The 132,950-nt window shown below is 46.3% G+C and overlaps 3 protein-coding genes across 4 annotated transcripts in view; 1 reads left to right on the top strand and 2 right to left on the bottom strand.

Moving 5' to 3' along the window:
- Tgfbrap1 (transforming growth factor beta receptor associated protein 1) overlaps positions 1-6,167 on the bottom strand; it is a 43,253-nt gene extending 37,086 nt beyond the window's left edge. Inside the window, exon 1 of the mRNA XM_050134768.1 lies at positions 6,050-6,167. The gene's annotated coding sequence lies outside the window, so the exon portion shown is untranslated. The remainder of the gene's footprint in view (positions 1-6,049) is intronic.
- A 6,237-nt stretch (positions 6,168-12,404) lies between these two features.
- On the top strand, positions 12,405-23,550 carry CUNH2orf49 (chromosome unknown C2orf49 homolog). Its single transcript, XM_050134774.1, has 4 exons — positions 12,405-12,585; positions 14,656-14,822; positions 18,697-19,072; positions 20,832-23,550. Exons 1-4 carry the CDS (start codon positions 12,487-12,489, stop codon positions 20,886-20,888), a joined length of 699 nt encoding a protein of 232 aa, XP_049990731.1. The 5' UTR covers positions 12,405-12,486; the 3' UTR covers positions 20,889-23,550.
- A 6,444-nt stretch (positions 23,551-29,994) lies between these two features.
- Fhl2 (four and a half LIM domains 2) lies at positions 29,995-96,457 on the bottom strand. Of its 2 annotated transcripts, none has more exons than XM_050134771.1 (6): positions 96,292-96,457; positions 53,807-53,986; positions 41,738-41,912; positions 35,331-35,500; positions 32,677-32,863; positions 29,995-30,583 (listed from the first exon to the last, which is right to left on the bottom strand). In XM_050134771.1, the coding sequence occupies exons 1-6, from the start codon at positions 96,298-96,300 to the stop codon at positions 30,432-30,434; spliced, it is 873 nt and encodes a 290-aa protein (XP_049990728.1). In that variant the 5' UTR covers positions 96,301-96,457; the 3' UTR covers positions 29,995-30,431. The 2 variants fall into 2 exon arrangements, with proteins under 2 accessions (XP_049990728.1, XP_049990729.1); XM_050134772.1 differs by lacking the exon at positions 96,292-96,457 and adding an exon at positions 64,426-64,665.
- Positions 96,458-132,950: the final 36,493 nt, after the last annotated feature.

The raw sequence follows: 132,950 nt of genomic DNA, 5'->3' as shown, positions 1-132,950 counted from the left end.
GGGGGGGGAGGGGGGAGGGAGGGAGGGGGGAGGGAGGGAAAATCCCAAAGCCCACCTCCAGTTACACACCTTTTAATCCATCCCAAACAGTTCCATCAACTAGGGACCAAACGTTCAAATATGAGTTTGTGGGGGCCATTCTCATCCAGACTACTACACTTGTCAAATTTATGACATGTGCATTTCCCCAGGCACAACTGTAATCCTAGGATATACAAGGGGAGGCTGGAGGACTGGGAGTTCAAGGCCACCCTAATCTACACAGGGAGACTGCCTGAAAATATAAAAAGGAGCTCACATATTTGACCAAAGGTATCTGGATGTCATGGGAAACTAGCAAAACACCAGCACAGGCAAAGTATTGGCACAGAGTTTTCCCTGAAAAGGTAAGATGCTACAAAGAGCACAAAGCTGCAGGTGATCACTGCAAGAGATTTTAGTTTATGGTAAACTAAAGCACAGGGTAACTGCATGTGAATGTAAGAACAAGACACAATGACAACTCCACTGCCTGTGGAAGATTCCAAACTGCTAAAACTGTTCTAGCATTTTCTGTGACGCCCTTGGCACGGCTGAGTAAGCTGATGATTCCCCCCATGGAATTTATTTTATGTTCACAAAGGTGAGAACAAGAAGGAACATCAATCGTGTCTGAGATGAGGGAACTGGAAACACCCCAGCTCTCCTCCACAGGACAGAGGACTGCACAATGCAATAAGAAAATGACTTACAGCTACGTACAAGGCTGAATCCATTCATGGGGCATCTCATGAGAAGAAGAAATTAATCCATAGGTAATGAGCCTGGGAATAGGCGGATGACAGATTTCTAAGACATCAAAAATGTTTAGTTTCCTAAACTCAATGTTGCTGTTATTATTTGCTACATCTCTACAGATTATAATTTTTTTCTATATATTATTAAACAATTTTTACTTTTTTATTAGTATATATCAATTATATAATGAATTTCATAGTGGTATATTATTTGTGTTTTAGTAAATAAAGCTTGCCTGAAGGTCAGTGCAAAGCAGCCACACTGGTCAGCCATACAGGCCAGGCAGAGGTTGCACACACCTTTAATCCCAGCAGTCACACTGGTTAGCTATAGAGGCTGGGTGGTGGCAGTGCACACATTTAATCCCAGCACTAAAGAGGAATATAAGACGGGAGGAGACAGGTCTCAGGCTGTCTCATTATGAGGATTCGTGGAAGCAGGATCACTATTTCAGACTAAGGTCAAGGTAAGAGCCCGTGGCTGGCTGCTTTGCTCTGGGTTTTATTACCCATGCTACAGGTTTCATTATCACATTTTGTTTTTTTTTAATCTTTGTGTGTACCTATGAGAATGGGTGTGTAACACACATGTGCATGCATGTTCATGTATGAGTACAGGTATGTTCATGCCAAGACATGCATGTGGAGATGAGAGGACAACCTCAGATGTTGGTCTTTACCTTCTACCTTGAAGGCACCTCTTTAGCTAACCTATGAATGATGTGGGATTCCCCTCTGTATGCTGTGAATATGTTTTATTGCCAGTGGTTAATAAAACAGCTGCTTTGGCCTATGGCAGGGCAGAATAGAGCTAGGCAGAAAAACTAAACTGAATGCAGGGAGGAAAGAAGGCAGAGTCAGGCAAATGCCATGTAGCTGCCGAAGGAGAAAGACACCAGAACCTTAAAAGCCTCGTGGTGATTACATAGATTAATAAAAATGGGTTAAGTTAAGAGCTAGCTAGAAATATGCCTGAGCCACTGACTAAACAGTGTTATATTTAATAAAGTTTTGTGTGATTATTTGTGTCTGGGTGGCCAGGAAGCAAAAGTGCAGTTTCCACTTACATATAAACTCCCAGGAATTCTCCTGTCTAAGGCTTCAATTTTGCCATAGGTGTACTGACATTACAGACAAATGCCTGGCTTTATGTGGATTCTGCAGACTTGAACTCAGGTCCTCATGCTTGTGTGGCAAGTGCTTTGACCCACTGAGTCATCTCCCTGCCCTCATTATGGCATTTCCATACACAAATATAATGTATTTTGACTGGTGTAATAGTGGTATGACTGATGTAGGGTAACCACACACTTTATTATTAGCTTTACACATTAATTTTTATGATACACATTTTTCTATAAATTATTTGCTTTCCCAAACTAGTTTAATGATGGGACTATAAAAAGAATCCATTCAGTAAACTCACTAGAATTCACAATTTTCACAGTTTTCATTTAGAATTTCACTTCATGGAAGCATATATTTATCCCATATGTAAGTGATCTACTCACAATTTCTGAATTCATCTAAATCCAGTATTTAGTTTATATCAAATCCATATTTAAGGGCCTTTTCTCAAATAGCATAGATATTTGAAATCTTCACAATTATTAACCATAAATGCCTCTTCCATTAGAAGATAAAGGGCAAGACGAGCATGAGGGGGACTGCTCAATGAGACGGATGCCCCACACGAGGTGAGTGTCTGCCCCTTCTGTGGCAGCAGGTTACACGAGGCCACCCACCACCTCTTGGGCTGTTGACTGCAGCAAAGCTAGGGAGATGGCTCAGCAAATAAGGGCATCTGCCACTAAGTTGGATGACCTGAGTTTAATCCTGGAACCCACATTGTGGTGGAAGGAAAGAACCTATTCCTGCAAGCTCTTCTCCAACCTGCATACATGCATGTGTCCACACACACACACAAAAAGTCCATGTAAAAACAAACAAAATGAAAAGCCACAGCACAAGAACAAACAAATGAAATAAAAGCAGCTGTTATCTAGAAGCAGAAAGACATTTGCAGATACATCATAATATTTTAATTTATGAATACATAAAATTAGACCAACTCCTGCTCTAGACAGAAAATATATATATTGCAAGAGTACCGTGACAAAGCGGCATTTACTGAGACTGGCGCTTTAGCAGAATAACATTACTAGCTGTACCATCTATATACAGGGTTTGGATTCCATTGTAGGTTTCTCCAACACTGTCACCTAGCTGCCTCAGGAGGACAGGGTAATTTAGATAGTTTGATTGACCACAGTTGGTATTTGGAGAACTGAGACTCCAATCTAGGCATCTTAACGCCAAAGCACAGGCCCTTAACAGGTGTCACGCTGGCTCAAGAATGGATGCTGTATTTAACATGTATAGTCCAAAGGATGCTCAAGCCTGGATGGGTACCAGACAACGTATCCCTGAGAACACTATGGCTGACCCTCATGAGAGCCCCAAGGACTGGGTTGGTCATAGTTATTTTTAATTTGCTTCATTCCTTTCCTCTATTCCTTTCTCCATTTCTCTCTTCGTATTTTGTTTGTGTTGTGTGGTAGCAGGGTGCTACTTGTTTGAGACCACTGTAGTCCAGGTTGGTCTTGAATTCACTATGAGCCAGACTGGCCTCTATCTCAAACTGATCCTCCTGTCTTGGCCTCTTGAGTACTGGGACTACAGATGTGCACTACCATGCCTAGATTGAGTCAGGATCTTGTCATGTAGCCAAGGCTAGTCTCAAACACAGAATTCCATTGATTTAGTCTCTGGGGTGCTGGGATGGCCAGAATGCACTCAACCTTATTTGGGGTAGTCCCAGACTGAGTTAAGTTTTGCGTCTGTTTAGTGGTCATGTATTTTTTTTCATATAATAAAGCAGGCGGGTTTGCCACAGAGGAGAGGAGTTGTAAGATCTCAGCCAAATTATTCTGCAGAACCCAAACACCTGGCTGCCACAAATCATGACTTTAATGTCTTTCTGATGAGGACTGGATCCTGACCAAGAAGAGATGTTTAACCCAATCAGGGAAACTGAGTCATTTTTATAAAGGATCAAAGCTTTAACATTAGCATAAAAGGCTTTTAATAACTGTAAAAAGCAGAAATGCTAATTGCAAGTCAGGTCTGGAAAAAAATGCATTGTTTTTGTTTGTTTTCAAAACCTTTATTTACATTTGTGCCAGGCCCCTATTCATTTGGGCAGGATTTTTTTTTTTAAACAGGCTCTTCTCTGTAGCTAAAGAAGACCTTGAACTCAGATCCTTCTGCTTCCCCTCCCAAGTGGAGGAATTACAGCCTTGTGCCACTGCACCTGGCTTCATGTGGCGTTAGAGATGGAGCCCAAGGCTTCCTTCATGCAGGCTAGCTCCATACTCTCTGAGCTCCATCCTCAGGCCCCAGTGTTGCTTTTTAAGCAGCAAGCTCCAGGCGTTGTCAGCTTCACAACTAGAAGAAGCTACTGTGAAGCACAGGGCAGTACCAATCTTCATCTCCAGAGAGTTTAGGCCAAGGCTGACTCGGTGCTGCAGGCCTGCTGCAGTGAACAGCTCTGTCTGTCCTAGGACTGCCAAAGGACTGCTCCTCAGATAAGAGTGAAGGAAGAATGGCAGAGGAAAGGAAGGCCAAGAGTCCTACCAAGTCTTACCAATGAGCTGAAAACCCTCACCTTGGCATGGTCAGTGAACTGAAATCCAGAATCCACAGCTTAACTCCACAGTCATGCCTCCATGGGATCAACGACTGCTCAGAGCATAGAACCTTGGGTTTTGAGAGTGGAAGGAAGCACGGCCTTACGCTCTCATTTCTGCTTGTGAACAATCATTTATTTTCTCTTAAGTGTCGGGTCTTATGATAGATGGCTCGCATGAATATTTTATGGGAATTCACACACCTTTTGTAAAATTAGCCCTACTTGGTGAAAAGGGGAGATAAGACAGGGCCTCGTGTAAGCTAGGCCGGCCTCAAACGTGATACACAGTCATGAATGGTTGATGACGGTCCTGAACTCCCTGTCTTTCTACCTCTATCTCCTGAATGCAGGTACCACCACACCCTATTAGTCCCGTTTTGATCAGGAAAATGGCATCCAAAGGTCACTGTTAGGAAGTGACAGGAGTGGGATCTACACCCACAGCCTCACCCTCATCGTGGCCACGGAGTGTGATAAACCAGGGTCTGGGGAAAGGTGCTGTGGGCAGGTTCTTGGGGATTCTGGTCAAGCACAGTCTTTGGTTTCACACCAAAGTGGTAGTTGCTTGGTTAGCAGAAAGGAAAGGAAAAAGAAAAGGAAGCAGCTGTCCAAATGTCTCTTCCTTTCTGACCCTGGAGCTGTGAGTCCTCATCTTTGCTGACCAAGAAAGAATCCTGACCGCCAGCATCAGAGTGCAGCACACAGCACACCAGCAGGTCTCTGTTCGCGTGCTCCGGCCAGCAGCAGGCAGGTAGGCCAGCTCGCAGGGCACCCCTTCTCGGAGTCTTCCCGTGCCACCACATTAACACCAATGTTGCCCGCCTGCCCTCCTGACCCAGCAGGCCTTGCCCAAAGCACAGGGGTGATCAATCATATCTGCTGGACTCCAGCCCCCGACTAAGAAGCAGTGTGAACTCCACTTGAGCACCCAGTTGTAGCCCCAGAGCAGCGGCCTCTGAGACTCAACCAACAGTCCTCTGACAGAAGCAAGACCAGGAGGCAACTGCACAGCTTTATGAAGCACTCTAAGAAGTCAGGCAGAAGGCTACGGAAGGAAAAGTCCCACTGGGGAGCAACTCCCTGATCTGGTGCACCCATGGTAAACACTGGGACCAGGGTGATCAGACACAGGCCTCCTCTTTCCTCTTCAGCATTCCCCTGCCTGGTCTCCCCAAGTCTCTCAATTCAGACCTGAGACCGACCCCAATTTCAACCCCTAATCCACAGAGCTCGGGAAACTTCAATTCCACACGCACCCCAACCCTTCCACCCAAAGGGTGGAGGCGCACCAGCACAGTCCTTCCTGATCCTGATCTCTCTCTCCCCAGAAACGCAAGTTCAAGGGCTAGGTGTCTCGGATTTTCCTCTGCCTTACACTGACACACCCCCAGATCACAGGGTACACAGTGACCCCGCGCGGGTGAACACCCCAGGTTCCCCCAGCTTGCACGCCGGGCCCCGGCGGCACAGCTGGCCCAGTCATGCAGGCACCCGCCCGCTCTCGCCCCGCTGCACCTGCGCGGGCGCTCGCCAGGGCCGATCGCGCACCCGCGGCTCCCCCAAGCTGTCCCTCGCCTCTCACCAGCTCAGCGCAGCTGTCCCGCGCCGCCCGCGGCCTGGGGGCCCCGCCGCCCGCTCCGGCCGCGGCTCCTGGGCTGCCGGCCCCGCCGCCGCCGCTTCCCGTCACGTGGGCCGCCGCCCGGCGCCGGCGGAGGGAGGGCGGGCGCTCGCCGGTGCCCAGGCCGCCGTGCGCCGCTGGGGGGCTCCGCGTCAGGGCTCGGCGGTCCGGACGGAGGGCGAGCGCGCGCCGGCCAGTGCGCAGGCGGCGCCGACCCCGACCGCCGCCCCCGGGAGGGCAGAGTCTCGGCCGGCCGCCTGGGAAGCGCGGAGGAAGCGCCGCCTCATCTTCTCCGCTTTCCCATCCATGGCTGCCTACTACAGAGCAGCGCTGGGCAAGTGGAGGCTCGGAGAAATGTCTGCTGGACAGACGGGTGGACGGTCTGACAGCCCGGGCCCGACTTGGCAAGTGGGGATGCCTCCTGGACCGCAGTGTGCCAACTGGGGGCATGGCCTGTCAGTGCCCAGGCCCACTGCTAGTCCAGGCTGTAGGATTGCAGGTCCCGGAGGGAGGAGCGTCTTTGCAGGCCTTTCCTTCCTAGTTGGGAGCCCCGGGGCGATTCCACCTACTTCTTTAAGGGCAGTCCATCAATGGCCACTCCTGTGTAACAAGCAGTGGTGAAGAATGGTAGAATCATTCTTCTGTGTAGAATTAAAACCCAGTTTCCTGATTAAGGGTTAGGAAGTGCTATGCAACAAACAAACCAGACAGGCTTCTCCAGTTATTTCCCCTGACTTGAGAACTTGATATTGAGGTGGCTTGGGGTTCCCCCACTCCCATGGCCCTGTCCCCAGAGTGTGTAGGAAAGATGCCACCCCAAGCCCCAAGAGTGGGCAATACACTATTCTGTAGGGATTTTTTTCCCCCAAAGAAGGAAGGCTGGTGGGGATGAAGGTCTAGAAAGACTAGCTTCTGAGGGAACCTCTACTGACTGATTATAGACTCAGAGTTCAGTGCTGTCCGGCAATTTATACCTTGTCCTACCTTTACGAGGTGCATACTTCAAGTTCCCCGTTTTATTGAGGCAAAGAGAAGTAAACGACTTGTCCTGAGTCTCATTCTAGTAAGATTCAAAGAAGAGACTCAGAATTCAATAACACAGTATGTTTGCAACAAAAAATTAAGCTCTATTATCAAAATAGTTTATGCAACAACTTTTACATTCCACTTATATGATCCAGGAGTGAAGAGTAATCAAACAAAGAGATGTAAATCAGAAATAAATAGTTTCTTTTTTGTTGTTGTTTGTTTGTTTTTCGAGACAGGGTTCCTCTGTAAAACTTTAGAGCCTGACCTAGAACTCACTCTGTAGACCAGTCTGGCTGGTCTAATACAGAGATCCGCCTGCCTCTGCCTCCCAAGGGCTGGGATTAAAGGTGTGTGCCACCACCACTCAGCATAAATATTTTCTTCACGAGAAGGCTTACCATAAGCTTTTTTAAATAGCAAGCCCTATTGTTGGAACATCTGTTTTTGGGACATACTGATTCATCTACATCACAAATGAACCCCCTTTACCGTAATGCCTGGACTATGAAACGTGCTTAGATATCTTCATAAGCTAGTTAAGTTCTTTACGTTGTTTCTTTTGGGTCCATTTAAAAACAAATATAGTGTCATAATTTTCAAATGAATGTTTTAAAAATGACTTTTATATATGCATGAGTGTTTTGCTTGCATGTATGCTCATCACGTGGGTACAGGAGCACTCCAAGCCCAGGAAATGCATCAGATGTGTACCTGGAGTTACAGGTGGCTGGGAGCCAGGTGGATATTGGGAACCTAACTCAGGTCCTCTGAAAGAGCAGCAGGCACTTCAACTGCTGAGTCATCTCTAGCCCCTCAAATGGAACCCCTGGGCCCATATCAGACATGATAATGACAGTTCATAGAATGTGAAAAGATGTGTTATGACAGAAGACTGAAGAAAATGAGGCATTTCCTACCTACAACTGCATGCTTCAGCAGCTGACAAGCACTTCCAAAAGGCAGTATCTTCTGTCTTGTGCTCTGTACCCCAATTCTACCAAGTTCTCTCTGTTCTATCTTCTTGCATATAGGAAGCACTCAGCCAGTTTTTTTTTTTAATTGGGTGATTTAATGCTCAACATTAATATACAAAAGACCCTTACTAGTGATGCTGGGGTGAAACTGGGGACTTGTTCATGTTGAAGATGCTCTTTACCACACAGCAATGTAACTAACCCCAGAGGGTTTTAATGCTAGTAATCTCTGATTCCAACATGTACCGTTCTTAAGAATGTATCTAACATGGTTGATGATTAGGTAACATCTATCATGTTTGGACTTCAATTTTAAAGACCAGGTTAAAGACATGATTTTAAAAGTAAACATGGCTTATAATATGCTATGTTTTGAGAGCTTTTATTGTATAATATTAGCTCATGTCATGATATATAATCATTTCATATACTTGTACTTTAGCTCTAGCAAAATAAAATTTTCAGTTATTACTCAATCAGCTACTTCCTGGGCAGCTCCTTCATGCCAAGTGCTATGTCATAAGTCAGACTGTCTCGGGGAGCTTACTGTTTTGAAAACCACTAAATTAGGGAGATACGTGCAAGAAAAACTTACCTAACCAAACTACAAAGTCAAAAATAATGTGCTTTAGAGGTTTGGTGACAATAGAGCTCAGGTAGGAAGTGCCTAAGAATCATCCAGCACAAACTTAGTAGTTCTTGCTGTGTGGCAGGCACTGTGCTGGAGGCTGAAGACCAAAAGATAAAAAGAGGTAACCTGTGAGAAAAGTGTCTTGATCTGAATGTTTGCCTGCCCCCAAATTCCTGCAGAAACATAGTCCCCAAGATAACAGTATTAAGAAGCAATGCCTTTAGTCCATGAGTGGGATTATCCTAAAGTGGAACCCTTTACCCCTCTGCCCTGTGCCATGTGGAGGACACAGTGAGATGTCACCATCTCTGTGGAATGGATGCTCACTAGATGCCAAATTCTCCAGCACCTTTGCTCTCTCAGACTCCAGAACTGTGAGAAACATGTCTCTGGTGTCTGTGAGTCACCTAGTACTCATCAGTGTGTCCGCACACACTAAGACACCGAGGGAGGAGAAGCACTAATGTTGCCATTTACAGTGCTATAAACACTAATGGCAAAAACACCACAAATCCAGAATGTGAAGCATTTCATTAACTGATACTTTCACTTTGAAGTTCCTTGCCTTATGCTCAGATGAATGTTTGAGAAATAACACATATCTCTAGAGGTTAGGAAGACAGCTCAGTCATTAAAAAAAAAAAAAACACTAGCAATTCTTGCAGAGGACCCAGGTTCCATTCCCAGAATCCGCGTGGCAATTTACAACCATCTGTAACTCCAGTTTCAGGAAATCCAATGCCCTACTCTGGACTCCTTGGGCACGGGGTACATACAAAGTTCACAAACATAAAAACCATAGACTACATAAATAAACATCTGTAGCCCAGTATCTTAAGGTTTACTTGATCTACAAACAGAATCAATACCTAAAGTTCTTAGAGAATATTCTCCTGAGTTACTCATCCTACAAACATTTTTATTTATTGTTTTTGTTTTGAGACAAGATTTCACAGCGTAACCCAGACTTGCCTCAGGCTCAGGCTCCCAAGTGCTAGGATTAAAGGCATGTGTCATCATCCTGGCCACCAAAACCTACTGAGACCCAACTAAATGCAACTTGATGCACACTGGTGAACGTGGTGCGGGAGTGGCTAGAGACTCGGGGAACTTGCCTTAGTCACCTTGTAGGGAGGGGTGAATGAGGCCCATGGCTGGTTGGTTCCCCTTGGCTTTGTCTCTGTTCTCTAGAGTTCCCAAATCAGAATGTTAATGACTAAACCTTCTTTCTGTTTGAAGCTCCCATCATGTTATACTGACAATATTCTCACCAACATGGTAGACTTCCCTCCGGTCTGTGTCTAGACTGGAAAGCTCATATATGTCCAGAGGAGATGCCAGAGGCATCAGATCCTCACAACCCATGGGAGTCTTTTTTCCTCATTGATAATTAGTTTTCAGTCTTTTGGTTCCTGGCTCCTGCTTTCGGAGCTTGGTTTTGGTATCTTTGTCATATAGTGTGGTTGAAATCTTCTTGAAGCAGCCCTTTAGCCTGAACATATTTGAAGTATGACCCCAATGTTTTTTTTTTAAAATTACACTCTAAGGCTTTTTCACTAGCCTAAGAAATAAACTCCAATGAAACACAGTTGGCAAAGTGTAGACTCCCCAGAGCTCCCCTCTATAGAGGCTCTGCCTGGGGAGGAGTAGGCAGGCATTGCAACAAGAGCCTATTTCCCTTGCGGGTAGAAAAGGATTGATATGAAACTCAGTATACTTCCTTCTCTCATAATCTTTTTTTTTTGTCTTCTGCCCTGTGGTTTCTGTTTTAGACGTACCCAGAATAGTTCTAGTGGATTTATTTTAAGCCAGGAAGTGCTTTGGGTGGGTACTGGGAGCAGTTAAAAGACAGATCTTACCTGTCACAATATGTTTGCAGATGAAAAGTCTGAGGCTTCAGCTGGGGTGATGGGTCCGGAGATCCACAAGGATAAGGAGTATTGCAAGGGCTTGGGACCGCATTTCCAGACTATTAAACTTGTTGCTTCATACACTGCCTTCTTTGCTACGTCTCTCCCGTGATGCCAAGCAACAGGTTACAAGATGGAAGACACTGGAGAGGCGTTTGACATACTTTAGGTGTCATCCTTATAACACTGTGAGACAATTGTAATTTTATCTTGGAGATAAGAAGCTATAAGGGAGAGGAAGTAGCTGTCCTCAGGGAGAGTGGGAATAGGGTTATAATCCATGGGTGACCCACTCCAAAACTGGCCCCCTTTCCCCTTCTTTGCATTCTATGACCAATACCTTTCTAACATCACTCAGCGCTTCACAAATACATACACCTCATGTATTATCCCTATTTTCTCATTCCTCAACTGTTTCCCGAGGAAGGAACTGAGGCTAAGAGATCTACTCGCCCAATGACTGTACAGCAATGAAATCTGGGCTTGGTTTCAAGTACAGGTTCCCTGAAAAAGCACCTACTTTAGCCACTAAGATGACTTCCCAGTGAAGGAAATGGAGACAACGATGCCAGGCCAAGCTGGTTTCATTATTATATGACAATATAAATGTTAATTTGAATATAGAACAGCACCGCAATATTACAAAGCTAAGGCACTTAATCCCAATTCTGTACATTCAGCCCAGCTTTAAGACGGCTCATTTCAGGGTAGGTCACGAGATCTCTTTTAGATCAGCTTCCTAGACACAAAAATAAAAACACTGGATGGGATAGTGTTGTAGGCACCAAGTTTAAAATTTTTCCCCCAGCTCTGAAATTGTTCCTGTCCCTAAAGTATCACATAAACAACTTGAAAAATTTGCAAGATGTCTCTCAGCTTTATCTCATAATTTAACATCTCACTCCCTGTTGTTCATATTTTCAGACAATTCAACGGTTTCCAATAAGGGGATATATTATAGAACATAAAAAATATGCGCCCAAGACATGTAATGAAGTGCAACTTTTAAATGTGCAAAACTCGGGGTCTCTATCTCTTTCCATGAACGATTAAAGCAAAGCAGGACAGACTTCTCACAATTATTAGAACATAGCTGAAGCCTACAACTTTTTGTCTTAAGTAAAAAACTATTACTTCATTGTAATTACTAGTAAGCGCAGAGGCAATTTGCTTGCTTCTTCGCTACTGTCAGTCTGTGAACTCCAATTACCCTTTCTGTGCCTCATTTTTCCCAACCGAGAAACAAGCCTCCTAGTAATACACCAGGCTGTTCTGCGGAATAACTGTGTCGCTACCGCTTTTTCTACTAGTTGTCACTTTTCACGTGTGAGCTGGTTGCTTTAAAGTATCGTTCCAGGGAACAAAACTTGGATGCTTAGGTGCGGGGATTACAGAGAATTAATTCTATGGCCTGGCCATATCGGGCTTACTTTATGTAGAAGGGAAATTAGGCCATCAACGATAGAGCCATCGTAAAAAGCGAAAAGAAGGACGTGCCAAAATCGGGGTCAGGATTATCCGCCCTCCCGGTCGATTCTGTCTCTCCAAGCAGTGGGGAGAATCCCTGCGGCCTCTGCCATGGGACGTCACAGGAGGCGCGACCAATGGCGGCCCGCTCGGGTGACTTCGCCTTCCGTGTTTCCGACGCGGCCGGGTCAGCTCGGCATCCTAGCCCATCCTCTCGGCTGAGCTGCCTCAGCCTGGGCAGCCGGCCCCACACTCCACCCTCCGCAGAAAGCATCAGGGCTCGGGCGCGCCGAGTGACACCAGAGTCCCGCCCCCCCCGTATGTCACTTCCGCGACGCTTCCGCCGCGGTGCCTTGTGGGTAGCCAGCCAGGGGTCTCCTGGCGACGACCATGGCGGGGGATGTGGGCTGTCGCAGCTGCACGGACGCCGAGCTGCTGCTGCACCCTGAGCTGCTGTCCCAGGAGTTCCTCCTTCTCACCCTGGAGCAGGTGGGGCATTCGGGCCCGACTGAGGACCGACGGGCAGCCGGGAGGACGGGCAGGCCTGCGGGAGGCTCGTGGCCGCTCCCCGCCCACACAGATCCGGTGGGGCTTGCCTAGCTCGCAGCCCCAAAGGAAACCTCGAGAGAGTGGCTGGAATCCCCGAAAGAAACCAAAAACAATCCTCGGTAGCTCGGAGAGGGCGTCTCAGACGACCTCCGCTGCGTCTGTGCAAGCAACGGCCTACGGAAGAGAGGGGCTGGGGGAAGAGACGGGAGAAGTCTGGTGCAGCCAGGGCTGGATCCAGAGCATCTGAGAAATAGTCTGTTACTCAGCTTTTCGCCTCCCGTAGAGACGCAGAAACTGAGTCCCAGAGTCTTAGTTCCTAGGGTCGCTATGTGGACACGGTCACCGTTAGGAGAACTTAAGGCACCTGGCTTTCCCATGGTCTGCTCCCCCCTCCAACAAGCTGGCGTGACCTAAGATAATAAGCAAAGCATCAAAGAAAAACGGGATCGGTTTTATCCAAATTGATGAAATTTTCGCTAGAGTTTTATGTGACACGCTTTGTTTTCCATGTTTTTTCTTCCTCTAACTATCCTGTGTTTCATCAACTGCAGTTCCCCAGACGTTATTTTAAAGGTGGCCTTTAACCCGTGGTGCTGAAGCTTTTAAGCAATCCAGGATTAGCGAGGTTTTAGGGAAACATAATACTGAGCTCCATCGTCAGTGTCTCATTAAATAGGTTCCGGATGTGCCCTGAAAGTGCATTTTAACTAGTTCTTGCTCTTGACCCAAGAACAGCACTTTTTTCTTCGGGACAAGATTTCTCTGTATCTTTGGAGCTTGTCCTACTAGACTAGGCTGGCCTCGAACTCCCAGAGCTCCGCCTGCCTCTGCCTCTCTTTAACCTCTGGGATTAAAGGCCTTTGCCACCGGGCTAAGAACAGCAAGTTTTAAGCCCTGCTGCTAGAAGCCAGCTTTTCAGTGCTTTCCAGACAAACGACATCCTCTGGGAATGTTGTGCAAGAGTTTCAGGGTACTCCACCCCTGAGTGAATTCAAGATGAAGGTCAGCAATACACTATATGAAGGAGACATGATTTAATATTTTAAAAATGGAGTAGTCAAGCTAGTCAGCTGGCGTTGATTTTTTTTTTTCAGTTTTACAAAGCATACATTTCTCCAGCTTTTGCTGTGTGTTTTGCATTAGTGTACTTCATGATGTTGAGAGGAAGTTGGGGAATGCGAGAGAATGGGGTTATTTAGGCCTGTGTGGTTGGACAGTGAGTTGAACGGTGGAAATGTGGTGGGGCATGGTGTTCTGTTACTGTCGTCAGAATGGGGGGTTCAGTTGCCTTCTGCAGGAGTAGTTTAAGCTCATTTCAGAAGTTATGCCGGAGACTCTGTCATTTCAAAACACTCTACAGAGATCTCTCATTTCAAAAAGCAATACAGGAAAAATCTGTGTGTGTGTGTGTGTGTGTGTGTGTGTGTGTGTGTGTGTGTGTGTGTGTGTGTTGGGGTGGGGAGGTCTCCACGGTAAAGACAGTGCTTGGCATGCATAAAGGAACTGACTTTAGTTCCCAGCACCAACAAAACAAAAAACAAAAACAGGTGCCCACCCCCCACATTAAAGAACCATGAGAAATAAACACAGGGTGAGACTGAGATCCTACCCCACCAATTTGATCTTGATGATCATACTCAAAAGTAGTTTGTGGACAGAATTGGATGGTACCTTTCTTTTGTCTATGTTCCTCAGATAACGCCCCATTTTCATGTAGATTGAGGTGGTGGCGGCGGTGGTAATGGTCCGGTTCTGCTAGAGTTGGACAGTTCTGCAGAAGTCCTCTACAGTGAGGGCATGTGACCATTCTAAGATCAACTTAATATTTGTGGAGTTTAGTGGGTCTTTAATACCCTATCTAATAATACCTTATAGGACTCTTAAATGGATATAATTGTGAAAATAGTTTGATAATTATTTCAGCATACTGCTTTTTACCGTGTTATGCAGATAGGGAGTTTTTAAATAAAAGACGTTGTTTTGAGATAATTTTTGTTTCCTCTCCCACAGAAGAACATAGCTGTTGAGAATGATGTAAGAGTAAACAAAGACAACCTTACTGACCTTTACGTCCAGCATGCCATACCACTGCCTCAGAGGGAGTTGCCAAAGAATAGATGGGGGAAGATGATGGAAAAGAAAAGAGAACAACATGAAGGAAAAGTTGAGACCAAAAGGTACTTTCTAGTGGTTTTAGGTTTCACGGCTTCACCTAATCCTTCATGACTGAAGGGTTTTGTTTTTGTTTTGTTCTGTTTTTTTTTCCTACCAGATAAATATAGCCCCCCCTCCAAAAAAAAAAAAAAGACATTCATTTGGTAATTGTTAATGGAACACCAAGTACTGTGATTGCTGTAGCCGACGGTGTTGACATCCCTCTTTCTTGCTTTCCTTGAGATAAATGTGCATGGAGACAGGTAAACCATAGAGAGGTCATGGCAGTTTTGGGTAAAGTGGCCAACAACTGCTTCATCACAGAGTGACATTTCAGTAGAAAGACGTGTAAGAAGTAGAGATTTGTCTCATTCCACTCTCTGAGAACCTGGATCTGCAGAGTGCCTGCCCATGTATCAGGTCTAGGTTTGGAAAGAGATGGAGGTAAAACATTTACTATGAATGAATGGTAGGGATTGTGTGGGTTCAAGTGAAGCCTGTGGATTTGGGAAATTTGTGAGAAGGTTTTGAGGCAGTGGTAGTGGTGACCCCACCAGACGGTGTTTTAACAGGACCACTCTCCCTACCGAACTGGGTAGTAGTTAAGATGGGCAGTTGCAAGAATGGTTTTGGAACTCGATTAAGAAGGCCGTGCTGTAACCCAGGCAATAAATGATAGTTTTGACTAAAGTAGGTGATTCGATGGGCTAGGGTCTCGATGTGCTTTGCAGGTAGAACCAGTAGCATTTGTTGACTTTTGAGGAAAAAGAGGAGTCAGGTAAGACTTGACTAGTGTGGAAACGAAGAGCCTGCTACCTAACTTTGGGCTTTGTCATTTAATTCTTAAAAGAGTTAAGTTGCAGGAAAACTATCATAAAACTGTAAGCAAATTATTTTTTAAAAGAATTACATAGTATTAGTGAATGTTACTCATTACCTGGTGAGGATGGCATTCTAAAGAGTGTTTGCTCTAATATGTATTATGTATATTATGTATATATTATGTAATACGTAGTGGTATAGATCAGTTACTCGGGCTTCCTCTACTCTCTATGTAAGGCTCTGTCATAGGCAATGCACTAGAGATAGTAGGGTGAGGACTGGAGGGATGGGGAGACAGGGAGGCTGTAAGTCTAACTTGATCAGTAGTTTTGATCCCTCATGAGTCTCTTAGCTGAGGTCATTGGGCAGTGTGAGTAGTTGGATATATGTATGCTCTCAGTCTTGGGGAAAAGGAATACAAATGTAGTCTCGCTTTTGAGCAGAAGTGATTACTTGTTAGTTGATGCGGCGTAATCGACCAGCAAATAGGATTAATGAGGCTAGCTTTAATATCAGCTTTATTAAGGGAAGAAGGGAATAACTTACAAAACCAAGGTTCCAAGGAAGAGCAGGAAACAGAAGGGAAGGCAGGGAGCACACCCGCAATATTTATAAGTAAATAATAACCTCAGGGGATCCTGCCCTTCAAGCAAGGTGGTTGGCTGGGCTTCCCCTACAGTTAGTACAAGCTACACATTGGTGTAACTTTCACAAGCCTCTGAACTGTTACATATACCTTTCATTTTGTTTACTTGTTTACATTCTTAAACTCAAGCAGTGCTATTAGCACATTCCAGCACTTGTCCTAGTAATAAACAAAACTTTGAATGCTGATCATACTTTCCTTCAAAGCTAAACTTTGTATGACAGCCCCTCGGTATTGTTTGGAAAAGATTTGGCTCTATTTTAACAATTAGTGGTTTGGGGGCCGAATTTCAGCTTAGTTGTAGAACACTTACCCGGACAGTGCACACGGTCTGGGTCTGACACCCAGCTCCATATGACCCCTGCCCCAGCTCCACTCATGCACATACCCAGAACTTTACAGTTTGGCTCTGGAAGCAGGGCGTTATAGTTGCAAGGATTTAGAAGTGTCCTGTTTTGTTGAACTCATTATTGTTTGTGGGGAGAAACTGAGATCCAGAAGAATGCCCTAACTTGCCCACACAGTCTGTTAGTTGCATTTCTGTTGCTGTGATAAAGCACCATGGCCAGGGCAGCTTCTGGGAGGAAGAGTTTATCTGGCTTATGACTCCACAGAGGGCAGAGAGTCCATCACCATCCCAGGGGGAGCACTGTAGAAAGCAGGGTGGCAGCAACAGCTGAGGGCTCACATCTCAAACTTCACACAGGAAGCAGAGCAAACTCCAAATGGCACAAGTCTCTGAGTGATTTTTAACCCTTGGTTCAACCCAGGTTGAAGGACCCTTGCCAGTAAGACCTATGGAAAACAGAGATATTTACATCACAGTTCATAGCAGTAGTTATGAAGCAGCAATGAAAAAATTTGATGGTTGGAGGTCAGCATAACATGAGGAACTGTATTAAAGGATCACAACATTAGGAACAGTGAGAAACACTGCCCTAGAGCCTTGTGGCTCCATAATGCCGCCCTCCCTCAGATGATGTAACTGACTTAAGATGAGGGTGGGCATGGAGGCCTCGCCATGCCTGAATGAAGAATAAAGCTGTGTTTCACAGTATGAGCCTGCTCCCTTGGTCTGTAAACACCATGTTCTTAGTTTACAGCAGATTTCTAGAGTATGTAAACAATAAATTAGCTTACTGAAGCGTCCTACGGCCCCAGCCTTTGCTTTCACTCATCCCTACCACATTGTTCATCCAGAGCTGTGCCCAGCCCAGCAAACTCCATTCCCTGCAAGTGCCCTGTGCTGGCTACTGTTTGAAATCTTCTATACCTTGTTTTTATTCTATGTGTTCTGTGTTTAAATCCACAAATATAATTTCCTGCAATATTCAGTCCTGTGTTTCAGAGCATTGAGATGCACCAATTAATTAACCAGTGGTCACGATGACTCATCAAACCTCATACTTAAACCTGTACAGATATTTTAATCACTGATTATAAAGTGTCCAGACATTAGAGACACTTGGTGTTTACAATAAGGTTTCTCTTTGTTGTTTGTGAGCTACCACTGTGGGAGTCTTGTTGCTGTTTTATAGTTTCTCTTTGTAAAACAATAATTGATTGCAATTGCCCGGTCAGGATAGCAGTACCAGTAAGCCGCTCTTTTTTATTGTGGAGCTAATTAATATTTATTTCCCATACTTTTTTATTTGTTTGATACAACACCAAGATCAAGGCAATTTGTAGAAAGAGAGGTTTACGGTTCCAGAAAGATGCATCCGAGATGGGATCACTGCAGCAGGCTGACACAGTTGAGAGCTCACATCCTGAACTGTAGACAGGAATAGGGGACAAACTGGGATTGGCAGGAGCCATTTTTTATTTATTTATTTATTTATTTATTTATTTATTTATTTATTTAGTAAAGATTTCTGTCTCTTCCCGCCACCGCCTCCCGATTCCCTCCCCCCCCCCCAATCAACTCCCCCTCTCTCATCAGCCCAAAGAGCAGTCAGGGTTCCCTGCCCTGTGGGAAGTCCAAGGACCTCCCACCTCCTTCCAGGTCTAGTAAGGTGAACATCTGAACAGCCTAGGCTCTCACAAAGCCAGTACGTGCAGTAGGATCAAAACCCAGTTGGCAGGAGTCTTTAACTCTCACAGCCTCCTTCACTGAGGCGCTCCTCTAGCAGGGCCACACCTCCTAAACTGCCCAAGCAGCATCACCAAATGGAGATCAAGCGTTCATTTCCCAAGACTATGAGGGGCATCCCATTCAACATTTTAGAAATGTTTTTATAAAAGATGACAGAATTTATTATAAAGAAATATTTTTTACTTTAAAGCACTAGAAAATTGTTGCTTTGGACCTGTAAGTCTTATTTCCAATAGTTCCCTTTACCTCAGTCTGGTCAGTAAAGTTTGTTGCTTATTGTTCTGATCTGCCAGCCCGTGAGGTACTTCTCAAGAGAATGTCTCTCTGATTTCAGGAGCGGTGCTGTGGACGGATTAAGGAAAAGACCCCTCATTGTGTTCGATGGGAGCTCAACAAGCACAAGCATCAAAGTGAAAAGGACGGAGAACGGAGCGGACGAGCGCCTCAAGCCTCCCGCCCAGACAGGCTCTACCCGGGATGCCTTGCAGAAGTTACCAAATTCCTCTTCCAGGGTTTCACCCCTAGCTTTGTTTTCCAATTTGCCTATGAACAATAAAATGGAGCACAATAATAATGACACTAAACAGAACCATGACTTAACACATAGGAAAAGTCCTTCCGGTCCTGTGAAGTCGCCGCCTTTGTCCCCTGTGGGAACTACTCCCGTGAAATTAAAGCGGGCTGCTCCTAAGGAAGAGACAGAGACCACGGTAAGTGTGGGGTGGCTTTCATATTGACCATGGCACCAAGCACCTACTCTGCAGCCCTAGGTCAGCCAACTATGCTTCTTGCCTTTTATTGGGGATGGGGTGCTGAAAACAAGCCTATTTCCTGTTTAAAGGATTAAGATCTGAAAACAGTTTAGAGTTTAAAATTTGACTCCATGTCAAACTATCATGGAATTTTGAGAGTTAAGCTGACACCTCTTTCCTTACTATGATGTTGTAAAGGGTCACCCTGAGACCAGTCCCTGTAGCAGGGAAGACTTAGTGGATCCACCCACACAGAACCCACTGAAGCCCTGAAAATGCTCCCTCCCCTCCCCAGCCTCTCCGTCTGCCCCAGTAGGTACTACTGGTAGCAGTACAGCATGTCTCATTGGCTGAGCCTAGCTGAGGAACAGAGGGTGGAGCCCCTATGACTCAGTGAGTGCCATTCCAGGATGGGTGGGTGCTGCATCTCCGAGGCTCATCAGCTTGAGAATGCTCGACTCTACTGTCTACAGTGCCCCTTGCTGCCCTTCAACTCTGCGGTAGTCTGTTTGGTTTGGTTTGGTTTTTTGAGACAGGATTTCTCAGTGTGTGTTCCTGACTGTCCTGGAACTCACTCTGTAGACCAGGTTGGCCTTGAATTCACAGAGATCTACCTGCTAAAGGTGGACACCACCACCACCCACAGTAGTCTGGCTTTTATGTCTCGGTGCTCATATATTTGAATCCTGGAATCTAAAAATCTACAATGATTATTGTTTTTGAAAGTTCTCTGCATTTCCATGTAAAATGAATGCAGGAAGACAGATTTCCTAAAATTTTCTCTTTCTGTCTAGGGATTAAAAAGCTAAATATTCATTTGTTAGTGAGGCTCAGAATGCTACCGTCTGGGGCAGCTCGTTTATGCAGTAGTGTTTGGGTCTGGGCCTTAAATCTGTTTTAAACATACCCTAGAGACCGCTCTTCCCTAAACACCAAATTGCTTTACTCTGGAAGGATAGAGGAATTCTGAGGGCAGTCTCTCACATACATTGTGTTCTACCACACTGAAGTGTCTGGGTGGGTGCCTGGACTTTGTACATGAGTCATGGGTGCATGGCTCCCAGTTAGGTGGTAGACCATGCTTTGATTACAGGGCATACATGGCACACCAGTCTGCCTCATACTTGTGTTAACCACCTGTAAGACAGAGGAGAATGTGGGATGAAAGGTAGAAAAGTAAGCCACATCTGAAATACAGTTACTATGAAGAGTGAGCCTTTGAGGTTCACTCAACATATACATTTATGTTGCTATGATCTCTGTATGTTTATGAATATGTACCATTTAGAAATGTAATATTTAGTCACCATTTCTCACGAAGTTTAGATTTTGGTGTTGGTGAAGGAGGTTGGCTAGGTGGGGAAGAGGCAAGTTGCAGCAGCCAGACTTAGCTCTGCCCATTAGAGTCACTGTAAGAGCTTCTAGAAAGCCAAGAGAGGCCTGTCCCTCTATCTTCTGCAGTTAATGGTAGTACTGTGGGATAAGGGTCAGGCGCTGTGTGTATGTGTGTGTGTGTGCATGTGATACTGGTGCAGAACATTTGAGAACCAGAATAGACAAATGGGAGCCAGAAGATACTTATTTTTTAATTGAGCACCATCCCCACTAGGTGGCAGCAGAGCTCTTGTAGTGGCTTAGCCTTGGCCACCCCTGCCGGTCCCTATGAGCTGTTCTGAGGCATCTGCCCTTGTAAACTGGTTCTGCTCCTGTCTTCCAGAATGCCCTGAAGCCTCCAGAAACAAAGAGGAAGATTCAGCATGTCACGTGGCCATGAAGGGTGCCTCTGGAAAGTCACCAGAGCTACAGCTGCAGTTTTCAGATGAGTCCACAGTGTTTACTGAGGTCCTGATCACTGTGGGATTTTCTTGAGGTTTAAAATAGGTTTGGAAAAATAAAAATATTGTCCCTCCCTTCCCTCCATTCCTTCTTTCCTTCTTTAAAATGTCCTGATTTTCATGTCCCAATTAGGAAAGTTTTTTTTCTTTTAAATATAACTTTGTATACATCCTTTATAAATTTCTCTTCCCAAGCAAAGCATATATCAGTTCGCAGTATTCTGGGAAATATTACCACCTTTTTCGTGAAGGGCTCACCTAGAAAGTGTTGATGGTGTTGCTGGAAAAGCCTTCTGCTCTTCGGTTGCTTGTGCCACGTTGTCCCTTGGAAGGCAGGAGGGATGTCAGGGCTTGCTGTCCCTTCCCTCTCAGCTTCAGAAGCTGCTCGTGCATTTTTAGAATGTTCTGTCATGCAGGATCTTGCTTGCTCTTTTCTTGTGTGTCTTGATGTCTCATTGTGAGTTCAGCTGTTTCTTCTGAGCTTTACCTTGTTAAAATGAGACTGACTTCAAAGTGTTCAGGCTGGGTGATCATGTGAGAGGCAGCACTTGACGGCAGAGAACGTGGGATGAAGGTGCAAGAATTGTAGACATTAGGAAGGTCCGGACCATGTGGCAGTGGGAGGGGGGAGTGGACAGTCATTGGGAATTGGAATTCACTGTAGAGTGCAGCACAGAAGTGGACTCCTAACTGAACGAGGTTCCTGTGCTATAATCCGGCTTCCTGCAGGACTGTCCCATGCAGGGTTACTTTTGTGCAAGTAGCATCATCCACTTGTATAATAATGGCAAGTGAAAACATACTGTTTGCTTTGCATTCATGTCTTCTAGTATCTGCTTCCCCCCTTTATATTTCTAACTAAGAGCAAAGATACTTTATACCTTTTCCATGTGTAATCTTGAGATTGTATTGTTTACTTTGTTGGTAGACCTTAGGGTCATCTCCTTTTTTTTGATTTGTTAAAACAAGCATTTTAGATCAGTTATTGACTAGCCTTACAAACCATAATTCAGCCTTGCAGGTACGTACTGTTCTTAGATATCAATCCTATAGTTTTTTAGTGTTCTGCTTTTTTTCCAGACTTTGTACACATAAGACAAATGTGATGCATATTAAGTGTTGCATGAGTTGTTGATGCTACAGCAAAATTTAAATATACTGTTATCTGCAGGGCTGACTAATTAACATTGTTGATGGGAACTGTGCTCCTATATGTAGTTGTCAAGGGAGATTTTTAAAGTGCAGCTTTTAGAGTAAAATGACATATTATATTTTATATTAAGTTGACCCTTCTGCTTCCACCGGCATTTCTCTCTTTGAAGAGAGTTAGCCATTTGACAGTTTTAAGTCAGTGGGAACTTATTTTTAGTTACTCAGTGAAATTAATTTTTAATTTGTATATTTAACTTACAGAGTAGGTTGGTAATAACAGCTGAACTGTGTAACCTTGTTGCTTCAAATTGAAGTTTATACTACAAACATTCAGCGTCTACGCTCACATAGCAGCATATTATTGAGCTGTTTTGAGTTTGAGAGGTGGAGAAGCATTGAACCAGGCACTGTGTATTACGTACTCCCTCTGTCACAGGGCTCTGTGCCTCCTAAAGGGATCGTGGAACTGGCTTCCTCCATGTGATGAAGCATGCTAAGCCCTGGGAATCTGGAGAAGCAACCATGGGAGTCTTGTTCTGAAGTGTTTCCGTGTGGGTTAGAAGAACTCAGTGTGAGTGCCGAGCCACTCTGGAGTAACTTCACTTACTATCATAGGGTTAGTGTTGCTTCTGATTCTGTATCCCAGTGAGGCCAGCTGTTCTGATTACTGGGTTGGGCGAACAAATGGCGGTAGAGTCAGTGGGTAGCCTGTGAGGTACAAGAGGTACCACATCTGCCATCAGCAAGTCGGCCGTGTTTTCTCCTACCTGTGTATATCCTACTCTCGTTTCCATTCTCCTTTTTCTCTAGGTCTCAGCTTCAGACTTAGATTTGCAAGTTGTATTGTGTCTGTGACCTTACTCCATTCACTAAGGGGTGAAGACAGTCTGACCCCAGTCCTCTTACATCTGAGGCATCATAGACCACTGTGTGGGTCCTGCAGTCTGGAGCCCTGTAGCACCAGGGCACTAAATTGCTTCCCAAAGGCTGTTACAGCAGCATAGTTTTGCAAAGTAGCCTTACTGGTCTAGACAGCTGCCAGACACTGGAAGAGCAGCTCACTCTTGACATGAGGCTGGTATTAAAATCTTCAGAATTGAAGTTTTTATTTGAAATTCTAGTTTGGTTGACTTAAGTTTGAGAGACAGTTCTAAAACTGATGTAGAGACTCATTCAACAGCAATGAATCTTTTAAAAACTTACATTAAGTAAAACTGCCAGTACATTAACCGTCCCCGTGTGTTAGAGCTTCCTCTACATACTGCTGTGGAACTTGAGCATTGTTGAGTTGCTACTAATTGGTCAACATGTTTTTAAGTGTGCTTTTACTAAATGCTTGTGTAAGTTTTGTAATTCAGTATAGAAAAGGTTGACCTTGTAATGTACGTTTTTGTATTGTATAGTCTTTTAAGTAGCCCTGTCCTTATTTAAATAAACTGAATAAAATTATCTTGAGCAGATCTGTCATTTGCAAAACAAATGAAATGGAAAAATGTTCACTTAAGTTGATGTGACTGAAGAAATTGCTTCAGGAAGTATCATTGTGTGTAGCATAATCTTTTCTATATTGCATTCATTGCTCTCAAACAGCCCAGCCTGATCACCTGTTGTGATCAAAGGGCAGTTAATGATGCCATGTTTGAGACATCTTGATTGACATGAAGATGCACATCCCCAAGTATTCCTGAATGATGAGTAAATGGGACAAAGCAGAAACTTGATTGAGAGACTTAGGGCGAATGACCTGAAGTCACCAGTGAACCCCCTACCCCCACCCCGGGGAGGGCAAGCACTTTTGACAGGTGGCCTCACCACAGCCCTTTGGCTTATACCTCTTCAATGTCAGGAGCACAGCCCTGAAGTTAAATGACGGATTCCTTAGCCAGGATCTTAATGTTACTGCATTTGAAGACTGAAGTTCTAAATCAAGGAACTTGGAAAATATTCTGGTAATTTGCCATTTTGAACAACAACAACAAAAAATAACTGCAAAGACAAAACTCTCCCTTGCTTTTGGTTGATTTTTACTAGTGTGTTTTATGAACTGAAACATCTTTAATCTTTTTAGTTGCTTAATAACTTAGTTAATTTCCTTATTGTGAAATAAAACATAAAAATGTGAGTTCCTATATATTTTTAAATGCCTGATATTGTGTATCTTAGGGTTGAGTGAGGTGCTTCAGTTCCTGATTCCATGGAGAAGGTAGACCAGTGAACATGGAATGACGAGGTGTAAACCAATAATTTATTCCGTAATCTATGTATAGATGCAAGGAAACTTTTTGCTTTGGGTTAAGGCTAAGTTACTTTTCTATAGCTGTCATAAAACACCATTCCCAGGGAGCCAGTGGCCTCTACCGGAGCAACCTCTGTGGGACCAGGCTGAGCCAGCAACTTCCACAGGGGCAGGCCTGGGCTAGGAACCTCCGCTGGAGCAGGCCTAAGCCAGCAATCTCCACTGAAGCAGACCCCAGCCAGAGACCTCAGCCAGAGCAGGTACGAGGGAGGGACCTCCACAGGAGCAGGCCCAAGTGAGCAACCTCTGTGGGAGTAGGCCCGAGCCAGTGGCCTCATCAGGACCAGGCTCAGGCAAATGACCTCTGTGGGAGCAAGCCTGAACCAGGGACAACCACGGGAGCAGGCCCAAGCCAAACACCTCCATGGCACCAGGCCTGAGCCAACGACCTCTGCAGAAGAGGCCCAGGCTAGTGACTTCCATGGGAGCAGGCGTGAAAGACCTCCAAGATTGCAGCAACCTCCAGGAATGCCAAGTGACGCCCAGGGTGACTGGCTTTGTGGCCCCAACTCCACCACAAGGAGCAACCATCTGAGCCGTGGATCCACTGGCACCTGGAAGAGTGATCACCAGAGACACAGTCTCAACTACACCAATCAGAGGAAAAGATGGGTAGACAAAGTAAGAAGATACTTAACACCACAAAAAGCAACATGATACCAACAAAAACTAGTGGCTCTAAAACAGCAAGACTTGAACACCCCAGTACAGATGAAGCAGAAGAAAATGACCTAAAGAAAAACTTTAGGAGAAATCTTTGAGGCCCTTAAAGAGGAAATGAAAAATTCTCTCAAAGAAACAATGGAAGAAATCAAGAAATCCCTTAAAACCATGAAAAAGCTTACAGAACACCAAATAGAGTGGAGCTATTAAAAAAAAAAATTGACCACACACTAGGTAGCAAAACAAACCTCAACAGATTAAAAAAAAATTGGAATAACCCCATGTATCTTATCAAATCACCATGACTTAAAATTAGAATTCAACAGCAACACTAATTTCAGAAAGCCCACAAACACATGGAAATTAAGCAAGGCTCATCTGAATCACCAATGGGTCAAGGAAGAAATAAAAAGTTAAAAGACTTTCTAAAATTTAATGAAAGTGCCCATACAACATTCCCAAATTTATGGGACACAAAATAGTGTTAAGAGAAAAGTTCATAGCACTAAATGCCTATATAAAGATGTTGGGGAAAATCCCACACTAGTGAGTTAACAAAACACCTTAAAACTCTAGAACAAAAGAAGCAAACCCACCCAGGAGGACTACATGACAGGAAATGATCAAATTGAGACCTGAAATCAACAAGATAGAAACAAAGGAAACAATACAAAGAATCAATGAAACAAATTAGGTTCTTCGAGAAAATCAACAAAATAGACAAACCTTTATCCAAACCAAAAGGCAGAGAGAGAATATCTAAATTAGCAAAATCAGAAATGAAAAGGGGGACATGACAACAGACATAGAGGAAATTCATAGAATTATCAGATCATATTTCAAAAACCTGTATTCCACAAAATTGGAAAACTTAAAGGAGATGGACAATTTTCTGGTTAAATATCACCAAAATTAAATCAATAACAGATAAGCAAATTAAATAGACCTATAACTGCTAAAGAAATAGGAACAGTCATCAAGTCTCCCAACCAAAAAAAGCCCAGGACCAGATGGTTTCAGCACAGAATTCTACAAGATTTTCAAAGAACTAATACCAATACTCCTCAAATTGCTCCACACAATAGAAACAGAAGGAACGTTGCCAAACTCATTACAAAGCTACAATTAACCTGATACCGAAGCCACGCAAAGACATTAATAAGAAAGAGAATTACAAACCAATCTCACTCATGAACATTGATGCAAAATTGCTCAATAAAATATTGGCAAATTGAGTCCAAGAACACATCAGAAAAATCATCCACCATGATCAAGTAGGCTTCATCCCAGAGATGCAGGGATGGTTCAGCATATGAAAATCTGTCGGTGTCATCCACCATATAAACAAACTGAAAAACCCACATGGTTATCTCATTAGATGCTCAAAAAAAAAAAAAAAAAAAAAAAAAAAAAAACCTTTGACAAAAAACAACATCCTTTCATGATAAAAATCTTGGAGAAAGACAGAAAGACAAATATGTACTCACTCATAAGTGGTTTTTAGACATAAACTAAAGAAAAAACAGCCTATAATTCACAATCCCAGAGAACCTAAACAACAATGAGGACCCTAAGAGAGACATGCATGGGCCTAATCTAATGGGAAGTAGAAAAAGACAAGATCTCATGAGTAAATTGGGAGCATGAGGATCATGGAAGAGGGTAGAAGGGGAGGGAGAAAGGAGGGGGGAGATAAATATATAGCTTAATAAAAACAATAAGAAATACTCATGCCCAGAGCAAATTATTTTGTGCTTATAGTTTCAGTGTGTCAGAATTCATGATGGCAGAGTGGAGATAAGGAGGCACTGGGTAACAGGAGGGGCAGCTGTTGCTCACATCCTGAAGCATGAGCTTGAGACATAGCGAACACACTGGGAGTGCCATGAGCCTTGTGAAATCTCAAAGCTCACACCCCTCAACAAACACACACACACACACATTTCCTCCAGCAAGGTCACATCTCCTGTCTTGGGCTTCTATTACTGTGGTAAGACTCTCTGACTAGGCAACTTTAGGAGATTTATTAGAGTCTGTGACCATCATGGTGAAGAGCATTGTAGCAGGCAGACAGGCAGACAGACATGCACTGGAGCCATAGCTGAGAGCTGAAATCTTCAGACACAACCACGTGACAGACAGTCTTTTGAATCCCCAGTGCTCACCTTCAGTGACACACCTCTAAAAAGGCCACCTAATCCTTCCTAAAACAGTTCCACCCCCTGGGGACCAAGTATTCAAATACAGGAACCTATGGGGGCCAGTTTCATTCAAACTACCACATTCACCTCCCTGGCCCTCCAGCTCATGGCTATACACATAATACAAAATGCCGTTCCACATCAGAAGTCTCTGTAGTCCTACACAGTCTCAGCACAGTTTAAAAGGCCAAAGTCCAACTCTCTTTTGAGGCTCAGGCAGTCTCTTAATTGTAACCGCTTATAAGATGAAAAGTTGCATACTTCCAACATACAGTGGCACAGCATGTGTTATTCCAATAGAATGAACATCAAATAAGGTAAGCCTAAACAACCTCAAAGCCTGCCCCCAATGACATGCTTCCTCCTGCATAAACTCCAAACATCACCACCAACTGGGGACCAAGTGTCCAAATGCTTGAGACTTTGAGGAACAGGTCTCATTCCAACCACCACACCCATTTTACTGCTAGTAAACATCACCCAGATTAAGAGACTGACTTGAAAAGCCTGTGGGAAAGTCCTAAGCACAAGTGGAGAGCCTACTGTTTGATTAAAGGCACATGGTATCAACCTGCCTTCTCAATATTTGTTTATACCCATAGATTAGCGCTGCTCTCAGCCTTGCAGTGGGCAATGATTAATGCAGCAGGGAGTGAACGAGTGACTGTTGGGTATTCAGCCCTAAATGGTCATCCAAACACTGCAGAGAACAGGGAAGAATGTAAGAGCCGGAGGACAGGAAGGACTGACAAAATGTTGCTGTCTGACAATAGCATGGCTGTTGTCCTCATGAAATCAGTAGTTCTGGTTATTAGCACATGATGGGGCCCCTTAGAATCCTATCATTTAGGGATGAGGTATTGATAAGGTCCCACCCATCCCCTAGGAACTATTGTGATTAACGACTGCTTGGAAAAGGGAGTAATTTTTTTTTTCAGTGGCGTAGCCATTGGTGAATTGTCCATGCTTGAATAAATAACCTCCCCCATGCAAAACTAGGTGGATTATAACGTGAAGGTAGGAGAAGACTTTTCGGGGTTCAGCGGGAGTGGGAATGGGACTAGAGAAGGAAACTGTGAGTAAAAAAAAGACTCGTACTTTATATACATGCTTGATATTATAAAAAATAAAAGTACATCCTGTACCCATTTAAAAAAAAAACACGCCTGATTTTACATGATTGAACAGAGGTATTTCCTTTTGCACAGCTTCCCTCTGTGTCACACTGTCTTTTCTTACGGAAGAAGAGGGAGAAAAGTTGTCCTGCTGCCATCCTGAAGAGAAATGAATGCATGGTCAGGTCCACAGTTGACTCACCGTGTCCTAGCTCAGCCACTAGACAGAAGACACTTTGACGGGCTGCTGCCATAGTCTGAGTTCTCTGTGGCTGTGTATTGGTTTTCCTCTTTAGTGAAAGCCTGAAGGTGAGCTGGATACGATAAACCACCTTGTAACTCCAGCACTTGGGAGACTTAAGCGTGCACACACACACACACACACACACACACACACACACACACACACACTAAAGATCTCAGTGTCTCTGTGTGCCTCCCCTTCCCAGGGTGCTGGGCTGAAGATGTGAAAGAAACTGGTGTTGTCTGTGGCTCGAGTCACTTGTGTCTTCGCTTGGTGGATGAGAAGGCAGCCAACCAGGGGTTCTCAGCCTTCCCAATGCTGTGACCCTTTAATACAGTTCCTCGTGTTGCGGTGTGAAACATGATTAATAAAAACTCAGAGACAGAAACTGGGGCTCAACCTGCAGGTCCGAAAAGCAAAATAGCCAATCACTGCCTCTTATCTCAACTTCGGTCTGAAATAGTGATTCTGCCTTCAGGAATCTCATAATAAGACTCTGTGAGAGCTGTCTGTTTTATAATCCTCTCTAGTTCTGGGATTAAAGGTGTGTGTCCTTGCTGTCTGGTCTGTAAGGCTGACCAGCGTGGCTGTTTTACTTTTCTGATCCTCAGGCAAACTTTATTAAAATACAAATGTAAGGCCCCTACATTGGTGACCCCATGACCATAAAGTTATTTCATTGCTCCTTCATAACTAACTTTGCGGCTGTTTTGAGCTGTAACGTTAGTATCTGATATGCAGGATATCTGATATAGGACCCCTGTGAAAGGGTCATTCAACCACCTCCCAGTGGGTCAAGACCCCAAGGTTGAGAACTGCAGGCTCACACAGATCTGTGCTGATGAGATGGAGCCAATCTCTGCTATGGAAAGCGAGACTCAAAACCTGGGTTCCCTGTCATTAGCCCCCCTAGCCTTGTCACTATTCATATTATGGAGCATAGTTTCATGCATCAAATGTAGAACATTTGTGTTACAAGAGGAGAGCTTGGGAGGGAGAAAAATTAGAGTCGGGAAATAAGGTGCTGCCAGAAGGCTTTCTTGAAACAAAGTGTGGTGGAATTTTGATGAATACTGCTGTCCCAGTCCAACCTGCTGGACCAATATTCACCAAACACTGACCCGTCAGGACCCGCTGCAGGCAGTGGTCACTGGCCCTCTCAGTAAAGTATATCTGATATCACATATCAGATACCCTACATATCAGATACTGACAATGCAATTCATAACAGCATCAAAATTACAGTTATGCAGCAGCGATGAAATAACTTTATGGTCAGGGGTCACTACGACATGAGGATTCATATTAGGGGCACAACATTAGGAAGGTTATTTAAAGGGAGACCCCAATATTGAATCATAATTTTACACACTGTGCTTGGCCAAAGGTTTTATTCTGAATACCTTTATTCTAAGTCACATAAATCTTACTCTGGGTGTACACAAAAAGGAAGTTACAAAGCTGCAAATCCCAGCTCTCCCTTGAGAACACATTCATGACAATGTTAATTGCACTTAAAAATTAAATAGGCAGTGTAAGAGGGACGCTTTATAAAGACACGCTGGAGTGCTTTTTCATCTACTCTGCCTCGTGTCTCCAAAGAATTCCAAGTCATCTTTCCATCCGGGGTTTACAGTCCCGGCTAGGACGGCAGTGGTGCAGAGAGCTAAAGGATTTCAATTAACATGAAGCTGAGACAGCGAGAGAAAGCCTTGCGGTGGCTGGTGGGGAAGCAGAACACAGCATTGCCTGGTTAAGAAAGAAAATATCCGAATCTCCGCGTCACAGGCTGCGGCTCCCGCGCGCTGCCTTCAGATGTCCTTCCCACAGTCGGGGCAGAGGATGTCGTCTCTCTCCGTGAGGAAGCCGCGCCCCACCAGGGACAGGGAGCACTTCTTACAGTTAAAGCAGTCGTTGTGCCACTGACGTTCCTCGAAGGAGATGTACTTCGTGCCACCGAGACCTGCGCACGAAAGAGAAGCACAGGGTGAGGCGTCTCCAGGTGATCAGTCTCCACAGAGCTGAGAAAAGGCATTACAGTTTGATCCGCTTCAACCTTGTGCCTACTGCGCATGCGACCTTCGGATGAGTGATGGAGAGCCAGGAATTCACATATAATCATCAATTCTACAAAGCCTCAAGGAACTCAGGACGGGCACAGAAACCGGTTCCAACAGGGGTGTGATAACACGCTATGAAGAAGTGCCTGCCTGGGCTAGGTGTGTCGCTCAGTTGTTGCCTTCCAACCCCGACACTGTGAGAAGAAAAGTGCCTGCTGTTTCCTGGATTCGTTATCTGTTTTCTCCTGAAATGAAACCTGCTCCCCACAACAAAAGGGAACAGGATCCTGTGCCTTTGCTGGGTGCTGTAGCAAAGGGAGTAGATGCGGGAAGGCAGGTGAGGTGTGATCATCTCAGGAAGGGCTAGGGAAGGACCAGCCTGCAGAGGGGTGACCCTGGGACCAGCTCTAGATCAGGAGCGGGGGTGAGAGAAGGGGCTCGGTGAGTCGGAGTACAGTACCATGAAGGAAGATGGGGTTGCAGGCCGGAGCTGACCCTGAAAGAGTCAAGGACTGAACAAAACCACGGTTTTCTCTTTTCGCAGTGCTGGAGGCAGGCCCGGGGCCAGGCATGCTATGGAAACAATTGAGCACTGAGCTACAGCCCTGCTCCAGTATTGGTAAACAAGCAAACTAACTAGTTTCACTTCTCTCCTTTCTGGTGACTCATGTTTGACTAGTCCTCAGGAGATGTTTAAGGTTCATAGGGTGCTGATTATGCTATCGACGACAGGTGGTCTGTATGGCCACTGGCCACTCTGCAACCAAGAAGAATGGAATACATGGACTTATGACACAGTTGCCAAGTGTTCTGGTGAAATTTAGATGACGAATTTCTGATATCAAGAGTCCAGTGTGACAAAGAAGCCACACCCACACCCGTTCTCAAACTTACCCAACTCTGACTCACCAGGTAGTTCCTATTGTAACCCTTCCACATGGGGGAAAGTGTCAAGTTTTTTTTCTCTTTGGCAAGTCACGCTAGGGCTAGGTCTTAGCAGTGGTCTCTAATGAAGTGTCTGTGTCCTTCCAAAGGCCACTTCTGCTCATGATGGAGGGATGCAAAGCAAACCCCATCAGCCTTCTTTCCCTGAGTAGCTTGTGGAGTTTTTGTTTATTTGTTTGTTTAAAAAGGAAAAAAAAAAGCAAGTTCTTAAAGTTGAGGATATAACACAATGGCACAGTGTTTGCTTAGCATGTGTGATGCCCTGGGTTTGATCCTCAGAACCACAAGGAAAAAAAAAAAAAAGCAAATGGAGTATCTAGTTTACATACAAAGTAAATGGAGGAATGCTTCTTGAAGTGCTCTAGTTTGCTCGTTGCTTTGATAACCACCATGACCAAAAAGCAACTGTGGAGGAAAGGGTTGATTTCCTTTTTACTGCTTACAGGTGGGCATGAAGAGAAGTTAAGGGCAGGAACCAGAGGCAGGAGCTCAAGCAGAGCCAGGGAGGGGTGCTGCCTTCTGGCCTGCTCTCCATGGCTTGCTCAGCTGCTTTCTTGTATAACCCAGACCCACCTGTCCAGGAATGACACTTCCCACATTAGGCTGGGCCCGCCTCCATTTGACAGAACTCTCACGCTTTTCTCTCCCCGCTTGGCCACTGATTGGTACATGGTGAATGTTTAGTCTGAAGCCATCCAGTCTCCACCTTCAACATCTTCAGCATGTCTGATACCTTAGACCAGATAACTGGCCAGCCGGCCAAGCACATTTTGAGCTCTCAGTTTGCTCACGTGATTACAATGGGCTCACAGACCCAAGCAGAAACACTCAATGAGAGGCCAATGATTCTCCATGACCAGGCAAGGGGAAGTTCTCAGTAATCTGCGGAAGCACAAGCAGTGTGCCAAGGACGGGCAGCCGGGAGGCAGAAAGGTAGACTGGGCGCAGAGCCTCGGGACGCTAACAGCACCATGCTAACACTCTAGGCCTCCGTGGTGCTCCAGGAGGCCGCCAGCCTATCCCCTGGCAGCGGTCTTCCCAGGATGCTTACCGCTGATGGGGTTGGTGCACCCAGCACACTTCTTGGCGTACAAGTCGCAGAAGCAGGTCAGGCAGTAGGGGAAATCATCCCGGGCAGTGAAGCGCTGCCCAGACAGCTGCTTCTTGCAGGCAGTGCACACGAAGCACTCCTTGTGCCAGGGTTGCTCCCGGTAAGTGACGCCTCCTGTGGTGATGGGCTGGAGGACACAAGTGCAAGAGTCAGGGCCACCCCGGTTTCTGGTAGGCATCTGTTACCATTTTTTGCCAGTGGACGATGCGAGACAGCCCGGCCCCCTGCAAATGTCCAGTTTGAGCCTCAAACCTCAGACACCTGGTGTTACCCTCCCTACCACTGTCGCTCTTGGCTTTCTCCCTAGTGACCGTTGACCATGGGTCTCAGGTGTCACTAGTGCAGGGGAGCAGAAGGGATGGGTGCTATGGGGCATTGCCACCTTGCCAAACAGGAAGGCGGCGCCGTGGTGCGGTCACCATCAGAGACAACACTGAGGATGCTGACGCCTACTTCTGAGCAGCCCTGCCGCTGAAGAGAGAGCCATGGATAAAGACCTCAGCACCTCAGTTCTAGCTATGACATTGCACCGATAAAAAGGGAGACAAATCTCTGTGGAATATTTCTTTAAATACCAGTGCACAGCGACCTCTCCAGCTCTATCCCCGTGCCCAGCTTGTACAGTAACTAGAGAGTCAGGAAGGAAGACACTTGGTATATCTGCTGGTGTGACCTGAAGGGACCAGCATCCTGGGAGCCTTTATCCTCACCCTGTCTTCCAGACATAGAAGGTTTGTGAAGGAAGCTGCAAAGTGGCAGACAACTCTCCATCCCTCAACTGTATCTAGTCACTTTCAAATATAGATTTTTCTCAGGAATTTAAATGCTGGGTGAAGAGCGGAATCAGAGATCGGGAGAGTCTAAGGAGGTCTAAGCTTGAAGGGCAGTGGTGAAGGAAGGTGGGCCACACCTCAGTGTGGCAGCATCTGGCAGTTTCTGGGGTTCTTGCGTGATGCTCATGCAGCAAGACGCTATTTCTGTGCTACAGAGGACTCGACCGAAACCCAAGCATTGCCCAAGAATGAAGTCATAGTAGGATAATGACAAGGCAGGAAGAATCGGGACTCCTTCTGCCCTGCTCTCTTGTCATTAGGCCACCCATCAGAGACCATTGGCCAGTCACTCCCTCATGTCAGGAACAGAATTTATGGAAAATATTCTGGCCCTCCGTGCTCTGAGGAGATACAGGAGGCGTGGATCTGTGAGGTGATATTTCCTCTGCCTGGAGGCTCTCCTCACAACCTCCACCCCATCATTTCACACCACATCAGCAGGTTCGGCTTCAATTCAGCATGGCTTCCTCGGAGATTTCTTCCCTAAGCACCCCCAGTCTCCACGCCCCAGCCTAGCTGGTTTCTCTTGTTGCCTACTCTGTGAACAATTTGTCCTGTCCCACGGAACATGTATCAAGACACCCACTGGCTGCAAGGTCATCTCCACCTAGGTTAAAATCCATCCTTTGAATGTGTCCTGTCTGGCCTCCGATTCCTGGCTCTCCACGGCTTCTTTCATTGTCTGAGGGGGGGATGTGTCTGTCTTGAAAGTCCTGAGTGGATTTGGGGAGCACATACACAAAGGCATGCACCCCACAAGACTGTGCCACCTGCACTTTAGCAACTAAAACAACCACATGGACGGGCATGTGACAGAGGGAGTTACTCAGATGGCAGGGAATGCCATCAGGGTCTTGCAATGTGGAGATTATAGGGGTGCCTATGGGTTTGTGGGCCTGACCATGGGGCTGATGTCAAGGTTAATGACTCCCAGAGATCGGATTTTGTTGTGCATAAGTACAAATGAAGAGACTTTTAGGCCTCACATATAGATTCTATGGCCATCAAACACACGTAAGTGAACCAGGAGTTCAGGATGAGATACCCGCCTTGCTGACAGAGTTCATGATGGGTAAATTCATATGGGAGCCTCCCCCATCACATCAAGATGAGCCTCGCGGAAAAAGACCAAACTGTTTCCAAGATAGAAGAGGTAGCTGCACAGTGGAAAGATATCCCAGAAGAAACAAGAATTTAAAGTACGGGAGTGTTCAACAAAGAGCAACCATCAATGTGGTGGGGGCCAGTAGAGCAGGGGAGTAAGGGGAGGAAGGGGACACAGGTAAGCAGGGAAGTGGGGGAGGGGAGGGCACAGGTGAGCAGGGATGTGAGGGAGGGGAAAGACATAATTTAAACAGGCTGACCTAAATTCTAATGGCAATGAGGCCCTGGAAGCGTCACCACCCATGGAGCTGTATGAGGGAGAGAGTGGCAGCCCCCTTCTGTGGCTCTTGTTGATTTCAGATCAGCAGAACAAAGAGAGGTTAAGACAGGGAGTTTCACTTCCCTCCACCATCAGGCCATAAACAGTCAGAAATGTTCTGGAAGGCATGAATTTTTCTCAGAGCTCATGTCTTTGAAGCGGAGACCGGATCACAGACCCAAGATCACTGCACAGACACCCACAAGAACAAACACGCAAGGCAGAAACGGCCGCGCCCTCGAAGCAGGGAGATGCGATAGTGTTCCTGCTTGGCAGCCTGGCAGCCTGGCCAAGGACAGGAAATGAGAAGTTCGAGCGGCCCCGGGGGAGCTCAGCACCTTTTTGCACTGCACGCACTGCAGGGCGTACTGCTTCTCATAGCAGGGCACACAGAAGTTCTGGTTCTCCTTGGGTATGAAGCTCTTGGTTCCGATGGGCTGCTGGCAGCGCTGGCAGGTGAAGCAGGTCTCATGCCAGCTGCTGCCCTTGTATTCCATCTTGCGGGTACCTGTGGTGGGAGGCAAGAGAAAGCAGCAGATGTGGTTAGGCTGGCTTGGGGGTCCCAGTGATGTGCCTCCAGAGCCTGTTACCGCTGAGTTTCATGATACAGCTAGTCTCTCCTGCTCTCAAAGGCTCGCCTCTAGCTGGAGATAGGTCCTAGTTTGCCTTTAGATGCAATGCTTTAGATGTGTGATCCTTGGACAGGACGGGTACTTATTAGGCACTTGAGAGTTACATTAGATACGGTGGTTGGAAATGTTAAGTGAAAATAGACATTGAATGCTTTTCTGCTTTACAAAACATAGATGATAACTACAGGCTTAGTGCATTCTTACGGGGTGGTGTTGGTGAAGGTTGCCACATGGGGATGATAACGGTCTACTCTACACTCATAGTTCAACCTCCCATGGTTCTGTTATCTGCGGTCAAACTTCAGTCGAATAGAAAACATCTAATGGGAAATTTCAGAAATAAACAATAGTGTGCTCACTACAGTGAAAGTGCCTTCTGTCTCTCCCTTCATCACAATGTTCATGAGCCACCCTGCCTATGTGGGCTTCCTTGTCCCCTTGTCCTGCACCCATGCTGGTGTAGTTCACCAAGATGCTGTCTCAGCGGCTCTCTAATGACACTTGTCCCTCCTCTGTACCTCTACTTCCCCAGGACCTGTCTGCCGAGCCCTAGGCACAAAAGATCCTAGCATCCTAGCACTGGTCTTCTAGGCATGAAGGGCAGGGCAAACTGGAGGGACCAGTCAGCAGGTGTCACACAGAAGGTGGTGGGGGCACTGCACAGGTGAGCTCAAACAGTCAAAGTGGGAGAACAGAGACTGGAGGAAGTAGAGACTGTGGCTGGGCTGGAGCAGGGTGGCTGGATTGCAGCAGTGTGGCTGGGCTGCAGAGGGTGTCTGGGCTGCAGCTGTGTGGCTGGGCTGGAGCAGTGTGGCTGGGCTGCAGCTGTGTGGCTGGGCTGGGGCAGGGTGGCTGGGCTGCAGCTGTGTGGCTGGGCTGGAGCAGTGTGGCTGGGCTGCAGCTGGGTGGCTGGGCTGGAGCAGTGTGGCTGGGCTGCAGCTGTGTGGCTGGGCTGGAGCAGTGTGGCTGGGCTGCAGCTGGGTGGCTGGGCTGGAGCTGTGTGGCTGGGCTGGAGCTGTGTAGCTGGGCTGCAGGCTTGGGAAGGGTCTAGAGGGACCCTGCCCACCAGAGGAACTGCACACTGACTTTCTTGGGCTCTTGTCCAGAAGACCATCAGAGATTTAATTTGCTTTTCTTTTTTAAGATAAACTCGTGTGCTGGGTGTTGGATTTGTTTGTCTGTTTTTATCAATTTGATATGAGGTAGAATCACTGGGGGAGAGGAACCTCAATTACTAAAGTTCCCCCATCAGATCGGCCTATAGGTTGATGATTGATGTGAGAGGGGTCAGCCTTTGGTGGGCAATGCTTCAATGCCCACTGTCATACCCCTCTTGGGCCCCAAGTTTCTAATTAACGTAGCCTAGGATTTAACCATCCTGAATTGTCCTGCAGCTAGCTCTGCCTTCCCCGCTGCTCCTCCCCAGCTGTGCCTTCAGGCTGGGCGCTTCCATTCCTGTCACAGCGTGTCACCGTCATTTAAAAGTCGTATTAACCGGAAAAAGTGTTATAGCAATAAGACTCTACCTTACCAAAGGTCTAATTATCTCTTCTGGAGAAGTAACACTTCTCGTCCCACATATCTTCTCCAACTACTTCCCATATGTCAGTCTGTCACCCAGAATGCTGCAGTATCTCTTCTTTGCCAAAAGCAAAGCAAGCCAAAAACAACAACAAAATCCCAAAAGTGTAGCTGGCTAGTCGCTCTCCCACAGAAGGGTCGGAGCTTGAGTGCAGTGGCTATAGCCCAGCAGCAGTGTTCCCTGGCATGCAGGGAGGCCAAGAGCATCCACTGTACCAAGTGTCACAATGTGAGTTTAAATTGTCTCTTAAGCATCATGTACTCCACACGTCCATAGGACCTGGCTGCCAATGACATAGGGTTATTCTGTTGGGTGATTTAAATTTTAAAGTTGAAACTACAAACTCAAAACCCTTGACTCGAATTGGACTCCCCCATATCCCCCAACTGTGTGTGTGTGTGTGTGTGTGTGTGTGTGTGCGCGCGCGTGTGGACACGTATGTGCAGAGGTCAGAGGTCAACCTCAGGTGTTGTCCCTCAGGAGCTGTCCACCTTATTTTTCTCACTGTCCATCTTGTTTTGGGCGCACTGACTAGCCAACACTGGCTGGCATCTTCCAGATTCTGTATTATGTTTTAGCATATGATGACACATTCTCTGACAGCTCTTGTCGCCAGCACTGAACAGCCAGATTGTCTACGTTCCTGACCCAGCAGTGAAGGCAAACATTTAAGGAGAACGGGCAGTCACTCCATCTCCAGCATGTTCTTCTTTCAGGATTCAGCTGCTTCTGGGACTTGTAGTATTTTTCTCCTTGGTAGAAATGGTTATCGTATCCGAGGTGGAGCAGACAGAATGCAAAGAAAGGGCAACAACATCTTTCCAACAAAATGCAAGTCCTCACGAAGAGCTCACCATGGTCCTGTCACATGAGGGAGCACTACATGTCTGTGGAAGTGGGTGACTGTGGCTGGGAATTGGTGACTGGGTACACACTTGATCCTAATGACCAATCAGTGCTCTTTTTGCCCTGCAGTAAGAGTGGTCCCAGGACTGTCCTCCTGTCACTCCCACTGTGTGAGGAAGCCTGCTTGCCACATGCAAAGCATGAATAAGGCAACAAGTAAGAGAGACTAAAGGTATCGTCAACACCCGCCTGGTTAGACTAGTGTGAACACTGCAGAGAATCAGTGTGAACACTGCAGAGGACCAGCGTGAACACTGCAGAGGACCAGTGTGAACACTGCAGAGGATCAGTGTGAACACTGCAGATCAGTGTGAACACTATTACAGAAGCCCCTCCTTAAACCCCTTTCCAACCTCCCCTGCCGTTCCGACATGGAGGTTTTGCAGCTCACACACCCCTATGAAAGTGACAGGAGTCAGGCACTTTCTGACTGAGCCATCTCCCCAGCTCCAACTTCATTTGCTTTTACATGCTTCATTGACGGTGCCGCTGGCACAGTGGAGTTAAACATCTCCTTCGACCAGAGACAGGCAGGTGTACATACCTAAAGTTCCAGCCACTAGGGAGCCTGAGGTAGGAGGATGGATTAAGCTTTCTCTCAACCCCTCCCTCATCATATGTGCTTATATTTTCCAGAGTGGTCTTAAATGTTTGGTCTCAGTTGCATCTGATTCTTTTGTTTGTGCTTTTACACAGACACTCATCATGTAAGTGGCTGGCCTCGAACTCAGAGATCTGCCTCTCTCTATCGATGGAGGGCGGAGATTAAATGTGTGCCCCATCACACCTGGCACCGAAGGTGATTCTTTAAGAAAAATACTTTAAAATGGCTCTATGTTGGTCTCAGTAACCAGCGGGGCGAAACGAATTTCCTTTAAACTTCACTTTCAAATTTAATATATTTGATAGCTCTACTTAAAAGTTCTCTGATTGGGAGGCTGGGAGGAGGCGGAAACTTTTTTTTTTCTTATTCTCAATAAAAAAAAAAGTTCTCTGATTAACAAACTTCAAATTCTTAAGTTGTACCAAAAATAAATTAAAATTATGGGTATTATGAATAATGAAATATTTTAAGTGCTAAAATGGCTAACACATTAAGAAATTTCAACTTAAAATCACACGTGTACTTTAAAACTCAGAGTCCCAAGGTTAATTCACATTTTTAAATCTCTCACACACACTTTAGTGGTGACTCAATATTACGGTGGTCTCAGGGGTGTGTCACCAGCTGACGATATGATATTGTGACCTACAAACATGTTGCTGGCATCTGTGGCTGTTCTGGGACACACAGAGCCTGTGGGCCACAGAGTGGATACACCTGGTGATTCTAAAGTTTCTCAATGTGTCTGCTTCCCCTTGATTCTAACTTTCCCTATAGTTAAAATATTCCAAAGAAGACGTCTTGACACTTTAAATTATTTAGTTATCTTACATTGAATCTGGCACTACGGCCCAGGCTGGCCTGGGATGCACTATCCTCCTGCCTCAGCTTCCAGACTGGCCAGGTTCAGGCAGGACCTTGTTAACAGTCAATTGTAAACAATTTGAGTTCTCTTGTCTATACACAGTTTCTCCACTAGAGGGCGCCTGATGGCCTTGCTTGGACCACTGTCTGCACAGGCTCTGTCCACCTTCCCCACGCAGCCAAAGTTACATTTCCTTGAGTCCCATCTGCTCACAGATGTCTCTGTCCTCAGTCAGCTTGCCATCCCCCTTGAATCCAGGTGACCTGCTTACTGGTGCTTCCAGGAAGGGCCTATACTTCCTAATGACACTCCAGGGACGGAAGCTCTTTGCTGCTAAAAGCGACCTGGCTCTTAAAGTAATTTTTAAAAAGGTGTATTTATTTATTATGTACACAGTGTTCTGCCTGCAGACCAGAAGAGAACACCAGATTCGTATTATAGATGGCTGTGAGTCACCAGGTGGTTGCTGGGAATTGAACTCAGGACCTATGGAAGAGGCTCTTAACCTCTGAGCCATCTCTCCAGCCCAAGACCTGTATTTTTATTGGCTGAACCAGGCAACTTGAATCTGGACAGCCTTTAATAGGTCATGCAAAGGCTATTCCTCACGGTGGCCCCTGAAACTACCCCTATGCCTGCTCCACCTTTTTTAAAATGGGGGTGACATCAGAATCCTAGCCCAGGTTCTCTGAGCTGTTCTAATGCCCATTTTTATGTCATGTATCTGCTAAGATTTGCTTCTTCAATCCTGTATTTGTGCATGTTTGTTTGTGTGTATTTTTGCAGTGATGGTAATCAAACCCACGTGCTAGGCAAACACTCTGTCATTGAGCTACACCGGTTCTCCATATATTTTCATTAACTTACCCTGACAGGTCCCTAACTCACAGAGATCTGCCTGCCTCTCCCTCTGGCATGCTGGGATTAAAGGTGTGTACCTCAATACCTGGGCTGTTCTCTCACTTTTTAAAAGTAAAGATTCCTTTTTCCTTCACAAAACCAAAAGGAGAGAGAGAGAGACGTACACTGTCTTTTCCAGGTGAAAAAAGAGACACCTTATCATTAGGTCCAGTTCTTTTTTTTTTTTTTTTTTTTTTTTTTTTTGTTTTTCGAGACAGGGTTTCTCTGTGGCTTTGGAGCCTGTCCTGGAACTAGTTCTGTAGACCAGGCTGGTCTCGAACTCACAGAGATCCGCCTGCCTCTGCCTCCCGAGTGCTGGGATTAAAGGCGTGCGCCACCATCGCCCGGCCTACGTCCAGTTCTTAACCCAGTTGAGGTTCTGTCCTTTTTGATGTCTGTTTGTCTATTCAGGACATAACTCCATGAGTCAGACAGATGATGGGACTCTGAGACTGCAGCTAAGCAACCTGTAGTTCTTGGCCAGTCCTGACACCCCAGGGCACAAGTCATAGTTGCTGAAATCACTGAGTACAAACTCAGCAAGCAGGGCAGAACGAGAAAACACGTGTAGTGGGAAAAGTAAGGGAGAGGAGGAGCTGTATTTCCAGGGAACGCCCGGCATTCTTCTTACTGGCCAGTTCTCTGTATTGACAACCAGCTGTAGATCAAGAATCCCCAAAGAAAACAATTATCTCCTTAGAGAACTTATATCGACTTCCTCTGTCATTATCTTCCACATAGCACAATATAGCGGTGTTCATATAGCACTTGCAAATGATTTTAAATACACGGGAAGATGCTCTATGTAAGCACTGGGCGTTTTGCATAAGGAGCTTAAGGATCTGTGTGTGTTGGTGCCTGGACCCAATCAATGTCTGGAGACACCAAGGGGTGACTGAACATAACTTCTACTTAGAGATCCCACACCTCCTAACGATACACCTCACCCCTGCAATTTTTTTTTCTCCAATTTTTGAGACAGGGTTTCTCTGTATAGCTCTAGCTGTCCTGGAACTAGCTCTGTAGACGAGGCTGGCCTCAAACTCAAGAGATCTACCGGCCCTGACTCCTGAGTGCTGGGATTAAAGGTGTGTGCTACCAACCCCCCATCTGAGGTCACTAAACACATCTTGTAGTTCAGGGGACAGAACTGAAGTACCACTACCAGTGTCTCTGGCCAAGCGAGAGTCCCACATCACTAGACTGGCTCAGGCCCTCCCGCGCCACGCGTGCGCGGGAGAGGCGCGCGCTCTGACCTGGCATGATGGTCTTCTTGCATTCCTGGCACTTGGACGAGTACTCGTTGGAGTAGCAGTCGGTGCACAGCAGCTGCTCCTCCTTGGCGGCGAAGGGCTTGTCCACCAGCGAGTTCCCGCATCTGGAGCAATGGAAGCAGCCTTCGTGCCAGTGCCGGTCCTTGTAGGACAAGTCCTGGAGAGTCAGACACCACACCGTCAGAGGCCGGACAGAAAAGGTGGAGCTGCTGTCTAACTCATCGGAGCACAGGGGCACAGCGAAGCCCTCAGGACACACGTGGACACAAGTGGGCTGGAGCCCGGGAGCCTTGGTGTGCTGCATTGCTAGAGTGTGTACACATGTGCGTGTGTGTGTGTGTGTGTGTGTGTGCATGTGTGTGATTTGAAAACTGTCCTTCCTGTACAAAGTATCTTCAGAAGATGGGCCACTGTGGTCACAAGCACATTAGAGAGACCCTGGGTATTGGGGCATTCAGACACAGGCTCCGGGGCAGGATCTGGGGCCAGCAGAAAGTGGATCAGGAAAGAGCAAGAGGGTCGGTGTGGACAGCTGTGGGACAGGAGAGAAGAGACAGGGTCGCCTGTCAGATCTCATGTCACTGAGGGCAACAGGCCCACGGTGAGAAAGTTCACGTCCGTCCGTCCGTCCGGATGAGTCAGGCTCTGTTCCTGTGAGCATGGAGTTCAGTTCATCCCGAAGGCTGTAGGGAGCAGCAGTGAGGCGGTAGTGTTGGACGGATCAGCCCTGGGGGGGGGAGGGGTGCACTGGGTTGCCTCTGAAGGGGAGAGAGGTGAGGGTTTGCACCGGGTTGCCGATAGCAACAATATGCAAATGAGGAAAGCCTTGAGAAGACAGAAGCAGAAGCCTTACTTACTAAAAGATAGCAGGGGGCCAAAGAGTCCAGGGGAGAAAATCCTGTTGACTCTGTGCTGCCCTTGATCTTGCTTGAAGGATGAGAAAAGCCCTGCCTACATCAGCCCTAGTGTTTTGAAAGCAGCAACAGGGAGCAAAGCTATAGCCCCATCATGCCCAGTTTCACTCTTCCGGCCATTGCCACCCCGATCCCCACCACCACCATCAATAAGGCAGAAACAGAGTATGAAGCTACCAGGTTTCCTGGGCTAAACTTCCAGCTGAAAATCTCCCGGGCACCTCTGCTCAAGCAGAGGGCATCAAGAGCAAACATCCCAAGTGTTGCACCCAGGTCACACTTAGAGTGACACCCGGGGGGGGGGGGGGGGGGNGGGGGGGGGGGGGGAGGGGAAGGTGTGACTTGATTAGAAAGCCCTAAGCATCCCCAACCCAAACTCAGAACAGAAACAAAAGTACAGCAGTTCTCTTTTGCTGACCCCCCCCCCCCCTCTCTCTCTCTCTCTCTCTCTCTCTCTCTCTCATCCCAAGTGTCAGTAGCTTGGTCCTTTGAGGAAGGGGGCCAGGGACACAGCTTACCAACACGCTGGTCTCTCACAAACCTGTGAATGACGAGAGCAGGGCATAGGGGAGCAGAAGCCCAGCCTCTCTTTTCCAGGTTTAATACTTAAATATTTTTAGAATTTTCTTTGGTAGGGGGAGAACACATGTCCTTAGTTTTAAAGTGAAATAAAGTATAAACTGCTTTAATTTGATCCCACGGTATTAAGTTAACACAATGTACATGTTATCACTATATATATATATATATATATGATCACGTGCTATATTATATCATTTGGGATTGGATATAACCTGTTTCCTCTCTATGCATATATACCCTATCTTCAAAATAAAACACATCAGGGGTCCAAATCGCCGAGAAAATAAAGCAGACATAAAAAAAAATAAACCACAGAAATTTGCACTATTGATGATAATTGGGACTGTGTGGTAAGCTCACAATCCTACAGAGAACTAGAGGTTAATTAGTGCTGAAGCTCAGAGACATTCCTCGGCTTGCTCACAGTCACACAGCTGGAAGGTACCCAAATCAGGCTCTGGGCTCAAATCCTGATTCAACGCTGTGGCATGGGTCAGTGGAAGGTCGCTTTTGCAGACGTTAGCTGGCCTTCCTCTGGGATAAGTCACCCTACCAAGGAGGGCTCTCGGTGGCCGCCACTGGACGGAAGTGAGGGAGCAAAGTCAGAGCCGCCTTTGTAAGCTGGGCTGTGGTTACCTGGTGGGCGACTCTGCTCAGGGAGCGGACACCGCACACACCCGCTGTCACTTTTTATTAGCGAGAAGAAAAGCAAGAGTTTTGTTCGTTGCTTTTCACAGGGGCAAAACACCGTGCCCAAGGTAACTTAGAAAAAAAAGTATTTCATTGGGCTTCAGGTTTTGATGGATTAGAATCCAGGATAGTGGAGCAAAATCCTGGTGGCAAGGAGAGCCGAGATCTCACATCTCAAAACCACAAGTAGGAGGCAAGTGCGCAGTGCAGTGAGATGACAAAGGCCTTTGAAACCTTAAACTGGCCCTCAGTGACAGGGCTCTTCCACCAGGGCCACACCTCCTAATCCTTCCCAAGCAGCCATCCACTGGGAACCAAGTGTTCAAATGCCTGAGACTTACAGTGGGAGTCTCGTTCAAACCACCTCAAGGAGCCAGGAAAGTTGTATTTGGGGGCAAGCTTCAGAAATGACAGAAACAGAGGGAGGAAACCTTAAGAACTACAGTACGAAAGCGAAGCTGCCACATGTCCCCAGTGCCTACCCTGGTTAATGAGTCCCTAGAAGGACAGAGTCCTTTGCATTGGTGTAATGAGACATTTGCAGAGAAGCTGACTGAACGCTCTAAGGTTCCGTAGAAACTCTTTCTTCTTTCCACAGGGAACACTTCTGCCATGGAAACGCCACAGGTAAAGACTGCCTTGCTGATAGTCACAAGACACTTACAAGAATAAATATGAGCACTGTCACGTCCTTTAGGCGGAAGCATCAGCATAGGGCTTCAGACCTGCCCAAGGCCAAAGCTCCTACTGACTTGACTACTCCTGATGGGACGGACACTCTGACTTCTCATCCACAGACCGGAAGGAAAGGGCCTGTTCTTGGCCCCCACCGATGCTGCCCTGCCTTTCAGACTGCTAAAGAGTAGAGCCGAAAAGCAAAACAAAACAAAAACAAAACAAACAAAAAAACCACCCCATCCCACTCAGGGAGCCCAGCCACGCATGCAGAGATCACAGGATGCCTAGCAAGAGTCAGGCAGAGCACTCACTCCCAGCCGCCTTCCCACGACCAGGGATCTTGGGACAGCATTTCCCGAGGCTTTCCTAACTCACTTGCCTGTCTGGCGCACACACTTGAGTGCATATGCACGAACATACACACTCGCCATGAATAGTATAGTGCATATTAATCATTCTTAACCCTTTCTAACAGACATGTTTTCTCTGAAGGTAAATATCAACCTCTGATTACATTCCTAAATTCAGCGGTGGACCAGAACGTCACTAACCAGGGTTGCCTCACCATTGTCGGCAGGTCCTGGATGGGTGGGTAGGAGGCTCAGAACGGGCCCTTCCCCTATTCCAGGTGGAGATGGTGATGACCTTCCAGCCTCTCAACCTCAGACTTCTCACCAGAAAACTGGAAGGGCGGCTCCTGCTATTAGTTGTGACGGGCGGTTGTCTTAATACATCTAAAGCGCACGCAGCGGTTTCTGCCACATCGGGACTGCTCAGTGAATGCTAGCTCAGAATCAGTCATGGAAGCGGTGGCCTGAACGTCACTCACTGGTACTACATTTCCACAGGAGGATGGCAATGAAAATCAGACATTCTTTCTCTCTTGTGCCTTCTTGGTTTGTTTCTTCGTTTTTTTGAGCTTACTGTGGAGACCAAGACACACACTAAGTATTCTCTTTTCTTAGCCTCCCAAGTGTGAGGGTTCCAGGCATGAGACACCACACCCCATTAAAAAATTTTAACATCTTAAGAGCTCCCACAGGAAGAATTCCAGCACTCTAATTCCGTATAGTGCTTTTAAAATTTCCCCGGCCCTTATAGTCTAAAAATATGTTTCTAAATTCTTCTTGCCTATTCCAAGCCATACAATAACCATATGAGACAAAGCTTTATGCTTCTGCATGAGCAGATTTGAGACAAGGATGCAAAAAACTAGATGCTTCCCCCCAGCATCCCAGAGTTCTACCTTCACTGATTCAACAAACCAAACTCTGCTCCCGTTTTTGTTTGATTGATTGATTGATTTTTAGGTGGCACATCAGCGTTAGCCCTTTCCAAATTGATCCTAACCTGCTCACCCAGCCTTGGCTTGCTCCAGCCCCACCTGTTTAAGCCTCCATCTATGTCTCTCCTCTCTGGAAAACGCTGCTCAGCTGCAGGCTCAGCCCGCATCTCACCTGCCCTGAGAAAGCTGTGGCCAACACAGAACCTCATGCATGTCGTTCAGACTCACACGTATGCAAAGCCATACGGTACATCACTTGTTAGGCCACTGGGCTCTTCCTGGGCTTCTCAGGCCATGCTCTGAGATGACTTGATAAGGCTGTCACATCTTCCTCCTGATCTCTCTGCTCACTGCACTAACCAGGAAGTGGGCAAAGAGCTTACGGTGAGAAGATGGTAACTGAGACTGTGCATTGCACTTGCTTCAGAGCGGAGCGGTTTCCGGGCCCATCTGGTTTCAGTGTCTTGAGTCTTAGTGGGAGACAAGGTCTTAGTCCCAGGATTCCCTGGGGCTCAGAGGCAGTTCAAAAATGCCACTCCAAAAACTGAGACGATAGGTCAGAGCTGGCCAACGCTTGACACTACACGCCACATATTCATCACAAAGACTGGGTGCCAAGTGATCTTTCCGTTCTTTAGGTTCACGGCTCCAAACAGAACCTTGGTTTTCATGATTAGTATTATGACAGTATTGGCTAGTTCGGTTTTTTTTTCTATATTGTTCTGCACAAATGACTCAGATATCTACAGATTCTCAATCCTGAGGTTCAATTAGCCACAGATGGAAAAGATTAAAAACTAAAACATCATCTGGATTGAACACACACACTTTGGGGGTGGGGGTGGGCTAATAGTCTCTAAATAATACAATTCTTTACATAGTATCTATACTGCAGTGGATATCACAGCCTATAGACAGTTTACAGGATGCTGGAGGCTGTGTGTAGTAACATGGAAATGCTAGACTGTTCTGTAAAAGAGACTTGATCTCCATGTCTTATTACTAACCACCCAGTCTCTTCCAGATACTGAGGACCACACTGCATCATGAGCTCTGACAATGACACTTAAATGTTGAGGGGAGGGGCAGCTTGAACTTGGTGAGCATGCATGAAACCCTATGCTCATCTTAACACTGGAAAGAGAGAGAGAGAGAGAGAGAGAGAGAGAGAGAGAGAGAGCTGGAAGGGAGAGAGAAAGAGAGAGGGGAGAGGGAGGGAGGGACATCTAGGAGGGAGAGAGAGAGACTAAGTTTTCTAGAGAGATTGTAAAAGGGGAAAGACCTTTTCTATTTCCCATAAAAACAAAGAGAAAACCACTAAGGCTAATCTTGAGCCCACAGGAAGGTCATGAACTGCAGGAAAATGTTGCTATACACGGAAGAACAGCACAAAGACTTCTTTTCAGACTATAGTTTTCCCTTTGAGGCCATTCCCAATTGAGAACACGCTTGTTGCCTGCCTCCAAATATGCCCTTGCTGGGACTTCGGCTGAACTCTAGAATTCCGCTGGGCCTTTTCCGTAGCTGGCAGTAGCTCTAAACAGCAGGCCCTACTGCAGCCGGCTGCCTTTCCACACAGTTCCTTCGCATATTCTTCCACCTAACCTGGGAAGACGTTTGGCTGGCGTTTCCCCAAACTAACTGCTTCTCAAGCTGATTTCAGAGAGTAAGGGGATTTGCTCACCAACTATGCCCAGCCTGCTGGAAAGAAGCTCTGCTTTGAGACTATTAGGTGATCCTGTTTCTACTACATTCTTTCAGATCCTTAGAAATGAAGTCAGCAGGCATGGAGGGCAGGAGAAAGGATGGCTGTCACACGGCTTCCCCGAGAAGGAGAATTTCCTCACATTGTTAATTTCCCTGACAGCTCTGTGAGATAAAGCGACCTCATTGAACAGATACGGAAATGGAGGCTCATAGGTGGCAGAGCTGGTTCCTGTCACAGAGCTTGCTGAAGATGGAACCAGGCATCAACCCAGGGAGAGCGGCTCCTGGGTCCCGTCTTGAGCGTGCCGAAGGACGCACGCACGGCGCTGAAGGACGCACGCCGCTGAAGGACGCTGACGGCTGAAGGACGCTGCCGGGCCTTCTTGAGCTGCGAGGCCTTTCCTGACAGAACCCAGCAAGCCAGCTTTATTCCTCACTCTGAAGGCCCCGATTTATTGAATTTCCTTTAAAATTTGCCCAAATAAATCCAATATTCACCCTTTATTACACTTTTTCTTTCCATGTTCTCAGATACCTAAGCCAACCACAATATAAAATTATTAATGGGAAAATCCAAAAATAGAGGAGTCTTAAGTTTTACGTTGCAACACATTCTGAGAAGCATGACACCGTCTCAAGACATTTCACTTTGTCCCAGAAGGGGCACGAATTCTCTTTTGTCACATTGTATATGCAGCTCCCAGCAGTGACTTCTTGTCATGCTGACTGTAGGGTGTCCTGGTGTTTGGAGAAATCATAACGTCCGGGGTCCAAAAATCTTGGAATGTACTTTGGCAGGCAAGTGGGATTACTGTACCCACGATGTCTGTGCTCATTACAAAGTCTATGGACAGACTATGCATGGCGTGGCTTGCTCATTGAGACCTGAGGAATCTGGCCAAGAGATGGTTCATCTGACATAAAAGCTTGTGTATAGGCCTTATCCCTGGGCCCCATCAGTCAAAAGAAAGCTGACTCCCTGAAGAGTTGGTATCTAACTTCTACACAAACACACAATGACCCGCATATACCTACGGTCACACACATAAACACAAAGTCATAATAACAACAACACCAGTAATAATAATAATAAGAAGAAGAAGAAGAAGGAGAAGGAGAAGGAGAAGGAGAAGAAGAAGAAGAAGAAGAAGAAGAAGAAGAAGAAGAAGAAGAAGAAGAAGAAGAAGAAGAAGAAGAAGAAGAAGNGAGAAGGAGAAGGAGAAGGAGAAGAAGAAGAAGAAGAAGAAGAAGAAGAAGAAGAAGAAGAAGAAGAAGAAGAAGAAGAAGAAGAAGAAGAAGAAGTTAAACATCCTAATTTGGAGAGTACTGACTTGATACACTATTTAAAACTATTGTTATTATTTTGCAGAGAGGGTAGCCTTGGCTGGCCCAGAACTTGTTATGTCAGTTGGAATGGCTTTGATCTCACAGAAATCCACCTGCCTTTGCCTCTGGAGGATTGGGATTGAAGGCATGAACCACACCACACCCAACAAAAAATCTCATATTTTTGAAAGAAAAAAAAAAACTCGAAAATCATTCCAAAGAGTAAGCATTCAGTTTGCAAGAGGCCATGAAAGGAAGAACGGCGCAGCACTCTTAGCAGAGAGGGGTCCAGACAGGCTGTAGGCAAGGCCTGCATCATGCCGGCAGAAGACTGGCTCCTTCCTAACAGCCCCCTACTCCACTGGTGCTCGAGAGCTTTCTCAAACACAAGACAGGCATCTAGGTCTTCCCTGGGTTTGGGAGGACCAGAGTCTACCTCAGAGCTCACCCATTCAATCCCCCAAACAAAGACCTCCTAGATTTTCTGTTTAAAAACTTTTCAACATTAAGTAGGAAACTGCGTCCTGATAGAGAGAATTGGTACTGATCCTATTAGGACTTTGATGTTTCCCTCCTAATTGACTAGTAAAGCCAGTAATTAGCAGGTGAACGTGCTTGGAGCTCCTGAATCAACCCTCCAGGCCACGTCCGCTGTCGTCATTTATTCGCTATTTTTTTTTTTTTAGTTGAGTCGAGATAACACCTGAGCTTTGGCCTTGATGTCCACAGGTGAGGAAGTTCATTGATACAACAGTCTATTCCGTCTATTCGATATTTAACCTGTAAATATCCCAACCCTGCCCTGGGGAGTGGACCTGAGACTTCCCCTTAAGTCTCCACAGGCTTGTGGGATGAACACTACTGGAAGCTCACTACTCCAGGGACTGGCACACTGTGGTGGACGGGAGCAGGGGACACAGTGAGTGTGCCACAGTAGCACCAGAAAGCTGGAGAGGAACTGTAGCCCACACCCGGCACCATTTCTGTAGCGTCCTCATTGCTATTGAACAGGAGGAAGACAAGGACCTTTTCCATAAGGAAGACAGGTGGCAGAGGTCAGGCAACGATCTCTTACTCACAGGAATGACCACTGAGAGTCCATATCTGATCTGAAGTTCGTGGCCAAGGCTGCGTACAGGTGGACAGGTGGGCAGGGAGCAGAGCTTGTCGGTTAGGGACCTTTCGTGTCTGTCTGTGTCTATCGCTTCTACTTCCTAATCCCTCAGTAAGACTTTCAATTCTTCTAAGCCTCAGTGGCTTTTACACGTGATGGGGTGGAAAAGTCCTTATCAGTGGGAGGGCCCTAGAGGGGTTTAGATAACACAAGGAGTCATTTCCAAGTGCCAGAGCCAAGTAACTACCCAAAGGGTGCTAAGTTTTAAGATTAGTTTTGGCTGCTAGCATCCTCTACATCTTTTCCTTACTATTACTGCTCTCGTCACAGCGCCTCCTCAAGGTACACTGGAGTATGACAGCCTGCCCAGTGTCAGGATTTTGCAAAGGCATAGACTATTCGGTCTGTTCAGCCCGAGCCCTCTGTTACAGTCATTAATTTTTTTTTAGATACATAGTGCTCTATGAGAAGTCTGTTTTTCTTCACTTTCTACGGTTCAGAACTCAGGTTGCTACAAAAAAAATAATGCTATAATCAACACATGGTTTTCTTTGCTATTGTCTCTGGGTATCCAAGAAAAACTAAGCAAGATGTAATATTGCAGGACAATAAAATGAGATTTGTATTGTGGCTTCTCAACTATTTCCCTGGCTGTCAGAATCAATGATCCCGCCTCGATTATTACAGAATTTCCAAAGAGTGGCCGAATGGAGACAGGAAGGGAGCTAGGTGGCTGCCTGGACAATCAAACAAACAGATGCATACTAGCTACAGGGACAGTTTCTCAAAACGCATCTGTCTTGGTACCTCAAAATCAGCCCATTTCCCATAGGCATGAGTTTATCTTAAGCTTTTACTCATAAGCCTGTCTTCCATTGAGCTGAACGCAATCTGAGGTGCCTAGACTACTTTAAGAAGACTGAAGACTGAGCAGCCATTAGCTCCTGCTGCAATGTTTTAGTTTACTTCCTGAAGTAACAGAAACTTTTTTTTTTTTTGATCACTGCTTCCTCCACAAAATCAACTACACAACTACGTCCGACGATCAAGAAAAACCACAGCAACCAGGGAAAATCCTCCAGTGCAAAAGTCTCCCTCCAACCCCACGTCTCTTTGTTCCCCGAAGAGGAAAATCACAGGGCAGGACCCACGCCCACCGATCTCAAGTTGCTGGTTGTGGGTTGAAAAGTTCAGCGTGCTAGCTTCTGACCCCTTCAGCAGTCTTGTTGACTTTGGCCCCTCGGAGAGACTCTTGTTTATTTGTGCATAAAATGTCTTTGCAAAGAAGACCGCCTTTTGGGGTCTTTCCATTAAATCATTCTGGAGAAATGATAAGGGACTTTTGTCTTGTTTTTACTTCAGCCATTGGTCAAGGATGACTAGCCCCAGATATGCGCATTATTTCCTTTAAGCTAGCATTCATCATCGGAACACTATGTAGACCTCTCACCAGCTTAACTCTTTCCTACCCAGAGAGGGTTTTTTTGTTTTTGTTTTTTTTTTTTTTATAAAATCCTTCTTTTTGTCCCTGCCTAGGAGTTAGTCTTCCACACTGACATTTTTACTGAGGCAGCCATCGTGAAAACAGGTAGGGAGGGCAAGGCTTCTGGGAGGAATGTGTTAGAGGAAGAATGGAAGAGGAATTGGAGCGAGAGCAGAAGCATGGGGCTTACAATATCACAGCTGCCACTCATTGTGAGGACTTTGCATGAGGACGCTTCTCACAGTGGCCCTATTCGGCAGACACCTCATTTTCCGTTTTACAGACGTGGACAAGAGCACAGAGGGGTCGAGTAACTGGTTGAGACTGTCTGGCAGCTGAGCTCTAGTGCTTGGCCTATTGAACAGGTGGAGAGGTTGGTAGCGTTTGGATCTTAGGTTTCCTCCCAAGTCCTATGTGTTAAAGATTTAGTTCCCCACCGGGAACTCATGGGAGGCAGTGGAACCTTTAGAAGGTAGATGATTGAGGGTGTGCTTTAAAAGGGGGTTGTGAGACCCTGGCTCCCGCCTCCTTCCTGTTTGTTTCTCGGCTTACAGAGTAAGCCGCTTTGTTTTTCCGTGTGCATCTACCATGATGGGCTGCCTTGGCACGGGCCTCAATAAAAGTGGTGTGCCCATCCAATCGTGGAGGAAGCCCTCTTAAAGCTGGAAGCCTAAATGACTCTCTTTAGAAGCAAGTGATCTGTGCTACCATGATGGAAAGTTGACTCGGGGCGTAAGAACGCTTACCTCCTGGAACATGACACACACCAGCAAAAGCTGGAGAAAGGAAGAAATACCATTTGGGATGGGTCAGGTTAGCCGTTTGCTCTTGGTCATCAATCCTCTGGGCGTTTTTAACACTGGCATGATGCAACTGCTAAGTTGCCCTCTAACACTCTGAAGCTGAAGCTACCTGGCTGCAGCTTGGTTTTGAGTGACTCAGGTCCACACCCTTCATTGGTGGCCCAGACAGAAATCCTTCCTCGATACGCAGATACCTAGCAACAGAAATTATTGGCATACTCATTTGGCTATTTTCTAGGAGACAGATGAAAAAAGAATGAGTAAGGGCCATGCACTGGGCATGCTGGAATGTTCCTACTGCCGACAGAGCCTGAGTCAGTTAGTCGGAAGTTACGTATTGGTTTTTATGGTCACGGAGGAGAGTAGTAAAAATCCCAATGAAAGAGAAAGTACTGAGAGCAGAAATTAGACCGCCCAATGCCACGCATTTCCTTTGAGTCCATAAGCTGGAAATTCCCTAGGGACTCCAAAGTTGCCCCTTTTGGTAATCAGTTCTGGGGCTGTGGGGGTGGCAGTCACTTGAATTGCTTTTCAAGTGTGTTCTAGGAGTACTTTTGCCAGTAAAGATAACAGGAATCCTACATGAACCCCTACTATAGTTGGGGTCTGAGACTCCCCCCAAAGACCCATGTGTTAAAGTCTTGGTGTCCAGCTTGGTGCTGCTAAGAGGTGGTGGCACCTTCAGAAAGTGGAGCCTGTGGGGAGGGGGTCACTGGAGGTGTGTCCTTGACGGGAATATTGGGACCTTAACCCTTTCCTGCTTCTTACCACAAGGAGAGAGGCTTTCTCTGTCATAGGCTCCTGCCATGGTGTGCTGGCCAAAGGTGACTATGTCAACCTCACAAGAATTGGAAGGTCTCAAATTGTGAGCCAGATCAAACTGCTCCTTAGAAGTTATTATCTTGGGTAGGTTGTCCCGTTGATGGAGAGCGAAGACAGACCCTCCCTTGTGTAGCCCACGTTCGGCAAACCCCATTCTTCTCCCCAAAGGGAAAAGAGCCCATCAGATCCCAAGGACTTTGCTGCTGCTTTTCTGGGCCCACTGATCCAGGGGGATGACTAGATAATGCATATATACACTCGCTCATCAAATATTTACTAAGCAGCACCTGTTCCCTGTTAGTCACCAAGAGGCAAACAGCAAAGGCAGGAGGAGGCTCTACCACACTGCCCGGAAGGGTGGGGTTAGATAAGGGCCCTAGAAACCAGAAGAGGCAGCGTGGACTTAGAACACCAAACCAGACAACCTGGCACGGCACTCATCTGACGGGCAGAAACTAGATCATGGAGTGAGCAGCTCTGCCCGGCCTCACGAGAATTCAAAGCCATCAAAGGCGGCTGTCTTAGACACGGGAGATAAGGACAAGGATGCCAAGAAGTAGCTTGCTCTTGGGACGGTAGCGCCGGGGTGGGATAAGAGGTGTGGGGAGGAGGGGGGCGTTGCCAAGAGCCCGCAGGCAGCTAGCTACCTTGCAGTCGCAGCCAATGGGAGTGCCACATTCTTCACACGTGTTGGCGTAGAGCTCTTCGAAGCAGGCCACGCAGTGCGGGTTCTCCTCCCTCAAGATGTACTTCTTGCCGTACAGCGACTCGTTGCAGTGGTGGCAGTCAAAGCGGTCAGTCATGTTGACACCCAGCTCTACAGCAACCTGCGACCAAAGGAGAAAACCCAGACTTTAGCTTCAGGAACACTCCACGCTCCCTGTCTAGGAGAACAAGGCGACAGGCAGACTTTCAATGCTCATCCTTTTCAGTAAAGCCCTTTTTAGCTGGGGGAGTTTGGGGCTTGAAGGCGCCCCATGCATTAGGGCGGCCATTCCTGACTGGCTCTGAACGTCGGATTTCAGAAAAGGTAGCAGGGCCCCCACTTCACCCTTGCTACGTGGAAGCTTCCAGCGCGTGACCCTGCCTCACCTCTCTGCCCTCAGAATAGAAAGGCAGGAGCAGAAACAATATGTCTATCTCTATAAAAAGATTTTCCATGCGCTCTGCTTTATGATTCATAAATTTGAGTAGGAAGAAAGCATGGCAGCACAAGGCAAGGGTATCTGATAGGAAAATCTGTAGTCAGAGGCCAGGAGAGTATTGACCTTGACCTGAGCCTGCTTTGGGAAATACAGTGTAGATGAGAAACTGCCAACTTCCTTTAGAGAATCATTCTCCCTCCTTCAGCTGTCCAGGTACAGAGAAAGCAGGATAAAGAGGAAGGCTTGACTCCAAGAACAGGGATTAGCGCACAGTTGGGAATGCAATGACCACATTCGGTGACTTTCCAGGAGACACCTCAAGCCTTGCAAAGGGGGAACAAGAATGTGTCTCCATGCCAGACACGTTGCATTCTTCCAGGATGAGTATACAGTGTCGAGAGAAAGAGATGTTCTGTAGCGTGGAGAGGAGGAAATGACTGATGTTCACCTCCCCACCTTAAGCCACCATACCTAAAGATCCTGTTAGGACGATTCTGGATACAGAAAGCCCACATCTGAGAATAATGGCATGGACCAAGGCCTCTGGCACATTGAAATTTTAGACTTGATCTTTTTTTTTCCCCCCCAGGAGATTTTTCATAATTGGCAATAACTAGTATGTTAACAAATGAAAAGTTTTATCAGTCATTCCCAGGCACACCAGCTAGTTTTGTGACTAAGCAGTATTTCACAAACGCTAAGCAAACCCAACTCAATGTTCCAGTCACTTCAAGTCATTCAAGGGTGAACTTCCAGAATTTGGCTCTCTGATGCAAATACAGTATTGCTGTCTGGTTTATGATTACAGTAAATGTGATTGCAGATATTAATTTGACACCTTGTGTACACGAGGTTGCAGCGACGACAAGCATTTGTTATTGGCTTATGTCTGTGTTTATAGAATACTTTGCTTCCGAGAGTACAAAACACACAGCTGGATACATGTGGCAAGATCCTTCCTTCTAAACCGCTCTTCCCAGAGTTAAAGACAACTGTCTGGACATTCCCATGATAGCATCCCAAGAGGAGGTCCTTGAGCCCTTGAGTAATGACTGAAATATGACATAGGAATAGCATTTTTGCTTAGGCTATCTGGGTTGTAGCAACTATGCTGGCAGAGGATCCCATGCTTTCCCGTAAGTCTTCAGTCAGTGACCTTGCAAATGCCTGTTCACTTATTTCATCCCCGGGGGGGGGGGGTCGGCCTTCCAACATATATGGTTTTCCATTAAACGTTGCCATTTAGCAGCGGAGTGAGATCACTGTCTCTTCTGTCCACACAATCAGAAGGACAATGGGGGAGTGAACTAACTGTGAATCAGGGGATTTTGAAAGCTGGAAAACACTCCCCAAATCATCTAAAACAACGACCTCATTTTAGGGATGGAAAAACTGTCATTCAGAAATGAGGCTGGATGAGGAGTCTCGCAGGCTCTCCCAAGAGCTACCTAACTGAGAAAGTGAACCGATCTTAATGGGAAAGGTGGCACCATGTTTAGATAAGCACCAGCCTTCTGGAAAAAAAAAAGGTTATCTCCTAAGGTATGCAGCTATCTGCATAAATCCCACGTCAGTATCTGATACCAGGGAGGGGTACGTGCTTCTCCCTCTGGTTATGATGCAAGTGTTTTCCACCTCATCTGATTCTATAGGTCAAGTATGGAGAGAGAAAAAAAGAAACTAAGGGTGTAACCTCTGAGAATCAACAGGGATTCTACGACTGTCCAAAGTATAAAGCCGTCTAATACCAAATATCACCATTGTTGAACCCAAGTCTCCAGCAGGGATGCAGCAGCAGCTGTATTCTGCTCTGGAGGTCTAACAGGGATGATGCATTTGGCCCCATTTCCATGGAATCTTTTCTCATAATGGTTGAATCCATCCTGCCTTGTTCCTTCTATTTTCTAAGAGGTCACTCTGCCTTAACCAATTAGTGTAAAGCATAAAATGAGCACGTTAGGAACTACTATCATTAGTTCAGAAGATAGCAAGACATACATCAGTGAAGTTCACTCTTAAAAATTAATTTTTGGCTGGGCGGTGGTGGTGCATGCCTTTAATCTCAGCACTCGGGAGGCAAAGGCAGGCGGATCTCTGGGAGTTCGAGGCCAGCCTGGTCTATAAGAGCTACTTCCGGGACAGGCTCCAAAGCTACAGAGAAACCCTTTCTCGAAAAAAAATTAATTTTCGTTTTTCAAGATAAGCTTTCTCGGTGTAATAGCCAATAAGCCATCTTATGTCATGCTTCATGAGGATGTACATCCATAGCGTTATACTAGAAATTGTTATAATTTTTCATTTTTAAAACCTACAAAATGCCTGGTTGTTCATTCATTCACTCAAAAATGATTGAATAAGGGCTGGAGAAATGGCTCAGTGGTTAAGAGCACTGCCTGCTCTTCCAAAGGTCCTGAGTTCAATTCCCAGCAACCACATGGTGGCTCACAACCATCTGTAATGGGGTCTGGTGCCCTCTTCTGGCCAGCAGGCATACATGCAGACAGAATATTGTATACATAATAAATAAATAAATATTTTAAAAAAATGGTTGAATAAGCTGGGATTATTTACTGGATGTCAGACCAAGGATTGGGGCTACAAAGACGAGAGAGGGATGGGCAGTATAGAAGAAAGCCCTCACGTCAGCTTCCAGAACTCCAGGCTGGGAGCTCAGTGGAGACCCACAGTCTTTAGCGATTTAACCTCCAGGAGTACCGAGCTGGCTTGCTGGAGGGGAAGCGCTTGTGTTGAGAAGGGTGGTCAGGTCATGCTGCAGGCAAGGGCACAGAAGGCCACACCACAGTCTAAAAAACACTGCTGGACGTGCACACACCAGGAAGACGAAACAGAAGCAGATGGGATGGGAAGGGGGAGATGCCTACTTCGCCAACTTCGGTATTCCCTGTAGGCAGCGGGATTTTACAGTTTCCCCAAATCTGCACAGCGCTGAGGAGAGAATGTTTACTGCACAAAAGTGACTTTACCATGTAAAACTGGGGGAGACAAAACACCAGCAATGCCTCCTAAGAACGATGCCGCGCTGTCAGAGCCAAGTTTTTGTTTGTTGAGCTCCCCCACCCACCCTCCACCTAGTGGGAAGACTCAAACCCAGGGATTTGCATATGTTGGCTGAGGACTCTACCACTGATCCATATCCCTGCCCTTTTCATTCCAGTTCAGAATAGCCTTTCCAAACGTACATGTAGATGGTGGTTTGAATAAGAATGGCCCCCAAAGGCTCACATACTTGAGTGCTTAGTCACCAAGGAGTAGGACTCTTTGAAAGAATTAGAAGGACTAGGAGGTGTGGCCTTTTTTGGAGAAAATGTTCACTGGGGGTAGGCATTGAGGTTTCAAAAGCTCATGCCAGGCCCAGACTCTCTCTCTCTCTGCGGGATCAAGATGTAGAACTCTTAGGTACTTCTCTAATACCATATCTGCCAGCAAGGCGCCATGCTCACTGTCAGGGTATAGTAATGGACCAAGCCCTCAGTTAAATGCTTTCTTTTGTAAGAACTGCCGTGTCTCTTCACAGCAGTAGACTAGTGGTTAAGACAGGGAGTTTCTCACTCAGCTGAGGACAGTCCATTTGCCATTTCTGAACTCTTCTCTCTTTCAGCAGGCTATGTATATAATTCCTGCCCATTACCTGTTGCATAGGAATGCTGGGAGGATTAAGTAAGGGCATGCAGAGAGACACCTGAATGTGAGGTATAACTGCTGACTGAATCAAATCTAAATTACAGGGTGCCAGGGTTCTCAACCTTCCCAGGATGAGATCATCCTCTGATGTCATTCCCCTCCAGCTGCGAGGAACCAGGGTATTTGAAGAAGCTGGATTTTAGGGCGCAGACAGGAGGCCAAACTCAGCTACCTCTACTGGGAGAAGCATGGATCGGGTACAGTTCGTGGAGGGCGTGGGGGGGGGCGGTCTGCACTGGGGACAAGGGTTTTGACCTCTGTGTCTGCCCTCAGCCAGCTTCCTGGCTCTTGCAGAATAAAGGTTCAGAGGTCAATGGAGCAAGGATGCCCAGGGCTCAGCTACTACAAAAACTGACAAAGCCTGCATGAGCCAACAGGCTTGCATTTGCGGTTCTGTTTCTACTTTTTCAGACAGGGGAGTGTCAGAACTACAAAGAGGAAAGAGAGAGCCCTGCAAATCCGGGAGAAAGAAAAAGGAGGGAGGGAGTGGTGAGGGAGAGGAGGAAGGGCAAGAGGCAGAGGAGTAGCCAGAGAGATCCTCTCTTGCTTTTCTGCTTAATTGAGAAGGGTTTCCAAGGCGGGGGCTAGGATGCTATAAAGCCTGTTTTTGGCCTGCTGGCCCAGGTCTTTGAGTTTCAGGCCAATCCTTGTGAAATAAGGTAGGCCACCATACAAGGCTAGAGTTGGCGAGAGTCCCCAAGAGTCAATACTTCTCAATACTTCTTTTCTCTGTTTATTTTCACGCCCCCCCCCACGGGCCCATTCAAATCCCAAGGGATGCCAACCATGTTTCATGTATATTAACCTTACTGCTTGTGGCTTTCCTCATGTAGCCATATCTAAAGTGAAACCTGTGACCCTTCTGTAGACACACACACACACACACACACACACACACACAACACGTGTAGAAGCAACTGCAATCAGCCAGTTTGAGGCACAGTTGATATGCCTTCCTTCATTCTTTCTTGTGTTCACTCACGAAGGTACAGTACAGGGTCTTGCTGGGCAAGCCAGACTGACCTTAAATATATATTCCTCATGCCTGTGACTCTAGAAAGCTGGGATTGCAGGCTGCGGCTACTAGATCTGGCTCTTATCATGCTTTAATTGTTACCACAGATTTAGGTAGGAAATCTCAGTGCTAAGAAGCAATTCAGCACAGTTCGCTAATAAAAAAAAATACAAAGTTGGTCAGTTAGCTGTGAGTGCTTTGTAGGGATGGATGCAGTATTGGACAGGGAGCATTGGACAACATGGAGACCTTTTCAGCAGGGAGCACACGCAGGGCCTTTGTAAATAAGTGTAGAACAGATGAGAAAATTGAATAGCTGGGCAAATTAACCAACTGTCTTAGCTAGAGAGTTTGCTCAGTGGTTAAGAGCTCTTGCTGCTTTTGCAGAGGACCCGGGTTTGATTTCCAGCACCCACATGGAATCTCACAATTGTCTGTAATTCCAGCCCCGGGAGATCTGATGCCCTCTTCTGACCTTCTTGGGCATCGGGCATGGATGCGGTGCACAAACATACATCTGGCTAAAATGCTCATGGGCATAAAATAAATAATGGGCAAAGGTCAAGAGTGCAAAGGTAGAAAATGGTTTTCTATGTATAATCTACCCAAAAGTCACTGTGGTTTGGCATCTGACAGCATTAAGATCTCCAAGTCTTTATGTTTTCTCTTCAACACCATTTTCATCCCTCCTTCCAGACAATTTGCTGCTTCCACAGGAGGGAGAACTTTCTTGTGGTGTTTGGACTCTGAATGCAGCCAATACACAGCTGCAGAGTTCAGGTTACCACCTGACCTGAGTAGGTCAAGAAGCAAAAAGCCAGCCAGGAGACACTCCCAGGCCTTGAGAAAACTGGACAGATCCAGACGTAGGCTGCAGAGATTGGCAAAATCCCCCGATGGATGCTGTGTTTGTAATCAATAATATTCCACCTAAGCCCAGAGGCACGGGGCTCTTACACGGGCACCCAATGAGAGGACATCTGCTCTGGTGTGATTTGTCTTCCCTGGATGGCGACACTGATGGGCAAACTCAGCTCATTCAACACTGTGCTCTCTGGTCTAGGTTAGTCTAATCAAGCTGACTTAGTTTAAGTCGAGATTCTGGTAAAAGGGACGGGTATCCATTCTAATGATACCCGTGGGTCTAAATGTGTCTGAAAATAGAACAAGCTACCTAGAATTCACTTGAGATCAACCTCTGTATATCTGGATTGCAAACGCTTTAGATTACAAAGTGTATGTTTATTAATTCATTTAACCAGCCCCTCCTTGGATACCGCACCTAAGGGCAGACGGAAAGGTGAGTCACTGTGTGCCATATACACTAGGAACTCTTGAAAAATGAAAATGAAAACAAATCTTGCCTTGTCTCAGAGAATTTTAAGATATATTTTGTGTTTAGAAGGGATGCTGTCTTCTGAATGATCCCTGGATTATTCAGTAATGAAAGTCAATAAACGTCAAATTTCTGATCTGAAGCCCACCAATACAGAATAGCTATACTTTTGAAAAGAACTATGCTTCTGACATTTCCAATCCAGTGAAAAGAATGTACTGAGTAGCCGAGATGTCCCTGGACCGTGTTAGGCACCGAGGAGCTGAGAACAAAGACACTCTGCCAAACGGCCCCGGCCTGACTCGATGGCCAAGTCACTGTTTTAAGATCCCATCACAACAATCCATTCTCAAAACATGCCCATTCGGTCTCCACAAGACAGCCCGGTGAAGCCCGGAAGGGCAAGCTGCTTCAACTTCACAAGCCTTCCAGATGGCGGGAGATCCCACCCGATGGCTCTACCACTGCATTAGAGGGTGAGAACAAGAGGCTCATGCCGTCAGCTCTGCCCCCACAGAGTGAAAGCCAATCGTTCTCTCTCCGAGGTACAAATCCCTAGCAGCTTGGTCTTTATCTATCTGGCTTCTGAGTCCTAGCCCCAGCTCCTTAGGCAGACCTCCACTGCCTTTTCCTTTAGCCTCCCCCACTGCAGGAACAACTGCCCTCTTCCTCTGCACGGTAGCCCTTCTCTCTTGTGGTTCTGCCTCGGTGTTCCATACCAGGGCTCCATCAAGAGCGGCTGGCACACTTCCTTCCACTCATTCACCGACTGCCTAACTTCACTGGCTCCAAAGGTTGCAGCAAGCCTGGGTCTACGTGCTCTTTGACTGACAGTCTTGGTTGTACGACAAGCTGTATTTGCTGGCTCCAAAGATACTTCCCAGCATCCTAAATGCTGTAGCTTTGTGTTCAGATGCTCCTTAACTCATGGTTCTGGAGGCTCAGAAGCCTCACAGAGGATGGAGAGAGAGTGAGGTCACAGACTGATGAGCAGAGACTGAAAGAGATGGGTACCACTGTCCCTCCCGAGGGTGGGCCTTCTGCTCATTAGGACCCCTCTCTTATATTCTTTTGCTTTTATTTTTTACATAGCGTGTATGTGTCTGTATGCGTGTGTGTAGGTACCCATGGTAGACAGGAAAAGGTGTAGGATCCAAGTTCCAAGGAGTTATGAGTTGCGTGTCAAACTCAGATCCTCTCTAAGTACTCTTTCTTTTTTTTTTTTTTTTTTTTTTTTTTTTGGATTTTCGAGACAGGGTTTCTCTGTAGCTTTTTGGTTCCTGTCCTGGAACTAGCTCTTGTAGACCAGGCTGGCCTCGAACTCACAGAGATCCGCCTGCCTCTGCCTCCCGAGTGCTGGGTTAAAGGCATACGCCACCACCGCCCGGCTCTCTAAGTACTAACTGCTGAACCATCTTTCTAACCCTTAGACTCCACTCCCTGCCTCCCAACATTTACCCAAGGGTAATCAAGATTTTAACATGAATCTTAGGAAAAAGTCATATCCACACTACAGCTGTTCACAAATGGGGAAGCCGCTGTGTGCTGGTCTAACTGAGAATGATCATTGTAGACTCGTATGTCTGAGTGCTTGGTCACCAGGGAGTGGAATTCTCTGAAAAAATTAGAAGGATTAGAAGGTTTTGTCTTGTTGGAGGAAGTATATCACTAAGGGTAGGTTTGGAGGTTTCAAAAGCCCACGCCAGGCCTAGACTCTCTTTCTACCTGCTACCTGCAGCTCATGATGGAGAACTCTCAGCTGCTTCTCCAGCATCAGTCTGCCTGTGTGCTGCCTTGCTCCCCGGCCTTGATGAGCGTGAACTACTCCTCTGAAACTGTAAGCCAGTCCTCAGGTAAATACTTTCTTTTATAAGAGCTGCCTTGGTCATGGTGTCTCTTCTCAGTCATAGAACAGTGACTCAGACATGGTGTGTCAGATGCTAGGTACCAAGCCCTCCATGCAGAACAGGGGTAGAAGCCAGACCTGTTGGCCTCCTGAACTCTTTTTTTTTTCTATTATGTCCTGTTGGGCATTTCTCTCTACAGTTAAAATATTGATCAGTATTGAAGGCATTTAACAATCTTAGGTCAAAACATACAGCACAGGGCCTCAAGAAAATATTGATACAGTGTGGCCCAATACAGAGTAGAGGCCAGAACTCAGCTGTCAAGCCCTCTAGAGGTAGCTCTCGGGGCCACCATCTACAGGCTGGGAAACTTTGGACAGCAAAGTTATTTTAATCATTCTGTTTCAGTTTCTTTCTCTGTAAACAAGAGGCTATAAACTCTACACATCCTTTGCATAAAATGTGCATAATACAATGAACATATACACAAATACATGTGTATATGTTTATGTATGTATATGTGTGTATATGTATATATGTGTATATATAGTGAGAGATAGGTAAGATAGATAGATAGATAGATAGATAGATAGATAGATAGATAGATAGATAGATCAACCTCACCAGGAAAGCTCCCTTGTTATCGAATTCTATGGGAGGAAACTGAGGAACCAATAGATTTTGTGGCTTAGGCAAGGCCATGTGGGCTGAGAGGTCCCAGTGCTAACTCTGGCATCTTGGTTCTGTTCCAGGTGCATCTATCTGCCAGTCAAACCTTCTACACCCATCCATGTTGTATCTGTGAGGCTGGAAAGCAAAGAGGCAGAACAACAACAACAACAAAAAAGCCAGAACAGGGGCCGTCAATGCTTATATGCTATTCTGTTAAAAACTAGGAGAGAGCTGAATCTGAAAAAAGAGTGAGAAAAACAGGCGTTTTAAAGTTTGGTTCTATTGACCTTTAGTTATTGGGTTGAGAATTCATAGACTCTAAGATTTCGGGCAAATTTTTCTTTGTGGGGGTGATTGAGGGGAAGGTCCTAGATCACCGTAGCTGCAGGATGTCTAGGTCACTCCTGCAATTGCAACACTTTGCAGGCTGAGGCAGGAGGACAGGCACCAGTTTGAGGTCACCAGGGATGGCATGGTAAATTCCAGGCTTTCCTGGCTACAGAGGGAGGCTTTATCTCAAGCAACAAGAACAATACACACACACACACACACACACACACACACACACACACACACACACACACCACAAGCAACCTTTCTCTACTACATTACTGCAAAATATCCATATAAGCAGGGTAACAGCACATGAGACACATTCAGAGTGGTGTTTTAAAGACACTCTCTTGACCATAAGCCCAAACTGTAGCTCATTACTTCCAAAATGCGTGTAAGAAAGGGCATGCCACAAGTAGGTTCTGCCGAAGACAGCGGTATATTCCATAAAATGCCTATTTCGTTGAGTTCCAGAGACGCACCCGAAAACTATGGTGGAGCAAACACGGCTAATTCTTCTTTTAAAACCAGAAAGGGCATTGAAGAGTTTCTTTCCACAAGACATCAGAGAGACTGCAATCTATCGGTTAGAATTCTTTTCATTTACAAGTATTACTTTCTTCTTAACCCTATGGCTCAGGTTTTAATTTTGTGGATGAGTCAAGATGTGTGGTCACAGGCAAACTCCCACTTCTTCCCAAGGGAAATGCCTGGACATCCACGTGTTGACCAGCCTGTCACCTCCCTTACACAGACTGACTTCACAGACCAGTTCCACTTCATCCCCAGAGGGTCGCCGGTAGGCGGTTCACCGTCTCCCACCACCTGGCGGCGACCCACCCCTCTAGGGCTGCAGCTCGTCCTCTGGGACACCAATGGTCTCTTCCCCACCATTCCCAAGTTAAGCTCTCCTATGCTCGGATCCCTAGCACTCATGGATCTGGTCCTCTCTGGCCCGCATCCGCTCTTCCTGGAGGTGTCTTCCCGTAGATCGGCTCCCCGTTTCTGTTGTCTCCCCTTCAAGACTCCCCTTCTTCTCCCATGTTTCCGGTTCACCGTCTCCATGACTCGCCCCCTCCCCTCCTAGAACCCTCCCCTTCATTTCGAGCCCCCATCTGGGTGTCCCCTGCCCAGCTAGGCTCCCTTCTCCCCGGATCTGTCCTCTCTGTTTTAGGTCCCCATCCCGAGTGTCCTCTGCAAAACAGAGCTCTCCTACCGTCAGGTTCTGTCCTCTCTCCGTTTCGGGGTCCCTATCCCGGTGCGGTCTGCACAGCCCTGCTCCGGTCTCCCGGGTCTCCGCCCCGCGGTCGGTCTACGCTGGCTACCGGTGTCTCTCCACGCGTGTTAGGGCAGCTGTCTGGTGACTATTCTTGTGTACCAGGCCTGACTGTGGCCTGGGCGGCGGCAGGAGTACTGGTCCCCAGCAGGGCCGGGGTCTAGGGCACCCAGCGGACTGTGGCGCGGTGGTGGTGGCGGCGGCTCAGCAGGCGGAGTGCAGCTCGCGCCGCTCCCGCCCTCGAGAACCCCCGCCGAGTCATTTGACCATATAAGGACAGACGCGCCGGGGCGGCGGGCTAGGCGCGCGGGCCAAGGGAGCAGGGCGCGGTGGCGAGCGCCCCTCGACGATCGCCTGTCGTCGCTTGCCTGTTTTCCTGCTGCAGCTGCTGCAGACCCTTTGTTTGACTTAACCTTCTTCCTTGCTTCCCGGTGTTTCGCGCACAGAGCCAAGCCTCCCTGAACCCTGGCCTTGGTTCCAGGGGCCAGTGGCGGTGCGATGCAGAGGGCTGTGCCCGCTGCCACCCAAGGGAGAAATGACGTGGGTCTACTCTCACCAGGACCCTCTTCTGGGTTTCTGGGTCTGAGCCTGGTCACAGCCTGGTGCAAACATGGGTGGGCCATTTGGAGATTTGGGGGAGGAACGGTGTATGCACAGGACATGCCTTGACACGGTGGTCTTTCTGGACCTTGCTTTGCAGATAACTCACCATGGGGGAATGAACCCAACCAATGACCTAAAGAATCCTTAATAAGTCTGTTTCACTAAGGAGCTGACTGAGAGAAGGTCCTATGCCCAACGCTCAGGATTAGAGAACTGTTAACATCCAGTGGCTCCATCGGGGCAGAAGGCAAATTGTCCCTCACGCTCAAAGCCAAGGTTCTCTGAGCAGAGTTGGCCCTTAATAGGGGCAGGAGGCAATGTCCGTCACGGAGGTGGGAGGCATCGGTATCCCCGTGCCTAGGAAAGGCAGCATCTGCTCTTGAGCGGGCCCACAAGCAGACACGGTGGCAGATGGGCACATGGAGGGACAATGAAGGCCTGAGTTAGTCACGTCTCAGTGCTGTGACATTTGAGGGCAGGGTTTATGGAGGGATACAGCTGGGTGTCACTGAGATGGCATGGCCACTGTGAGAATGTGCCGTTGGTTGGTCATTTGCCTTCTCAGTCAGGAAGCAGAGAGAGATGAGAGCTGGTGCCTGGTTTACTTTCCCCTTTTCATCCGGTCTGACAAATCAGCTCTTGAGGGGTGCTGTCCACCTTTGGGGGTCAGTCTTTCCCCTTGGTTAAACCTCTCTGGAACCATCCTCAGAGTCATCTAGAGGTGTGTCTCCTAGGGGATTCTAAACCCAGTCAGATCGACTAAAGAACCATCACAATAGTAGAGGGTTTTGTGGGTGGGCATGTTATTTTCATCGCTCGAGGGGGGCTCAGGGTAACACGTTTTTCAGAGAAGGCAGGGACAGCTGTGTGACGGCTTTCACCTGGTTGACACTTCCTGATTGGTGTCACAAGAGAGTCTGCATGGTGGACTCTCGGAACGGGAACGTGAGAGGTGAGGGTGTCACATGATCTGTCCCTTACTCAGCACTTGCTCCATCTGGCCTCGCCCAGGATGCTCAGCCCATTTAGGTAAAAGTTAGTTATCTCAGTTACGTGACTTTTGCTCTAGATGAGGTGAATGATTTTTATACCAGCTGAGATTTGCACTGGTGTCTAATGAGATAGCAAGGCCATGCAAGCCAAGTAAAGGATCAGAAATTCTCAACTCCTGTCACTCACTCAGGGGACTCCCCAAGGTGAACACTTTCCTCCGAGGAGGTGGGTAAGCTGAACTTGACCCAGGGATCCATTCCACTCCTGTTCCCACCTCCCAAGTGAGGCATACCCTAAGTGAATTCCCTCTAATGGTCTGGGCAGGCTGGATCCTAGATTCCAAGTAAAGTGTATGTAGACAGACCAATCACTCCAAAAGAGGCTACTAACATTTACTCTCTCTAAGTAAAAGCTACAGATTGCAAAATCGTCTAGGTATCAGAGGGTGAGTCTTGAGCGTCAGTTTTAAAACACAAGTTCAAAGAATAATGAAACACTAATTCTGCACTTATTCTCGCCTGCTTCCTTCTGTTTTATTTGCTTACACTTTGAGAGTTATGCATCTAGCTTTATTCTCACTGACATAATAAGTTACATAGAGCTTCTTCTGCTAAGTGCAGGAGCTGTGCCCCACTGATTCTGTTTATGCTGGTGCTTTCTTCATTAGAAAGTCTGTGATTTATTTTTATATTTCCCTTTCGACATTAGAGAGGTATTAAATACCTCAAGAGTCATATGGTCAGGAAAATTCAGTCTCTCAAACAGGGTTACCCATTTCTACAATGCTGAGAAAAGAGGAACGGGGGAGAAACCAATGAACTAAAAAACAACTCCCCCCGAACCCAACCAACCAACCAACCATCACTTATGTTTGGATTTTGATCGTAGAACAAACTATTAAAAGAAGAATTTTTTTATGAACCAATTTGGGAAATTTTGGCATTGACAGGTTATTTGATGATATTATAATAAGTTAGTAAGGTTTTTTTTTTGTTTGTTTGTTTGTTTTCCGAGACGGTATTTCTCTGTCTGGCTTTGAAGCCTGTCCTGGAACTCACTTTGTAGACGAGGCTGGCCTTGAACTCACAGAGATCCACCTGTGCCTCTGCCTCCCAAGTGCTGGGATCAAAGGCATGCACCACCACCACCACCACCTGGCAGTGGTTTATTTTTATATGAAATTACATATACACATGTTTTTCTTCTTCAAAACTCCCTTACTTTTCAGAGATGTTCCCAAAAGAAGTAACATGCCAGGGCTGGTTCCGGATAAATCGAGGCAGAGGAAGTAGATAGAGCTAAGATGTACATGTAAAACGGTTTCACCTGTGGGCTTTTAGAGTCACTGAAGCTCGATAGTGAATGTTGAGAATTCATCAGATCTCTCGTTTCCCCTCCCAATGCTCGAAAAACCTCATGCTGAAAAATGTCTTTAAGTTAAAAGTGCACACACTGTTGGCCGTTTCTAGGTTTTCCCCTAGCAGGAATCTACCTTGTATGTACTTTCTCCTAGGCAAAATGATATGAACCAAAGAGCAGTCCCTGAAGAACTGTTTGTGACAGCAAAATACTGGGCCAGATCAAGTGTCTGCCAGCAGGGGACTTGTTAAACACAGCATGGTACATTTCCAAATTATTTATGAGCATAGCTGTTAAAAATGTGGTAAGTATATTTACTGATTTGGCATGATCTCCGAGATACAGCAACCAAGAAAAATAAAGGTAGGGAATATTTCCTAGATTGTAACCAATCATTTGCCTTCTTGAACAAAGAGAGGGGAAACAATACTGCCTTGTTTGTGACTAGGCCTGGGAGGCTGGGGGTTGGGCCAGGAGGGAAAGGAGACTATTTTATTGGGTATTTTTCTTTGTTTCCTATGACATTCAAGAAACCCAAATGTATGAGCCGTTAAAAAAATGTATCAGTTAAATGTTCTTATGCTGAAAGTAACATGTGTACATTTAAGAATAAGAGAGAATTAGAGGGTCGGGGGACTTTCGGGGAAACAGGAAGGTTAGACAGTTACAATTTCTGGTTTTAATATCATCTACTCGTATCAACAACTCAAAGAATAAACTATATAAAAATAAAAATTATCATGTAATCTGGATGTACAAAAGGACCAGTCACTGAAAGATAGCTTGGGACAATCTCTCATTTTTTAAATTAATGGCTTTTTATAGCACATTGAATAAAACATTCTAAAAAATATAAATTGTACTATGGAAGAATAGAGCCCTGAAATCAGGCCTGTACCTGAGTGCCCTACCTATGATGAGATCTGTGACCTCAGGTAAACCATGAGACTTCCTAGCCCTCGATTTACTTATTTCTAATATGGCCTAACTAATATCTATTTTAAAGAATTATTGTGGAAGCCCTTAGTCTTTAGAGGTCTTGCATGTAAACAACCCAGGACCGAACAGTATAGCACACAGTAGGTCTCCAGTAAACGTTGGCTTTTATGCAACGGCAAAGGGGTGATGAATCCAAGAATGAGAAGGAAACCACTGCCTTCTCACCAGGAAGGAGATTAAGGCTCAGCTCCTTTCTATAAATGGAAGATTTTCCTCTGGAGAGAAAAACTCTGCTCTAGATAACAGGCTAGTTGGTCAAAGAAAAAGAAACTGAGAGACAATCTAATTCTGTAAGCAGAACCAAACCACAACGAAGGCCAACGATAGGTTATTGAATTCTTGGCCTGCAGTTCGGCCACTAGCCAAAACTCTCTGGACCCTGGGGCCACACAGCTGAGGGGAATGAGCTCCTAGCTGCGTGTCTCTCGAAACCTGTGGCTAGCTTGGCCAGGATACACAGGGACCGTGTGAGGGCATGTCCTTAGGGAAGCAGCCCTCTAGGTGACCCTGAAGGCACTTTGAGTGAAACAGCTCCTTGGAATTCCAACTGCCTGGCCGAGGTTACTGCGATTCCCTGTCAGTCTCTGGAAGAGGGAGGGAGGGAGGAAGGGAGACCAAAGACAGAACAGACCACTGTTAGCAACACCAAAACCCAATCTCATGTGTCATGTCCTCTGTCACGGGAAAACCGCACAGCAACGTCACAATGTCCAAAGGTTTGGTCTGGGAGCAGAGTGATCCAAATGCTGACTTTGCATTGGCCTGCACCAGCCTGAAGACTGAGTACCTGGGGCAGGTGGATGTTACCACCTGGTGGCAAGTCAGGTAGTGAGAGAGGCTGGCTGCAGGCCCACCTGTGAGGAGTAGACTGGGGTCCCCTTCCTCCGATGGTGGCCACTCTATGGAGACCAGGAGGACCTAATCACTAGGAAGAAGGGGAATGCATGAAACAGGGCCGGGAGACAGACCTCCCCATATGGCCACCGGCACTGGATAACTTTAAGAGCACGTTTGTCCCACAGAAGAGTGATTTCTCCCACGTAGACATCCCCACTCAACCCCGAGCAGGAAGCTGCCTGGATGACTCAGCCTTGATTCAGAGCTCATCTTCCGATTGCCTCATGTGGTTGGAAGGTGAGTGTCTAGGATCAGAAAGCTGGGACAGGCAACTGGGAACGATCAAACACCATGCTCTCTCCACCTGGGAAGCCCAAGGCAGGTGTTCGCATGTGTCTAGGTGACATAGAACCAGATCCTGGTGTGGTGGTGGTTCAGCAGGTTCTACACGCTTTCCAGAAAGCACTATGGCCTTGCTCAGCAGGAAAACCAAACAGTTGACAGGGCACAAGTCTTCTCAGAGCTTATGCAAACAAGGCCTCCCAAAGGCTTCCTCCAATGAAGGGGAGGAGCCTTTGGGAGCCATCTCCCACTCCTAGAACCCATACTCTGTTCATTTGCCTGAGACTCCCAAGAGAAGCTCAGTGCCCCAGCAAAGGCTGCCACATCCCCCTGGTCTCCTTTTAGGCTCTGATTAGAAGGAAGATGCTTGGCTCTCTGGGATGCAGTTTCCATATCCTGTTCTCTCTCTCTCTCTCTCTCTCTCTCTCTCTCTCTCTCTCTCTCTCTCTCTCTCTCTCTCTGTCTCTCTCTCCTCTTTTCACAAACATATTTAATCGATGCAAACAGTCAGTGTTTAAAGCCTCAAAACACGTCTGACTCCCAGCCAAACCCACAAATGACTCTATGATTCTGAGTTTTCCATGGGTGGTTAGAGCTCGCTTGGAACGCTGGACGCAAGTTTCCACTGTGGCTTTGATAGCACAACCGAGAAGGGCTCTGCTTGGCTGGCTCAACCACCAAGGGCAAGGAAAAAAAGAAAAACTGAAAACACAAACGCTGGCATCGCAGTTCAGGCCTGTCAGCGAATGTTGCCGAATATTGAACTCTTACTCATGAGAACTTCCCTGGTGCGGACCCTGGAAACATGTGCTTCTCGCTTCTCATTTGAGCTCTTAAAGGGAAACAAAACTCGCAAGCATGAGCCGCGTGTTTGAGACCCCTCTGTTCTCTGCTCTTGGAGAGAATTGTCTGCCTTTCTTTCGGCTTGTCTTCTCTGGCTGTTTCACTCTCTCGTGCCCTGTCAGGACACCCTGAAATACTTGCACATGTGGCCTCTCACCCTCCTTCCCTACATCCCTGAAAGGGGACAATCTCATGCGCCTCTTGTTCCTGGGATGTTTACTTAAGCCACACCAAAACTCTTTCCCTGTGTGGAGTAATTTGGCGAGTCGGCCTTGTAACTTTGAGATCTCTCTCTCTTCTTCTTCTCATGGGCAGACCATCTGAACGGTCTGTCCAAGCGTAGCTTCGTGCCAGCCTGGCTACAGGAGGGAGGGGGCTAAACTCAGAACCAGAATCTGTGGGGCTATGGCAGCTTTCTGTCACAACAGGGAACATTAATTTGGCTCGTTCGCAAGGGCCTGTGCTGAGGCTTTATGCCAGCGTGACGTGATAAAGCCGTTCTTCTTGCCAGGCGGTGGTGGCGCACACCTTTAATCCCAGCACTTTAATCCTTTAATCCCAGCACTTTAATCCCAGTAGGCAGAGGTGGGTGGATATCTGTGAGTTCAAGGCCAGCCTAATCTAAGAGAGCTAGTTCCAGGACTGGCTCCAAAGCAACAGAGAAACCACACCTCGGAAAAACCAAACAACAACAACAACAAAAGCCGTTCACCTCAAGGCCAAGGAGTAAAACCCTCAGGATCTGGGATCCCTGATCACCATCAAAGACATCCTTAGTCACCCTTTGGGAACCAGGGATTGGTTGTTATTGTCTGTTTTAAGTTCGGGGGAATCCAACCCAGGTTTTGTATATGCTTAGTATACAGTTTCTACCGAGCTCCAATCCGGTTTGGGGTTTGGGGAGGACATATAAGGTCCGAGTAGAGCAATAGGGGCGTTTGGGACTTGGGAAAGTCCTTCTACTTTTCCTCACCTCACCTCACCTGTGGTTCTCTTTTTACCTCATGAGAAGAGACCACCTGATTTCTCTGTCTTTCCTTTAATCCAATTGTGGGTGGGTTTCAATTGGAAAACTTCTAGAAAGACTCTTGTGGGTAATTCTGCACCGGGAGAAAGTTAGCTATATATGTTTTAAGTTTTCCCAGTAAGAAAATTGAGGACAATTTTCTACCTATTTTGGAGGACACTTTAAAACTGGGCCTGGGAGTCATGGCAGAGCTTTCTAGAACAACCACGTTTCTCTTCACATCACTGAGCTGGGTATTTTTACCTGTTGGAAAGCCAGGAATACATTTTCGGAATTGCGTGACGTTCAACATCTTCTGTAGCAATATTTGCCGGAAAGCTACAAATAAAGAAATACATGACGCTCCGGCTGTGCTAACTGTACAAATATTTTTGGAATCTTCCGCACGGGAAAGACGCTGGCGATTCTGTACAGTTGTAGTGGTTTGGTTATCTGCCTCCTGGGACAGATCCAGGGCGCTGCAGCGCAATTAACTGTCAGACACCTGAGACAGCCAGCAAGCGGTCAGACTGTACTCCACGCCGCCACCCTCCCACACCCCGCTGCCTTCGCCATCTTTCCACAATCTGAAATCTACATTTTGCATATATCCTTGAGGTGGTCTGATTTTCTGGCTTCATGGCCTTGGGATGAACTCTCCCGCCATGTTAGATCATTGTCTGCTTCCTTGTGTTGCTGTGGGTACCTTGTACTTCTGTAGCAGGTCAGGTTTAAAGTAGAGGAAGAACACTCTGGAGGTTTTCTTTTCCTAAGAATATGCGTGGCCAGTTACCAGGCCAGGGACTGAACGACGGTAATTCACCCAGAGAAGTGAGAGCGTTTTAAGAGAGAGTTTTTTTTTTTAAATTTACATATCAGTATTGTATTTGTACCAGGACCTTGAAAGTGCTAAACACACTCTCTCTCTCTCTCTCTCTCTCTCTCTCTCTCTCTCTCTCTCTCTCTCTCTCTCTCTCTCTCTCTCTCTCTCTCTCTCTCTCCTACACCCCCAGTTATCAGAATGAGTCTCTTGGAATGTCTGTCTTTTCTCTGTCCTCCTCTATTACCCAGAACTCCAACCCTAACCGCGTCGAACGACTACATGCTGTAACTCCAGGCAGAAGCTCTGTGAAAGACATGCGCATGCGCCACGTTAGATCATGCCTCATCTTTCCCTTGAGCGTATCAGCAGAAGGAAAGAATGTGGGCCTCTCACAGGAAGGACTGGGACATTTCTGTGTTCACATCACTCTGCAATTTGTTCATATTTACTGAATTGAACCCAGGTTTCCTGAATACCTGAACCAAGTACAAGGTTGCAAACGCTGTGAAGTACATCACCTCACCTGCCCGGACCAAAGCAGTCAGGGCCGATTCCCACTCTGGCACTGTCGTCATCCGGACTTTGCCCTGAGATCGACCTTGCAAACAAGCTAATTTGAAAAGCCTACTTGGCAGCGTACTTGGGCTTGGGAGCAATTCTTCCTGCATTAAGGGAAGTGACCGCCAGGTCATAGCATTTGTAGTCACTTCAAAGAGTGACGCTGCAGGAAAGTCACACGTGGGAAGGCTCGAAGAGCTCAGGAGCCCACTTGCTCTGCCTGCCCGTTCCTGACACTGCTCACCACAGCTCTATTCAACCCCAGAGAACTTTGTTCAGGGCAGCTTCCAGGAAGTCCCCATTCTGCAAATGACCCCTCTTTTCTTTTCAGGGAACTGCATCGGAATGCACGTCTTTCTGCAAAGACCGCATTAATTGTCTGTCGATTATTTTTAAAACCCCTGTCTGTGCAACTGAGAACATATAAAATAAAGCAAGGAATCCCTCTCCCCACCACAGGTCCCCTTAGAATCTCTCCTCCCTAACAGCATGAGCATAGGTCACTGTGTGTGCAGGCAGGCATATGATCCGACGTCACCGGCTCAGTCATAGCTCCACGAGGCCTCCTCATCCCTCTTCCTGTATTTCTGATAGTCCTTGGGCAGGAGCCCTCACACCTCCCTTTCAACACTACCTGCCTAGGACACATTCACTTGGATTGAGAAACTCAAGCTGTGAATAGAAAACACTGACCAGTGTAGACAGGGTCAGAAGGTCCACACCTTTCTTGACTGTGGCTGTCTAAGCCCACAGATAACTGAGGGTGAGGCATAGTGAGAGGTCTCCAGGTCACTGAGGGTGTATCCTTAAAGAGGACTGGAGTGATCTATCTCCTCTTTCTTCTCAGCCAGGGAGTGAGCTGGCTTTAGTGTATTACCCCTGCTTTGATACACTGCCTCACCACGGGGCCAAAACGGCAGAGCCTAAATGATACTACCATCCCTGGGTCATCTAGGTCCTCTGTCTGGAAAAAAGGCAGAGAAGTGGGTATAAAACTCATCACGAGGGGCTGGAGAGATGGCTCAGTGGTTAAGAGCATTGACTGCTCTTCCAGAGGTCCTGAGTTCAATTCCCAGCAACCATATGGTGGCTCACAACCACTTGTAATAAGATCTGGTGTCAACTTCTGTCTGCAGGGACACATGCAGGCAGACCATTGTATACATAATAAATAAATAAATCTTGAAAAAAAAACCTCTATCTACTCTCACTAGGCCTCTTGAACCCCTGTGCCCCATGCTCCCCCCAAACTCGCCAACCTTCTTTAAAAAGAAGAGCTCACCATGAGGCTGCCTCAAAGGCCAGGTTTTTTTTTTTTTTTTTTTTTTTTTTTTTTTTAACTCTCCTGGGGTCCCTGAGGCATCTGTGTGGGCTAGATGGAAAAAGATGGGGAACACTTTCCCATGGCAGCAGACACCCAAGCCGTGGCTGGGGGCTGGACCTACCCTAGTGTCTCGGCCAGGAGAACAAGTTGGCGCGTGCCTGGTTCCTAGACAGGGTCTACATCACATTACTGGAATGGAGAGGTGTTACAGAAATCGGGGATCACAGTGACTCAGATCTGTCACCATTTGTACCCGGGTGGAGCTGCAAGCAAGGTCTGCAATTCGAAAGAAGGCAGGACCCGAAGTCCAGGGCTGGACGCAGGGAACTTGGTAACCTGGGTAGGAACCAGAATGGGATTAAAGTTGGGAGGGTAGACTGAAAATTTTATCTCTCAACTGTAATCAGGGTGGGGCCAGGCAGCTGGCCAGCTGGAGACGGGAAGGCTAAACCCCGGGTGACTTCATCGGCAACTCCTCCACCTCCTGGCTTCCTTAGCCTTTCTCCCTTCACAGTCTGTGCCGGGACTGTGTTCCAGACAGGCCCTCATATCAGCAGAGTGAAGCACTTTCTCTGCATCTGGTGGATGTGTGGCTGCTCTCCATGCTGAGGGAGGGTTACCCTGCATGTGGGTCTGTTTCAATAGCATGCCTCTTTTCCTCAACCACCTCTACTGTACCAGTCCCTAAGTAGGACCTGCTCCGATAGAGCTCCTTGGCGAGCTATCTGCCAGCAGGTCTATTAGGGTGAAACCTTTTGAAGTCTATTTTGATTGCTAATCTCCGAGAAAACAGGTCACGCATTGTACTGCTAGTTGGTGGTGGTGTCCAAAACCAACACTGGCCTGTGTTTCACAGGCAAGAAGGATTCTTGGCTCGGGCTCCAGAGGGAAGTGTGTGGTATGCATGTCTTCTTGTATCAGCTTGTGTTCTGTCGGGCTGGCAGTCAGAAGGTCCGCAGAGGTAGGGGAAAAGTACTGCAGGATGTCAGGCAAGGAGCAATGAGATGCTTGGCGCTTCTGGATTTGCCTTCACAGTTGCTCAAGAGCCAATCAGGGGCAGCCACAGCTGTGGCTGTTGGCGGAAAGGAGGGAGGGCTATGTGATTGTGGATTGCGTTGGGTGGGCTACTCAGTCTAGGGGTTAGTAACCCACCCGCAATCAAGTTATTCCAGGGTCTCGGAGGGGCGCTACCTGGAAGGGAATGAGCTAAGACAGAAGAAGGAGACCAAGCAGTTTTGTCAAAGCCTCCGTTTATTAGGGTCATGGTTGCTGCTTATATATGGTAAGGAATGGGGGGCAGGGCAAGGGATCTCGCCGCGTGGTTCTGGTCACGTAGGCCAGGCTACACTCGGACAGACAGGCCAGAAGTCACAAGTGGCCACACCTGGTTCCCTGGATAGCTGGAATGTGAGGCGGGTTCCGCTAAGAGATTGCTGCTAATTGGGTGAGGGGCATTCTGCAGACTCCCCAGGGTGATGGTTCCTGTAATGATTGTTAGTGGGGAAATGGCTCCTGACATGTGATAGAAGCCTGCTAGGTTTTGTGTACACCCTCCTCCACCCTCCAGTTGAGGACTGAGCCCAGAGCCTTGGGCAAGCCTCTACCACTGAGCTAAATCCCCAACCCCACATGCTAGCTTTTTTAGGAAGCCACACACCACAGTAAATCCAACTCACAAGAGAAGCCACAGGACCCATACTCAGAAGGTGCTGACGGTTGCTCCAGGTCTGTTTCATCTTTTGCTGAATATCCACCATCTTGACCTTAAACCTATGGCTGTATACTGAATTGTCATGAAATTTAAAGGGGAAAGGGGAACAAGACCAGGAGCAAACACTCAAGGCATGAAAGGAAGCCACACGGTGCCCCCTTCTCCCTGAGATGCCTACAGCCACGTTCTCTAATCTCAGTTTAAAACCTGATCCCGACTGAAGTCAGGCTGACACCCAGTCCATCCTAAAATGCACAGAAAGTTCGAAGATATTATTAGTGTACGTGTCTTGTATTATCTCTGGGCTAGTTTAAAAGTGTTACTTGGAAGAGCGTATAACTTTAGAAGTATCAATATCAGTGCTGTCCCATTTGGAGGTAATTTTTCAGACGATAAACTGGAGGGTACAAGGTTCTGTCTCATTAACCCTTTCCAAACAGTCTTGTGACTCATCTCTTATTCCTGGTTTTAAGTGAAGTCCTTTATTTCTGATTCATCCAGAGTCCTCACGTTTGGAATGAATGATGTGAGCATAATATCAGAAGTTGGCTTCATTCTGACATTCAGAGCTCGTAGGGCCCAGGGTAGAGCGATTGCTAAACATGTATAACGTTTTGGGTTCCGTCTCTAGAATGATAGCAATGAAAAGGCAGGCTCCCATAGCGTTCCCCTGGAGTGTGTGTAAGGTGGCATACAGAATCCTTCCAGGAGCGGGGGAGGGAGCCCAGGAGGAAGCTGTTGAAAAGGAACCTATTATTTATTAAGTGACTCATGCCTCCAGTGCCACCGTGATGAATTAATCTTCCCCACCCCCTTCCAGCAGGACGAGAAGAGAGGGAACTAGCTGAGTAAAGGTAAAACTCCAGGAAGATGTGGTCAGAACTAAGATCTGGAAGGCATGTCCTACTTCTGAAGTGTATCAAGAAGACTGAAAAGCAAGACCTGTATCCACTCTCATAGAAAGTACACACGCTGGCCGAGAGGCGCATCTAACTGAAGTAGCCATAGATAGAGGAATGAATGAGCAAACTATGGCGTATACAGTGGAACGATGCACACAATAAAACATTGTATAGTCCTAAAAAGGAAGGAACTTCTGGCATATGCTACCGCATACGTAGAAATGAAGGAACAGTATGTTAAATGCAATGAGCCAGCCACAAAAGTACAAATCCACAAAGCAATCAGACAGGAAGAGCAGTAAGTTCCAGAAACTGCCTGGGGGCATTGGGTAGGATGGAGATGGGGGAGTGGCGGTGGAAGTTGAACTGGAAACAGCTTTCCATTTTTAGAAGATGAAGGAGTCCCTGAGATGGTCCTCCAGCTGGTGTAAGTACACAGTGTGACTGATAGCAGACACTGAACAGTGGTTAAGATAGTGGGGGGAAGAGCGTGTATAGAAAGTTACGGAAATATGGGCACAGTGCTTAGTTTTATATGTTGACCTGAGTAGTTTACTAAGTATTAAGCTATTTGGCCAACCTTATTCCAGAGTTTTAGATGAGAATGACGTTCGCGCTAATCAGCTTCCTGAAACAGAGACCAAACGACAGAGAGAATCGACTTAAATGGAGAAGAACTCTGTCTGCTTAGACTTGAGGTTTCCAAAGCTTCAGTCTATGGTCATATGCTGCTTGGGCTCTGTGGTGAGACAGAAGACCATGGCAGATGCATATGGACAAGGAGGCTGCTCACCTCATGGTGGCCAGGAAGCTAAGAGGGAAAAGGGGGGCTAAATATAGGGGGAAGGGAGGAAGATATTGGAACTTCAATGAGCCATTCATGGGCACTTGCCAGCCGCCCAATCTCCTTCCATTAGGCCAAACTTCTAAAGGTTTCACCTTTTTCCAAAAGTGCCTTCAGCTGGGGACCAAAATTTCAACACCTGAACCTCTGGGGAAGCATTTAAAATGCAAACATAATAACCTCCACGCCAATCCAGAGAGACAGTTTATGTTGGGATCTGGTGGAAAGAAATAATTTATGGTCTGGTTTAGCACCGGACCCCAATAAGGAACAAAGCAGTTTAGCTTTTGTTTTATGAGTGCCCTCCAATCAGTTAGGGCCTGGATAGAACAAAGCCTGACCTATCCTGCCTGACATTTCTAGGCCTTTCCATCAGGTTTTTCTTATCGTTAGCTGCGAGTGGAAACTGTGTCCTGAGCCTTGCCCGTCCTCGTCAAGGCGACTCTCCTTTTTCCCAGTTCTCAGGCGCAGGCTCCCTTTGGCTTCCAGCTTGTTGACTCCCTTGTTGACTCTGGGACTTGTCATCTGTCACAATAGTGTAAGCTATTGTGTGTGTGTGTGTACATAGTCATCCCTCGGAGTCACAGTGGGGACTGGCTCCAGGAGTTACTCCAGGACACCAAAATATGAAGATTGTTGACTCTCTTATATAAAATGGTGGAATATTTGTGATATAACCAAGGGGTGTCATTGCATATACTTTAAATAATCCCCAGATGGTTTATAACACCTAATACAACACAAATGCCATACAATACTGATATACTAGATTGTTTTGGGGATAATGATAAGGAATAAAAAGTTTGCACATGTTTGAGAGAGAGAGTTCACCTGTCCTTCCATCCCTAGAGCAGCAACAATAAAATAAATCACAAGAAAAGCTTATCTGAAAAATAGCATCCTTTGCCTAGGAGTAGAGTGGAGCATCCAGGAGGGAGAGGAGACACACGTAGGCTCCAATAGACAAGAAGGCAGTGTTATTTGAGAGCCTTAGTGTCTGCATGCATGAGAGCAGAGTATCTGTCCACACGAGAACACCCTGTACAGTGGCATTTGTAATAGCTGCTTGGTGCCCACAGGAACTAGATAGTGAGACCCTATTGCTGAAGATACTTCACACTTTGATTGCAGGACAGAGAAAACAAGCTGGAATCAGAATGGAAGCTTCCACCCTGCTGGCTAGTTCACATAGTGCCAGAGGGTGCTACCAAGGCTCTTCGGGGAGAACTGTCATCAAACACCTTACTTGGCTATGGAGTCTGAATACTGTGCTGCTGGGGGACCGGGTAAGAAGTACCCACTGGTGACATAGTGACAAATCTCCGGTAGGATAACTAATCCTCTGATTGGGTCTGAGGCCTTTTCTACAGGAGGGAATCTGTGTCTGGTTCTGGAAACCTCGTCTAAAGCCTGTGGCTGGGGAAATCATAGGCCCTAGTGGAAAAGCACCGCCGTTGCTTTGCTAAATAGACACAATGATCCCATCAAATGACTACCCAAAGAACCATGTGCACACCCATAGATTAGTGCTACCATCATCTTTGGGAAGGGATGCTCCTTTGTGTAGTGGGCAACAATAACTGCCAAGACTTACGCATGGTTAAGGTGCTGAGATTAAGAAACCGTTGAATGCTCAGCCACAGATGGGATCTCTAGATCACTCCTCCAAGGCTCAGGAAACATCGTGAAAGACCGGTGGGAAGCATGCCAGAGGCCAGGGAAGGGGGAAAATGAATAGAATACTATCTTCAGAATGTGTCCTGGCTCTTACAGCCCTGGTCTCACAGCACTTGAGATCCTGGCAAGACCCATGTAAGGTTGTACCTGCCACCCTCGGTCCTTGGACCCTCTCATCCCCAGGACCTATAGATAACTGAGGATAGGTATGGGGGAAGGGGCTCAGGAGGCCTCTTCTACCCCAAGTATCCTATAGACACTTAATGGTGGTTTGACAAGGGAAAGAGATTTTCTCCAGCGGTGTATGCGCTGACAAGGAACCTGTAATTCTGTGAATAATTTCTCAACCGCAACACTGTAATCGGCCCTAGTGAACTACATCAGAATGCCTGAAAACAAACAGACAAACAGATAATAAGACACGAATGTTGAGAAGGACTCGGAGAGAGGTGGAGGGGGATCAGCAAGAGCAGAAGGGAACCTCAGAGGGTAATGGTGGGTGATTATGATGAAAGCTGTAGGAACTATATGAAAAGCCCTGGGGAGATGCCATAATGAAATCTATCATATTTGTTCAACATGTGCTAATACAAAGTAAAAATTAATTTAATTGCTTGTCGGCCGTGCAATTTGGTAATGGTTTCAAATAGAGACCAAAGGTGTTTCACGTCAGGCAGTGCAACATACCCTAACAGAATGAGAAGAACAGAAATTGCATCTGTGAAAAAAAAAATACCACCAGAATATGTGAGGGAGATGAGCCAGCTGAAAAGAGTCCTAAAATAGAACCAAAAGACAAACCAAACCGAAAAGGAAACGAAGCAAAGTCTTTCAGAACACGGCTGTCCGTACACCTGAGTGGTTCCATGGAGGAGACGCCCTGACAGAACACACTCTTCGGTGAGGACACGGCCCATGCTGTGCACGGGCCCGGGTTAGCCACGCCAAGAAACAGAACTCCGACTCAGTGTCTTCTGTAACCAGCTGAAGTGGGAACTGTGGAGAGCCGGAACTGTTTGTGGAACCATCCTCAGTTGCACTGAGCCACGTATTGCCTATCTTCTCCCCCTTCCCCACACCAAAGTCTCTGGCATAATCTTTATGGAGAGGTGTCTTGTTCATTTTATGGCTCACACCTACACAGCAGGCTTCCCTGTCTCGGTGCACCGGGAAGGCGTGTATACAGATCTGCAAAAGGCCACCAAAAAGAACCAAGACGTACCACCCCCAGTGGCACCCCCACGCAGGTGTAACAGTTATTTTGAGCCTGAGGCATCTGAGAAATGGTCGAAGCAGAAAGAACAGTTCTGCCATCCCTTCTCCCCATCTGGGTAAAAACAAGACATGAATTTCCCTTTGAGGCCCTGCCCACCTTCCAGGATCAGAACAGCCCTCAAGGCACCATGGTGGGCTGTACAACAGACTTCTCTTCCACCAACTTCCCCTCCCACAATTCACCCAGAAGCCCAACCCCTTTTTCCTTTGTTTAAAAAAAGAAAAAGAAAAACAATTCATACATTTATTGTTGTTTGTTAAAACCGACTATGAACTCCAGGGTCTGGCCGCCTCTCTGGCTTTCCATTCTGCAATGAACATCTCTGGGGAAGAAAATAAATCCTCAGCAAACACAGCTCTGTGTCTTTTCTCCTGGCTGTCTGTTTTCTTAGTCTGACTTACAAGCTTCATCTGCAGAACATGAGGCTAGAGAAAAGGGTTGTTTTCTTTTCCCACACCGATAGCCCAGCAATACACAGTAATCAGGGGAGGGGAATCCAGAATGCACTGGCCAATGCCTCCAGAGCAGGTTTAAGTGCTTGGATTCAGTCCCTGTTTTTTAAGACATTCCACCTGATAGCCCTTGTGCTAGTCTGCCACAAGACTGGGAGATTTAAACACACAGATTCATTTTCTTATAGTTCTAGAGACTAAACATCCACGATTAAAGTGCCAGTAGGCTTGTCTCATTTGAAGGCCACGGATAAAAATCCATCTCTTGATTCTCACCTAGTTCCTGGTGAGTTGTTAGTCATTGCTGGCTTCCCTTGGCTGGTAGACTCGTCACCTTGATCTCGGTTTTCTGTTTTCACGTCCACACACTGTCTCCCTGTCCAACTGTCCTCCTTTTTATCAGGACACACATCATACTGAATTGGAATGCATGCTATTCCCTCGTCTTAACTGATTGCTTTTGTAACAACTCTCTTTTGTTTGTTTGTTTCGTTCTATTTGTTTGTTTGTTTGTTGAGACTTTCTCCGTATAGCCCTGGCTATCCTGGAACTTACTCTGTAGACCAGGTTAGCCTCAAACTCGGAGATCCACATGCCTCTGCCAGTATTAAAGGTATGAGCCACCATGGCCTGGCGTACCAACCTTATCAACAAATGAGGTTCCACTCTGAGTTGTTGAAGATTAGGGTTTCAGCAAATGAGTTTTGAGAATGGGGGCATATTCGACACCTTAGCCAGACTAAGGGAGAGGTACAGATTAGAGTCAGACTCCATCTATTCCAGACCTCCTGGGAACAAGGCTCTCTGGTGGAAATAAAGTGAATATTGCTTCTGTCCATCTATCAGCACCAGCTTGTCACTAGCCTGGGGAATAGTCAGTTCATAGGCACAGGACAGGGTCTTCGTGGATTTGATTTGGCGCTAGTGATAATGGCTCTATAGTGGCACCCTGCTTTGCTGGAAGTTAGGGATGTGGCTTCGAAGGGTACCAGTCAATCCCTAGTGGATTGAGTGGCAGGGTTGGAGTAGACTGATCACAGTTACAGTTGGCTTTTCCTAATTGTGAGTTCCTCATCTAAGGATTCAACCAACCACGCATAAGAAAAGGTCAAAGCAGCATTCTGGAATGCTCCAGAAAGCAAATCTTGAATTTGCTACATGAAGAGTACTATACCACATTGCATGTATGACGTGATATGTAGGCATTATGCCAGGTACACCTGGAGGTAGTCTATGTGCAGATGTGGTTGGCTTATGTGCAAACATGACACCATCCAATGAATGCCCTTGAGGGCCCATGTATCTGGGAGGTCTGGAACCAATTCCCTGTGGATATATGTCCTACAGAAAGCCAAACGCCTGAGGGAAGAAAATAAGCCCAGCTCTCATCAAAAAGACAAATTCATCCCAAACCAACATCATTACACTGGAGTCAGAACTGCCAAGTTCAAGGGTATCAGTGGAGTGAGAAGCACAGTGTGTACTGAGCTCATAAGCAGAGTCCTTGCTGTCGGGGACTCCTTGTCCTGGGGTTTCATTTTCCCCATTTATTTCTTTGATTTAACAGGAAAAAAAAATGTCTTGGCTTCCACACCAGGCTAGTTCTCCCCTGGAATTAATATTGATAGTATTTTTACTCTCTTTAGCCTTTTGTCCCTCTTGGGATCCTGTAGTTCTCTGGCAAAGCAGCCAGAGAGGAATTACAGTGGAGGCCACCCTCCCAGATTCCTGCTGCGGGTTCCTCAGCTTGTCAGCTATTCTGCAGTGCATGCGCATCAGAGGGCAAGCAAATCACAGGGAACTACTGGTTAGCTTGGGATTACAACAGGTTTGCCATTTTTGATCTGGGTTTTCAAGAGTCTCCTATCTACTGTAGTGAAGATGGTATGGATTGCTTGTCTTCTACTTTCTGGCTTTCCTACATGTGGAGCAAGCTGGGCTTGGAAGTCAGCGGCTTATGCTGTGAAGAGTAGTTCATGGGAAAAGGCTTTTCTTTTTTTTTCCAGATATGGCAACGCATTGGAGAAATGAAATAGAGATGGAAACAAGGGATTACAGAAAGGTAAATATCTTCTTCTGATTTATGATTTCCTTTGTTTTGATTTTCTTTTGACTTCAGGATTATAGCTCTCGATGAGACATAACCTACAGACCAACTACAGAAAACGAAAACTAGTTTTCTTACTATTTTCTTTGCAAAGCTGTGACTGGATGCCGTTTCAGATCTAAGATGTCAAAATTAAAGGCTGCCTGAGGTTTGAAGTGTCACCACCTGGCATGGTCTAGGTTGGTCTCATTCTCTTTGTGTGATTGATGAAGAAGGTCATTGTCTTGATCAGAATACTGTGAATGGATTCATTGGGTGGCATTCCAAAATCATCAAAGGATGTCCTGTTTCATGATAGACCACCAGCCCACGTCTATCAGCTAAGAAGAAAGTCAGAGCAAACGTGGTATGCAGCCCACTCTGTCAAGACATTAACTTTCTCATTTCTTTACTCCCCTGCAACTCAAAGCAGCTAGGAATCCAGCAATATCCCACAGTAGTAACTCTGGGAACAAGAAGGGTCTTAGTTAGGGTTTCTATTGCTGTGAAGAGACACCATGACCAAACAATTCTTATAAAGGAAAACACTTAATTGGGATGGCTTATAGCTTCAGAGGTTTAGTCCATTAGTCTCATGGGGGGACATGAGGGCATGCAGGCATGTATGGTTCTGGAGAAGGAGCTCAGAGACCTACTTCTTGATCTGCAGGCAGCAGGAAGTGAAGAACTCGTCACACTGGGCACAGCTTGAGCACACGAGACCTCAAAGTCCACACCCACAGTGACACGCTTGCTCTAACAAGGTCACACCTACTTCAACTAATAGTGTCACTCCCTTTGGGGACCATTTTCTTTCAAACCACCACACAGGGTGTTTTCTTTGAGTCTCATCTAAGCAGTGTGATCTAAGACCAGGTCTTTGGGGGTGACTCTTCCTTCCCATCCTTGACTTTGCCCCCAGAGCAATGTGGATATTCTAGATTTTGCTGCAGGATTGAGGCTAGCAGTAATACTCAGATATGAGGACTAGTCAACAATACAGAGCTCACCACCAAAGGCAAGATGGCACCAACAGAAAGGCGGGTCACCTTTGCTTATTGGGGAACCTCTTGAAGATGTCAAAAGCTTATTTTATATGCCCTCACAATGCTTTAATAATTGCACCATATGAATACAATTATCTGCACTGTTGAGGAATGGGGGGGGGGGCAGAGAGATAAGACTTCTGGCATTGGTGCCAGAAGAAAACAGTCTCTGTCTGTCTGTCTCTCTGTCTCTGTCTCTCTGCCTCTCTGTCTCAGATGCACATGGATGTGGACATGTGAAGGTCAGAGGACAACTTCTAAGAGTCAGTTTTCTCCCTTCACCACTGGGTCTCTGGGAGAGAACTTAAGTCATCAGCCTTGATAGTGTGTGGTGTGTCTACTTGCTGAGCTGTCGTACCCACCACACAATAGAAGTTTTACTCCTAACACTATTTCAGGATTTTTTTAAACTAATAAGTGGCCTATTATTTTATTTTTATTATTACAATCATCTCTTTTTATGGCTTTCTTTTTTAGCAAGCCACCCTATTTTTGCAGGAGTAAGAATGTTTATCTTTGCATCTTGCTCTCTGGTCCAAAGGCAGCTGCTTCCAGTGCAGCAGCCTCATGGCCACACACTTTGTGGTCTCCGGCTCTTCCTCCACTGGAGGCTGAGTTTTACCATCTGCATTAGCCAGAGCTCCCCGGGCTCTTTTACAAACAGATTCAGTTCCCACAAGGAAGAAGGAAGAAAGGAATTTTCCAGATCTCTAGAAAGGCAATGTGCTTTCTGTCTTAACCACGTAGCATCCTCATTAGCCCACCCCAGACAAATCACTATCCATTTTTGATGTCTAAAAGCAATTGCAACCACGTTACCTTAACCAAGCTCCGTAATAAGAGCCAAGAGTAACCAGAACGGGAATGAAAAACACATGGCGAAGATGGGAACAACATGTCCACTCAAGTACCTTTGCAGTTTGCTCTCTCAAGACATGTTGCCGAGGGCTGGGGAGGCTGTTCCACAAGACGGGGTGTGGGGGGTGGGCTCAGGGGCCCCTGTCTCCCTCCCTGATCAACAGGAAAGGGGGCTGTGACGGAGAACCGGGATTTCCCACATCAACCTTCTGCTCCATTATGGGAAAGGCTGGATGCGGGAGCAGTTTCACAGATCCTCAAACTATTCATAGTAAGGCCTGGCCTCGGGCTGGGGTATTTTCCGTTCGTGACGTGGCACGGAGGGGACTGGGGCAGAGCACATGTCCGCAAATGCTCAGAACTCCAGTATGCCATGGAGCCTGGCGTATGCGCAGAGGCTGCCGTGGCCGTCATTACCGTAGCTGCTTTAAACTTCTCTGAGAGTTCTACGCCAGTGATTCTGTCACTTTCCAGGGAAAAGTGCAGACTTTTGGTACTGTTTTTTTTTGTTGTTGTTGTTGTTGTTGTTTTCTTTTTTTCTTTTTTTTTCTTTTCTTTTTCAAAAAGACACGTGCTGATCGAAACGAACAACTGGGAAGCTGCTTCATCCGCTCTCTCAAACCTTGCCATCCGCGGGTCGGAGGGTTTTTGAGAGAATGCATGCTATTAGACGAGTCGTTCTAAGAATCCAGACGAAAGCAGAGAGGAAGCAAACAATACAGTCTAAGACCAGAGATCAGGAACTCGGCAGCAATCGCACCGAAGGGCAAGTCATAGCCGCTTCTGGACTTGGACAGACAGGGCGCTAGGATATAGCATTGCAATACACCATTGGGAAAGAACTCCTAATCTTCCTTTCCGAGGCTCAGGTTCTTTTCTGATTTTGTATTTTTTCTAGCGTATTTCATTTTGCTATTCAGAATACGTTGGTCTGCCTCCATGGACTTGATATGCAACTCTCATGACTCGGTATGCTAGGGAGACAAGAGATGAAGAGTTTTGTGGAGACCCAAACAAGGCAGGAGTCCTTTGAGCCCTTGGAGAGGACAGAAGAGGCTAAAGGCTAGTTTAGGGTCATGCCATAAACTAGCAAGTGACTAGGACCAGCTCTTCAGTTTTGACAGATAGTGCTGGAGGCTCCTAGAGTCAGCCTGAAAGCAGCTGGACTTTAGCCTTTCTGATTTTCTACAAGAAAGCAATTCAAGCATGTGAGTCGGCAGGCAAGCTCGCAGAAGCCACATGCTTCCAGTGTTGGCAGCACCACTGGAACCTCCGGTGTCTGGGTTCTGAGAATTCCAGTCAACGGATTTTGGTTCTGCCTTCAGGAAGGGCAACAAAGACTTTCCCAAAAGCAAACTTTTGGACCCAACAAGCATGTAGCCCTTAAACGATGGAGAAACGTTTTGAGAACAATGAAGTTAGGCAATCTCATCATCGGGCAATTTTGTCACTGTGTGAGCCGCAAAGCAGGCTTTTCCTCAACCCCAGATGGTGTGGCCTCCTACACGTGCGGGCTGGAAGGGTCAATGTACCGCTTCTTATTGCAGCACCGCACAGCACGCTACTTACTGCACTCAGCATGGCAGACAACTGGGACATCATGGCAAGGTTCAAGTAAGAAAGTAAATATTGAAAAGATACAGTAAAAGTCCTTGGTGAGAGCCATTGTTTTCAACCTCCACCGTGCTCAGGTGGTGGTGTCACCGTACTGCTTTGATCTAACCGCCATTCTGAAGCACGTTTAAAGAACTCTCCAAAGGGCCTCCGTTTGGGCAATACACTTTGTAAATGTTGGGACCGTCCTCTGTAGGGAGAGACGAGGAAAGCGTGTCTGCATACATCTCGTTGCTATGTGTCAAACACACAGCCCCATGTGTACATTCACCTCTCTTCTCTGACATTGCAATACACACAGCAAGCAAAGGGCAGACAGGACACAACTCACTGGTTGCAGGTATATACCCTTCCCCAGTCATTCAGGAGCTTGCTGAGGGTCCCCTGGTCCCTTCCACCAAAAGTGGTGGTCCTTTTAGGAGTTGCTTATCAGATATCCCGTACATTACGATTCATAACAGTAGCAAAATTACGGATATGAAGTAGCAATGGAAATACTTTTATGGTTGGCGGTCAGCATAGCATGAAGAACCACACTAAAGGATCACCGCTTCAGGAAGATTGAGAATCACCAGCCCAGAGGAACAGAGGCCCCTCTGGGGTTCTTGCAGCTCTGGGAACATTTGTATATTTTCCTGTGGAGAAGCCCTGTGCCTCTAATGGGTGAGGTCTAGATAGGATCATCAGAAGGGTTTGGGAGCCAAGAAGGTGGCAAATGCTGAGGCTCAGGGAAACGACAGCTCAAAATGAAGCCTCGGGAGCAAAATTCTTTGCTGACCTTCCACTAAACCCCTGTCCCTCCTTCTCCCTTGAGGCAAGCCACAGGAGTCCAGATTGCTCTTTCCATAGGCAGGTCATGGCAATTGGAATCACTCTTCCCCAAGTCAGTCATGAAATAGAAAAATCGTCCTCTAACGTTCCTGTCTATAGAAATTAGATTTGAACTACTTACATATGTGTTTGAATACAGACATATGAGTGCCATGATGCTTGTGTGGGGGTCAGAGGACAACCTCTGGTTGGGGCCCTTGCCTTCAGCTTCTTTGAGACAGGGTATCTTTGTTGTTTGCAACTGTAAATGCCAAGATAGCTACTCTAAAAGCTTCCAAGGATTCTCACATGGCCGCCTCCCTTCTCACCATAGACCTCGTATAAATGCGTGCTATGCGTAGCTCTCTGTGGGTTCCGCAGATTCAAAATGAGGTTCTGATGTGTGTGAGTCAAGGGCTTTACCCCCTGAGCCCTCTCCCCAGAACCTCCCCTGCCTTTTCACTTAGGAGTTAGTTAGCCACAGGAAAATTCTCTCATCTACCTAGTCTGAGAGTAGACTATAGACTTTCAGTTCCGAAGACGAAGGGCCCTGCCTCACACCTGGGAGGAAGGAATGCGGCACCCAGAGGCCACAAACAATAGGAACAAGCCCTGTGGCTTTCCCACTTGTCAGTCTCCACTGGGTCATCACTTTTTCCCAGTCACATCTCTGAGGCTCAGAGCACAGCAGCTCCTGCCTTACAGACCCCAAGCATGAAAATGGATTCTTCTTCCTAGACCTGTGCTCTTTAATCTGAAGGTTTTTAATTGTCCGGTCCCAAAGAACCAGGACAAATAGTTCACTGAGGTGCCTATTAGCATGCCAAAGTACTTGTTGGCAGCTTGCTGACCGCCAGGCTCACTCAGTACCTGTGGCTCCTCTCTGCTCTTCCCACCTTTACCCCTACCCTGAACCCCTCTAACCCCGGGTCTTGCCTTCCCTTCCCCCAGCTTCTCTTTCATATACACATATATATGAAGTGGTTGCCATTTCAGCCACTTACTTGCTTGGTCCTCACTCTCTTGGTCCTCTGCTTTTGGTCCCGACTCCTCCCTCTCTCTCTTCTCTTACCTCTTTAGTCCCCTCCCCTCTGATGCCCGACTTCAGTCTGCTGGTCATGGCCAGTCTGCTGCCTTCTCTCCCTGCTCTGGACTCTTCCAGATGCCTCTGTACTCTCGCTCATGAACAATGAGAACCTTCTCTTCTCCTGTCCCTTGTAGTGGCTATGTCCTCGTTTCCATCCACTTAGGCCATGTACCGTTTGCACTCCGGCAAATGCCTTCTGTGTCCCTCCTGTTAACCCGGCAGTTGCTAGTTGATTTCAGCAGATTCCAGTGATTGGCCTCCCGAGGGAAAGTTCAAACACCACTCTGTGAGTATCATTGTGCTGACAGCTGCTGCCTGCCTGACTCCTGGTCTCTGCTCAGACTTACTGCGTTGGGACCTAAAGAATCTTCTGTCTGTCTGTCTTTCTGTCTCTGTCTCTCTCTCTCTCTCTCCACTAAGTTAGACCGCTATCTGGGGCATCTCCTCAGACAGTCTCTTGGCATTGCCTGTGGGCTCTGTCCAGTCTCAGGAAATTGAGATTCCCGTAGACCCTGCAACCTGACTTTGACACCAGTCGCCCTGTTTTAGAGAGGGCTCTTGGCAACTGCTGTGGACCGTGACTGTGCCCACCATTCCCTTTGTCTTTATATATCACTTTGTTCTGTTACCCTGCTGGTCTTGGGGCTTCTGCCTGTCCTGGTCTGACCAACCTTGGCTTCCTGACTGCTTGGGCCTGGTTTGTCCTGGAGGACACTGAGCTTGGTCAGTCTTTCTGTTGGCTCCTTCGGGGGTTAGAGGCCCCTCCTCCATCCATCCTCTGTCACGGGGCTCCTTCAGGGTCTGCCTGCTGCTCCTAGCATTCTGCACAGGCACCAGGCTCCTGGTGAGTGGGAGGTACAGCTCAGCCTGTCTCCTCCAGCAGGGCTTTCATTTCTCCCGAGACTGATTTTTATCACATATCTGTGGTCTCAATCATATGTTTGGGGTTCCTGTGAGACTGATGATTTGGTGAGATATGGCCATTTTCAAAGTTAATTGGGAATCTGTGGCACCCTGTATTGCAAACCAGCAGGGCAGAAGAATGAACGCCCTGTGCAGTATATCATAGGAGCCCCAAGCCAGGCTCCTGGGCCTCCCACCTCTTTCATAACAAATGGGAAGAGGCTACAGAACACCTTTCAGGGTGATGGGGGTTAAGCCATCTTTCTGCCACAGAGCCATTCCCCTAAGATGTACACACTCCATCCCTGGTACCTGTGGGCATCGTGCCTTACTAGGAGAATGGGCATTGCATGTGTGATTAAGGGTCACAACGTGAGGAAATTGTCTTGGATTAACTTGTGGCCCGAGTGCCCTCCTGAGAGCCCTTACTACATGAAAGACAATGTCAGGGAGAGGTTTGAAGATGCTCTGCTGTTGCCTTGGAAAGGGAGGCAGGAGCCATAGGCTCTAAACACAGGCAGCCCTCAGAGCTGGAAGAGTCGAGGAAATGAATTTGTTCTGCTGTGTACTCCATTCTAATGCCTCAGTCTTAGCTCATGGAGACACACGACAGACTTCTCACCTTCACGGCTAGAAGACCATGAACTTCGACAGGTTTAAGACAGAACATTGATCCTGACTGATGGACAGCCTCAATGTGAAGCTGAGGTAGTCACCGTCGTGCTTCAGTTGTGTGGATTTCTCTGCGGTTCCTCATTTGAAAGCCAGGGATTATAAAAGTGCCAAAGTGAGGCTATTGTTTCCATGGCATTTGCATCATATTTACATATTTGCATATTCATTGCTCATGGCACGTCATCTGGAGATGGATGTGTGAGAATGTGAATAGCTTCCTCATAAATAAATGCTTTGCCATTTTACTTTTAGGGATTTGGACATCCATAGGTTTTAGAACCCCAAGGGATCCTGAATCTAATTCTCTGTATATATAACTTTATACATGCCACATTCATACGTGTATATACACAGAGTATTTCCAGGTGTACATATGTGTAAGATAATGCTCTGAAGGAAATATAGAAGGAGAAGCAAGTAAGATGAGGCACTAGAAGGTGGCTGTCAGCTTTAGATGGGGTGACAGGTGGATCTCAGATGTGGTTTGATGAAGAAGAGACTAAGATGTGTGAATCTTAGGTAAGCACATGGTGGACAGAGGCCCCATCAAGTATGAAGGTCCTCAGCCCAGCTGGGAGGAGGTCGATGTGACTGGACACCTCTAAGTAGAGAGGAGGACATGCAGGCTGGGACTAGTTTTCTGGCCCCTGGATCGTGCAGGAGTCCGTCGGCTATGCTTAGAATTTGGCTGTGCTGACTCAGGAAGCCTTTCTAGGGTTTTGGGGAGGGCAAGCTGTGTTCGAGTTCAAGTTACACGTACAATAACAAGCTTGTAAAGGCAGCTAGAGGTGAGGCTAAGTGCACACTGGTCTGTGTGGCTGTCTGGATGCTCCTGCTTTGGGCTTGGTTCGTCGGCACTCCCCAGGAAAGAGAGGGGTGCTGCTTAGGAAAGGAAAAGCAGCTGGAGGGAAGAGAGCCAGGCCCCGCCCAGTGGATCAGCAGCCAGACAGGAGGATCAGCTGCTCTTGCTAGAGTCTAGGACTGCGGGCCTATCCGTTCTTCCACCCCAATCTCCACACATGAAGGAGACTGACCTTGGCGCTGTGACCTTGGCACTTGGGAACCCAAGCTCCTGACTTGTTGAGGACCGTGTTTGAATCACAAGGTCCCTTCTCAACCTTTCCCTACATCTTGCAGAGTTTCCCACCTGGAAGTGTGTGCCAGAATGGCATGGAGATTGGGATTATTTCTTCCTCTCAAGGATGCTTGCCAAGCGTGGTTCACTAGAGTGCCAACACATTGGCACCTGCTTATAGGACTTCTTTGCATTTTCAGTTTGTAGGGGCAAAGAAAGGGGCACCTACAATGAAATTTGTCTGTGTAGGTAATCAGTTCTCTTAGCTTTGTGGATTGTTGTAGTTTTATCACTCTTTCGCTGACTTTCTCTGACCGCCCTCTGTCTTCTGACTCTGGGGTTGGAAGAGAAGAACTCTTGACCATGGGACCTCAGTTCAACACAGTTAAAACTGGCTTTGAAATAAAGATTATACTGTTTTTGTTCCCTAAATTGTGTTTTGAGAGAAACACATGTCTCCTAAAATTAATTAAAAGACTGTGGCTAAAAATTGGATGATTGTTCAGAAATGGAAGCTTCTAAACTGTGGAATTTATAGAGCATCATTCGGCCAACCTCCAACACACTGGTCCCACCCCTACACTGTGGAGAATGAGAATTCCAAGGCAGAGGATCTACTCAAGGGTACATCATCATCAAATATTAGTGTTCAGTGCCCAATAAAATGCCACTTAAGACATTATTCTAAGCACCATGTTCTTGCACGGTATACAAAGGGGTCAGGAATGAACATCAAGCCAGCTTACCAGCCAACATCCCCAAAGGAGAAAACTGTCAGCTAAGAGGAAAGCTCCAAGCTCCTCCCTTTGGCTTTCAGGATTCCTAGAACTCTTAAGTACGAATTGACCCCTACAGTTTAGTTTCACAAATATTTGCTAGACAGTTGGGTGAGTCTCTGTGCCAGCTCTGAGTCTGACTAAGAAGGGTAAATACACCCTTCCCAAGCTCCAGGGATGCTTGGTACCTTGAAGAATCTATGGGAGGGGAGGTTGGCATTTCCAGTTTCTGTTCCGATTTGCGTTGCTCTCACTGTGGGTGGGCCCCATCCTGCTCTCCCACTCAGTGCTTCTGAGCCTCTAGGATCTAACAGGCCTCCTCAGAGAGGGGCATGAGCCCTGTGGGGCACAAGCATAGCTGTGTGGTACACTCACAACAGTGCTGGCTGGGCCCATGCACACCCAGCACCCACTTCTTTTCTCCCTCCCATTCTAACTGAATGAAAAAAAAAATACAAACAGTATTATGTGCGTAAGGACACGCGAGGTTCTGTGTGGATGCCGGAGGCAGACAAATGCATTCACTGACCAAAAATTCCTCCAGACGCACCAGCCACCATGACTGCTGCTGCACTGCCTACAACATGGTCAGGTTCTTTACCTTTTTTTTTTTTTCTTTCCACTTTTATTTGAAAAAGCCAAGACACTTCTTTATTTCCTTTCATAAAATATTGAGTGTTAGAAAGTCACTAACAACAAGAACAAAAAAAAAAAAAAAAAAAAGGAAGCCAGCACTGGTCCCTAAATCATTAGACTTCAAACACACTTGGTGGATTTCCTGGGCCTTAGAGAAACCACATTTGTTTCCATCTCTACATCTTGTCCCCGGTCTTTCCCACTGCCGCGTTCACAGACGTCAGGAATCCATCTCTGCTTCCTACAGGCTGAGCACGCCAAGAGCAGCAAGCCGGTAAGCAGCATTCCCCTGTGGTCTCTGCTTCAGTTCCTGCCCCGACTTCCCCTCATGATGGACTGAAAGCGGAAACAAACACCATCCTCCCCAAGTCACTTTCAGCCATAATATTTGTCACAGCAACAGAAGTCAAACTTAGATACATATATTTTATGTTATTAACTGATACGGGTTTTTCTTTTTTGGTTTGACTCTGAATATTATTTTTTTAAATTGTAAAAAAAACTGTTTTTAATTATTTTTTATTCCTATGTGTATTTTAAATGCAAACGAAGCAGTAAATTGTAAAAACGCTCTTTGAAGTTAAAATTTGATGAAAAAAATTAAATGGCAGAGGACTTGCATAGTATGATAGTGGCCTGTATTCCATTTCCACCAAAAAAATGAAAATATTTATCTTTACTAATTTTCGCTTTTAAAATACCATATTTAGGAAGCACATCTGTTACATAGCAGATTGCCCAAGGCTTCTCTTTGTTCCTTTCTATTTTCACTCTCAGTTTAACACAATGGGGATAAAGTGATACGCTTTGGATAAACCAGTGGTATTAGCAAAAAAAAACAGGAAAGCAAATTCGTGAGGCTGGCTGGCTGGGTCCGCAGGGAAATGTGTTTGCAGGCGCAGGCCTGATGACTTGGATCCAATCCCAGAATCCATGTAAAAGTGGAAGGAGAGAACGAACTCCAAAGAATGTCCCCTGACTCCCACAGGCATGCTATGGCACATGGACATACGCATACGGGCAATAATGATAAGGTTTTGAAGGGAGGGTAAGAACAATTGAGCTCTGCATGACTCAAGAGGCTGCAGTAAAAGGTGGAGAAATCACGGGACCCATCTGACCTAGAGGCCGGTTGGTACAGTCTAATAAAATGTTGGCCAAATTTTCAGCTACGCTTTTGATCCCATTTGTGCAACCATGACTAGTATTTTAACACAAGAACTAAGAGGAATCACACTTCCATTTAGAAATAGTCAGTTTTCAAAACATTGGATTTTGAGTAGACAGTAAAAGTAGATGGACCATAAATGAGACATAAAATAGGTTACCATATAACCTGAGTATATTTATAGTTAATGTATATTTATATACTTTTAAAATAAAAACAGATCCTCTTCAATTATAATGAGCACATATTTTAAGATGAATCAAAAACACTTCATCGTGGAAGGAAGATATAACCCAAATGGCTGAAGATCTCTTTTTCTCCTTTAACACTGTTTATGTTGATGATTGCTCTTCAGCAAGGATGTCTAGAATCAAGGGGCAGTAATGGGACTGAGAAGATGGCTCAGGGGGTAGAGTGCTGGCTGTACAAACGTGAGGACCAGAGTTCAGATCCCCAGCGTCAGAGTAAATGCCGGGTGGGTGTGGCGGTCAGCCTAGGATCCCAATGCTGATGACGTGGTGTCAGAGGGTCCGTGGAGCAAGCTGCTAGATTAGCTGGAATAGGGAACTCTTCATTCGTGTACAGATCGGTCAAGGAAGAAACCTGACGTCAGCTTCTGGCCTCCACAAATGTATGCACACACACACACACACACACATTTGTACCACTCCCACATGCACCACACACATGTGAATACACATACATACGTGCAGTCACATTGCACACATAAACAAAAATGAAATTAAGACAAGAAAAAGGAAGAAGTGTAAAAATGGAAGAATGGTTATCATGGGTAGACCCACACATAATTTCCTCCCTTCTCTTTCTGCCGTTCTGCCTTTTCTATGTCAAGTAAACACTATCTGTATAGCTAAGAAAAACCAAAGGAAAATATAAGCACCAAGGATATGGCTTTACCTCCTATTTTGGTGGGGAAAGAAGACTTAAAATGAACACCAGGGTCACATATTCCAAGTCCTAAGTATTTTGAGATGAAGAGCAAAGTATCCTCACTCTAGGTTTGAAAATTGAGGGAAAGAAGGAGGTGGTCTAGGATCTTGGATGGAAAGTTCTAGAACCACTAAGTAGGATGATGAAAAGTGCAAGTTCAAAACATGCTTAACAACAGATGGGGTCCACACAGTCAGAGAACCCTGTATTGGGGAGAATGTACGGCTCTTAGTAGATTTTCTATATTACATTCTCCTAAGGCTGGGGAGGTCTAGGCTGGCCACAGAATGTTTGCCTGGCATTCACAAGGCCCTGAATTTGATCCTTGGCTTTTTCATTTCTGGAAATCATTTATTTCATTATTGATTTTTGTGTATACATGAGTGTCTTTATGTACCTATGCATGTACATGTTATCCACAGAGGCCAGAAGGGGGGTGTTAGGGCCCCTGAAGCTGGAGTTACATGTGATTGTAATATGCCTGCTGGGACCCAAACTCTGTTAGGGCCCCTGAAGCTGGAGTTACATGTGATTGTAATATGCCTGCTGGGACCCAAACTCCAGTCCTTTGGAACCTCTCCACTCCCCTAGTCCTTTTTAAATACTGGGAAAAGCTTCTACAATGCAACGATTTGAACTAATAGGTCTTCTACTCAATGAAAGACAGGATGAATCCCACCATGTGCCATGCTTTATCACAGTCCAATCAGTTATCAGCCTAATAATAACACAGATTCCAATTCGCAGAAACGAGAAAACAGCAGCAATGAACTGATAAACAGCACCTGAGAGATAAGACCATATAAACCTAAGACTTGGGTGTCTAGTCTATGGCTTCAGAATCAAAACAGCAACAGCCAACCAACCAAGTAAATAACAAAATAACTGGGGTAGAGATATTTTTAAATTATGATCGAGTCTAGTAAGAGATGCTGGCCTATGCCACGTTGATTGTCACCTGAGTCGGGTTATCGATACTGAGAACGTTACGCTATCTGCCAGATGTAGTCAGTCCTGTACATCTTAGCGGCAAGAAATGGTAAGATACGCACACATTTGCTTTAAAGTGCACAACAGCTCTGGCTTTCAAACTATCAGCTGTAGTGCGTAAGTCATCTTGTATAAACATACTTTCCCAGAGTCATCAGACACATCGGTAATTGGCCTTTCCACCCAGGCCTCCCGGAAATACTGGGATGGGGAGGGGATGGGGGTGGGAGTGGGTTCTTAAGTACACCGCAGCTTGACCCTAGCCTGTGTTTATCTTAGGATTTTTTTCTTCTTCCTTTGCTTTCTCTTCTAAAAATTCTTCTGGTTGTCAGTTCTGGTTCCCATAGAGGCAGGCTATGGTGAAGACGGGCTTGAGTTGTTCTCAGCATCTAAGCAGGTACCACAGCAGGCATTTGGGGAGCTGGTGACCTGAAGTCCCAGTGCCTATCAGAGTACAGAGCACTCCCTTGGCACTGAGCACAGTGCCATCTAAGCACAGTGGGCATGGGAGTATGACGCAGACACGTCCTGCAACCGACAGGTGTGAAGAGGAGGAAAAGCCCGAGTAAATATGATTCTTACCTGCGGCATCAGAGCGCTTCCTTCTGCCCTGCCACCAGACCAGTGGGGATGAGGGCCACCGCTGTGCAGGCTGTGCGCCTCATTGGACTGCCTCAATGTTGTGGGCGTCTGTCAACAGCGCTATAAATAAGGCATGTCCACTGGCCCGGCCCAGTAGATAAGAGCCCAACCCTGGCTCCTGCAAACCTTTTTTGGTCTCTAAATGTAAGAAGTCTCAGGCCCCAGTTGGGAAAAGGCTGTTGTGTACACTTTTCCTATTTGGCCTGCTGGTCTCAAGGACACCCTAGGTCTCACGTGTATTTCAGCAATCCAAGAGCAGCCCAAACAGGGAGGCCATTAGGTCCAGAACCTCCAAGGCTATATGCCTTGCTTGGAGGCTGCAGGCAGCTGGTGCGTGAGTAGGAGGGTACTTTTCTGGGGATACAGGAGCACCTCCACAGGCTCAGAAGGGAAAGCCTGGTGTCTGGTGCTCCCTGTTGGAAAGAGTTTGCTGACCTTCCTTCTCCCGCTTATGAGGACAAGGGCATTTGCCTGGGCACGTATTCTAGAAAGTACAGAAGGAGTCATGGGTTCAAGCACCAGGCATGCATTTGACTGTGGACTGAAATACATTTCCAGAAAGTCATGCCCTCTCCGTCATCCTTGTATGACCATAGAGAGTCTGTGTGGAATGGAAAGCAAGAGTTTATTGGAGCCTTAAACAGCCTATATGCCAGAAGAAAGAAAAGACTGGGGGAGCAGCAACTCCTGAACCTCCTTAACTTTCCAATTTATGAGCAGATGGAAGTGGCATCTCGTGGCCCCTGCCCCCAACACGGTCCCTACGCTGTGTGCTCGGCACACAGCCTGAGCTCCCACAGAGAAGCAACTTGGGAATTCAGACCACTGCAGCCAGTGCTGTGGGCAGACGGTGAGCAAGGGTGGTTCCTGCAGTTCTCTTCAAGGCACCAGGGAAACCCATCCATCACCTTCCTACTCAGCAAGAACAGACTGCGTAAATTATAGAGGAGAAGAAAAATGGCTGCCTCTACCCTGCCAGGACAGGATCCAAACAAATTGATATCAAACAGTTTAGCAGGAGGAAAACCATCTTAATCACATGCATACTGTCATGAGTGACTGTCCTAATCTTGGGGAAGTTTAGCTGCCCTCTGTATTGGCTTGAATAAAAATGGCCCCCATAGGCTCACATATTTATATGCTTAGCCCCCTGGTGACTGTAAAGGGTTAGGAGGTGTGGCCTTGTTGGAGGAGGTGTGGCCTTGCTGGCAGAGTGTCACAGGCCTGCTGCCTGTGGATCAGGATTTCAAGCCCTCAGCTGCTGCGCCAGCACCATGCCTGTTTGCTCCCTGCTGTGATGATAACTGACTGACTCTCTACATCTGTAAGCAAGCCCCCAATTAAATGTTTTCTTTTATATGAGTTGCCTTGGTCTTGTGGTCTTTTCACAGCAACGGAACAGTAATGAAGATACCCCATCCCTTTGCAGAAGTTCATCCCAGCCAGGCTGATCAATGTTTTTGTTGTTCTTTAGTTTGGTTTGGTTTGGTTTTTTGAGACAGGGTTTCTCTGTGGAACAGCCCCAGATGTCCTGGAACTTGCTTTGTAGACCAGGCTTGGCCTCAGACTCACAGAGATCCGCCTGCCTCTGTCTTCTAAGTGCTGGGATTAAAGGTGTGTGCCACCACTGCCAAGAAGGGCTGGTCAATGTGTTTCACCTTCCCATAGAGGGACAGAATTCTCTCTCAAGTATCCAGATACTCCCTGCCACTAGGCAACTCTGCACCAGGCCTGGGGGAGGAGCTCAAGTAAGATAGAGGCTGGGGAAGACTAGAAGGCAGAGATCTCTATCCCTGTTGGGTATAGATAGATATAGATGGGGTAACTGGTTAGAGGAGGAAATGCCCTCTTCTAGCCTCCATAAGGAAGCCCAACAAATTCATAGTTCCCCAGAGTGAAATTTGGCACAATCATGCCTCAGTTTGTCATTGAGACCTAAGGAGGAGGGGTAATCATTGTTTCGAAATTTTAGCAACACTAGGATCCCATAAAATAACTAGGCTTGAAGAAGAGTCAGAAAATTCAGGCTTATGTGACATCCTGAGTGCTTGGAGAAGAATGGAGGCTTGGCCACTCTGGGGGTGACTGGTGACGGAGGATAAAATAGGAGAGCGTGGCTAATAAAGCCTGCCACACAGCTTTATTAACACGGATTAATTCTCAGGTAATTTAGAACTCTGCAACTTCACCTTCTACATCTGTGGATTCAACTGCGGGTTGTGGAAACCCTGGATCCAGACTGAAAATATTGAAAATACGACCCACCAAGTTGCATCTCTGGCATCTATTTTTATCCCTGTGATATTGTCTAAGGCACAGAACAGGCTGGATTTCCGAAGCCTTCCTGTCAGATGGCTGTCACGAAGAAGGGTGTGTGGCAACTACAAACAGTTGTGGCCTGGGTACCGAACCCAAGAACAGAGCCTGGGACTGAAGCCTCAACTCTCTAGACTGTCTTTCTGAATTGGGGAATCAAAGCCCTTTGACTAGCCAAACCTTTCCTGAGGGTAGTAGCCCTGATTTCCCGCCTCTGATGTCACTGGGCTGGTGGGATTCACAAAGTGAGGCTTCAAAGCGAGGCGTCTCTGAGGTTGTGCCGCCCTTCTGGCTCTCACGGCTCATGCTGCTCTGAGGCAGACCACAAAGAGGATGATAATTCATCTTCCCCAGTGTGGGTTATAGAAATCAGAACCACTTTCCTTCCCCCTAAACACAGCCGTTAAACCTAAAAGTACCTCATTAACTCTCCCTGGCATTTCAGTGGAAGAGTCTGTGACAAAGAAATTGTCTAGCTTGCCTTGGTCATGAGACCCTCAGTCAGAGGAATCCTACTCCCCTCCAGGATCCTTCCCCTAGAGGAAAAAAAAGCTTCACAGAGGGGGCTGCCCAGAGGGGTCAGCAGGAACCCGAGCCACCATGCCTGTCTGGGATTTCCCACTCTGCTCCCATTTCCCTCTGACCTCTTTGTCCAATGACGTTCCTACCCACACTTCACCAGTCCAAGCACAATCATAGGTAGTCTCCAAGTCTTCCGTCTGCAGGCTGCAGTGTCATGGTGATCTGTGAGCAAACGCCTTCATGTGCTTTGCTCTTGGAAGTACGTCTGTGGTGGTGCTGGCCGCGGTGGTCATGAGGAAGATTAGCTCTCATACAATGCTGGAACTTCTAGTCTGAGATCAGCCTCTAGGCCCTGTGGGTTCTGGAGGGAGGCAGGGAGAGTGAGGGCTGAGAAAGCCAGCTAGACAACTTCTCTTGAAAGGAACCAGCCAAGGACCAGGAATTCAAGTGTCCTCACGAGGAAGGACCTTCTGAAAAGAATCTGTGAGTTTTGAGGATTCAAGTGAAGGAAAATTAGGTATCTCCTTGCCCTTCTCTGGTTCTTAGCTGTGACATGCTGTAAACAAGGACAGATTTGCAAGAGAATAAGTGCAACACCATAGTGACCACCACGCGAAACTGTGATTGGAAAAGGGGACTGAAGGAGAAACCTGGCTAGACCTGTCTGCTCAGATCCCCCCACCCTCCACGGAGCCCCCAAATACGGAGTAGGACCTCTCTGAAGTGAGAGTCTTACTGTCTCCCATCAGACAAGACAGATGAGAACATTTCTTCTTGGTAACTTTGAGGCAGAAAAGCAAGATTATCAATGGCAGCTTCCTGATAGACGGAAATTCCTCTGACAAAAGGATCTCTTTGCCTGAGGTTCGGTGTGGCATGTTTCCATCTCTGTGAATAGCATCCTTCTTGCTACAGCTGTGGGGGTGGGTGAGCAGGCAGGTGGTGAGCAGGCAGCCTGTCTGACGTTCACACCCCACCCACTGGAGCCACCAATGGTGGGAGGGAACAGCATCTGTGGCAGCTGGGGCCTGGCATTCTGGGTTCTGATCAGGCAGGCCCAGGCGTGCCAGGAAGAACTGGTCTTGACTGTGGCACTTGCTCATCTTTTTCAGTGTCATAAAAGATACTTCTAGACTGTGCTCTCCAGAGACCAACGTCAAGAGCCTAGAGTAAGCAGTGATTTAGCTTGCAAAATGCATTGTAAAGATGGACAAGATCACTATAGTGTTGTTCAAAGACCTTCATCACCATCATCTTTTGAGAAAGGATCTATCTATCATCTATCTATCTATCTATCTATCTATCTATCTTCTATCTATCTATCATCTATCTATCTATCATCTATCTATCTATCTATCTATCTATCTATCTATCTATCTATCTATCTATCATCTGTCTAGCTAGCTAGCTAGCTAGCTATCCCCTCCCAAGCTGTATAAGCTGGGACCATAGTGCCTGATAAAATAAAGCATTCAACTGGCTTTACTTAGGGTTTGCATTGTACTATACTTCATCCCACAGAACAGGAGAATAAGCGTCCTGATGGGATGCACAGGAGTTGTTTGGGTAGACAGAGAAAGGATAAAGCAACAGAATCAGAAAAGAACATAAAATAGACAGGTCACTAGGAAGTACCTGTGCTTGTAGAGACGCCAAGACAGAACAGGAGCAAACCAGCTGGTTTGTTTAAATCCGGCTGTCCTTTCGGTGTGAGGATGGAGACAGGGGGAGTGTCATTACCATGCCTGTTACAGATGGCGGTTTGGGAGCTTGGTTTTCATCTCTCAAACCTAGTATGTCCTTAGGTCAGAGGAGCAACTTAGTTTCAGCACAGTGAGTGATTCTATCTTGATTTTTCGCCTCATTTGTATATAAACAAGCATAGAGAGGCGATAGACTCAGGAGGGAGAGTATATCCCTGGCTGACTACTATCCTAAGTAGGGAAGCCCTCCACAGCAGGGTCTCCTGGAGAGTCCCAGTCTCCCGCCCCTGGCCTATGTCTATACACTTGGGCGTGTTACCGTGGGATCACGAAATCCGCTGACACTGTTGTTCCTTGTTTGGGGGTGGGCCGAGAGTGGTCGTGTTTCTCCTGGGGTCCTGGTGCTGTGGATTCCCAAGCCTGTCAGAGTGTAGCTAGCAGCTGTGGCCCCAGTGCACTGCCCATCAGGGGTCTGTGTTTCTTGTCAGTTCTGAGGTCCAGGAGGCCCATACATGGGCTGGTTTTGTGTTATCAACCCGACACAAGCTAGAGTCATCCGAGAGGAAGGAGCCTCAGTTGAGGAAATGTCTCCATGAGATCCAGCTGTAAGGCATTTTCTCAATTAGCGATCAATGGAGGAGGGCCCAGCCCATGGTAGGTGGTGCCATTCCCTGGGTTGATCCTGGGTTCGATGAGAAAGCAGGTTGAGCAAGTCAGGGGAAGCAAGCCAGCAAGCAGCTCCCCTCCATGGCCTCTGCCTCAGCTCCTGCCTCCAGGATCCTGCCCTATTTGAGTTCCTGTCCTGACTTCCTTCCGTGATGAACAGCGTTGCTGAAGGTAAGCCTAATAAACCCTCTCCTCCCCAGCTTGCTTTTAGGTTGCAGTATTTTGTTGCAGCTATAGAAACCTTGACTAAGAAAGCCCACGTTCCTTCCCTTCCTTTCCTCACTGAGCTTGCCTGTAGCTGTGACTGCCTTTCCTGGGTGCTCAGAACACCATCCCTCAGGGTTTTGGCTTTATTTATGCTGAGTGTTTTGAGTGAAAGGAGATCGGAAGTCCTTAGAACCCAGGTCTCTCTGCTCTTCTCCCGACTTCCTGTCTCCTACCTCCTAGTCTCTCCAAAGGAAGCCACAGAAACCAAAATTTCTCTTCCCCGAAGCTGATTAGAAGAATCTATCTGTTCCTTCCCCCCAAAATAAGCTAGGGAGCAGAAGCAGGCCATTCTCTCACTTCTTTCCTCCCTTGGAGTCCTGCCCCATATCTGCAGGCTGGAGGAAGGAAGGGTGTGCAAAGCCATCAGGAAGAGTTCTACTCTGCACAGACATGCCTGGCTGGGTTCCCCTCCATCTCTTTCCATTAGTTCAACCTCCCATCCAATCGCATGTCTACACAGTGATCTCCGCATAAACAGCGATTGTTTCCCTGAAGCTTTGGGTCTTGGTTTCTGAAGGGTCAATATCAGTTAGACACGAATCTGCCATGCTTCTTTCTGGTTAGCCTGTCCTTTGTTACAGGAGAGCCAGCTGTGACCCTGGTGACAGACTAGGAAACTGGAGCGCCTTATAAGCTCCTTATCAGCCACGCGCTCCTACCTAGCCAGGTGGTCACTGGATTCCTACACCTCCTGACGCCAGGGAGCCTGCGGGGAAGGGAAGGAGGAACACAGTGCTGGGTCAAGAGGCCTGGAGGCAACGCTGCTTGGGAGAAAGAAGAGCAAAGGCAAAGAAAACTGCGTGGTTCTGGACTAGGAAGTACGCAGATGCAGGGACCAAGGTGAGTCTCCAGGAGATGCGAAGCTGAGTGCCTCAGGAAATGTTTCACTCCCCAGATGTCGATCTGCAGAGACTGGGAGGACGAGTCAGCTTTGTTTCAAGTGGTTGCTGGGATTACCTAGCCACTGGATCTGATCTTACTGAAAGTTCCCTGTAAACAGCCCTTCTGCACTTCCCAGAACAATGACCGGGAAGGCGGCTGCAGCAATATCTGCAGTATAAACACATCCCTGCAGCTCTGGAAAGTCTCAACCTAAAAAATAACACCAGCTTTTGCTGACGTGACAGAACCCAGGCACCTCTTCCTTCTAAGTGTGGCTTAGCCAGAACTCATTTGGATGTGGAGAAGAACCAAATTACCTTCCAAGCAAGAACTCAGACGGGAGTGTCTGGCATGCTAAACCATCTTGGGGGCTTAGAGGGTAAAACTCCACTGTAATATTAAGTTGGGGGTGTCACCCCAGCCCCTGGCAGTCATCCATGGAGCGCCAATGGAGCAAAAAGCTCCATCTCAGGTCCCTCCCCCTGGGAGTTGCCTTGGCCTGGACTCCATCTCCCAGCCTGCAAAGCGCTTATCCCTCCCCCGGAAGGGTCAGAACCACTCCCACAGGCTATTTAGGCTAGAAAAAGGACCACGTGGTCTCTGGGGTTTGTATGGGCTCTTCTCCCCGTCAAGCTGTCTCGATCCAGAGTGCTGCATTTATTAAACGCGGGCATTTTAATTTGGTCTAATCCGGTCTAATTGGAGTTATTTGTGTCGGCGGAGCAGCGTTTCTTAAGATTAAACCAAACACCCTCCTGAAAAGCTCTGACTCTAAACCATTCCCTCATCCTCTCCTGCCCTCCTGTCTGCCACCCTTCATTCTTCCTGAGGTGGTTTGAATAAGAATGCCCTCCACAGGCTTATATATTTGAATGCTTAGTTACAAGGAAGTGGCACTATTTGAAAGGATTAGGAGGTGTGGCCTTGTTAGAGAAGTGTCTGACTAGGGATGGGTTTTGGGATTTCAAGCTAGGCCTAGTGTCTCTCTTAGCCTGAGGATCAGGATGTAGAACTCTCAGCTGCCTCTCCAGAACCATGTTGCCTGATTACTGCCATGATGATAATGGACTAACCTCTGAGACTGTAAGCAAGTCCACAGTTACATGCTTTCTTTGCTAAGAATTGCCTTGGTCATGGTGTCTCTTTTCCTCGAGGCAAGCCATAGAGACTCTTCCCCAGCGTGGATCACAGAATCCAAAATCTTTCTCCACAGCTAGCTACTATGTCCAGGAAGAGCTGGCCATAAAGAAGCTCTCTGATCTACAGCACAATAGTAGGTCACAAGACACCACTACCCTCAATTCCAGAAAGGGTTCTGCCCACATCTAGAAGAAAGGAATGTTGGCCAGAGACACCATGAAGAACCCGAACAGACAGGGCTTGCTGGCCTCCTGCCCCAGGTCTAGTCCATTAGCTCAAACACTTTTGTACAATCACATTTTACACAGCTGTTTGCACTTTGCCAGCCTAAAGATAAAAAGGGATTGCTCACCCTGGTCTTTAGCTCTTTAATCTGTAGGCTTCTGTGCCGTGTAACACTGTGATTAAATAAATTTATTTTTATTGGATTTCTGTATCCATAGCAAACACATGAGATAAGCCACTAAAGGGAGGGAAGATTCATTTTGGCTTGTGATTTCAGGCCATGGTCACTCGGCCCCATCATTTTGGACCTGTGACAAGGCAGAATACCACAGCGAGAGCATGTGTTAGAGCCAAGATGCTCACTTCATGGGAAGCAAGAAAAGAAGGAGGAGCAGGAGGAAGAAACAGGGTCTAATTACTATGCCACTCACAATAAGGGCTTCCATGGTCTAACTTCTTCCATGGGTTTCATCTCCTAAATCTCTCAACAGAATCATCAGTTTAGACAATTGCTATTCAAAACCGTGTTGGATGTTATAGCATAGATCTGCAGTCCTACCGCTCAGGAAGTTAGGCCAAGAGTTTGTGGTCAGCTTTAGCTATACAGTGAGAGCCTGTCTAAAACAAAACATGAGATAAAACAAAACTAAACATCCAAACCACCATATTTGTTAAGCGGTCTTTTGTTATAGAGTATGACTCATATGGCAGGCAGGGCCTCTCCATCCCTACCCCTACAGTATTTCCAGCAAGCAAACAAATGCTTATGGGGGGGCTCAGTTGTTCAAGGCTTCTGCGGTTCAGATCTCCTGGATTCCGTAGGTCATTTTGCTTCTTGTCACACTGAAACGTGTGTGTGAGTGCACATGAGCACACACTCTCACACACACACACACACACACACACACACACACTGCAGCACAGTAGGTGCTTACAGATCAGTATCACCCCCATATTACAGATGCTGTATACCCTCATTTTCTATTACTAACATTCCCATCCAATCTGCTTTTAAAGCCTTTATTCACACCAACTTTTGTGACTGGTAACAGCGCAGGGATAAATTTTCTTTTCTTTTAATTAATTTTGTTAGTTTTATTGTTTGAGAATTTCATTCATGCATATAACATATTAATAAGGGCTACCCCAATTCCCGCCCTTTCAGTGTCTCCCCTATCAGCCCCACCACTTTTTCCTGCCAACTTCAAGAACTGTTTTTAAAAGAAACCCACTGAGTCTACTTAGAGCTGCCTGTGTGCGCATGGGCATATTGGATGTATGGCTATCTTCTGGAGCGTGAGTAACTTTCAGGGCCAGCTTCCTGAAGAACACGGACTCTTCCTCCCTTAGCAGCCACCAACTGCCTATAGGTCCTCAGCCAGGGGACTTCTTGAGTCCCTTTCCCCACCTGCCCTGTGATTTTAGTTGGCCAGATCTAGTGCAAGCCTTGTGCATGCAGTCACAGTCATTGGGCATTCTGTGTGTGTGTGTGTGTGTGTGTGTGTGTGTGTGTAACAGCCATGTCGTGTCTGAAAAACACTGTTCACAACAGTCCTCTGATACCTCTGACCCTTATAATCATTCTACTCTCTTGCCCATGAAAATCCCTGACCCCTGTGTGGAGGGGCTGTGATTTCTGTCCCGGTTAGGACTGAACGCTCCATAATCTCTTATTCTTCGCACACCAGGAGGTCATAGATTTCTGTGTTAGTGTCATCTTCTGTCAAAAGAAGCTTCCCTGATGGAGTACGTTCATTTGTAAATATTAAGAAAAGCACATGGGGGCAGTTTATTACGCTGCCCATTTAGCAGAATAATGCTAGTGGGTTCTCCGCTAAGGTTTATGACTCCCCCAGCTACAGGTTCGTGGTCCCGTTAACAGCACCAGACATGTGTGCGATTGATGCATTTTAGTCAGATGATGACAAATCCAGTGGTGACAAGTTAGGGCCCATGGAGGAACTACAGTGGGAGTGGGTTGAATGCTTTACCAGCCAGAGTTTGCACAGGAACCTTTCTTAAGAGCTGGAGTCGGAGTAGTCTAGTGGTCGAGTGGCCGTCTGGTGTGCAGAAAGCTGTCGGTTCCATCTATAGTACTGCAGAAAGGCAGGGGCTGAGAGGAGGAGAAAGAGGAGAAGGAGGAGGAGGAGGAGGAGGAGGAGGAGGAGGAGGAGGAGGAGGAGGAGGAGGAGGAGGAGGAGGATAAAGAAAGCTAGTCAGCTACTCTTGGACCTCAGCTGTCACTGTAGGTAATAAACAGAATCGGGCAAACAGACTAGACTCATTTATAATCATCCTATAGCAAGATCATTGAGAAAATCTAACCCACTGAAGAGGTACCAGAGAGCTCCTTTGCCGCCTGGCATTGGGTTGGGTTTAGCCAATGGAAGGGACCAGTGGAAATTAGAAAGCAGGAGGAGAATGATGGCAGATACTTGGAAGCCTAGAACCACCCTGCAGAAGTACTTCAAGTTGACAGTCCCACTTCAGGTAATCACCTCAGCCCTAAAGGATCGGTGGTTCCCACAGTACCAGCGCCAGGTTCCTGTACTGTCCCTTGTTCGTTTCCCTAAGTGCTGACCTCGTTGGGTTCCTCGGATTGAATGCCGCTGCTTCAACACTGGGCTGAGTGTGTTTCCCCGTCTTAATCTTCAGGATGAACCCACTGGGAAGTGGCTTGGGAAGAGGTGTTTAGGGCATGGGTGACTTCCCCATAGATGGATTACTGGCTTCATGATGACAGTGAGCTCGTTGTAAAAGCCAGTTTAGCCCTTTCAATCTCAGATGTCCCTTCCTACATATCGCAATTGGGCAAGAAGGCCCTCAGCACTTGTGGACCCATGACTTGGTTTTCCCAACCCCCAAAACCACAAGACAAATCAACATCTGTTGTTTATAGGTTTCTCACTCCACGATATCCTATGTGAACAGCTGAACAACCCTGCTCCAACTCCCCTGGAAGTGAGAGGTTTCCCTCCCTCCCTCCCTCAGCTGTGTGCTCACTAACCCAGTCTTCCTCAGGCTCAAGGGCATAGCTAGCTTCTATCAAAAGACCCAAGAGATCGCGAGACAAGATTGTGCTATGAATCACTAGAGCAAGCCCGATGACTCAGGAGGTACCTGCGAAAGCTGTCTTCAAATGTCGTAAATACCTGACAAAGGAGGAAACCACAAGCCAAGGTGTTGTATTGTGGTGTACTTTAACCCTTTCAAAGACAAGAGTTCAGGATCTACAAGCATGCCCACACTGTCATGCAAGAGTCTACACCATCCTCTCCTAAACATTTTATTTTCCCAAACTGTAACTCTGTCCTCACTACCTTCTCCCCCACCCTCCCATCAGCCCCGACAGCCACCATTCTGCTTTCTGTGTGTGTGCTCGGCTTTTCTCCTCCCTGAAGCAGCCTGTGCCAGCACTTCCTTTTGCAGGGCTGAATTAAATCATTTAGCATTTCCAGTACAATGTATGCTATATTTTATTTAACTGTTCATCTCATCTATCAACAGAGAGTTGGGTTGTATGAAGTGAAGAAAAAAAAAGATTTATGTCCGTTAAATTGCTTCATACACTTCAGAATAAATGAACATACCCATAATTTTAGGTACAAGAAACCCCAGTCAAGGGGCTCACTTAGGAGGAACGTCAGAATATGGGTGTTTCCTGAAGCAGATACGTGTCCCAATCTAGAAATGTGGTCATTCAGGAAACATCCGCAAGTCTCCAACTAATTGTGAGAGCCTTAGTCAGCCTATTTAAAGATGCACTGTTCAGGCTGTGTTCCTGGGCTCTTCTGGAGCAAGCTACCAATGCAGTCAGGCTACTGAGTCGTGCTAGCCAGTGGGTTTGCTATCACGGCTTTCAGATTTTTTGAGGTATCTTCATACTGATTTCCACAAGGCCTCACAAGCTCACATTCCCACCAGCAGTAAATAAGAGTTCCCCTTCCCCCACACCCTTGCCAGCGTTCGTTGTCATTTGTTCTCTTGACAATATTGATTGCATTGTTTAGGAAATAGTGACAAAGAAAATCTCTATATGTCCAGTAAAAGATATAGGCTTTTCTTCTCAAGCCTTCCTTCTTGGATATTTTAGTTTGTCCATCCACAGACATGAGGCCACAGATGTGAAAACCAGCCAGAAGGGACTCAGCGCCCAAGCTCTCTGATCTTAGAGAGCCCAGAGCTTACTTGTACCTGAAAAGTTAAGTCAATCAGGCTTGGAAGATAGGAACACAGTTTTACTGAGTGTAAATGGACAGGTGTGGATGAGGCAACTGTTTACATCGTATTGGATGTGTAAATCTTATAGAGTTGGCTTAAGGTCTCCTGAAGCATGTGCATAAGCTGTGTGCAAGGGTTATTTTATTTATTTGTTTATTTATTTATTAGTTTTTTGAGACAGGGACTCTTTCCATAGCCCTGGATCTCCTGGAACTCTCTCTGTAGAGCAGGCAGGCTGGTCTTGAACTCACAGAGATCCACCTGCCTCTAGCTCCCAGGCGCTGGGATTAAAGGTGTGCACCACTATATCTGCATGAGTGTTAATAAGTAATTCCTGCATCCATGCATTTTGATGTCACTAAAGGATGACTAAATTGAAAGAGCGACAAGGGTCTGGGGCCAGTAGTGACAAAGTGAGGGTGGGGGCAGAAGCCGGGGAAGTATTTGCCAAGGTGTTGAAATCAGGAATACTATATTCCTAGAGCTGTAGAGGCATGGAAGATACCATAGAAATCAGAGCTGCAGAGTCAAGACATACACAGCCTCATTCCCATGGTCTTGAGCATCTGCGGGTTTTGTAACCTGTAGACTGGGCCTAGAGCTCATCAGTGCATTAGAAGTTGTGGGGGAAATTAGTCAAATGCCAGAAAAGAATAGTAAGGGGGAAGCTATGGGAACTGGACTATAACAAAACTAGCCCTACTGTCAATTAAGCATTTTGAGAGATATCTATTAGATGGAGGAAAAAGCGCATTAAATTTCATAATGCTGAAAGAGACTGGGTGTTAGTTTAACAGGCGAGTAGAGACTGGGACTGGGTAGTCCAGGGTGTAGCTGAGCCCTCCTCAAATAGTATGGGCATGGAGGGAACTGGACTGTGGAACTGCAGCAAGTTCCCAGGGTCCTCCCACACTTCCAGGGCCTTGGGTACACACAGCAAGGTGTTCTTGTGAACATCTGTTGATCTGTAGTTCAAACCATCACATGATCTGGAGACACAAGGGACATCAAATACTCAGATACCCCGTCAGGTGCATTTTCTCTTATTCCACACTTCCTGGTATCACACAAGTAACCAAGAACCAGACTAGTGATTGCAAGGGGTGGAGTAGGTGGCCTGGGCTGCACTAGATTGGGAGAAGACCCGTGTAGACCCCTAATGGGTGCAGGGTGAGCTCTCGTAGGATGTTTCGGGCTGACGATGGGAGAGAACTTACAAAAGGAGAAACTGCGACTTACTGCTAAGAGGACAGGGAACTCCAAGTGAGCAAGAGCTGGGGAGCGGGGGTAATGGGACAGTCACATCTGCAGGAAATGGTGGCTTTAGATGAGAAGAACTGCTCAGGTAGTGCATGTGCATTTCCAACCTCTGTCCCAAACTCTCCAATCATGAAGGACCCACGAGGGCATTTTAAAAAATATTTTATTTTGTATGTATGTATGTATGTGCACTGAAGCGTGCCTGGTGTCTGCTGAGGTCTGTGTAAGGCATCAGATCCTTAGGAACTGGAGCTGCAGATGGCTGTGAGCCACTGTGTAGGTGCTGGGAATCATATCTGAATCTTCTGCAGAAGCAGCAACTGCTCTTAAGCACCAAACCATCTCTACAGCGCCCCCCAAAGGCCTTTGTAGCAATCTTTTCTTCATTAGAGATCAGAATCCTTTGCATTTTGGTCTTTCACCATGACCTTCTGCAAAAATATTAGTTAAACTTTGCTGATTCTAACAGCAGTGAACTCAGCGAGCGCCATTCATTGGTCCATTCACTCATTAAACTCTTGCATATGGCCTTGGAAGGGAAACGTGCCAGCCAGTAGCCATGTTCAGTCGTCAAGGAGTTAACTCTGCAGATGGCACAGCACTAACCTGTGCTCAGCCTATGTGCGCTGGTGGGAAGGCATGGGGCCCAAGTACCAACGGAGTCTTGGAGGCATAGCTAAACAGTTGTTGCCGCGATAACGGATGTTTATTCTCTGGGATCGTGTCAGAGTTACTCCTGGCACCTAACGGGTAACCCAGCCCCTAGCAAGGGCCTGGCCAAGTGCTGATGGAGACCTTCTATGATTACAGCAGGATGGAAAGGTTGCTTTCCATCCTCTTAGCACTATGAAGGGAATTTAGGGGTGTGGGGGGAGAAACTGTCTCTGGTAACCCAACAAGCGAACGGTGTGGAGTTCCTGAATTTGGAAGCTAGAGATCACGCCCCTTTGTCAGACGCTGGGAATCACATCACAATTGCTTGTATGACCTTGAGGTTAGGGAAGGTGTGAGACATTAAAACCACTGTAGGAAAACATTGAGCTGGGCCATGTGGAAATAAAGTGGCAAGAGGGCCAGGGTACAAGAGTGCGGTGGAAATGCCCTTTTAATGACTCTAGGAGTGAGCCTCTAAAAGAGAGACGACACTCTGAGAAGAGAGAGAGAGAAGACTAGGCAGCCAAAAACGCTCATGGGAGCACTGAAAAGCACAGGGAAGCAGCGCGGCAGCTCAGAACCAAGTGGGAAGCCATCTCTCAGCTGGAAGACAGCTCCCAGGTGGTGAGGCGGGGAATCCAGCAGAAGTTCAGGTGTGCCTGAAGAGCAGCCAGCCCTGGTGACAAGAGCCTGGCAGTCCCAGGCTCAGAACAAGCAAGCTTTTTAGAAGCTTTAAATCCAGGCCTGGGATTCGGTCTGAAACAAACTCCTCCCGCATGGCAGGTTAGTTTTAGAGAATAAACAAATTGTATAATTCGCCATAGCTTGAGGACTATAAGCAGGAATATCTTGAGTTGAGTCCTATCAAGGATCAAAATATTCTAGGGGTCAGTCAGAAAATATGAAACAATTCCAATTCAGGGTCCCTGGGGTGACCCTGCCACAGACTGGGGCCACTAGGGGCAGTTGTGGAGTGGGCAGGATCTCAAAGTCTTTACTAGAAATGTAAACAGGAGAAACAGGGACTGTGAAAGGCTTGTGGTTGGCGGCCCCATGGTCTCTGGTGAGCCCAAGACCAGCAGCGTATGCTGTATTCCAGGAGCAGCTTTGAGATGGCCAAGAACGAGGCTCAGTGCCCACAGCCTTGCCCCTCTCCTTCTAGTGTAGGACCCAGTGGATCCATCTACTCTGAGGCATTTGGAGACATATGGGTGCATAGACATTTGCAAAAGCCCCTAGAGCAAGTAGACACTGGTCCAGTCCATATGACATTGAAAGCACCAGCCATGTGTTAAGGCAAGTTCATCAGAAGAACCGCAGATCCCTCCACAGAAAGTCAAAGGCCCGGAGGACATGGAGGGATACATTTCACACCATGATAGGAAATAACTGGCAACTTTGATCACCATAACAAGCAAAGTTACCCTTCAGGATCAGAGGTAAAAGAAGGGGTTCCTCAGTCTAATATAAACTAAAGGAATTCATGACCGCTACACCAGAAGATACATGAATCAGCCTGTCACTCAGAAGAGGCTAAAAAAGTAAATAGGAGAACATATGTAGGTGGAGGCTGCTTGTTCGTTTCCCGGCCACCAAGACCTGAAATGATAACACAGAAACTATATTAATTGCAACAGTGCTTGGCCAATAACTTAGACTTCTTATTAAGTAAGTCTTACATCTTAAATTAGCCTATTTCTATTCATCTGTGTATCACCATGTGGCTGTGACCTACAGGTAAGGTAAGGTTCCATCTAGTGCCTGGCTCCTTCAGTGACAACATGGTATCTCTCTGACTCCACCTTCTTTTCTCCTCTATCTGTGCCTGGAATTCCCATCTTGCTCTATTCTGCACTGCCATAGGCCCAAAGCAGATTCTTTATTAACCAATGGTAATGAAACATATTTACAGCAAACAGAGGGGAATCCCACATCAAACATAGGGTCCTCCCCATAGGGAAAGAAAGTGAGACTTAAGGAAGAAAAACAGGATTAATTTGCTGGATCTTCAAACCTTTAGAAAGAATAAGGAAAATGGACATTAAACATTCAAAACAACTAGAAGAAAAAAACAATATGTCTGACACTATTTCTTATTTTTTTTGTTTTGTTTTCTGAGGCAGGGTCTTCTATGCAGACCTTGCTAGCCTAGAAGTTGCTATGTAGACCAGGCTGACCTCAAACTCACAGATAGCTACATGTGTCTGCCCTGAGTGTTGTGATTAAAGGCGTGTGTCACTGTTTCCAACACACATGACTTTTCTTTTTCATCAACATATCTTTTAAACATATTTTTATTTTTTAAATTGAGAATTAGATAATTGTGCCCTTCTTTTTTTTTCCTTCCAATTTCTCTTACATATACTTCATTGCTCCCTCTCAAAGTCAAGCCTTTTCCTTTTTTTGAAAGAAAATTTTCTTTTATTGAAAATAGATTTTTTTTCATACAATATATTCTGATTGGAGTTTCCCCTCCTCCCCCTCCTTCCAGTTTCTCTCCACTACTCCTCCCCTCCAGACCCCACACCTTTTCTGTCTCTTTTTACAAATCAAAACAGGCTTCTAAGGGATAATAATAAAACAACGTAAGATAACCCAAAAACATATCAGAATATAACCAAACAACCGGACAAGAAAAAAAGATTCCAAGACAACTCACAAGAAACGCATAGAAATGCAGAGACACATATTCGCACGTATTGGAATCCCTCCCATAAACACCATAAGCCAGAAGCCATAATATATACACAGACATCCTGTAAGGTTAAAACAAAACAAAACCCTGGCTTAACATGCATACTGACGATCATTTTATCAGTTCTGTTCTTTGAGAGAACCCTAACTAATACACAAATCAATTCCGTTAACAGAATGAACTTGCTAGCTGAAGAAGGGTGGGGAGGTGATGGAAGAAGACAGACAGGAAGCTGGAAGGAAATTGCATCAAGAGGCAGAACTCTGGAGGCCGCTGTTGGCATGCTCTGAATTAATATCAAACTCACCATATCTATGTATGAAATGGATGACCATGCAGCCCTTAGCATCAAAACTCAAAGCACTAAGTTGAAGACAGATCAATGATCCACATCATATTGATAATCTAATATATTGACACAGATACATTTATTTACATAGCAGGTATAAACTTGCTTGGGATATTCACGAAAGCGTACTTTTGAGTAAAAAGGAACAGAAGACATTTGGCAAATTCAGGAGCCTCTTTATGTTGGGCGTCTGGCATGGAACTACACTCAGACTTTGGAAATGGTAAAAATGATTTATCCTTATTAAAACACAATATCCTGTCTGGAGGCCCGGGAGGAAGAGAGTCCTTTAAAAGAGGCTTCCACAAATCTTTTAAAAGTGTTCTTGGACACAAAGAAGGTAACAGTTGGCTGTGTCAAGTATGAACATGGGAGAAGCCCGGGGATTATATTTCATTTAAAGTACACATTCAGTTCAGCAGTCACAGGAAAGCTAGAAAAAGTCCAGGAAGGGAGAGAGATTTGCTTTTGCTAAGGCCAAGGAGTTGGAAGTTGAATGGTGACGCATGACACAGTCAGATGTCACCTTATTTATCATCCTCCCCTTGAAATGAACTCTTCCTGCTCAAGACGAGAGGCCTTGTTCTTTGATTATTCCAGGTACTCAACCACAAAACGACAGGGTAACTCTGCGAGGCTGTAGAAAGTGACCCCGACACTCACCGATGCCTTGATGCTTCAGGGGTCCCACAGAGATGTGTTCACAGAGGCTCAGAGAACTGATGCTCTCTTGGAGCTAGTGAAGGCAGGTTGGCCGTCTTTTATGTTCCAGGTGGACTTTCACGGTCAGGCTACAAGCTGTGTGAGTTTAGGTCTAACTGCGAGTTTACGTCTAAAGAGATACAGATGAAGGCAAAGAAAGGAATGACGGCAGAGTGTTCTGGGGACTCTGGGTCAGGGAGGAAGATGTGGAGGGATGTTCAGAAGAATGACAAAAAGACACAGACAAGTAGAACCGGAGGGATGACATCCTGAAAGCAAAAGAGCACAGGAAAAGATCTCATCTCAGTCTCCATGGTAACGGGAGGGTCAGCACCTTGAAGAAATTGTCAAGTAGATGAGACAGACGGCACACCTCCCTGAGCAGTCCTGTACAACAGCTCACATGCTCGCTGCCCTCCACTGGTGCTTGGCTCCATGCATAGAGGTGATTCTAGTCCACTCCAGCTGCCATGACAAACCCTCCCAGACTGATGGCTTGTACTCGGTGGAGGGTTATTTCTCGAAACTCGGAAGTCCAAGACCAAGGCCCTAGCAGACTGGGCATCAGGTTTATAGATGACTTTTTGTTCCCCTCACATGTAGCCTCCTGAAGTTTAAAAGCCAGAAGGGTTTTGATCCTCCTGATCCTCCTGATGAGGCTTCATCCCTGATATCTAAGCATCTCCTAATGATTCCTGTTTTAATACTGTCACCTTGGTGGTCAGGATTTCAACATACAAATTTGGAGAGACATATGCATTCAAATGTCAGCTCAGGTTTTGTACTATCTCATGAAAATGTCCACTGTAGTATACATTTCTTTTTTATAGGAATGAGAATATTAATCATTTAAGAAATTTATTTTTAATTCCTACAAAAACATAGAGCTGTACAGGCTAGTGAGACACCATGTAATAATATTCAATGCATCTATAAGTTGCTTAATGTCTACGTCAGATTAAATATATTTGTTTCCTCAACTAACATTTATGATGAAAAATTTCAAAATCATGTGACATACATAGTCTATAAATTCACAAGGTTTATTTACCCTTTTCTCGAAACCACTTATTCACATCAGTAAAATATGTCAAGGAAAACCATATCCTAAACTTGTATTGTCTTTAGAGCAAAAATAAAGCAGAAAACTTCAAGTATGGAGGTAAAAACTCATCTTCTGTTAGGAGGTGCCTAGTTTAAAGTCTCTAAGAGGGGCTGAGAGATGACTTAGTGGGTAAAGTGCCTCTGAGCCAGCTTGAGAGCCTGAGTTCCGAGCCCCAGAACCGCAGGTGAAATTTGGGCTAGGGCTTTTTTTATGAAGGGAGAGGAGACAGGTGAATCTCCAGCCCCTCAATGGGTCCGCTAGACCAGTATACACGGCTGTGAATGAGACAGACCCTGCTCTCCAACAAAATGGAACGTGAGAACCAAAACCAAACTTGTCTTCTAACTTCCACATGCACGCTATGGAAGCAGGCACTCATTCACACACACACACACACACACACACACACACACACACACACACACACACACACACCTCCAAGGTGGGCAGGAAGTAGGAGTAAGACGTTTTTCACAAAAACAAAACCATAACATCGCCTTCCCTTTTCCTTTCTTCTTTCCTTCCTTCCTTTACAAGAAAACCCTTCTCCAAAAAAGGCAAGCCAGCATGTCATTGGATTTAAATTGTTAAGGTCAAGGGTCGTTTCCAAGGGGGTCTGGAATCAAGTACGGAAAAGAGAACTGAGTAGAAGATGGTGTTTGACAACCAGCTGCGATCCTTGCATGGGTGAGCAGGGCCCCGCCAGCTCTTCATTCCAGACACGCGAAGGCTCGCTGGTCCACCGCTATGGTAGCACAGAATGAACGGGAGAAGAGAGGTCCTTAAAGGGGTAACTTTTCTTGCTTTAATCTCTTGTTTTGACTTGGCTAGGCACAACAAAAGGAGCAACGATAGCCCCTAATGTCATTGACTGTTATTTAATGGGTAATAACTTTCAGCTTGGCTCCATTTGTGGGCCAGGAGGGTCAGTGGCTGCAAACTCCTCTAGCTCCAGGAATTTGAGTCCCAATTCCATAACTAATGGGTATATCTGAAAAGAATGCGTGCGTTGGATGACCACGTCCCGAGAAAAGCCAAACAAACAAACAAGCTCCGGTTAGGAATGTCTGCGGTTTCCCGCTTATCGTGTCCTCTCCTTCATAAATCCGGGTATTTATGGAAAGCCAGCTTTTTCTGAGTAGGCTGTTCTCAGTAACATTCCAGAAGCAAGAAACTCAAGGTCTGTTTTGCTTAAACTGAAAAAATGTACAAGGGAGAGGGGAAGAAAAAAGAAAGGGGTGGAAAGAACCAGACTTAAGAGAGCGAAGGCTAAACTTCAAGGCTTTATCTGGAAGTCTTGGCCAGCACCTGCTAGGGCCCAGGCCGGGACTGTCAGCTTGACTTTCCAGGGCCAGCTCTCCTCCAGGGGCTGCCCTGCACCACAGTGAGGCCCAGTGCTGCTGCTCCTGGTGACTCTGTGACTCTGTCCCACTTGCTCAGGATTCTCCTCCCGCTGTCTGTCCTAAGTCTTCATGGAGTACACTGCCGATTTAGGAATCCCTCGTAAGAGATCCACCTATTGCTAATTTTGATGAAATTTTGTTTTCGTAAGTTTTTAATCTTTTTTTTCTGACACAGAATGAGATACGAGAGTTACTGTTCTGTTAAAGGTGCTGTATTTTCCACATGAGATTTCATCAACCCTTTCCTTCCTTCCTTTTCTGCTTCCTTCTTCCCCCTCACTCTTTCCCTTCATCCCTCCTACCCTCTCTCTCTCCCCTTCCTTCCTTCCTTCCTTCCTTCCTTCCTTCCTTCCTTCCCTCCTTTCTTCCTTCCTTCCTCCCTCCCTCCCTTCCTTCTTTTGTGGCTTTTGGTACATCTGAAAAGCAAAGAGAAAGCTTGGGATTGTCTTAGCCAAGAGAAAAGCTTCAGAAGGTGTTTTGAATAAGATCTCACCGGTGCTGATAGTGTTCAGGAGTTGGCAACCTATGTTAGCTTACAGCCAAAGCAGGCTTGTTGGTGGTCTGTGCATGCGAAGCCAGGATTCTCACACAAGCAGTTAGATGTCCTTGTGCAGCCAGCTGGTCTGTGTGGTTCCAAATGAGCTCTCACTAGGAAAGCATTCTGAGGCAGTTCCTGCTTTCGGACAAACCAGGAATGGTGGTCTCTCTCCATGGCCTTGCCAACAGAACAGGACTGGAGTTTCCTACAAGAAATTCCATTTGGGATCTGAAAACATCCACAGTATTTGCTTACCACCTTCAGACCACCCTCAGTAGCTTCCAAGGTGATATCTAAACTTCTTGGCTTGGGCTGGGAGTCCCCATGACCCATCCTTTAGACTACCTCCCACCCCATACAGTATAAAGGGGAAAAAAAAAAAACCAGGGCATCAGAAACCTATGGCCAGCAGCACTCCCCACACATATCAAGGCTGCCACCATAGCTGCTTAGATTAACTACCCCAGGACACTTTGTAGGTCTGATGACCACTGGTAGAGACTAGATGGGGACAGGGTGGAGATGGTGAACAGGAGGCCAGATAAAGCAAGAAGCCTCCATTTGATTCGTGCCATTTTCTCTGGACACACAGACTGGGTGCAGCCAACTCCTCTTGGTTTTGTTTTTATATTTTCCCCCCAAATCTCTGGAACTCAGAAGGGCTAAGTTTATCCCTGCAAGCTTTCCGTGAGTCCCAGATGATTTAGTATTTTCCCCAATGTTCTTATTCTCTTTTAGTCTCTGTGGGACTCTGAGGCAGGTCTCTACTTCTGTGTAGGACTTGCAAGACTTTAAATTATTTTAAAAATAGTTCCTAGCACTTCTTCAAGTCTCCAGGGAGCAGATGGCTTCCAGATAGCCCGATGTCAGATAATAGTCAGCAAGAGCAATTCTTTGTGACAATCCTCAGTTCTATTTTGGCTTGGGGTCCCCTTGGCCCCCTCCTTTTCTACAAACAATCCCATATAAACACTGTGGAGGAAGGCGACCTTCACTTAGCAAAAGCAGAGAGGCTGTGCACAGTGGCTGGGTAGAAAGGCTGCAATGCTAAGGAAGGAGTTGATCACTAAATTAGAGGCCGGGATGGTACGTGGGATCCGGGGGATGGTACACAAGGCAGCCACATATGGAAACTGACCTGGAGCTAGAGTTCACTTTCAAAAACAGCAGTGGTGCCTAAGTCCGATGTCATGGAAGTGTAATGTCCCGTCAGCATCACAACACTGCCCAAGATGGTTCACTTGTGGACCAGTGGATCCACAGTGACCAAAAGGAGCTACCTAGTCACTTACCTTCCATTCTCTGTTCCTGCCGAGTAGTAGAAGACCACCAAGAACAAAGACTCCAGGACACTTGGGAAGGCTACTCGACACAGCCCATATGCAGTAACACACAGTCCACAAGCAAGAAGCACATTGCTATGTGGAGTGTGCATGGAACCTGCTTTCAGGGTCTTGCTGCAAGGAAAGAGTCAGTCTGCAGTCGTCACCCAGATGCAGAGGAAGCAAGATGAGAATGCCTCACGGATAAGGGTACAAAGCCACGTAGCTGACACAGACAAGAATTATGGGTTAATGTAGGATGTAAGAATTAATAAGAAGCCTGAGCTAATGGGCCAACTGGTTTATAATTAATGTAGATCTCTGTGTATTTCTTTAGGACTGACTGGCTGTGGGACCAGGCAGGACAGAAACCTCCGTCAACAGGTCTACCTCATCAAAGGGCTTGATTGCTTGCTCTGTTTTTGTTTTTAAATTCTCTTTTAACAAATGCTTCTGCCATGGGATGAAGTGACAAGAAGGCTGTGCAGATATGGAGCAGGTACTGGCCCAGAGACGAGGACTTCCCTTCCTCGGGAACTGTTGGTTAAATGAGTTAAAAATAATGTCTCTCCTACTCTGCTACAGTCTTGTAAGACATGACGATCCTAGGGAAAGCACTGAGGCAACAAGCCCAAGAACTCAGATGCATCTTTCCCACATTTGCTGTAGTGTAATTATTGTGATTACAGACTGGGAATCAGTGAATAAGGGCTCATCTTTCTCCTCATCCCTGCAAGCATTTTTTTTTTTTTATTTTTGGCCATTTGTTATCTTGCTGTTACCATTCTGCCTGGAATGAGGCAGGATTTTGGAATGAGGCTAAAGATGTTGAACACTTTCCCCAAACATCTATTGACCATTTGTGTGTTTGGTTTTTTGTTTTTATTTTTGGAGAACAGTCTATTTAACTTATTAGTCCAATTATTGATCAGATGATTTATTTTCTGTGTATTTAGGTTTTTTTATAGTTCTTTATATATCCTGGATATTAACCCTTTATCTAAAGTATAATTGGCTCAGCTGAGAAAATGCCTCCATTGGATTGGCCTATAGGCAAGTCTATAGGGCATTTTCTTGATTAATGATTGATATAGAAGGGCCCAGCCCACTGTAGGCAGTGCCACCCTGGGCAGGTAGACCTGGGTATATATGAAAGCAGGCCGAGCAAGCCATAGATAGGGAAGCGAGTCGATAAGTAGTGTTCCTCCATGGCCTCTGCTTCAGTTCCTGCCTTCAGGTTCCTGCCTTGAGTTCTTGTTTTGGTTTCCCTACATGATGGACTATAAGCTAAAAGTTATAAGCTGAAACAAGCCCCCTTCCACAGATTGATTTTAGTCATGGTGTTTTATCACACCAACAGAAGCTAACTAGGGTAAAGTAAAATAAATAAAATTAATTTAAAACATCCTGTGGACAGCCAATACTCAAATATTAAAAACAACTTTATCTCCTCATATCATAGTCACATATTTTAAAGTGAATGATAAAGGAAAAATTTAGATAGAAAAAAAGATAGATTTATTGTCTTCAAAGCAACGATAGTAAGAAAGAAAGAAAGAAAGAAAGAAAGAAAGAAAGAAAGAAAGAAGGAAGTGTTAAGTATTTTCAAAAAATCTCTCCGCCAATGCAAATAATCCCAATCAGACCAAATCAAACTGAATTAAAAGATATACAGGTTTAATGGATGCCAGTGCTCCAGGGTTGTTCTGGGAAAACACAGGGTGGGGGGACCAAAACGACCACCGGAGAGGGAAAAGGGGAGACTACATGTTCATTCTCTGGGGGGCAGTTTAAATAGCCTGTGGGAGTGGTCTTGACCTTCCCTGAGGGGTCACTGGAGGCTTTCTTGAAGGTGGAGTCTGGACTGTGGCCACTCCAGGGGAGGGGGCTTGAAATGGAGTTTTCTGCCAGGTAGTCCAAACTCCTTGTATATATGGATGCCAGGGAGCTGGGGTGAAGCCCCCAGCTAAACAATCCAGATTCTTTGTATAAAGGGGTGCCAGGGAGCTGAGGTGATGCTTTTAACCAAATAGGAAGGAAAGAAAGAAGGAGGGAAAGAAGGAAGGAAGGAAGGAAGGAAGGAAGGAAGGAAGGAAGGAAGGAGAAGGGAAAGAAAAGAAGGAATGAAAAGAAGAAGAAAAACAGAAAATAAACCCCAGCAAAGAGGTAGGAACAAAGAAACCCTTACACACAGCTGCTGGGAATGAAAATTAGTGCAGCCTAATGGACTTGAATGAGCACGAGGTCCCTCAAGACCAGCTTCCAGATGCTCCAGTTGTAACAACTCTGGGTATAAGCCTGAAGGGTCCTACATCAGCACACACAGACACATGCATAAACATGCTTCCCATGGCGCTGTTCACACCAGGCAAGACATGAAATAAGCCTAGGTTCCCATTAGCGGAAGAGCAGACAAATCAAACGTAGCATGTAACTGGGAATAATCCCAATACCTGGGAGCCTGAGGCAAGAGGATCAGGAGTGTGAAGCCATCCATACACGATGTATTATTACTCAGTTATGAAGAGGCTAAAGAATCAGGTCATTTGCAGGAAAATGGTTAGAGACCATTGTGCTAAGCAAAACTAATGTGACTTAGAAAATCAAATGTTTTGTGTTCTCTCTCATAGGTGAAATCTTGAAAAGACAGGCAAGGCAAAGTGGAAGCTGTGGGGGAGAGGATATGGGTGGAAGAGGGGAGATTTGAGAGGGTAGGGGTGGGGAATAGGATGAAAAGGCTCACATGGAAATGTTTCAAGGAAACACATTAGTTTATACAGTTAATATCCATGGAAAACATCTGGCCAGAGATACACGCTTACAATGCTGAAAGAATGAATCCCACCAGGGCATTTTCAAGTAACTGCTCTGCAATGAAAAGTACTAGGAGATTTAGAGACATGCTCAATACACAGTACATGCTCGGAGACACCCTTATGAACATTTACTGTGTGTCTGTGTGTTTGTGTATATCTGTGAGTCTGCGTGTGCTCACACCTACATGCACCATGGTTTGGAGGTTAAAGGGCAACTTGTGAAAGTTGTTTCTCCTCTTCCACGATGTGAATTCTGGGGATAGAACTCAGCTAGCAAGTTTGGAGGAAGGGCTTTTCCTCCTCAGTTGTCTCTCCAGCTTCCTGCTCCTTTTAGAGTTTAGCACAGCCCAGAAGCATCACAGGGTGACCAACCTTCAACACATAGACCTTTAGGTGACACCAAACCACGGCTCCTTTACTGCCAGCCATACGCTTAGGAGCTAGAAGAACGTCCACATTCCCTCAGAGCCAAGTCCCTGCGAGCTTTCACAGGAGACGCCAGCAAAGTTCTCAGTTCCCACCTCTGAATTAGAGTTAGCTTTTGTTAGAAACCACATTAGACGCCCTTCCGCATCCCATTTGTCTTGTCTGGCTATGACCTCAGGGCATGTCTTCACTCTCCAGCCTCAAAAAAAGACGACCTCTTTCCAGACATTACTGGTTCCAAAAAATAAACAAGAGCTTGGTGACTGGGTGTTCTGGAGGAATGTGTGTTCTTGTCCCTCTTCCTGTAAATCCACTGCATTCTTCGGGCCCCCTGAGCCTTCTAAACACTCAGGCCAAATGATCTGGAAATTGTTTGTCTAACCACGATTATCCAAGCCTGCTTTCTTTCCAAGTGTCCAGTTGGAGCCACTTGGTTTTGTGGAGAAGATGAGGCGGCATAGCCTTTCGGGGTCAGGTATTTGCTAGAACAGTGGCCTGAGAAGAGGTCGTTGTCTCCCACTTTCTTCCAAGGTCTGAGGGTGCACGAAGAGGACTCAGGAGAGAATCCCAGACCTTTCCACTTCCTGACTGGTTCTTGGTGAAGCCGGCTCATCGATTCCTCTCTGTCTCACCAGGGGTTTTCTAGGCTCTCGATGCTGTGTGTGGAAGCCGTATTACCCAAGTGGCATTGCCAGCACTGAATTGATGAACTCACATCTGTCCTCACGGGCGTTGGCACGTGATTCCGGGTTACACATCCACGTGCACAGAGAACTCAGTGTGGACTTAAAAGTGCCTGTAACATGAGACACTAGCTAGCAGTTGTGAACAAGAGGAGGAACATCTGAGTGAAGAAATACGTGGCCTTTTAGGCACACTAAATATGCTTACTCTATGTTGCCACATCTTCACGTGCCATCAGTTCTGGTTCTTTCTGTCCCTGTTAGGCAGTGACCCTCTCTCTAGCAGCTCTGTCCCAAAAACGAAGTCTTTCAAAACAGATTTCTGAGCACAGATGTCCCCAGTGCTCCGTGACACAGGCAGCCAAGAGTCACAAAACAGGCGGGTGTTGGGGGTCCACCTGCACCCAGCACAGGCTCACTACCTCCTCTAGGCTGTCCACGCCGCTTTTTCCAATGTCCCTCCCCACTCTCTGCTCTCTGCCTCCTTAGTATCCTCTTGCTTTCCTCAAAGCAGGACCATTGAACATTGTTGCACCAGGGGACAATGAAAGTTGATCACCCCATTCCCAGAGTGTCACTTTTAGAGGTCCCAACACACGTTGTTATATATCTGTCCTTTGGAAAGGCTATGAAGGTGTGTATTTAGGGAGAAACTAGACAACTAATGAGCCATAGGATAAAGACAGTGGATAATAGCCAAAGCTGCTTGGCAAGTATGGACACTAACCTGGAGCGTGTTTGTTATTGCCAGTGGCGTTTCTCTGGGATCTTACTACATCCCCATTCTCCTCGTTTCTACGCTAAAAGAGACTCCCCTCTGGCTGGCATTAATTCCCATGTGGGCCATCGTGTCTTGCTGTAAAGGCTACATACTGCTCAAGGCTAGATGGTGTCCTCTCCATAAACATGGATGAATGGTGTCTATGGTGTATTTCTTGCTCTCATCTCTTTAATTTTTTTCTTACAAATTCTTTAATATCTTATGAATTCAGATATGGTGGATTGGGAGGTAAGACCAGTGGAGACGTCAAGACATGAGGAATATTAATTTTCTTTTGTTGATTTTTGCCTTCCTTCAGATTTTGTACTATGCCTCTATGGTCCCATTTTATAAATCTATAAAGTCTTTTTGGTCTCAGAAGTAGCTAGTATTGTTCCAGAAGTCTGAGACCAACTGCAGACACCGACAAAGTGAGCTCTTATGCTGAGTTTGTCCCTTTCTCTCCATCTACCTGAGAAGTGGGTACAGGAGCTGTTGCTGTCAGACTGGCCTTTAGCCATTCCAGAATTCTGTTGTCTTTTGAATAGATTTCTAGAAGAAGAAGAAGAAGAAGAAGAAGAAGAAGAAGAAGAAGAAGAGGAAGAGGAAGAGGAAGAGGAAGAGGAAGAGGAAGAGGAAAAAGACGAAAAAGAATTACTGCATTGGCAGGAATGAGCATTTTAAAGCTTAGTTGGCGACTTCTCCAAAAATGGGTGAGATTTTCACAACCATAGGGTGAAATTAGTCTCAGCTCAGGGCCCTTGAGGTTGGAAAGGATTGCATGTCAGCTACAAGCCTTTACACAGGCAGTAAAGAGAATCCAGTTCCACTTGGTGGCTCTAGCCACCAGCCACTCAGCACCTCAACAGAAGGGACAGGTCACCGCTGACTGACTGTGTCTTTATGTTCTTTGAGCCAAAGCTATATTAAGCCCCAATCTACCTACTCCTGACATGAAGTGTCTGCCACATGTCAGGCATGGTCCCTGACAGCTGGGGACATAAAGGTAGCGCACAGCCACTGCCTCCCTGAAGGACACAATAATAGCTCTATGAAGGGACTCACAATGACACAGACAGATGGGCCCGTGGGGAACTCCCAGAACCCTAGCCGAGCTCAAATCTCTTCAGACATGAATCTGGCTTTGGAAGGGCTCATTATGGACCATTCTTTGTCTGCATGACAGGCCTAAACTTACGGAAAATTAATGGTGTCCCATCTTCACCTTCTAGTCTTCAGGCTTACTATTCTCAACATCTCCAAACATACACAAGCATATGGATATTTTTATCATTGAGTTTCCTCATCTAAAGTTCTTCTGAGATGCTACCCACCCTTAAGCTAAGCACAGTGTTCCTGATAGACCCCAATTGGAGCATCACACAGGGACTATTTCCCAGGCAATAATCCACGGAAGTGCTATGAAAACCAGTACCTCTCATGACCTTCATTTTCTGAAAACGAGACCAGTGCCCGGGGGTCTTGTTTCCTGAAGGTCATCCTTTAATGGTCAAAACCCAGTGCCCGCCTTCCCATATCTCCTCACCTGCCTCACACCTGCCTCCTCAGTGGTGAGTTGGTGACTTCCCCTCTGCTTGAGGTAAGGTTCTCTGTGCTGATTTCAGCGCCTCCCAGGAAGGAGCTAATTAACGCCTTGGGGCATGAGGCTGGGTAGAGATGATTTGTAGTGTGTGGGAGGAGGAGTTGAGGCCAGGTGGAAAAACACCTCACCATTTTATAGTGGAGACTAGAACATTTGTGAATTTGAGTTTCGGGAGGAGAACCTAGAACCATTCCCTCGCAGACATCAGTGCTCGGTTGGGTGTAGGATTCTAAGAAGGACAAAATTCTCTCTTGGGATTTGACTTCTCTGCTGTGTTGAATGCAGGTTTTCTGTCGGCACACTCAATGCTATCCCCTCTCTGCCCCCATCGAGTGTGGCACACTCAATGCTACCCCCTCTGCACTCATCAAATGTCACCTGTTGATTCTGCTAGTTTACTTTTTGTAGGAACTTAGGAGTTCTCTCAGTCCCCAGCCCAGTATGTTCTGTAATTTTACCATGATGGCTCTTGGCTCTTTGGGTTTTTGTTTCTGTTGTTTCCACACATACTCTTTTCTTCTTCTGGGTACTTGTCTTATATTGTGTTATTGATTATTTTCTCATCTTAATGGTCTCTTTGCCCTTCAAGAAACTTCTATGTTATTAACTATTTTTTTCCCACCTTTATGGTCTCTTTGCTCCTCCTGGAACTTCTATCTTGAATGGATCCACTAGTTTTCCCACTACTGCCTCTCTCCACTGCCCCCCCCCTTTTCTGTTAAAAAATTATTCATTTTTAAATGTATTTTGAAATGTCTCGAGAAGGCAAAATTTAACTCTTGAACCAAGACTGTTCCAAAGAGGAAGTACACAGAGTCAGGAAGCGCGCTTGGGTTTTATCCTAAAGCAGGTGGTGACTGTCTTCTTTGGCTGAAGTCTGACCTCACAGAAGGGCTAGTCTGATAGGAATCAGCACACAGGAAATGAAGGAAAGAGAAAAGCAGTCAGCTCAACCAGTTCCCAGAATTCAAGGAGGCTTTGTGTAAACAAAGGTTTTCCTGGGTGGGTGTGGGGGGGGGATTAAGATATTTGCATAAAGGCTTAACAAGGCTGGGGAGATAGGAAACCTTTGAACTCCATGTTTTATTGTATTCCACAGAAAAGACACACATTTAATATTTCTTACAAATCCCTCCTCTGAGTTTTAAACACACTTTTCTTCAAACTCATTAAGACGTTGACTCTCTTTGTCATGTCTTGGAATAAGAAATTGCTGTGTGGTGTGTGTGTGTGTGTGTGTGTGTGTGTGTGTGTGTGTGTGTGGTGGGAGAGCGGTGGCGAGGATTGTTTAATAATAACTGACTTAATAAACCAGAGATAATTATTAAGTACAAGGAATTAATTATTCCAACTATTCCTTTAGCGTGACTTAAGATGAGCCCACTGTCCTAGGGGTGGTCCTTTGGCTTGGAGAGTGACCTGCCAGGTTGGAATGTTAGGTCTCCACTCAGACCTACTCTACTGATTAGGAGTTTTCTCTAACTGCTCCTCTAACCATTGGCCTCCCTTAGAGGGAAATAAGACCAGAAATCAAAGCTTCCCAAATCACATTAGGCACATTTGGTCTCTGGCAAGGATGACACTGCCAAAAGCCATGAGGGCATTTTTAACTTTTAATCAAGAGAGAAACTTCGCTTTGGGATCTTTTTATTCTAAGCCACCCAGCTAATTTCTACTTCCTGTTCTTATCAATCTCCCCCTTCTTCTCTGCTCCCCGTATCCATCTGGAGATGTAACCCTCAGTGCCATTGTGCAGTTGGGGAGATGAATGATCTGGCTTTTCCCAACTGAATGTGGGGTGCTAAGAAGGGCTGTTTGGGGGTACTGTTCCAGAGGGCCCATCTACAAGATCCCAACTGTCAGATGTAGGGAGGAAAGGAAGTCTTTGACTGGTGTCTGAAAAGAGATGTTGGGGAGAGGTTAACAGTAAAAGTTATTAACGTCAGAATTCAAGAGAGGTAGCCAGGAGAGACTAGAACGCAGGGTATTTCTAAAAGTTAATCAAAGTCTGCTTGATGGGCAAGCAAGAGCATCCACTTGCTAGGCTACTCCTCATTGTCCTTTTGACCTTCAAGGCTGATAGACAGCAATGAAAACAAGAAGTGTTTTCAGGTGTGTTGAAAGTGGTTGGGTTGACTAGAAGCAGTGTGAGGTTCCTCTCGGATGGTTTCCAGAGAGGGACAAAGAAAAGACATTTAACCATTGAGTGAAAAAGAGAAACAGAAAAGGAGGACCTGGCTGCTCCTAGGTATGTTGGAGGAGAAGGTTCACTGTAGATTTGAGAAAGGATACAGAAAGGGGAAGAGACAGAGATATCTAGGAGAGTCCAAACTGAATGTAGCCAGTCTGAGCTGGCCATGAGAGAAGAGAAGAAGAGAGAAAACAAAGAGGAGCAACCAAGCAAGAGGGGTGCTCTGGGCCAAGAGAATGGGGTAGTCAAAATGTATGAGTTATACAGGGGCCAGAGGAGCTAGGGGAAGGCAAAACCCAGCCCAGAACCTGGAGAGTTCTGGATAAGGACGCAGGGTGTGCCTGGTGTTGGAGGAGCCTTGTACCAGGTAGGGACTGAGGGGTGCTGGGAGAACCTGGCAGCCAGAGTCCACTTTGACACGCTAATAAGACCCTTAGCTAACCATTTGTCCTGGGTTTGAAACCTAACAACCATCATTTGATTTTTTAGATTAAAATAATTGCGGCCTTGTCTCTTTTGACTGCAAGTAGGTATTGAATTGAGCCAAGATCTGTCTTATTCCTGGGCAGTAATTTTCTTATAAAGAAGGAAATCACTAGTGAGGAATATTCTAAATAAGAATCCATATAGTTTTAAATCTAATGACTGAGGAGTGTGATTCCTCAGAGCGTTAAAGACAGACAGACAGACAGACAGACAGACAGACAGACAAAAAGCAGCATGCTCATCATTTTAGTTTTTGGTTATACTTTCTTGCTGGGTGTTTAAGACCACTTGGGATGACCCCAAGTCAGCACTCACAATCAGCTGTGCGCATCTTCCAATGGAAGCAGACAACTTGAAAAGTTAAATAAGTACCCTCGTCCTGTGCAGACGTTAAGTTGTAGGACAATATATAACTTTGATTATTCATTTCCGTAGAGACTTCCTTTTGTTCTCTAGTTTCTATCTGGGCCAGACCCATGTGCCAAAAAGTATAGATATTTCTTTCATAAAGTCTGTGAATGAAAGAAATCCCAAAGGGTAAGCGTCAGCATTCAGGCATTATGCTGGCCTGCCCTGGCATCTAGCATGATGTACTCAGGCAGTACCCTAGCCAACCCAGGGTCCTGATCTGTACGCAGGTGCAAAAGTCCCTTTAAGAGACAAGCTCCGCCCATTCCCTTCTCTCTTCCTTTCTGCTATTCTCTCTGAGGTGGCAGCCTTTTGTCTCTCTCCCTCTCCCCCAACCCTTTCTCTTTCTGTCTTTCTGTCTCTTTGTCTTTCCTATTCTTTCTTCCCATTCCTTTATCTCAACTCCACATTCAAACTCGTCTGTCAAGGTTTGGACCGACCTGCCATGCACTGTTTTACACACTTGGTGCTGTTTTACAACAGTGAGGATGCAGCTTAGAGGAGTCTTGAAGTGAAACTATTCATCTTTAAGGCAGAAGAAGATATATTAGAATCATTATGGTTTCTTTCTCTATAGCATCTGCTGGAGATCTCTTCCCGGGTACTTACTGGGTAAATCCTACACCAGTGTGGGCCTGGCTCTCTGCATTCTCTCCTTTGTTAGCAACCATGGAGAAGTCAGAGTCCCTTAGGGTTGTTTGCTCCTATACATGTGACTTTTTAATTTCCTGTGACCTTAATGAATGGTCTCTGTATGTGCTGTATGTAGTCTGGGTGATTTTTAACCTGCTTGTGTTGGATCTATCATCCACCAAAACTTGGAGTGGATATATATATATCTTGAACTTTACATGGCAAGTCAATTTAATAATTGTGTAGTTTAGGGAGGATTTTTGTAAGTTAAACTTCTGATATTTCCTTTAAACACTCCCTTTGAGGATTTTCTTCCAATTTATAATCTGTCAATCCCTATTTTATTTTTCAATCTAAATGTGAGACAAACATAGCACTGGGGGTGAAATCCCCCCTTTAAAGGTAGCTTCCTATCAGTCTAGCTGCGAGGGTTAGAAAGGCCATAGTGGAATTCACTGCACACGATTTAGATTAAGTACCCATAGTGTAGAGACTCTAGGACAGAGAAAACAGAAAACATCGGAAATAACGTGGAAAGAGATGATATCCGAATGTTCTTTTTCTGTAGAATTAATATGCCACAGCAACTAGAAAGTTCCCAGGGTACAGTGGGGCAGAAACAAGGGTAGATAAGCATGGAGCAAAGGAGTCTTAAGTATCTCAGCAAGAGAAAAACAGACTTGGACATGTGAGGCTGCGAGAGAAGGCCTTGAGACCCAGAAAGGGCTGCCTCTGCAGCTTCCAACCCAAACAGGCTCTCTGCCTCCTCCAGCTGTTGTTAGCTGCCTCTGACAGCAGCTGGTCTAGCACCTGGCAGTTGATTCTTCTGGCTCTCCTGGGGAATCTGTGTTTTCCCAAGACTCAGCTCTCAGGCTCTTGCAAACTCACAAGCGCTTTCCCAGTCTAGCAATTTCAAACTATCAGTTTTCTTGGCTACTTGGCTAGTGTTGAAGGCACGTGGCTAGAAAAACTTTGAAATTTCCCTCTAGAAAACAGTAAACATGTCATGTAAAATAATGCATCAAAATGAGATCAAAACAAACAAAAAACTAAAACAAACAACAGCAACAAAATGCCACGAGGTCTCCCGTTGCTTCCTTAATCTAATATAAAGGGGATACAGTGATCTTCTGAGGGTTCAGTGGGACTGAGAAGTTTTATGGGTGCCACTATTTTGATTCCTGCTCTGTGAGTCCATTGGCCAAGATGATGGTGAAATCATACGATTGTTACCACTTTCATGACGACGTCACTAATCAAGATGGTGGTGAGTAAGTCAATAGATGCAACCATCTTGATGATGTCCTCAGCCAACATGTTTCTATTTTTAAATTCTGGATTTTTCCCCTCTATTTTAAATTCCCAAATGTCTAACGGAAATGTTCACCTCTACTATTAGTTTTATTTGTATAGAACTCTAGTTTGGTATTGAATGCTTTCTTAAAGAGTGAATTCTTTGGTTGTTCGGTGAGTACACAATCTTCCCTTCTCAGCATAATACTGAGCTATTTTCAAATGTCTATGCATTTTCTGTTTCTTGCAATTTACTTTCCCTATTGGCTTCACTCACTGCTTTTATGTTACAGATATTTTTAAAAATTAAATCCTTCATCTTTGATTAATTTGTAAACTTCAAGGCTTCAGAGGTCTTTGTATAAATACCTCCTTTTCCTTAGAGTTCTAGCAACTCTTACTCACTCATTTTATATAAACCCAAATTACCTTCAGAAAGAAAACCCTTTTTCATTTCTGTTATTTTAACTCAGGTTTAATTGGACATAAAATTCCTTTACTGTATTTGAGAAGTATTTTAAGAGCTAAAACTTCCATTTCCTCAAGGTTTAAGAATGTATTTTTAGGATCAAACTCTAAAATATTCTTAAAAATAAATATTCCTGGACTGAACCTGGGGAGGGGGCGTCACACTTGCCAGTATAGCACTTGGAAGATTGAGGCAGGCAGATTGCTTCAAATTTCCATGTAGCCTGAACCACACAGAGAGATCAGCCTGAGCTACAGAGGGAGACTCTCAATTAAAGAAGGAATGAATGACTGAATGATGACATTCCAAGCTGAAGCTTCTGCATCTTTTACAATGCTAAAAATCAAGCCCAGGGCCTCAAGCATGCTAGGTAAGTACTCTACCTCTCGACTATGCACTCGCTCTGGAGACAGGAGAGGAAAATGGTTGACCTGGAGCAGGAAGCTTGTCTCTGTGTCAAAAAAGATGGCAACGTGGAGTGCTTACTATGCCTAAGTACCACGGGACATGAGTTCTTTCCATAGATTGGTCAATCTTCAACGTAACAAAAGCATAACAAAAGTTAACGTCTTGTGTACATGTGCATGCAAACTCAACCACGGACATGTACTACTGAGCGTACATGTTGCTAAGAGACTGAGGGAAACTTCAGGAGCTCTTTCCACCTTGTGGCTTCTAGGATAGAGCTCTGGCTGCCAGGGTTAGTGGCAGACACATTCACCAACTGAGCCATCTTTCCAGCCCGACCCTTCAATTTGTTAATGGTTTCCTTTTTTGCATTGCTTTAGTTAGGGTTTTATTGCTTTGAGGAGACCCAGGACCATGGCAACTTTTATAAAAGAAGACATTTAATTGGGGCTGGCTTACGGTTTCAGAGTTTTAGCCCATTGTCATCATGGGGGAGATGGTGGTATGAAGGCAGAGCTGAGAATTCTACTTCTTGATCTGCAGACAGCAGAAGGAGATTGTGTGTCATACTGAGTGTAGCTTGAGCATGTAAGACCTCAAAGCCCACCTTCACAGTAATACACGTTCTCCAACAAGACCCACTCCAACAAGACCGCACCTCGTAACATTCAAACGTACGACGTATGTGACTATAGGACTCACATTTATAGAAACAGGCTTGGGGAAATCAAGGAAACTGATCAGGACTGTGTTGGAAGTGACAAGGGTTGAACTTCAAGGTCAGGTTTGGCTGACTCCAAAACCCTTGACTTGGAAGGCTGCCCAGTCCCTAGACTGGAGTCTAAGGCATCATCTCAGACGAAACAGCCGTCAGTGGTGGTTTGAATCAAATGCCCCCTCCCACCGACATGGCTCTAGAAGATGTCCCTGAAGGTGAACTTTGAGAGTTTAAAGACTAATACCATTTCTAGTTCCCAGTGTCTGCTTCCTGCTTTGGTTGAAGATGTGAGCTCTCAGTTCCCAGCTCCAGACGCCATAACTCTGCTTCACCGTCTTGAACTCTAATCCTGCTAGAATCATAAACCCAAATAACTCTTTTGTCTATAGATTGTCATAGTCAGGGTATTTTGCCACAGCAATATGAAAGTAACTAATTCAGGGCCAGAGATGAGGTGAGATTTTTAGTGTGATTTCTTATTCGGGAAAGTTGAGCTTTCATACTTTATACTTTGGGACTTCTGGGGCACACTGGCACAGTACCAGCTCTCCACAGAGCCTCCTCGAACGCCACACGCCCTTCCTATTTTCAGATGCAGTTTTACTGCAAGGTAGGCTGACCTCTCCTCAGAAAGGCAATGCCTCCGCCCTGCCCGTTATCTGGGGCCCGGCTTTCACAACTCTGCACTCGTGGTCCCTTCAGCGGCAGCTGGCTGCTGGGAGCTCTCATCTGGCGGCTTTGCTCAAGGTGCTTCAGAGGTGACGAGCTGTGTGTGAGGCCCCTTCAGATACGGGGAGGGGAGGAGGCACCTTCAGATCCAGGCATGGGGGAGCAGCTTCAGATCCAGGGATGGGGTGAGGAGGGGCATTCTGCAACAGGGCCTGTGGGCAGAGAGGATAGACTTCTGGAGGGTTTAGGATTTTTCTAGAAGAAGCCAGTGTGCACATGGAAACCCAACCAGTTTATGACTGCATTTTGAGGTGAACCAGAAGGGCAGAGCGAACGTGTGCTGATTTGGGTGGCTTTGCAGTTTTTTAATTTCCGGTTTTGTTTTCCTGTTGCAATTTCATATACCCTGGCTTGAGAATAGCACACTGAGCCGGGCTGAGAATTTAAATTTGAAGTGGCAGGACACCCACTTGGTTAAAACATTCATTTCCCCCCCCCCTTTCCCCCTAAAAAATTGAAGGACCCAATTGAAGCCCTAGTTGGGAGATAAAAATTTCACTATGGAATCATGCTTGCTGTCCTTTTGTGTCTTGCCTGCATCTTGCAGTACAAGCCAGGCAAGTTCTTTTCTGGAGGTGCACAGCTCTTAAAAGCCCCAGGAATACACCCCGAGCAGCTGCTTCTGGGAGCTCCTCACAGTGCTGAACAAGAAACCTGCACCTATAAGGAAGTGTTTGGGGTTCTTGCTGCAGTGGGTGCATCCAAGGCCACTCACGACAGGGAGGGGCAAATGGATGTGTCCTAACCTTTAAGCCTCAGAGGAGAGGTGATGGACCTAGACGGTATTATAAATAGTGACCCTCCCTTCTCCAAAGAGGAGCAGTGTGTGGCTATCTCCAGTTGCGCAGTTAGCAGAGTTCTTAGGAAAGCAAAGTTTCCAGTTGCCTTTTTGATAAACACATTCTTGGAAAGGGCAGCCTGCTACCTAGCGAGGGACCCTGGGGAAGATATTTTGAGCAGTCTGGGGCTGGCTGGCTGCACTCTTTGTTCTCCCAGTTTGAAGCCC

Source organism: Alexandromys fortis, unplaced genomic scaffold (genome assembly GCF_014885135.2).
Source record: "Alexandromys fortis isolate MF-2015 unplaced genomic scaffold, M_Fortis_MF-2015_v1.1 scaffold_20, whole genome shotgun sequence".
In the NCBI taxonomy this organism is placed as follows: Eukaryota; Metazoa; Chordata; class Mammalia; order Rodentia; family Cricetidae; genus Alexandromys; species Alexandromys fortis.
Note: the sequence above shows the minus strand (reverse complement) of the source record. Positions and strands in the feature narration are given on the sequence as shown.

Excerpts from the sequence above, each read along its gene's own strand:
- Fhl2 (XM_050134771.1), bottom strand. Across the intron at positions 32,864-35,330 it reads AGTGCGTGCAGTGCAAAAAG|CCCATCACCACAGGAGGCGT; the intron begins GTGCTGAGCTCC and ends TGTGTCCTCCAG. Across the intron at positions 30,584-32,676 it reads GTGCACCAACCCCATCAGCG|GTCTCGGTGGCACGAAGTAC; the intron begins GTAAGCATCCTG and ends TTTCGTGCGCAG.
- CUNH2orf49 (XM_050134774.1), top strand. The coding sequence starts at position 12,487 with ATGGCGGGGGATGTGGGCTGTCGCAGCTGCACGGACGCCGAGCTGCTG. Across the intron at positions 12,586-14,655 it reads TCCTTCTCACCCTGGAGCAG|AAGAACATAGCTGTTGAGAA; the intron begins GTGGGGCATTCG and ends CCTCTCCCACAG. Across the intron at positions 19,073-20,831 it reads AGGAAGAGACAGAGACCACG|AATGCCCTGAAGCCTCCAGA; the intron begins GTAAGTGTGGGG and ends CCTGTCTTCCAG.